The sequence below is a fragment of the Myotis daubentonii genome, chromosome 9, assembly GCF_963259705.1.
Source record: "Myotis daubentonii chromosome 9, mMyoDau2.1, whole genome shotgun sequence".
Lineage (NCBI taxonomy): Eukaryota > Metazoa > Chordata > Mammalia > Chiroptera > Vespertilionidae > Myotis > Myotis daubentonii.
This window is the reverse complement of record NC_081848.1, coordinates 12,573,619-12,717,797: the sequence shown is the minus strand read 5'-3', so window position 1 is coordinate 12,717,797 and position 144,179 is coordinate 12,573,619. Positions and strand designations below refer to the sequence as shown.

General features: G+C 42.3%; 3 protein-coding genes and 1 non-coding gene across 10 annotated transcripts; 2 read left to right on the top strand and 2 right to left on the bottom strand.

Moving 5' to 3' along the window:
- Positions 1-85,401: 85,401 nt before the first annotated feature.
- AASDHPPT (aminoadipate-semialdehyde dehydrogenase-phosphopantetheinyl transferase) lies at positions 85,402-112,205 on the bottom strand. 2 transcript variants are annotated; one of them, XM_059707957.1, is made up of 6 exons: positions 111,917-112,205; positions 109,840-110,065; positions 93,681-93,802; positions 92,966-93,127; positions 89,262-89,333; positions 85,402-87,487 (listed from the first exon to the last, which is right to left on the bottom strand). In XM_059707957.1, the coding sequence occupies exons 1-6, from the start codon at positions 112,058-112,060 to the stop codon at positions 87,323-87,325; spliced, it is 891 nt and encodes a 296-aa protein (XP_059563940.1). In that variant the 5' UTR covers positions 112,061-112,205; the 3' UTR covers positions 85,402-87,322. The 2 variants fall into 2 exon arrangements, with proteins under 2 accessions (XP_059563940.1, XP_059563939.1); XM_059707956.1 differs by lacking the exon at positions 92,966-93,127.
- LOC132240581 (peptidyl-prolyl cis-trans isomerase A-like) lies at positions 94,618-95,177 on the bottom strand. Its single transcript, XM_059707958.1, has one exon. The coding sequence runs from the start codon at positions 95,136-95,138 to the stop codon at positions 94,644-94,646; it is 495 nt and encodes a 164-aa protein (XP_059563941.1). The 5' UTR covers positions 95,139-95,177; the 3' UTR covers positions 94,618-94,643.
- On the top strand, positions 101,030-101,161 carry LOC132242438 (small nucleolar RNA SNORA51). The gene has a single exon (XR_009454630.1). It is a non-coding gene; the product is annotated as a small nucleolar RNA SNORA51 (small nucleolar RNA).
- Positions 112,206-112,353: 148 nt separating the features above from the next.
- Positions 112,354-143,427, top strand: KBTBD3 (kelch repeat and BTB domain containing 3). Of its 6 annotated transcripts, none has more exons than XM_059707950.1 (4): positions 112,354-112,507; positions 119,581-119,703; positions 139,694-139,939; positions 141,700-143,427. In XM_059707950.1, the coding sequence occupies exons 3-4, from the start codon at positions 139,719-139,721 to the stop codon at positions 143,300-143,302; spliced, it is 1,824 nt and encodes a 607-aa protein (XP_059563933.1). In that variant the 5' UTR covers positions 112,354-112,507; positions 119,581-119,703; positions 139,694-139,718; the 3' UTR covers positions 143,303-143,427. The 6 variants fall into 6 exon arrangements, with proteins under 6 accessions (XP_059563933.1, XP_059563936.1, XP_059563934.1 ...); XM_059707953.1 differs by lacking the exon at positions 119,581-119,703 and adding an exon at positions 112,829-112,908; XM_059707951.1 differs by lacking the exon at positions 119,581-119,703 and adding an exon at positions 112,754-112,908.
- The last annotated feature ends 752 nt before the right edge of the window (positions 143,428-144,179 follow it).

Here is a 144,179-nt window from a genome sequence, read left to right as displayed (position 1 = left end):
CCAGGCTTGTGGCCTTCAGAGCTCATGGTCTTTCAGTACTTCCTTTTTGGCACAACCACTATTTTTTAACCAAAACCAAGTTACATTTGTTGATGGAGCCCACTCTCTGCTCTCCAGGGAAAAGGAGGTTCCCAGGGGTCACCCCCAGAACAAAATAGAAATGACGGGAAGGGCCCAAACAGGGAGACTGTCTGTGAGGGCCATGTGCTTCTTATAAAACGAGAGTCTCCCCCAGCCTCCAAGCCGTGACCAGGAGTCCAGCTGCAGGAGGTATAACCTCAGACTCTCACCCTGCAGACCAACCGACCTGGGCCCTGGGCAAGGGCGCTGGGCAGAAGTTGAGGTCAGCAGTGGGTAAGGGGCTGCTGCCCCATCACACGCTCATGGTCACCCTGGGCCACCACCATCGCGGTCTTGCTCTCGTCCCTAGGCCGCCCTACGGGGCTTCCTGCCAGGCCTCTCTGCCCGTGGAGTCCATGCAACACCTGATGCTTTCGTTACCCAACTCAAGGGGTTTGCTGCGTGAGGTGCTCTATTCAAGAGCCAGCCAGTGTCGCAAGGTCATTTTATTTACTTGCAGCAAGTAAAGGAGACAGAGGATTCATATCTAAAGCTCTGCCCTCTCGGAGGAAGGTTTAGCCATTGCTTATATATACTATTTGGTTTGTTACACATTGATTTCTCCATTGCAGTTGGCTCCATTTAGCCAGTTGGGTTCCTGTCATGCTCACCCTGTTTACAGCTGGTCTGCAAAATATTGTGCTACATTTTCAACATTTTTAACATTCAGCAAGAATAATATTTAGTAATAACACTCAGAACCTCCCGGACCTCGAGACCTGTGCTATCTAACACTTTCACCAGGGAACAGGTGCAGAAGGTCCGACAGCACCATCTCCCTGTGGTTTGGAGTGGTGGGAGGTGCTGGGGATGCCCAGGCCCCCCACGGTGACTGGGAGTTCGGGGATCAAGAGGTGATGCTCAGCAGGCTCACACAGGTGGTGGGGCCCTCAGGGCCAGGGCAGAACAGATGTGAGCCCCCCTGACACCTGTGCCCATGGGGTTCATGATGGTGTAGTGTTCTCTCTCGAGTTGGTGGAGTCTCCAGTGCTGGTCATCATGGATGTTCCAAGGGGCTACCTGCTCCCAGGGATCCTCTGTACTGTTCATAGCGGGCAGGCCCTGGCGGTGAGGGCGCTGGATGGGGCCGCATACCACCTCTGTAGCTCGGGCCCAAAGCTGGTCATGCTCCTTAGAGGTGGCATCCTTGAGCTCTAAAGCCCCTGAGCTCTCAGGGAGGGGTCCATGGTGCCAGAGAGGAGGGGCTGGGAGCCAGAGACGGGTGACGGGCTGACCTAGCATTTGCAGGGTGAGGCTGGGGTACGGGGTGTTGCGCCTGGGAAGAGCCATAGCAAGAAGAGCTGGAGAGGAGGGCTGGGCTCACCGCCAAAGCTACGCGGTTCCTGCTGGGCCGCATCCCACTGCCCCCAGCCGGAATCAGCCCCACCTGCAGGCCCAGCCAGCGGGGTGCTGGGTGCATGCCCATTGTAGGGCAGTGGGCGGGGCTTGAGGCCTCTCAGGCACATCGGCTCTATGATTCCCATTTGAAGAGCACGTGGAGGGGCTCAGCAGTAGCAGTTAGTATCTCATAAGTGTCCCCACAGAGTTCAAATAGCACTCTGCAGAGGTTATAAAATAGATCGCAGCTCTGCTTTTTCTACGTGCGTCATTTCCAACAACACATAGGGGGGAAATGGGGATGAAAAAGGAATAGAAATAATATGACACATTGTAAAACTTAGGGCCGAGGACATAAAATAGGAGAGTAATTCAGAAGAAAATGATGTATGTGTGAAGATCGTTGTCATTTTAAGGTGCTCAGATTTTTATACTGATGAGAAAAATAAGACATTTTTGTGGGGGGAGGCCAGCAGCCTGACTCTGTACCTAGTTAGTCAGTATCCCTAATGCACATTCCTGTTAGCCTATAATCAAGTCACTGCTCCTTCCTTAATTATCTGGTCTTGCAAGACCTGTTCACCTAAGTACTCCCATTTTACCGAGGCCATGAACCATGAACCATACACAACCCCCAGAGGGGGTTATCAGCGCTGGCGCCAGGCCAGGCCTTTAGGTGTGGTCTCACGGCCCCCATGCCAACACACGGGGTTTTTTGCAAAACCCCCCAAAGTTCCGGAAGTCTGACCCATATATGGGGGACAAAGAAACCAAAGGGTATAAAGGGAAAGCTTCCTCCATATTGGCTTGCTCAGGATTTGGAAACAGGCTTCCCTGAGTCACAGTACTAGTCCATCTGGAAATAAATAGGTTTTTCCTGTATCTCCGGGTACTCCTGTGTGTGTATTTTCTGGTTGCCTGGTAAATTCTGCAGCAATACTTGTATGAAGATCCTATCCTGATCACTTCAAATATGTAAGTGGTCTAGTTCTAAGCAATCAACATGTGAATAGTAATGCTTTAGCAAAAAATAGCATGCCAACCAATTAGAGAGCAAAATTGTTTCATCACCAATGACTCTGCTATAGGAATAAAGTTATTTTTATTGAAGGAGCTGACAACCACCTTTGTTCTCAAAAATATCTCAACATAATATGACCATCCTCAGAATCATTCTTCCCCAGCGATGGCACTGTTTAGTCGTAGGACACAGCTCCCCGGTGAAGTGGCTCTGTCGGTGCTCCAAAGCATGTGGCGTATACTCAGGCTTTAACCTCTGTTAACTTTTTCTCACTGACTCACTGAATAGTGAAATGTAGATGTGTCTATTTTTAAAACGTTCAGCTCTATTAAGTCAAAGGAAATTGATCTTTCATTTACCTCTAGAGTGCTTAGGGAATGTTCACTCAGTCAAATTATATGAAGGGGGCTTATTTACATCATTGCCAGCTCTCACAACACCTGCAAGGTAGGTCTGCCAAGTTCCATTTCCCCAAAGTCACCCGATCACTAAGAGGCAGGGTCAAGACTTCAATCAAACATGTCTGAATACCAAACAATCACACGACATCAAGAAAACTGATTTTATCTCCAAAGCAAGCACCAGCCAATTAATAGTAGCTGCCCAGAATGCTGTGCTGGAGAGAAGGCTGAGCTGTACTGGAGGCCAGTAAAAACTCAGCAAAGTCTGCCATGGGCCCATACAGAAGAGTGACGGGAACCCTGCCACATATAGTGGGGTGAATGCCCCCCCAAACATGTCCACTTACTAGTCCTAAGAACCTGTAAATATTACCTTACATGGGGACAGAATGAGATGACCGTCTATGGCAAAAGATGTAATTAGGTTAAGGATTTAGAGGAGTTTATTTTGGATTCTCTAAACCCAATGATAAGTGTCCCTGTAAGAGTGAGCGAGGCCAAGGGAAATTTGACGGAAGGAGGAAGAGACAATGTAATTTTGAGGAAGATATTGAAGTGATGTAGCCACAAGTCAAGGAATGCTGGGAGAGGCCAAGAATGAAATTCTCCCATTGAGCCTCCAGAGGAGTGCAGCTCTCCTGACACCTTGATTTCAGACCTCTGGCTTCCATAAGTGTGATAAAATGAATCTCTGTTGTTTTAAGCTGCCCAGTTGGTGGTAATTCGTTACAGCCATTACAGATACTAGTAACTGATAGATGATGCATGTGCTCTCTATAACTCAGGCTCTGTCTTTAAAAGAGCTGGGACTTGCCCGTGTGCATTCTGATACACAGACGGCGATGTGCTTGCCAACTTCCTATAGGTTTTCATATGGGTAAATCATAACTTTACCCCTTACTAATGAAACTGCAGCTGCCTCCTGAGACTAGAGAGCAAAGTGGAAGAAGAAGAGCGAGCCCAAAGCCAGCAGGTGCCCATATACAGCAGTGCACAGGTATGCTGCTCAAAAGGAAAGGTATTAGCCTTGGCCAGTGGCTCAGGTAGTTGAAGCATCATCCCATACACCAAAAAGTCCAGGGTTCGATTTCTGGTCAGTGCACAGACCCAGGTTGTGGATTTGATCCCCGGTTGGGTGAATATTGGAGACAATCGATCAATGTTTCTCTCTCACATCAATGTTCCCTCTCCCTTCCTTTCTCTCTAAGATCAATGAAAACATACCCTTGGGTGAGGATTAAGAAGGAAAAGGGGGCAGAGTTTAGAGAAACACTGGCTGCAGGCCCCTCCAAAATTGGCAACTGGGTCAAATCTAAGTACAGAAACCAAGCAACTAGGTGATGCCAATCCAATCATCTAGAGCAGTGGTTCTCAACCTTGGCTGCACATTAGAATCACCTGCGAATCTTTTGAAAATCCTGATTTCTGAGCCTCATCCTCCGGAAATTCTGTTTCTTTATTATGGGGTCGGGCCACAACCTTAGTAACAAAGAAACAGAATTTCTGGAGGATGAGGCCCAGAAATCAGGATTTTAAAAAGATTCCCAGGTGATTCTAATGTGCAGCCAAGGTTGAGAACCACTGATCTAGAGCCATCCAGAGAGAAAGCAAAGCATAGTGGTTAAGTGAATTGATGCTGGATTTATGTATGACTTAAGTCTAAATTATATTTACTAGAACTATGGCCCGCGGGCCGGATCCAGCCCGTTTGAAATGAATAAAACTAAAAAAAAAAAAAAGACCGTACCCTTTTATGTAATGATGTTTACTTTGAATTTATATTAGTTCACACAAACACTCCATCCATGCTTTTGTTCCGGCCCTCCGGTCCAGTTTAAGAACCCATTGTGGCCCTCGAGTCAAAAAGTGTGCCCACCCCTGGGCTAGAAGCTTGGCCTGTGTAAATTGTTCAACCTCTCTGTTTCTGTCTCCTTATCTCTAAAATAGGCTCAAGATATCTATTTCATAGGGCTATTAGACAAATTAACCGAGATAATTCACAAGAAAGCCTGGCATTTGGTTCATATTCCATGAATTTTAGTTGTTATTAACATTAGTATTGTTACTAATGATAGTAACGAGAGTACTTATAGAAGCATGAGCCAGGAAACTAGACAGATCAAATAATAAATAAACAAACCATAGACAGAAATCTGCTGTATGTTATTCCTATTCACTTTATTTCTGCCCACCAGGTCCTCAAAGGAGAAAAATAGCTTCTGAACACTTCGGCAAGCCATTGAGAGAGAATATTGTGTGGGAATTTAAAAAAAAAAAAATCTCTGGTTATCTTCTGTCAACCTAGAGATTGGATGTTTCTATCTAAAGCTGGCTATGTCCCCAGCCATTCACATAATGGAAAGACTATGGGAGATACTTGTATGGATTCTCTGCCTCATGTTCCCAGGCAGCCTCTTTGTTGCCATCCCCTTGTGGAGCTCAGCTTTGTCTGTTGCCTCAAAGATCCTAAAATGTTAAAGCTTAAAAATCATCTCTCCCACCTTCCTGAATGCAGAGATGAGGACACGCAGACTCAGGCAAGGACATGACTTGACCAAATTCCACACCTACTTATTGCAAAAGTCAGATTCTTTAATGATCACAAAATAAAGGTTTTTTTAGTGGGGATTGGAAAATATTCCTCTCTAGCAATTTCCTTCCTCACTTTCAGGGAAAGATGATAGTGGGCTCAACCTTTATGCTCTGGTGTCCAATTACATCCCAGCAAAGACGCACAATGAGTCAACCAAAGTGAAAATTGTTTCTAAAGCAAACACTCCACCAAACTATTTTAACTTATATTCTCTCAAGTGTAATATGCACAAAATATCTTAACACTAATTACACTGGTTCTGGTACATTTCAGAATCCGTGGATATTCAGTACCATAGTGTTTTAATTATTGTAGCTTTGTAATATAATTTGAAATCAGAAAGTGTGATGCCTCCAGCTTTGATCTTTTTTCTCAAGATTGCTTTGGCTACTCTGGGTTTTTTGTGGTTGCATATGAATTTTAGGATTGATTTTTCTATTTCTGTAAAAAAAAAAAAAAAAGCTGCTGGAATTTTGATGGGAATAACATTGAATCTGTAGATCACTTTGGGTAGTATGAAAATTAAGTCTTCCAATCCATGAACATGGGATATCTTTCGATTTCTTTTTCTTATTTAATGTCTACCATCAATGTATTGACATAAAGACAGATATATAGACAAATAGAACCAAACAGAAAGCCCAGAAATAAACCCATACATATACAATTAACTGATCTTCAATAAAGGTGCCAAGAATACACAATATGGAAAGGATAGTCTTTTCAACAAATGGTGTTGGGAAATTGAATATCCATAAGCATAAGAATAAAATTGGTCCCTTATCATACATTATACACAAAAAATCAACTCAAAACAGATTAAAGACTTAAACGGAAGTCCTGAAACTGTAAAACTCTTAAGAAAAAACACAAGAGGAAAGTTTCGTGACATTGTTCTTGGCAATGATTCCATGGAGATGACACCAAAATCACAGGCAACAAAACAAAAGTAGACAAGTGGAACTATATCAAAATAAAAAGGTTTTGCACAGCAAAAGCAGCAATCCATAGAGGGAAAGAGCAACCTATGAAATAGAAGAAAAATATATAAGGGACTCATATAACTAAATAACAAAAAGAAGCAGAAATAAAACAAAATATATAACCTAATTAAATAATGGACAAAGGACTTTTGAATAGACATTTCTCCAAAGAAGACAGAAATGGCCAGCAGTACATGAAAAGGTGTTCAACATCATTAATCATCATGGAAATGGAAATCCTAACAATGAGGTCTCACCTTATCCCTGTTAGGATGGCTATTACCAAAAAGACAATAAATAACAAATATTGGTGAGAGTACAGAGAAACAGGAACTCTTATAAAATGGTATTGATGGGAATGTTAAATGTTGTAGTCACTTTGGAAAACAGTATGGAGATTTCTTAAAAAATTAAAAATAGGACTCTCACTCTGGCTGGTGTTTCTAAGTGGTTAGAGCTTCAGTCCTCTCACCAAAGGGTTGAAGATTTGAATCCCAGTCAAGGGCATGTTCCTGAGTTTCAGGTTTGATCCCCGGTCCTGGTCGGGGTACGTATGGGAGGCAATCAATCCATGTGTCTCTCTCACAATGATGTTTCTCTGTTTCTCTCCCTCTCTCCTCCTCTCTCCCTAACTCCACTCTCACTAAAATACAATGGAAAAAATATCCTCGGGTGAGGATTAACAAACAGAAATAGAACTATCATATAGTCCAGAAATCCCATTTCTGAATATCTATCCAAAAGAATTGAAATCAGGATCACAAAGAGATAATGTGCATTTATATGTTCATTGCAGCATTGTTCTAGTGGTCAATATGTGGAAACAACACAAACATTCAGTGACAGATGAATGGATAAAAAAAAATGTGGCATGTACACACAATGGAATATTATTCAGTCTTAGAAAAGGAAATCCTATCATTTGGAACAATGTGCATGGATGTGGAAAAAGAAAAAGAAAACCCTACGTTTGGGGAAAACATGGCGAAATAAGTCAGTCAATGAAGGACAAATACTGCATGATTATACTTAAGTGAGGTATCTAAAATAGATAAACTTACAGAAGCAGAAAATAAAATGGTAGTTGCCAGGAGATTGAGGGTATGGTAAGGGGGAGTTGTTGTTTAATGGGTATAAAGTTAGTGTTACACAAAATAAATAAGTTCTAGTGACCTGCAGGATAACACAGGCCTATGGTTAACAATATGGTATCATGAACTTAAAAATGTGTTAAGAGGATAGATCTCATGTTAACTGTTCTTAACATTTATACACACACACACACACACACACACACACACATACAAAAGACACAAGGAAACATCTGGAGTTGATAGGTAGGTTTATTAACTTGATTGTGGTGATGGTATCATAGGTGTGTACATATGTCCAAACTAAGCATTTCTGAAGAGGCTTTGAATCACTTGGTTAAGCTGTTTTTCACAATGACTTTGTGAATTGGGTTGCTTGGATCTTCATTTACATAAAAGGAATGAAAGGGGCTGTGAGACCCCCGAAGCGGGACCCTCACTCTGTCCCACAGATCGACGGCGACCCCAATCAACCGCAGGAGACGTCACTTGATGCAAAACGCAAGAGGCTTTATTCTTTATTCCAGCACGCTGGGGCCCAACCCGTACTCACACAAGAGCAGAGGAGTTGTGCCCCCAGCAAGGGGTTTTTCAGCTAATTATATGCTAAAATCACACATCAGGGAGGGGTTGCATGCAGGAGGGTAAGAGGAGAACAAAGCTTGATAGGGATAAGGCACTCCTTCCTGGTGTTTCACAGCCTGTTCCTCTCAAGGTTGATTGAAGCTGGGTTTACTCAACCCATCCTTTGTTGGGGCTATCTCCTGTAATAGCCTTGGGGAGGGCGTCATTCCCTCTGTTCCTATCTCTAGTGGGGGAAGCCTAGGGAGTTGAGATAAAACAGGCAGCTAGGCCTGGCAGCTGGGCCTGTGCAGTTTGTAACATTCTTTTATTCTTTCAGGGCCACCCATTCACTGAAAGTTGCACTGCAGTCATCAGCAGAGAAAAGATTAAAATGAAAGGCTGCCTCACGTTAATCACCAAGCTATATTGCCTTTCTTATTACCGTACTGTCAGGTCTTCCTTCACATGTAGTGTTCCCCACATGGCGTTCAATCATTTCCCAGCCAGTCTAAGGTCTCTGTCTATGTGACTTAGGGAGGTACCACAAAAGAAATGGAACCTAAATGACTGGGTAAACCACTACCCAGAGTTAAAATAACAAACTACCCAGCGTTAAAATAACAAAATGCCCAAACTAACCAGATTTCCCACAACACTTTATTTTGAAAAATAAGGATGGATGCCAGGAATATTAGGGACATAAATGGGGGAATCCAAAGAGAGCAGAGGAAACTGAAGTCCCATTCGGCAAACAATTCTGTTCATTCCTTATGAGTAAGGAGAGGGTAGGGACAGGAAGAGAAGTCTATGAAGCTACTATCATTAGCAAAACGTAAAATAGCAAAATGCATATAAGAACACATGAGCAATTCTGTGTTTTCAGAGCACAAAGTGCTTAGCAGGGAATGGCTGGAAGTGAAGCCTGAGAGGTAGGCAAAGGCCATTGTCATGGACAGCCGTACAGGCCATTACAAATGCAGGATCTGATCCAATGGGTAGTAAGTGATAAAATGCCAAAGGTGCAAAAAGATAAGCGTGATGAGAATCTAAATAAAAGTCAGCACATAACATCCGATAGAATCATTCAAGTAATAATGGAAGAAATATTGAGAGAGAGCAGGAGCTAGGGAAATAATTCTTAAATAATTAAGAATATCTATAAAACAGAAGTGTTATAAGAAGGAAATTCCTGCTGTTAGATAAATGAGATTAAATGAGAGCATTTATCTTCATAGTAGGAAAATGTGTGCTTAAGTGCTAATATGATTTACCTCACCGAGAGCCATTTGGAGATTCTTCATAACAAATACTTTGATAGGATAATATTTTACCATTAAGTACCAAAACTGGCAAGACCCATTTTTATCCACACTTTGTGCTCATAGGAGTTAATTCCCATCTTTTAATACATTAATTATCATTAGTAAATTAGAATAGCATATAGGTGAAAATATAGATTAGAAAGATTTTTTTGCTCTTCTTTTTTGCCCCTTACCACAAGCAGATAGTATTTTATAAACGAAGAAAAGAACAAATCCTATATTATAAATCCCTGAGATAGTTATTCATAAGTGTATTTAAGGTAAAAAAAACTTTGTAAATAAGTATTCATGAAATTCCAAATGTGTAAACTTGATTTTACTCATTTCTTGTATAATTAGTCCATTGTTTGCCTAAATTTATCAGGCTAAATTAACAACACAAATTCGGTTTGTTTGTTTGTTTCATAAAATTCATGATAAGGCACATGGAGAGGCAGAAAGAATACACTTTAAAGTGAATTAGATCCTTTGGCAGACACTGTCCTCTCTTCTAACATTCCCAATTGAAATGCAAAGAATAAAAACACTGTGAGGTCATCTTGTTTGAAATCTATTCTTGGTGGCAGCTGTGAAGGAATTCCTGCCACTGCAGAAAACAGCCTTCCTGAGGCAGGCAATTATATTTTTAAATATATTCAGTTTATATTGGTTATGTTTAAAAAATAGAAAAAATAAAGGAGGGTATGTTTATTAACCACACATATTCTTTCTACTTTAAAAGCTCATCTTGCCCTGGCTGGTTTGGCTCAGTGGATAGAGCGTCGGCCTGGGGACTCAAGGATCCCGGGTTCGATTCCGGTCAAGGGCATGTGCCTTGGTTGCGGGCACATCCCCAGTGGGGAGTGTGCAGGAGGCAGCTGATCAGTGTTTCTAACTCTCTGTCCCTCTCCCTTCCTCTCTGTAAAAAATCAATAAAATATATTTTTTTAAAAAAATAAATAAATAAAAGCTCATCTTTCTTTCCCAGCCTACAGATCCTAATTTTCAGAGTCCTACAATGATAAACACTGATATATACAAGCCCCTCTTTCCCATGAAAGGCGAAATAAAATGGAGTCACTTATGTAAAGGGTTTACAAATGAAGCCGGAAGGCTACTAAGGTAACGCACCTTATACAGGTTCTCACTGCTGAATCTTGAACTTTTAAACTGGACTAAACTACAAACGTTCAAGGACTCTGCAACTTGCTGCGGTAACAGATATTTGCTTAGTGATAGCCTTAGCAACCACTCATGTGTAATCAAGACTAACTTTCTGCTGCCAACACCAATTAAATCTCTTTATAAACAGCTTATGCAAACATTCCTTTTATTTTTATTTTTATAAAGCCTGATTTTGCTCCCTAGTGGGGTACCATGTGGGTTGCTACTCAGTTCTGCGTATTCCAAATTGCAATGCTTTGATCCCAAATAAATACTTTTGCTTAATTGTTGCCTCCTGACAATTTTAGGTTGACAGTCCCAACTTCCCAGTATATTCAAGGCAAATAACTGCGTGCAGAAAAGGAAGCAAGAGCCAAAGTCTCTACCAGCTAAAGATGCTCCATCTCTCACAGCAGAAGGAACCATGTCCCCTGCTTTCTCTTTCTTCTCTAGACGGGAGAACTGGGCAGATGCTTTCCTAAAACTACTTTGAGTCACCTGACTTTCTGTTTCCTGGACTTACACTCACAACTACTGCCATCTTTGTTACCCAACAGAAAGAGTTGTCTGCCCAACAGAAAGAGTTTGTCTGCCCAGCTTAGCAGAGGCAAACACTAAGCACCCAGAATTGTAGTGGAGAAAGACTGGCTATTTTAGTATGAATGGAGACACCCAGGAGAACAGTAACCTCATCCAGGGTTTGGGGATGTTTTTCATGGGTGCAGGGGGAACAGGTTTGTGGAAGCACCAGTGGGCAAGTTTTAATTGGAGCTTAGCTATTTATATTAAGGGGCATCAACACTGGATCTTGGAAAATCGACCCTTTCCTTCTGAAAGGGTTCCAGGGTTCAAGTTCCATTATGTCCTGGTTTTTTGGTTGTGTGAGGGGTGGGGGGTGGGAGTGGTAGAAGGAGAGTTTGATTCCAGTGCAGCTGGAGGTCAAAGTGTCAAAGCTCTCTTCTCTGTGCTTGCTTCAGCTGCATGACTTGCAGTTTGGTTTTTGTCTCTAAAAAGCTCATTAAACAGCAGGATAGCCCCTATGAGTTGGTTCTATGGTTACATTTTGCCCAAGTTTTTGAATTTAAGTCTAATCGTCCACTTTGAAAATGAGTTAATGTCAGTTAAATAAATGGGACAAGATGGAGTTTTCTTTTATTCCCTACTAGAGGTCCAGTGCACAAAATTCGTGCACAGATAGGGTCCCTAGGTCTGTTCAGCAATCAGGGCCAATCAGATTCCCTGCCTCCTCGCCTCCTCCTTCCCTTGCTCCCTCAGCACCCCGCCGCCACCCCCTGGTAGTCAGCACATGTCATAGCGAGTGATCAAACTCCTGGTCTCCCAGTCAAACTCCCGAGGGGCCACTTTGCATATTAGCCTTTTATATATATAGATTGTACTCTTAGTCTACTCCTATGAGTGCATCTTTGGCAAGAGGAAGTAAGGTCACATGACAACCAGGCAGACATGTATGTAGTCAGGTTATCTTCAAAGAGACTGTTGAAAGAAGCATAGTTGACTGATTGCCCAGAGCTGCTCCCTGTGAAGCCTGAACCATGCAGCTGCCTGGCTGCCTGCAGGCAGAGGCTGAGCATTACAGGGAAACTAGCTCTGTCCCATTCCTGCTGGATGTAGGGCTGCTCCTGACAGCAACTTTGACCCCAGCCATGGATGATTTGACTGCCTGCCAGGTTGTGGGCTGAGTTTTTGTTGGTAATCCACCCCATTCCCATTCCATTCCCTTACTAGTTCAGTTAAGTGTTTGAAATCTCTTAGCAAAATGCATGACTTCATTATCTCTGTCTCCATTTGAGAGCTGTGTTAAGGATTAAGGATGTGCCTAGGAAAGAAATCTCTGGAAGGCAGACAGTGGGAAAAAGTGGGAAAAACCAAGAAGGCTATATTTAGAGGGGCCAATGGCACCTTTTATATCACACTGCTAATTCCAACACCTCATTAATTTTATCTCCAAGTCATTTCCAAGAGTAGAAAGTGGGAAAGCGTTTGAATTTACAATTTCAGTTGGCCAATGTAGAAACCTCCTCTAAGAATTATTTCCACATTATCTTAGTTCTTAGACCTTTAGAAATTCTAAATTCTATTCCATAAAGAACATCTCTGAGAACTTGACTCCTCCCTCTAAGAAAATTATCTCATTTTCTTCTGTAGAAACACTATATGCCTAATGTTCTCCAACAGTGTTGTATGCATTTTTTATACAGCAAAACTCACAGTGTGCTTTTCCACTCAACCGTGAACAAAACAATGGCAGAAACATGAATAAAGCCCATTTCTGAAATGATATCTGAACAAATTGGTTGGTTCCTAGCAAGAGGCCTTATACAGCAAAAAATAAAATAAAATAAAAATGCTGGCTATTGGTTTCCTACATGTTCTTTCTACGTCTTGTTCTCTAAACCCTGTTGAGTCTAAAATTACTAGACTTGAACATTTGTCCTTGAGGCATTCACATTGTAAAAGAAAACCTATCTGAGCATATGATAAGAAGCAGAGACAGATAAAAAGATGGAAACAATTGTTCAACTCATTCTGTTTTATAATTGCCATTTCTTCTACTCATTTTCTCTCCCTTCTTCTTCATTTCCCCAACCCTTGAAAAGTATTACTTGGTATTTTCTGTCACTATTTCTAAATTAGCTTTTAAAATTGCTTTTACTATGAGTTAGGGCTGAACATATTAACATAGAAAAATGCTCATAATAATGTGAAGGGAACAGACATCAGAACATTATAGTATGAGTCCAATTTTTATTTACAGATATAATAAATTATAATAAATATACATTTATTTTAATCATTTAAATATATTCATTTTTGAAAGGGCGAGGGCTATGCCCTCCATCCTACCCTGGATCCTCCATGTTGGGGCAGAGGCCATGTGCTCAGAAGAGTGCCTTCTTCCCGGAAGCCCAGGCCCCTGCTGGCCACGCCCGGGATTTCTTTGAACTAGCCAATGACAAGCAAGGGATGTGCGCGCCATAGAGATGACCACATCCTGTGCAACAAGACCCGACTTGGCGCCTGGCCAGTCCGCAGGGCACACAGCTAGCCCCCCCCCCCCCTCACTATTAAAGCTCTGATTTTCTCATGGGTATCACTCGGTTTTCCAGTCGCTGCGTCGGCTAGAGGCCTGGGTCGGGTTAGCTAACTCAATAAAGGACCTTCTGCTTTTGCATCGGACTGGCTCCCTGGCGTGGTTTCTTGGGGATCTTGAATTCTGGGCATAACAATTTTAATCATTGTAATCTATTAAAATATGTTAATATATAGAGAGAGAATAGATTAAAATGCTAGAAAAATACCTACCAGAATTTAATTGAGGGGTTATGAGGAAAAATGTGAAGCAGAATTTTTAGACTGGAACACGTGGTGTTCCCCGGGGCAGGATGTCCTGGATTCTTTGTCCACCAGAGTTGAAGAATGAATCCACAGACAGAAGGCGGTATAGCAAAGGTGGAAATTTATTAAAGAACAAGTACAGACTCCCACGTGAGGAGGGGTAAAGGGTCCAACTGCGTTCCTTTTCCCTGTGGCTTATAAAGGCTGTAGATCCTGGTGCCTTGATAGCCCCTCTGATTGGTCACTATTCCCTTAGACTGGTCACTATAGTGACTCCTGGGCTCACAGGTTGAACCTCACATGTGAGGTCCCCCCCCCTTTCCTTATTGTTTTCCTATTCCCTCTGGGATTTCTTCTTCTCCTTCTGGATGAAGGGCTTCCTTCTCTTTATTTTGTAAATGTAGACCTTTTGCTGTTCCCAGCTCCCTCATTCTATGGAAATGTACCTGTTGTAGCTTTTCAGCTCCCCCATTCTATGGAAATATACCTTCTGCTGCTATGCAGCCCTGTGCTTCTTCCATGGTCCTCTTAATTTCTAAAACTTCCTAAACCTGTCCTATTTTACCCCTAAAATTCCTGTTTCACATGGAAATTGGAAAATGCAACATTTTCTTGATAGATATGAATTTTCTTGTGTTTTTTAAAAAATAAATGTCTACTACTATTACAAATCTAAAAGTTACTACTTCCAAATTGCTTCTGTTGCACAATACCAGTTATTCCCAAAACTGCCCAATCTTTATTCTATTACTATAAATGACAGGATTTTGACAAGGATCAAGTTTGTGGTGACTGCTTCCCCTTTTATTACCATAAAATGTAATTACCTAAAAAAAAAATAATGCTACCTAAACTGCAGACCTAAATGCACGCACCTTCCCCTCAGAATTCTGCCTGTCTGTACTTCACGGCAGCTTTCTCCATGGACCCTCCCCCTCCCCCCCCCCCACCTGCCCCGGGTTCCAGCTGCTCCCATCAGGGCACAGCTGCTGCTGCAAGCATTGCACCTGCCTGGCCCTGGCCGGGTTATGAAGTTAGCTAGTAAATCCTTCCTCTGGGAAAGCTACTGGGCCGTTTAAAAAATTAATTGTAAAAGAAATCAGACTCATAGATTCAGAGAACAGACTGATGGCTGTCAGAGGGCAGGGAGTTTGGGAGGCCTGGTGAAAAAAAGTGAAAAGATTAAGCAAAAAGACAAAAGAAAAGAACAAAAGGAATCACTGCACAAATGGGAGACAAAAAAATAGTTTCAATAATAGTAATAACTATAATCATAAAACCGTGTACTTGGACAGTACTTTCTACTTGTCACTGTGCTATTTTGCCCATTCTCTCTTTCTGTTTGCACAATAATTCCATGAGCTAAGAGAAGCGAGTACAGAGAGTCCCTGCTTTTCGCCACTCTGCATTTCACTGCTCATGCCACTTCTAACTTTGCTAAAATCCTTACATTTCATTTTGTTCCTGATTAATTTGCTTAATCATCAATTCACCTGCAATCCACCAAAAAGCTCAGTGCTTTTGTATCTAGGGAACATAGCTGAAATAAGCATTTTTTTTTTTTCCTCCTGGAGAAAACAACACCACCACAGTATAGAACAAGCAGTTGGAGTCAGAAAGACTTCTGATTTAATCTTGTTTCTGCTACTTACTGGCTCAAGCAGCCTTGGCCAAATTACTTAGCCCTCTAAGCATCAATTTCCCCTCTGAAAAGCAGGGATTCTAATTCCTACGTAACAGGGCTGTTGTAAGGATTGTGTGAAAACCTGGGGTAAAGAAGCTGGTTTAAGGAAACCACACAAAGCATTTGGAATCGGACAAAATCCTTTCCCTGGCCCCATCTGCTGGCAATAAAGAGTAAAAGCTGTGTTTAAAATTAAGCAGAATAGAGAGCTTTCAATTTGGAGCTGTCCATGGCCTCATATCATTTACAGAAATTCGTAATGTTGAGCACCAGGAATTGTCTCTATTAATTCTCTGTGTTAAGGTGAGAGAAAGCAAGGAACCTAATTCAGAGTCGCACAGCTAACTGCTAACAGAACTTCAGACTTGAAAGCCACAAAACCAAGACAGAAGATGTGCAGAAGGAATGGGTAGTGTAGATGGAAGAAATAGAGGCCAAGAGACCACATCAAGAGTCCATGGTTGTCACCTGGGTGTGAGTTGTGAAGGGGTGTGGCTATGGGAAGAGAGAGATTCTATGATCCTATTAAAAGGATATAACCCAAGTGTCAGCTGAAGTCACCTCGTTCTTTCAGGTTTGCACAAAGTTGGTTTAAGCCCTCCATATGAAGGTAATCCAATACCTTTCCTAAAGTTAGTGCACATTTCCAGGGACCTACGTACTCATGGTCACTTCCGGCTCCATTTCCGTTTCAGGGGAAATCTCTTTTCTGCCTCAAAACCCATGTCTCCTATATCTGCTCCATATCAGCCAGTTGTAGATATTTTTGTGTTTAGCAAATGCAGCTGCTAAGCAAGCCATTTAAACGAGCATTAGACATCCCCGCTCTGGCAAGTTCTCCAGCAATTCTTCACCTGAAACATTTCTCTGGAGTCTATTTTTTTTTTTACCCCTATCTCACTTGAGTCTCTACTACCATCCAATTCCCCTACTTTATTTTACAGAAAATATCAAATTTCCCCCTGCTCCGCAGCCCTAGACCTATATTTGCATAACCAAACCAGTCTCTATTATTTATTACTATTATTGTATAGTAATAAAAGTATAATATGCAAATCGACCAAATGGCTGAACAGCAGAACGACCGTCAGGACAACCACACTATGATGTGCACTGGCACCAGGCCAGCCAAGGCAGGTGCAATGCGATTGGTCAGGGGGGTTTCACAATCACCCCATGATTGCCTCGAAGAGGGAGGCCCAGGCCTCCAGCCAGTAGGGAAATCAATCGAGGGGGACTTGCGGGGGGGGGGGGGTGGCGGGGGGTGTGGGCAGTGCCAGGCCAAGGCGGGTGTGTGGGGAGGGCGGGGCCAATGCCAGCAGCTGTGGGAAGCCTGGGTGCTGGTAGCTGGAGCGAAGCCTGGGTCCCGGGTGCTGGGGGACGGAAGCCTACCCTTGCATGAATTTCGTGCATCGGGCCTCTAGTTTATTTATAAGTTCCTTTAAAATCACATGGATCACATGTAGTTTTAACGGAACTTATCGGGTCACATCCATTCTGGGTCTTCCGCTTCTGTAACATAGATAAACCGCCAGAGAGGGAAGTGTCAGGTGTTTCTCTCTCTCCATGTCCCAAGGCCTCTGTACTAAAAGGGCACAGTATAGCTATCTATGTCCCCCTGAAATAAATAGTCACAACTCTCCCTAAAGTTCCTCCCCAAACTCACACATAAGTTTAAAAGACAGAAGTATGCCCTGACCGGTTTAGCTCAGTGGATAGAGCGTCCGCCTGCAGACTAAAGGGTCCCAGGCTCGATTCCAGTCAAGGGCATGAACCTTGGTTGCAGGCACATCCCCAGTAGGGGGTGTGCAAGAGGCAGCTGATCTGTGTTTCTCTCTCATCAATGATTCTAACTCTCTAACCCTCTCCTTTCCTCTCTGTAAAAAGTCAATAAAATATATTTTTAAAAAATTAAAGACAGAAGTAGCTACAGTTATTTTTTCACTTTAAGTAGCATTATTTTTCATCCCATTTCTCAAAGAAACAATACAATCAAGACTGGTTACTTATGAATATCAAAGAAGAAAAAGAAGTAAAAAATAATATATCACAAAACTGAGGAAATTGGAAGGGGTTGGAAAGCATGATAAACTGTTTAGTTTTGAATACTTTGGGCCTGAAATCTCTTGTGTTGAGCACACAGGCATTTCCAGCAGTGAGCTGGGCAGTCAGGCTCTGAGCAGAAGGAAGAAGTGGTCAGAACTGGAGCATATGTGAGAGAAGAAAGGAAGAGAGAGAGAGAGAGAGAGAGAGAGAGAGAGAGAGAGAGAGAGAGAGAGAGAGAGAAGGAAGGGAGGAAGGGAAGGAAGGAGGAAGGGAAGAAGGAAGGAAGGGAGGGAGGGAGGGAGGGAGGATGGGTGGAAGGAAGAAGTTGGAGCCTTAGGCTATGCCTAGTGTTAGCACTTGGCAAGCAAAAGAGAAAAAACAATGACACGGAAGAAGCCTCAGCATTGTAGAGATCAAAAGAGAATCGAAACAGCCTGCTGTCACAAATGGTTCAGCAACAGAAAACTTCCCGTGAGAGCGGCCTGCAATCTCAGAGACCCCAGGTGGGTCAAAGATAATTGCCACCACAGGTCTGCGAAAGGCATGAGTTCCTTGCTGCTTTAGTTTTGCAGTGTGTGGGGCGTAAAAAACAGGTTGCAAGATGGTAGCAGCAGCAGCACTGCGTAGCATTTATTGGGCACTTCAGCATATGTCTAGAATTGCCCGGATGCTCATTTAAATGTGAATTTCAGGTAAATTATAACTAATTTTTAGTGTATGCTCCATTTCAGATAAATCATGAATATTTTTTGGTATAAGTATGTTCAGTTTCAGAGAAAGAATCTGAAATTCAATTTTAACTGGGCGTCCTATATCTTTATTCATTCAATCTAGCAACCCTTCAAATATGAGGCGCGATGCTAAGCATTTTACACACATTTCTCATGTAATCCTAATAACATCCAACTCTCTCAGGGAGTTTTGTTGTATTTTGTTTCTCTTTTTCTCAAGAAAGCCTCATAGGCTCTGTACTGACAATAAGGAATAACTCTAATTTTACATATTTGCATCGGATAATAAAGCTATTTATTAAGGCACACTGGTGCTGGCACTACAATGGGAAACAAAGCAGATACTAGTCCTTCCCTTGTGGAGCTTATGATGTAGTATTTCTTAGCCCCTCCTTAAAGGGAGCCAGTTGAATCACTAAATCTGTGTGTGTGTGTGTGTGTGTGTGTGTGTGTGTCTGTTGATGCAATGGTTACTGATTCTCTGAAGCGCTTCAGAGGCCACTCACTCAAATCTAGAGTAAAATGCTGTGTCTAGCACCATACCATATACATGGTCAGCATGGACAAGGGTGGCAGGAACATTCAAATCATCTTTTATTCCATAAGAGTAACTACTTAGGATAAAAGTTTAAATAGATATTTTAGATAGAAAATAGATGCTTTTAGCATATATCTTAAAAATATAAGGCAGAAAACACTCATAGAATAATATAACTTATCTGACCCAGTTATCTTATTTATTAAAAAGTCTTGACTTTGCCCTATGTAAGTAAGGCAAACCTGGGTCCCTAAATTGGTACAACATGATGGGTTTGGGAACTGCTGAACACATTAGAACATCTAACTCAGTATCTTTTCTTTTTTTTAATGTATCTTTATTGATTTCAGAGAGGAAGGAAGAGGGAAAGAGAGATAGAAACATCAATGATGAGAGAGAATCATTGATTGGCTGCTTCCTGCATGCCCCCTACTGGGGATGGAGCCTGCCCACAGGCATGTGCCCTTGACTAGAATCGAACCTGGGACCCTTCAGTCTGCAGGCCGATGCTCTGTTCACTGAGCCAAACCAGCTAAGGCTAACTCAATCTTAATAAGCTACATTGTTAACAGAGATCTCACAACGTATGAACCATTTAAGCAGTGGACTTTGATATACATTTTTATAAAAGTTTTATCAAGGAATCAACTCTTGATTATAAAAGTGCTTAGGGACATAGTGGAAAGGGCTTGGAATTAAGTATATATAACACAACCCAAGATGTTTTCCCTACAACATCACCCTATTTAATAACGTTGCAATATGCAAATGGTCATTGCGCCATGAAGCGTAATGATGGACCATGTAACGACCGGATCACGAATCAGCAGGAGGGTGGGGCAGCAAGCTACTAGCTACAAGCAGGCGATGGAGAGCTACAGGAGGGGGCAAGGCAGCAAACTATGAGGGTGGGGCAGGGAGGAGGGGGGAGGGGGAACTACAGGAGGGCGGGGCAGTGGGCAGAGAGCTACTGGAAGGCAGCAGCAGCTACTGGCACACGGATTCATGCACAGGGCTACTAGTTTACTGATATTTTACTTTGGATAACTCATTCTTTCTCTTTGAGCCTAAGTTTTTTTTATTTGTAAGAATCCCTGCATATTGCAAATGGTTATTGTGTGAGCTAATGTACATGAAAGTCCTCCGTAAATTTTAAATTCTATGCAAATGTAAGGAAACCTCATAATTATTAATTATCTGCAAGAATATAAGGAAATGTGGTTCATGCAATACAAATTGGATTAAGATATGCTTTTGGAATTCAATTGCTACAAACTAATCTTACATTTAACAGTGTGATAATTTAAAGACATTATTGCACAGTGCAAAGCATTGTTGTCTCAATTCAGCTACCAGTTATCTGTGTTACAAGTTCCCTCATCTGAAAAAATGAGTCTTATCCTCAAAGGCCCTTCCAATGTCTGCTTCATCTTCATGATACCTACATGCACAGTGACTGTGAAGGAAGCTGGTACTAGAGCATGCTGGGTGATGGTGTAAAGTTAACCCAAACTTCAATTTTTGTTCAGAGGTTTCATACGATGAGTAATTCACACATGAATCATGAAACTGAAACTCTGGTATACAACAGAAGGCCACTGGTTGATCACCCATGTCTCAGATATAACCTTCTCTAGTAGAATTCTGCCTGATAACTTGTTTGTCCTACAAAAGTTTATGAAGCCAAGTCAGTACTGGGTGTTGGCAGACAAAAGTCCCTGAGATCCAGGAATTTGGGGTCAAGAAGAGAGACAGCCAGAAATCTCAAAGTTCTAGGACATTAGTCGGAATGTGACCATGAGGGTGAAGTAAGCATAGAGAGATGCTTCCTCATCGGAGAAGAGCAGGAAACCAAGCTTTAGTAGCTCAAGGAAGGGGTCCCAGGAAAGGTGACATTTAAGATGACCAGTAGAGGAAAGGGAGTGAGTATATGGGTCAACCACATGTGAGTGGGATGGAATAATATTTGGAAATAGTGAGGAAGGTGCTCAAAGCAGAGGACATACTAGAAAGAAAAAAAAGAAATGCATTTGATAAAATATGGTAGAATTTAGGAAACAATGAGGGAGAGACAAATAGTAAGAGTTTAGATTGAAGAGATAAGGAGAAAAGAGAAACGTTACAAGGTAATCTAGGGGAGTTAGACTTATTCTAAGGGAAAAGTTCACCTTTTCACATTTTAACCAGAATCAATATTACTATCACAAATGTGGAGAATGGAGAATGAGAGACTCTAAATGTTAGAAGAAATTACTATTGGATTCCATAGGGCTAGAAGTATAGAGGAACTGTAAGAAATGAGTCCTGCCCTAACTGGTTTGGCTCAGTGGATAGAGCATCGGCTTGTGGACTCAAGGGTCCCAGGTTCGATTCCGGTCAAGGGCATGTACTTTGGTTGCAGGCACATCCCCAGTAGGGGGTGTGCAGGAGGCAGCTGATCGATGTTTCTGACTCTCTATCCTTCTCCCTTCCTCTCTGTAAAAAATCAATAAAATATATTTTTTAAAAAAGAAAAGAAATGAGTCCAGTGAAATAAGCAGGTCTCAAACAGCCTCAAAGTGTCAATTTTTCTTATAGGAACAACAATGTATTCCTCACTTACCTGACAGGTGATTGGCTACAGTCAGTTTTCTCACTCCAGGACCCAACCTGAGGAAGAAGACCCTATCTGGGACATGCTACTCTTGGGGCAGAGAAAAAGAACAAGATAGGAGCAGAAATAAGTATTGGCACAAGTAACATGGACTCATCCATCATTGGCCAAAGCAAGTCATATGGCCGCACCTGAGGTCTTGAAAGAAGACAACATGTATTTTCTTTGTCTAAATAATTCAGTCTAGCACCATCCACTCTTCTGGTTGCAAATGGTTGGTTATCTCTTTCATTCACACAAAATAAATGAAGCTCTAAATGTCTTATCCAACCACAACACCGGGCTGGAAATTCAGGATCTTCTTATAGTCTCTACCTCAGATTTAAGCCCTCCTGAGTCAGACACCTATGAACAATAGAAAAAAAAAAAGGTTATATTCCTAACATACAATGGGACAGATGGGACAGATGGGACAGGGACAGGATAATGATGATAAACATTCCCATTTACAGAGAGAATAAATGGGAGGCACAGCTGTTGTTGGTTAATAGTAAGGCAGCAACCTCATTAGGCAAATGTTTCAATAAACGTCCATCTTCGGTTTAGGAATATTCCTTGTTTGGGGCCGGGTTCTGCTCTTCGGGATTCGCTCCACAATCCATGATTCCTCATAGCCCTTGGTTCCAGTGCCCTCCTTGGCCCTATGGAAACCAGGCCGTGGAGAACATGCTGTCCTTTGGGGCCAGGCAGATTTCCCAGTCTACGCACTGCCAGCCAAAGCTTTATGGAGTCACAATCACTTCGTTGTTGTTGTTCCATTTTTAATTTTTTCCACAGAAGCTGCACCCAAGGATATTGGTCCCATTGCTTTTTTAGAGAGAGTAGAGGGGAGGCAGGTGGGAGAGAGGGGTTGGGAGAGAAAGAGAGAGAGAAAGAAACGTCAATGTGAGAGACACGTCAATTGATTGCCTCCCACACGTGCCCAGATAGGCCCAAGTATGTGCGCTTAACCTAGAATCGAACCTGCAGGCCGACACTCTAACCACTGAGCCACCGGCCAGGGCAAATCACAATCACTTTTAATCCAGGCTGGCAACTCTTTTGTTTTTCTTCTTTTTTTAAATTATTTATTTTTGAAAGTATTACGTATGTCCCCTTTCCCCCGTCGTCCTCTCCTAGCTCACCCCCAACCTCCAGCCCCAGCCTTCACCCCTCCCTTATTGTCTGTGTCCATTGGTTATGCCTACATACATACAAGTTCCTTGGCTGATCTCTACCCCCACCCACCTCACCCTGCCTTCCCTCTGAGGTGTGAGGGTCTGTTCAATGTTTCTCTGTCTCTGGATCTGTTTTTGTTCATCACTGTATGTTGTTCATTATATTCCATAAATGAGTGAGATCATGTGATATTTATCTTTCTCTGACTGTCTTATTTCGCTTAACATAATGCTCTCCAGTTCCATCCATGCTGTTGCAAATGGTAAGAAGTCCTTCTTTTTTGCAGCAGTGTAGTATTCCATTGTGTAGATCCACTCATCTGTTTTCTTTTTTTTTTTTAATCTTTATTGTTCAGATTATTACATTTGTTCCTCTTTTTCCCCCCCCCATAACTCCCCTCCTCTCAGTTCCCGACCCACCCTCCGCCCTCACTCCCCACCCACTGTCCTCATCCATAGGTGCACGATTTTTGTCCAGTCTCTTCCCACATCTCCCACACCCCTTTCCCCCCCAAGAATAGTCAGTCCATTCCCTTTCTATGTTCCTGATTCTATTATAATCACCAGTTCATTCTGTTCATCAGATTATTTATTCACTTGATTCTTAGATTCACTTGTTGATAGATGCATATTTGTTGTTCATAATTTGTATCTTTACCTTTTTCTTCCTCTTCCTCTTCTTAAAGGATACCTTTCAGCATTTCATATAATACTGGTTTGGTGGTGATGAACTCCTTTAGCTTTTCCTTATCTGTGAAGCTCTTTATCTGACCTTCAATTCTGAATGATAGCTTTGCTGGATAAAGTAATCTTGGTTGTAGGTTCTTGGTATTCATCACTTTGAATATTTCTTGCCATTCCCTTCTGGCCTGCAAAGTTTCTGTTGAGAAATCAGCTGACAGTCCTATGGGTATTCCCTTGTAGGTAACTGGGTTTCTTTCTCTTGCTGCTTTTAAGATTCTCTCTTTGTCTTTTGCTCTTGGCATTTTAATTATGATGTGTCTTGGTGTGGTCCTCTTTGGATTCCTTTTGTTTGGGGTTCTCCGCGCTTCTTGGACCTGTAAGTCCATTTCTTTCACCAGGTGGGGGAAGTTTTCTGTCATTATTTCTTCAAATAGGTTTTCAATATCTTGGTCTCTCTCATCTTCTGGCACCCCTATAATTCTGATGTTGGTGTGCTTGAAGCTGTCCCAGAGGCTCCTTACACTATCCTCGCATTTTTGGATTCTTTTTTCATTTTGCTTTTCCCATTGGGTGTTTTTTGCTTCCTCCCATTTCAAATCATTGACTTGATTCTTGCGCTCCTCTGGTCTGCTGTCGGGAGTCTGTATAATATTCGTTATTTCAGTCCGTGTATGCTTAATTTCTAGTTGGTTCCCCAATATAACATCGAGGGTCTCATTAGATTTCTTGAGGATCTCACAACATTTATCGGCGGTCTCACCAGTCTTTTCGAGGGCCTTACTAAGTTTATCAGCAGCTTCTAGACAGTTCTTAAGAGACCTTAAAAGTGTGGTTCTGAACTCAATATCCTCCATTGACAGTTTTGTCCTGTTTCTTTGTCTCCGCATTTTTTATGCTTTCTTGGTACACCCCCTAGTGGTCTTTGTGTGCAGTCTTGTTGCCTTTAAGCCTTGATTGATGTCGGCAATACCGGGGGTGAGTTGACCTCCAGGCTAACTGGCTATGAGAGTCCGCTGGGTCTGCAGTGGGAGGGCTTCTGTGCTGGATCTCTAAGGCGGTGCTAATCTAGCCTTTGCCTGAGGCTATCCGGCAAATGGTTCTGTGCAGGGCTTGGGCGGGGCGGGTCCCAGGGGATCTACAGGGCGGGCCGGAGTGAGCAGTTATGGCTGCTCTCAGTTCCTTCCCCAGGGGCTCTGCCTCTCAGAGTCCCAGCAATGGCTGCAAACCTCAGAGAGAAAGCTGCCTTCGAGTTCCGACCGAAGCCAGACAGTCCCGCTTCTCCTGTTTGAGTCTTGCTCCCCAGAGACTCGCCCAGATCTGGAGCTCAGAGTCTGAAACTCCCTCCCGATTGAAAACAACAACCGCGCCCTCCGCCACCAGCCCGCTCCGCTCGCGCACTCCGCACCTGAGTATTTCACTTCAGCACTGCGCCTCCTCTGAGTCTGGGTATGATATTCTCTTTCCTCCTAGTTGTAGAATTTCCACTCAGCCAGCCTTCCTGTGGTTTTGGATGATGTCCGTTCTGTCCTTTAGTTATATCTCTGAAGTGGTTGTTCGAGGCAGCGATCTCCTGCGTTAACCTACGCCGCCATCTTGGTTTCTCCACTCATCTGTTTTCAATCCACTCATCTGCTGATGGGCACTTAGGCTGTTTCCAAATCTTAGCTATTGTAAATTGTGCTGCTATGAACATAGGGGCGCATATGTTCTTTCTGATTGGAGTTTCTGATTTCTTGGGATGTATTCCTAGGAGTGGGATCACTGGGTCAAATGGGAGTTGCATTTATAATTTTTTTCCACAGAAGCTGCACCAGTCTGCATTCCCACCAGCAGTGTATGAGGGTTCCCTTTTCTCCACATCCTCACAGGTAGCAACTCTTGACAGCAAGTGTCTAGAAAACTTATTTACTGGATTATAATCAGCTACACTGACAACAGGTACTTTTTAGCATTTTTGGATTCCACAAGACCAATCCCTCAGTCTTTGTTCCTGAACTGACTTTATAAAACGTAAAGAATGTACTGCCCTCCCCACGCCAATTAATCCATATAAAGGTTTTAACATATGGTTTTGTATCAGGTTGAATTCTAGTCAGCTTTTATTGCTTAAAGCATTTCTCAGTTTTTCCTCATTTTTAACTAGTTGGAGTAAAACAGTTGCACCTTTCAGCCATTCAAGTCCTAGGCTTTCTGGATTCCTTCTGTTTCCTCCCATCCCTATTTGCAAATTTGCTGGCTCATTTCTAAGCTCCTTCATTTCTAGTGGAACCTTGGCCAAATGAAGCTAATAAGAACCAACTCACACAAGTAACACTGTTCCCTACCTTCTTCACTTAAAACCACAAGTGCACAGGCACTGTATCTGCTTCTATTATAACAAGCAACAGTTTTATATGGAACTTAGTGGCCCAGTGCATGAAATCTGTGCATGGGGGGTGGTTCCCTCAGCCCAGCCTGCACCCTCTCCAATCTGGGACCCTTCGAGGCATGTCTGCCCACCTGCCTGCCTGCCTGATTGCCCCTAACCACCCTGCCTGCTGGCCTGCTCACCCCTAACTGCACCCCCTTCCAGCCTGCTTGCCCCCACCTGCTCTCCCCTCTGGCCTGCTCTCCCCTAACTGCCCCCCTACCAGCCTGCTCACCCCCAACTCCCCCCCCACTCGCCTGATTGCCCCCAACTGACCCCCACTGACAGCCTGCTCACCCCCAGCTACCCCCTGCTGGCCGGATCACCACCAACTGCCCCCCTGCTGGCCTGATCACCCGCAATGCCCCCCCCCCCCACCAGCCTGATCATCCACAACTGCCCTCCCCTCTTGGCCCCTAACTGCCTCTACCTCGGCCCTGCCACCATGGCTTTGTCCAGAAGAATGCCCAGAAGGTCTCCTAGAAGGTCTCCCAGTCTAATTAGCATATTACCCTTTTATTAGTATAGATAGAGGCCTGGTGCACAGGTGGGGGCTGGCTGGTTTGCCCTGAAGGGTGTCCTGGATCAGGGTGGGAGTTCCCTTGGGAGGCGGAGTGACCTGGGCTAGGTAGGGGCCTGTGGTGCTTTGCAGGCCAGCCATGCCCCCATTGTGGTAAGGGTTCCCGCTGGGGGGGCATGGCCAGCCTGGGTGAGGGGCTGAGGGCCTTTTGCAGGCTCCTCCCTTGGCAGCTGGCCAGGGCGACCCAAGCCTTCGGCTCGCTCTGGCCTGCTCTGTGGCCGCCGCCCACAGGCCCCTTCTTCGGCGTTCAGCCCAGGTGGGTGGGAAGCTTGGCTTCCTCTGTCACTGGGGGCAACCCAAGCTAGCTCCGTGGCCACCGCCATCTTTGTCCCACTAATTTGCATATCCCCCCTGATTGGCTGTGGGGTGTTGCAGAGGTATGGTCAATTTACATATTTGTCTATTATTAGTGTAGATTTTCCAGGGAACCATATGGAATGTGCTCTTTTGAGCCATCAATTGGTTTCCTTGCTGCTCACCACCTGATCTCAAATCAATTCACACATTGTAATTATTATAGCTGCACCCCACTTTGAGGCATAAATTTAGTGTTTGTATTTATAGGCCTGAAGTTGAGCATTTTTTCTTTGGGTATTTACCATCCACGTATCCTCGGTGGAGAAGTGTCTTTTCAAGTCTTTTGCCCATTTTCTTTAATTGTATGTTTATTTTCTTAAGTTTTAGTATACTTTATATATTCTAGATATAAGTTCCATGTCAGATATGTGATTCACAAATATTTTCTCTCATTTTGTAGCTTTGTTTTATCTTTTTAACAGTGTCTTTCCCAGAACAAGTTTCTAATCTTGATGAAATTGACTTTAACAATTTTTTTTTCTCTTGTGGATTGTGCTTTGGCCTCATGTCTAAGAATTCTTTGCCCAATCCCAGTGCACAAAGATGCTCTCCTATATTTGTTTCTAAAACCACTAAAGTTTTACATTTTATGTTTAGATCTGTGACCTGCTTCAACTTAATTTTTGTGTAATATCTGAGGTTTGGTCAAAGGTTCTCTTTTTTATAATCTGGAATAATACTTCAGTCTCTCCTTGTTTTGCACGACACTATTTTTTGAAGAGTACAATCTTGTTGTTTTCAGATTGTTAATTTTATTTGGCTAGTCATTTCCTCAATACTAGATTCAGATTATGCGTTTTTGTCAGGAAAACTACAAAGTGATCTCCCAGTACATATATCAGAAGGCATATGATAAACTGACTCAGCATTTTGCAATATATATTTGGATTCCTTTCATATCTTGAAATTATTAATGGCCTCATATTCAGACCATATCAGATCTTTTTTCTTGATAAAATCTCTTATTTTTAGACTTTTTCTGAAATCTGTTTATCTCTATTTATACAATACAGAAAATATTTTCTAGACAAATACATATTGAATAGATGAAATAGATATTTACATGCTTCTATATAGAACATTATCCTGAAAATATCATTTTACATAGCATGATAAATAGCATTGTATTAACATTTATTTAATTAAATAGTGATCTTTTTCCCTTTATATTTTTTCTGGATAAAACAAAAAATATGGATTTTAATTTTTATTTGACCCAAATTTCTTTCCCTGTCTGTGATTCTTAGCCCTTGATAGATAAGAGGCTCTCAATAGTAAGTCTATGTGCTGCCTCATTTACCATGGCAGTTTTCATTAAAAATTATAAATGAGCATATAAAGTCTCTTAAAAGCATCATTGAATAATAGTATCAGATAAATTACTAAGAGATCAGCCACTATGCCTTTTACACTGAAAAGCAGAAAATTATTTAGCATTGCTCTTAGCACAGCATTTGCCTTAATTAAGCATTGGCTCTTTTAGTCACCCTCTCCTCTCTCTACGCGCGAGAAGGTATCATAATGCTCCAATAGCAAAATCACAAATGTCTGATTTTGATACCTGTGTTCTTGTCTTCCAACACTAATCTTGCCTGTGGTCAAGTTAATACAAAAATAGCCCAACGTTGTTTGTTTTACCAATCCTAATATTGGTTCCAAAGGCACGCTTGAATCTACAGTGATGTGCTGGGCACTTCATGACACACTGAGCACTGGATGCGTGTGGTAGCTAACTATCCCAGAGAGCACATGAAGCATCTGTAATTAGGAAGGGTCTCCATGTAAATCATTTGACATGAATAAGCATCCTCATTGCACTTCAGGAAAGACTTTTTAATTAACAAGATCTAATAATTTTAAAGACTTCGTGAGAAATTACACTAAAACCAATGATGGTACTAAGATGATTCATCACAATGTATTGTTTATTTTCTCAGATGTGATTTCTAATTATAGCATAGGCAGGATCATGATTGAGGTTCTACTTTTTTTAAATATATATTTTATATATTTCAAAGAGGAAGGGAGAGGGAGAGAGAGAGAGAGGAACATCAATGATGAGGGAGAATCATGGATTGGCTGCCTCCTGCATGCCCCCAACTGGGGATCAAGCCTGCAACCTGGGCATGTGCCCCTGACCAGAATCAAACCTGGGACCCTTCACTCAGCAGGCTGATGCTCTATCCACTGAGCCAAACCAGCCAGGGCGAGGTTCTACTTTTATCAATATACCATTTCCATTACAAAATGAATTTACCTACTGCCTAATGTTATGCATTCTAACTGGTGGGAAGAAAAAAGTAGAGCACTGACATATATTAAAGATTACTAATACAAGAGCTTTCCTATATATTAACTCATCTAGACTTGATCTTAGCCAAAAGGCCGAGAAGCGATGTATATATTAACTCATCTAATATATATCTAAATAGCACTGTATTCTTGTGTGTTATCATATCCATATTTTTAATATGAGGAAACATAGACTCAGGTATGTCCTGAAACTTCTCCAAAGATAACAGAGATAACAAGAGAAAGAATTTGGGTTTGACCCAGATTAACAGACTTTAAATCTAGTAACCTTTCCACTGTATCATATTATCTCTCTTTTATAACAATTGTAGCTATATATTGTTATCAATTTAGTGCCCAAAACTAGTATTTTCACTTCTATTTGAGGTTATTTTATCTGTTTACCATGAAAGATACTATCTTTATTTAATAAGTCATATAATGCATTTCAGTATCCAGCTCATTTATAAATGGAAAATATTTGTAAATAGCTATCCATCTTCTTGTTATACCTGTGTCTGTCTTCATTGTACCCACAACTTCTGCTCATTGCCTAAACAAATGGGGGAAAGGTGGCTTTCCTGGGTCTGATAGCAACCATCAGTGTTTTGTGATCCCCTAAAATCTATGCGCTAATTTCTTTCCTTTCATCCACTTGGAGCCAGTTTATTAGCTCATCCTACGGGCAACTGAATTTTGGCAATTCAAAGAATTTCTAAACACAATGAAAAAAATATAGACATATACCTAATGATGAATATTAATGCCAGTTATTCTTGGAACTCAAGAGCAGAAATGAGTAGCAATTCTTAGCAGAGACTAGCCAACGTCTTCTGAGGCAGGGTTGGGGTGGGGGTGGGGGATGTTTCCCCAACTATCTCTTGTCTATTTTGTTCACAGTGACATTACTTGAATGAATTGAATGTGTGGCCTGAGGGTCCTCATTTTCTCTTTCCTTTTCACTTGGAAAGCTTATATTCCAAAACCAAACTACCAGAAATCCCAGAACACTTAATTGCTGATTATAATGACTTATCAGAATCAATATTTTAGAATCTGTCCCTATGATTTGTCTTCCTACCTATTGTCATCTGAGTAATAATCAAGTAAATAAATTTTTCATTGTTTATTCTGTCCTTCAGGGGAACTTATGTGATGTCAGTACAATCAGATCTGAGCCTGCAAGGCAGTACGGAAATAACTGGGCAATACGCATGCACTTCCACATGCATTCACTTCCCCAAAGCCAAGCGGAAATGTACCAGGTGGGGAAACCTAATCTCTCCAGAGGACTAAGGTCGCCGAATGCTGTGGGCTCCATGAAAGGCCTAACATCTTACTGTAAACTGGCTCACTGCCCCCATCAAGTTAAAACTCCACAGCTCATATGCGAGCGCAATTTAGCTTAGGTTCTTATTAAGCAGACTCAGAGCATTTTAAAATGAAAACAATCATTCCGAAAGAAATTAGAAATGTGCTCTGGAAAAGAGAGAGGTAAAATAAAAACACTGGATCTAATATTTCCAAGTCCGAGAGTCAATCCGAAAGGAAAGCTGCCAAAGGCTCAAGGAAAAATAAACATTTACCACTTCGCTTCACCGCTCCCCAAACAATGGGCACTAATTAAACTTATTCCCTATTTCTGCTAAATGAACACTGGTTATTATTGGAGGGCAGATAGGTAAGCCCTCTTCACCCAGACCCACATTAATAAGAGGAAACTAGTCCTTTACTCTTTAAAAATGTGCTAAGATTTTTTGTTAGCCAAGCCACACAAAAAAATCTTAAGAACAGGGATTATCAGAAAGGAAATTTAGATCCTAGACCTAGATCCTGTGTCCACAACAAGAAAGACAAAGGAGACCTGTGCATCCTGCCTCTCACCTGACCTCACCCGCTTTTATTGTCATTGTTTTAGGAATTTTTATTAAAGCAAGAATTTTATCATCCAAATTATGTTTTCTTGCTCAGTTATCAATTCTGTTATTTAAAACAGAAGTGTCATTGTGAGCTATTCTACAGTAAAGAATTACAAAATTAAAGGAAAACTTTCAATTTTTGTACTTTGCTGAAGATTCTTTTTCCTGGGGTCTATAAAACATTAATTTGTTTTTATACTTTACTATTTGTTGCGGGTTGGTTCTTTTTTAATCAATAAGTAATCTAGGACTAGCATTATGTTTGCTAGACCTGGCATTTGCTCAGTACATAGGGTTCAAAGTTTCCTGTCCTTTTAAAATTTAATTTATATTTTGCAATGTTTTTTTTTCCATTACATTTAAGTTTTCTGACGTTTAGATATTTTCCTTCGGGGAAGCAGGAGTTTCTTCCCGTGGTCCCTGATCAGTTTAAACAGCTGGGGCACCAGGGGCACTGGTAACTGCTCTCTGGGCAGCCTCCTTGGCTTGGTGGGCTGGCAGCACAGCTGCAGCTTCAGAGCATAGATGTGCTTGGAGTTCCCAATGCCCAACAGCCTCTAACACACAGCCACACATCATCACGCAGCAGCCTGCGGTCATGGACAAGGTCGGGAGCCTTGACTGCGTCCATGTTGGCATCTGCCCGCCTCCAGAGCAAAAGCAAATGTTGGGAGAAGGGCTGTTTCCTCTCCCTCAAGCTGTGCACTCTACTCTCGCTGATAAAATCACTGGCATGTCATTGGAGATCAGTAAGTGAGAACTTCTTCATATGCTTAAGTCTCCAGTCTTGCCCTTCCATAGTTGACCTCACTCTTTACTGCCTTCTTTTTAGTTTATTGGTATGCGTTGGTTAAGAGATGAGCGCTATGCCAGATACTACAACAAAGGAGACAAGACATGGTCCTAATCTGCTTTTATGAATTTCCTAGTTTGTAGATGGAGGAAGAGATAGAAGAAAAGGAAACTGAGATTTATCCCTAGCGAGAAGCATTATTATAGAGTAGTTAAGAATATGGGCTCCAGGTACTATACAGTCAACCAAAATAATGACTACCTTTTATCTGAGTGAATAGTAAAGACATTAAAGGTGTTGAAGTAAAGAATTAGCATAATTTTACTTACATTTTGAAAGGATTCCTTTTGTAGCAATATTGAGAATAGATTGTATGGGATTAAAGGCAACAATGAAAGCAGAAACAAAACCTTTTATAATAGCAGAAGAAACTTAATATGTTTAATAGAAAACAAAAGAGAAGAAAAGGAAATAAAAAGATATAGCAAATGTAAAATATGAAATTAAGTGACAAAAATAAGTCCTAGTATATTAATAATAACAATAAATGTAAATGGGAATAATTTACCAATTCACAGACAGAGGTCTCAGATTGGAAAAAAAAAAGTCAGTAATGCATTGTGTACAAGAAGTTCTCTTGAAACAATGCAACTTAGAAACAGTTTAGAGGTTGAATGTGAATAGATTTTTCTTTTTTCTTTTTTTTCTTTTTTTTTTTATTAGTTAAGGTATTACAAATGTGTCCTCATCCCCCCCCATTAACCCCCAACCTCCCCCCCACACACAAACTCATGCTCCCATCCCCCCCGTTGTCCATGTCCATTGGTTTGGCTTATATACATGTATACAAGTCCTTCTGTTGATCTCTTCCCCTTACCCCCGCCCTCCCCTACTTTCCTTCTGGGGATTGATAGCCTGATTGCTGTTTCTCAGTCTTTTTCAATTATCAGGCAAATAAAACAGAAGAAAGCATTACCAATAGCTGACAAAATATAAGGAAGGCAAAAAGTAGCATAAAGGAAAATTAGATATTGGTCAAAGGATCAATAGAAGCAGATGATATACCCTTATTAACATCATTGCACCTAAGAATAATATTTGAAAATATTTCAAGCAGCAACAGACATAAATACAGAAAGAAAAATGTAAATGGTAACACCAACTTCAGACTTTAACACAGTCATCTCACAAATAGGTAGATGAAAGTCAAAAAATAAATAGACATCAAGGATTTGAACAATATTATGAATATACTGGTGCTAACATACATATAGACATGCGTGCGCGCACACACACACACACACACACACACCAAAATAAGGCACTTGTAGAACTGTTATGAAAATGAACCATATGTTAAGAAAAAAGGAATCACCAATACAAGCCAAAGTGTTAATCTTATATTGACTATGTATATTGGCCATAATGCAATAAAATTATAAAATAAAAACCAAATAGAGCTTAAAAATTATATATATGAAGAAAACCTAAATATAGTATTTCTTTTAAAAAGGAAATCACATGGGAAATTTATTAATTTTGATGTTAGTGATTAAAAAACAAAATATATTAAAATTGGGAAGATATAGCTAAAAAGAGTAAGAATTTTTTTAACTCTCAAAGAGCCAATTTTCACTTTTTTGAAGGTGATATCACCCCTGTTGAGAATGCATGCCCTAGATATTTCTACCAATTTACAGGAACTGAAGGGCACAGAGGGACATATTAAACAACACCACGGGGATGCAATCAGCAACAGCCAGAGAGTGCTTTTTTTTTTTAATGGAAGGATAAACAAGAACATTTAAAAAAATGTTTAACAAGCCCAGGTGGTGTTGCTCAGTGGTTGAGCATCGACTATGAACCAAGAGGATGGGTTCAATTCCCCATCAGGGCACATGCCTGGGTTTCAGGCTTAATCCTCAGTAAGGGTAATGCAGGAGGCAATGATTCCTTTTCGTTATTGATGTTTTGTTTTTTTTTAAATATATTTTATTGATTTTTTACAGAGAGGAAGGGAGAGAGATAGAGAGTTAGAAACATCGATGAGAGAGAAACATCGATCAGCTGCCTCCTGCACATCTCCCACTGGGGATATGCCCGCAACCCAGGTACATGCCCTTGACCGGAATCGAACCTGGGACCTTTCAGTCCGCAGGCCGGCGCTCTATCCACTGAGCCAAACCGGTTTCGGCCGTTATTGATGTTTTTATCTCTCTCCTTCTCCCTTCCTCTCTGAAATCAATAAAAATATATTTAAAAAAAATTTTTTTTTTTAAATATATTTTATTGATTTTTTACAGAGAGGAAGGGAGAGAGATAGAGAGCTAGAAACATCGATGAGAGAGAAACATCGATCAGCTGCCTCCTGCAAGTCCCCCACTGGGGAAGTGCCCGCAACTCAGGTACATGCCCTTGACCGGAATCGAACCTGGGACCTTTCAGTCCGCAGGCCGACGCTCTATCCGCTGAGCCAAACCGGCTTTGGCTAAAAAAATTTTTTAAACTAAAAAATATTTAACTATAAGGAGGGAAAATTAATAAGGTGAAAAAAAACAGGGATAAAAGTTTAAATTACCTTAATATATCTTGTTTTATAGAATTGACTTTACAACTATTAATCTTCATAATTAAAAGTAAATTTAAATTTAAAACCACTAAAACACTAATCTTCAAAATTTAAAAGCAAAACAAACAAGTTAGCACAGGAACTACTTCCCAGTAAATAAAGTACAGGAATTACTCCTCAATTTCTTCTGCAAATTTATAGCAAGAGTATAATTGAGGGAAAATATATGGATCAAAAGTAACTTAAAAGAAACCTCAGAAATTGCAATGTAGGAAACATTTTTAAACAATGATTTAAATCAATAAATTGTAAAGAAGTCTTGAGATGGTTGGGGAAATTTTTAATATTAAGACATCACTAATTTTGATGGAACAGAAATAAAAAGGATCACGAGAGAGGACTATGACCAATTATACATCAGCAAATTAGACAGCCTAGGTTAAATGAATAAATTTTTAGGGACATATAACCTACCAGGACTGAATTATATTGAAATAGAAAATCTAAACAAACCTGTAATTAGAAAGGACATTGAATCAGTCATCAAATATCTCCCACCAGAGAAAAGCCAGAGAACAGATTGCTATACTGATGAATTCTACAAAATATTTAAAGAAGGGTTAACAAAAATCCTTCTCAAACTCATTTCAGAAAATTGGAGAGCAGAGAATACTTCCAAATTCATTGTATGAGGTCAACACTACCCTGTTACTAAAGCCAGAAAAAGACTACAAGGAAAGAAAAATATAGGTCAATGTGTTTGATGAATATAGATGCAAAAATCTTCAACAAAACAATAGCAACCAAATTCAGCAGCACATTTAAAAAAATCATACACCTGACCAAGTAGTGATTTTCCCCCTGGCTGCAAGGAATATGGGATTCAACCAATGTGATATGCCATATTAACCGAATGAAAGCTAAAAATCACAAGATCATCCTAATAGATGCAAAAAAAAGCATGCAACAAGTTTCAACATCCTTTCATGATAAAAACTCTCAACAAACTAGAAATTAAAGGAAATTATATCATCATAAAAGACATACACTGAATGGCCAAATTATTATGACCACCCCATCAGTACAATGAAGTGAATTCGTTATGCAAATAATAATAATAATAATACAACCTTGAGAGTATTTGCTTAGGAAGTTTTCAATATTCAGCATTTTTGGAAGTGTCAATGAAGTACTGATGAGGTGGTCATAATAATCTGGCCACTCAGTGTATATAAAAGCCTACAGCAAACATCATACTCAATGGTGAAACACGGAAAGCTTTTCTTCCTAGATCAGGAACAACTACTACTCATTATGGTACTACAAGTCCTACTCACAGCAATTAGGCAAGAAAAAAATAAATAAATAAATAAAGACATCCAAATAGGAAAGAAAGAAGTAAAGCTATTTTTGCTTACAGATGACATGATCTTATGTGGAGAAAGATTCCACCAAAACAACTGTTAGAACTAGTAAATGGTTCAGTAAAGTTGTAGAATACAAAATCTACACCCACAAAAACCAATCAGTTACATTTCTATATACTAACAATGAACTACCCAAAACGAAATTGAGAAAACAATATCATGTGTAACAGCATCAAAAAGAATAAAATATTTAGGAATAAATTTAACTAACAAAGTAAACAACTTGTACACTGAAAATTACAAAACATCGATGTAACAAATTAAAGTGACAAATAAATGGAAAGCTATCCAGTCTCCCTAAATTGAAATACATAATGTTAAAATGTCCACACTGCCCAAAGCAATCTAGATGCAATATAATACCTATCAAAATTTTAATGGCATTTTTTACAGAAATAGAAAAAGCAATCCTAAAATTTATATGGAATCACAAAAGACCCTGACTAGTCAAAAGAATTTTGAGAAGTGCCCTGACTGGTTTGGCTCACTGGATAGAGCGTCAGCCTGGGGACTGACAGGTCCCAGGTTCTATTCTGGTCAAGGGCATGTACCTTAGTTGCAGGCACATCCCCGGTGGGGGGGTGTGTAGGAGGCAGCTGATCGATGCTTCTCTCTCATCCATGTTTCTGACTCTCTATCCCTCTCCCTTCCTCTCTGTAAAAAATCAATAAAATATATTTTTTTAAAAAAGAATTTTGAGAAGAACAAAGCTGAAGACTGTATGTTTGCTGATTTCAAAATACACTGAGTGGCCAGATTATTATGACCTGCCAGATTATTATGACCACCCCATCAGTACAATGAAGTGATAATAATAATAAAACCTTGAGAGTATTTGCTTAGGAAGTTTTCAATATTCAGTATTTTTGGAAGTGTCAATGAAGTACTGATGGGGTGGTCATAATAATCTGTCCACTCAGTGTATATTACAAAACACAGTAATTAAAGCAATATTGTACTGTCGTTAATACAGGCACGTAGAACAATTAAACACAATAGAAAACCTGGAAATAAATTCATATTCAACAGGGGTGCCAAGAATACAAAATGAGGAAAGGGTGGTGTCTTCAACAAATGGTGCTAGGAAAAGTGGATATCCACATGCAATGAAAATATAAATAAATCCTTATCTAACATTATACACAAAATCAACTCAAAATTCTTTTTTTTATTGCTTAAAGTGATACAAAGGGTATTACATATGTGTCCATTTTTTCCCCCACCCGCCCTAGACAGTCCCCTAGCCTCCCCTATCCCCCAGTGTCTTATGTCCATTGGTTATGCTTATATGCACGCACTCAAGTCCTTTGGTTGATCTCTTGCCCCCCTGCCTCCTGCCCCCCAACCCTCCCCGGCCTTCCCGCTGCAGTTTGACAATCTGTTTGAGGCAGCTCTGCCTCTGTATCTATTATTGTTCAAAAGTTTATAATGGTCTCTATTATCCATGAATGAGTGAGATCATGTGGTATTTTTCCTTCATTGACTGGCTTATTTCACTTAGCATAATGCTCTCCAGTTCCATCCATGCCATTGCAAATGGTAAGAGTTCCTTCTTTTTTACAGCAGCATAGTATTCCATCGTGTGGATGTACCACAGTTTTCTAATCCATTCATCTACTGATGGGCACTTAGGCTGTTTCCAGATCCTAGCTATGGTGAACTGTGCTGCTATGAACATAGGGGTGCATATATCCTTTCTGATTGGTGTTTCTGGTTTCTTGGGATATATTCCTAGAAGTGGGATCACAGGGTCAAATGGGAGTTCCATTTTCAGTTTTTTGAGGAAACTCCATACTGTCTTCCATAGTGGCTGCACCAGTCTGCATTCCCACCAGCAGTGCACAAGTGTTCCTTTTTCTCCACATCCTCTCCAGCACTTGTCGTTTATTGATTTGTTGATGATAGCCAGTCTGACAGGTGTGAGATGGTACCTCATTGTTGTTTTGATTTGCATCTCTCGGATGATTAGTGACTTTGAGCATGTTTTCATATGTCTCTTGGCTTTCTGAATGTCCTCTTTTGAAAGGTGTCTATTTAGGTCCTTTGCCCATTTTTTGATTGGATTGTTTATCTTCCTTTTGTTAAGTTGTATGAGTTCCCTATAAATTTTGGAGATTAGGCCCTTATCAGATATGACATTGGCAAATATGTTTTCCCACGCAGTGGGTTTTCTCGTTGTTTTGTTGATGGTTTCTTTTGCTGTGCAGAAGCTTTTTATTTTGATGTAGTCCCATTTGTTCATTTTCTCTTTAGTTTCAAGTGCCCTAGGAGCTGTATCAGTGAAGAAATTGCTTCGGCATATGTCTGAGATTTTGTTGCCTTTGAATTCTTCTAGAATTTTATGGTTTCCTGACGTACATTTAAGTCCTTTATCCATTTTGAGTTTATTTTTGTGTATGGTGTAAGTTGGTGGTCTAGTTTCATTTTCTTGCATATATCTGTCCAATTTTCCCAACACCATTTATTGAAGAGACTATCTTGGCTCCATTGTATGTTCTTGCCTCCTTTGTCAAATATTAATTGAGCATATTGGTTCGGGCCGATTTCTGGGCTCTCTATTCTATTCCATTGATCTATATGCCTGTTCTTGTGCCACTACCAGGCAATTTTGAGAACAGTGGCTTTGTAATACATCTTGATATCTGGTATTGATATCCCACCTACTTTGTTCTTTTTCAGGATTGCTGCAGCTATTCAGGGTCTTTTTTTATTCCAGATTAATTTTTGGAGAGTTCGTTCTAGATCTATGAAGTATGCCGTTGGTATTTTAATGGGAAGTGCGTTGAATTTATAGATTGCTTTGGGTAGTATGGACATTTTAATGATGTTGATTCTACCAATCCATGAACACGGTATGTTCTTCCATCTGTTTATGTCTTCCTCATCCTGTAGTTTTCTGAGTAGAGGTCTTTTACCTCTTTAGTTAAGTTTATTCCTAGGTAGCTTAATTTTTTTGGTGCAATGGTGAATGGGATTGTTTTTATAATCTCTATTTCTGAAAGTTCACTATTGGTGTATAGAAATGCCTCAGATTTCTTGGGGTTAATTTTGTATCCTGCTACATTGCCAAATTCATGTATTAAGTCTAGTAGCTTTTTGATGGAGTCTCTAGGGTTTTGTATGTATAATATCATGTTGTCTGCAAATAAGGACAGTTTTACTTCCTCTTTTCCAATTTGGATGCCTTTTATTTCTTCTTCTTGCCTAATTGCAACGGCTAACACTTCCAATACTATGTTGAACAGGAGTGGTGAGAGTGAGCATCCCTGTCTTGTTCCTGTTCTTAGGGGAAATGGTGTTAGTTTTTGTCCATTGAGTATGATGTTGGCTGTAGGCCTGTCATATATGGCTTTTATTATGTTGAGTTATGATCCTTCTACTCCCGCCTTACTGAGAGTTTTTATCAAAAACAGGTGTTGAATTTTGTCAAATGCTTTTTCTGCATCAATTGATATGACCATGTGGTTTTTTTCTTTCAATTTGTTTATGTGATGTATCACATTTATTGATTTGCGGATATTGTACCATGTTGGGGGCCAGATGTAAGCTGGCAAGGTCCTTGCACCTGAAGGGGCTAGCAAGGCTGGGACCCTTACCCACACAGTTTTCCCAGACTTGTTTGGATGGCGATTATCAGTAGAATGGGAGTAACATTTGTAGAATGAGAACAGCCTTTCATAGCTTGCCCAGAAGTCTGTAACTATTTACTGAGATATGCTGTACTGAGAACTTGTCCTTCTGCTGTATCTCTCCCTTAGAGATTAAGAGGAACAAATAATACATTCCTCTTGACAGACCTCCAATTCAGTGTGTTGTGTATAAATAGGATTGTATAGCTAATAAACTCGCTTCAGTTCATCAAGAGAACTGGGGTCCTCCCGACCCCGCTTTCCTGTCTTTCTTTCTTTTCTCAATTCCCACCTCCCTGCCTCAGCCCGGCTCAACCCTGTCAGGCTGGTCCTGACAGTACCATCCTTGCATCCCTGTCCTCCTGTTTTTTAGTTGTTTTTTTCTTTTTGATTCTCTGATTTTTGAAACCTTGTCTTCCAATTCATTGATTAGACCCTCAGTTTCCCCTAGTCTGCTGTGTATTCCTTCCAATGTGTTCTTTATTTGTGCTATATCATTCTTTATTTCTCTTTGCATAGTTACTATATCTTTTCTTATGATGTTGAGCATCTTTACCATCATTATGCTGAACTTTATATCTGATAAATTTATCTCCATTTCATTTATCTTTTCTTCTGGAAAATTCTCTTGTTCTTTCATTTGGGGATTGTTTCTTTGTCTCCTCATTTTGGCTGCCAGTTTGGGTTTGTGACTATGTATTAGGCAGATCTACTATGCCTCTCAATCTCTAGTGCAAGACTGCCAAACACTGTTTCTGACTAATTAGATCAGGCAAAGACTCAAAGCCCCCAGAGACTGGCTCTGCCTACAGACTGATAGGATTATGCCTTGAATGGCACTCTGGCAATTGTCCTCAGGTGTGAAAAAAGATTTTTTTCTATAGGGTGGGGTGATTGCTTCTTCCTGGAGGCTAATTTTTATTCTCAGTCTTTTAATGGGCCTCAGAAACACCTCACAGTGGGGCTAGGTATTTTCCAATAGGGTGGGTCAACTGTTTTCCCTCCAGGCAAAGCCCTCTGGTTAACAAATGTTTAGGTGAGAAAGATGACCTCTGCAGGTTGAGGGAATGACTCAACACAACAGAGTGCCTGCCTTCTAAGTTCTAACCCCAGAGCCCTTGATCCTGGATTCTCCTCACTCAGCTCCAGTCCACTCTGCCCTCCCTCTGCTGGAGCATAAGGTGTGTGGCTCCACAGGGAATTGTGTACATTGGCCCTTTAAGAGGGTGCCTGAATTTCCAGCTGTCTCTCCCTGGCAGATAGTAACCCCAATGCTTTTCACAGCCAGATATTATATGGGTACCCTTCTCAGTTCTGGTTCTCTCTTTTGGGCAACTCCCCACAGCTGAGATAACTCTCCAGAACTTCAGTTGTTGTCTGTGCGCTCCTGGCCAGCCTTTTTGCGCCTCTGCCCCTCCTACCAGTCTCTATGTGGTCTCCACTTTCCATCCTCAGTTATCAGGATTCTTTCCAGTGAGTCTTTTGTTGATTATTCAGGAAGTTTTTCTGTTTTAGTTGTAATATCAGTTTGGTCCAGGGAATATCCACTTACTCTGCCACCATTTTTAATCTCAGTGGAAAAGTTAATATTTTGTATGTGGTTACTATATCAGACACTATGCAATGGACTCTATAAATCCCATTAAAGCCTTACAGAAATACTATAGATACTTAGGAGTACACTTAGAGAGAATAACTTATTTGCCTAATATTATATAACTAAAATGTGGCAAAGGATAGATGCAGAACCGGGGCCATCCAAGAACAAAGCCAAATGGTGTTTCATACCCCACACTGATTCTTATAAAGAACCAAGCCAGCTTTATTGGTTTCCATCAAGACCTGTGGCTACTCTGTAGTGAAATCATTTTGCCCTAAGTATAGTTGGTGCTTATGATATCCTCAATCTTTGTGTCTATATTTGTATTGGAAAAATTATAAATAGTCCCAAGATGCAAACAATTCTCATCCAAAGAAGATTTAAAAGGCAGCAAAGAATCTGATCCCAGTGGGCCTGAGTGTGGTAAAGTAGATACAAAGACCCACAAATCTGGCGTGGTCAAGAGCATGCTGAGATACAGCACACTGATTTCAGATAGAGGAAGACGAACAAACTGCTCGTAAACAGCCATGAAATCATTGCAATTTCCAGAACATCAACTGTATGCTGATCACTGGTTAACAATTATTATGAACTTAAACCTCTGCCTAGAGCAGAAGAATCAGGGAAATGATTTTCCTGACTGATGTTAAATGGGGGCAGATGGCAGCCCTACAGTGAAAACATCAGAGTAAAAATAAATCTATAGAGAAGTGCAAGGAACTCTTTTTGTATATATTCTTCCCAGCTCAGCTTGTTAAAACTGGCAGAAGTAGTCTTGGGTGCCAGAGAAAAGAAATGTTGGGAACAGGGACACCTGGAAAATTGGTCCTGGGAAACTGAACTTTGATTTGCCCTCTGAGTAAGCACTCAGGAACATGCTGGGGTTGTTAATTGTTGCATCTTGTTGGCAAGCAAGAAAGTAGCTTGGAATCTACAGAATAATCACAAGAGGCATGATTCTAAAAATAGAAAGCTGAGAGAAAGGCAGAAGGTACTTCTCAAGGGACCAGACAAGATTCCTCTCCAAAATGATGGTATCGTTGGCAAAGCTTTGGTGGGGACCTGAAGACTGGTGACATGGCTCTTCTGGTTCTAATTACTCTGTCTCTCCTGCTTTAAGTAGTGTCTGCATGTTCTTAGTTGCATCTTTTGTCCGCATTAAAGGAACTTGGTTTATTTACCAATATTTATTAACAGATTGTCATAAATCATAATCAGAATCCCATTATGACACATAGGAAGAGAAGGCTGAAAGATCTCAAAGTCACACAACTTTATTAAGTTTTAGCAAACAGTTTTCACTAATATTTAGTTTCTAGTACTCCTGATCTATTTATAATGCTACCAATTTAAAATATTAAGTGTATACAAAAAAGAAGGAATTTTTGGATAACTTATTGACCACCATCTGTTAATCCAGATATTATTTCTAACTCTTAAAGCAAAGCATTCTATAAAGAACAAAATCTTTACCATGCATGTTATTGAAAGATTATATTTTCAGTTCTAGTTATGGCCATGAGACTATGTTCTAACCAATGGTATATACACCAAAATGTTGAAATTCCCCTTAAAAAAGCAATTTTCAACCTCTTTCATCTCATGGCACACATAAACTAATTATTAAAATTCTGTAGCACACCAAAAAATGTATTTTTTTGCCAATCTGACAAAAAAATAGATGTAATTTTGATTCATTCATACCGGACAGTTATTTGTTGTGTTGGCTATTGTCACTTTTTAAAAAATATATTTTTATTGATCTTAGAGAGAAAGGAGAGTGAGAGAGAGATAGAAACATCAATGATAAGAGAGAATCATTGATTGGCTGCCTCCTGCATGCCCCCCACTGGGCATTGAGCCCAAGGCTGTTGTCACTTTTTAATGTGACAATCTGAAGGAAAAGAGGTCAGCTCCCCTGACTAAATAGTCAGGTACTGCATGTTTTGAGAATTCTTGAGGCACAGCAGTTGAAAATCGCTGCTTTAAAAGGTTGGAGTCATGCTGTCCCTTGTTTCCTCTGTTCTGTTGATGAGCGTGGTGGCTGAAACTTCAGCAGCCATTTGGGATCATGGAGACAAGGATCACACTTAGAAGAGAGGATCACAGAGTCGGTCCCTATCCACATCACAAGGATTCAATATTTCAATCCTGAATTTTAACCTTCCCTCAAATAGATATTGCCTTTAATCAAACTGTTTTTCACAGTAATTAGTCTGATCAGACACTATAACCACAGGAAGAGCTCAATGGTCTGTCACTTACTCTAATCAAGATATAATAAGGGTCAAGGACTAAATGTAGACCTCAGGGACACACAGTGTGAACAAAATTAGCATCACATGGGGTCAGAGAGGAGCGAGGAAGACAGGGACCATGGTGCCCCAAACTTCCAAAGAAATTAACTGTTCATTGGTGAAGCATAGTAAGTAACTCCATCTTGGGTAAAAACTGCTGTTTGCAATTTTAACCCTGCTATTTTGGCTTCTGTAAACGCTTGCTTGCTTAAACAATAGGGAAAATAAGACTACTCCCATTCCAGAGAGGCCATAAACTATGCCCCAGACAGAGTTGTCAGTGCTGGCGCCAGGCCAGGCCTTGAGATATGGTCTCACAGCCCCTTCCCAGCATACAGGACTTCTTTCTCAGAAGGTCCGGAAGTCTCATTCCAAATTTGGAAGACAAAGGACTGAAAAAAATATAAATGGGGAGAGCTTCCTCCATGTTTTTGCCCAGAATTTGAGAAGCAATATTTCCCCTGAGCCCGCTAGCGTAATAAAAGGCTCCAAATTAATTTGGCTTATTGATTGAGGTGTCTTCTGTTTTAGCTCACTGATTTACAATATAACATTGGTAAGTATGTCACCATTCTTATACTTATGCAACAGGAAAAAATAGATCAAAACAAAAAGAGGACACTCTCTTTTAATTCAGTGATGATGACACTTTAGTCTATATGTGTAGTGGTTTGAGGCACAGGCTCTGGAGTCAGACCCTGGCTCCCACATTTACAACCTGTATTACTTGTCCAAATTACTGGACAGCTCTCTGCCTTCTTCTTCATTAGAAGAATGGGGTCAATAATTATATCTTCCTTGAGGGTTTTTTAAAAATTAAGTGAGTTAATACATGCAAGCCCCTTAAAACAGTGCCAACACAAAGTCAGCACCCAATAAATGTTCATCACCAACATCATCATTATCATCATCCTCACCAACGTCATCATCCTCATCTTGGTGGTAATGCATGTCATCTACTCACATAAATTTTTGTTATGTTGCTTTGCATCACTTGGGATACACATTTTTTACTATCATTTAGTTATTCAATATCAGTGTCTTAGTCAACTGTCTTTCTTTCTTGATAATTCATACTAATTTTAAATAATATACAAATGAAACTCTCTTTTTAACCCTGAAAATCCCTCAGTAACTATACTTCTGTAACAGCCTCTTTCCATTAGCTGCTGCTCCTCTCTCCTTCTACCTACTTTATTTACACTTGGTTCAGAATTAATGGGACAGATTAGGCAGAAATCATCAAAATCCATGGGTCCCTGAAAGAGGTGTGTTCTATTGCACAGTGATCACAAACTCACTGTGAGAACTCAGGCCAGCACACGCCCTCTCTCCAAACATGTTCACTAAACCCAGATCTGTGTCACCATCATGGGGATGGAGTTGGGTGGAAGTGATACCATTATAATAATCTGGTTATTATTTAACAGAAAAGGAATAAAGGGGAGACTTGGCAATATAAGCATGTCATTTATATAGCTTTGCCAGAGAGCTACAATCTAACACTGTTCCCCACAGATTGATGTAGGAAGGACTCAACAAAGGTAGTTTAGATGCAAGCCCAATAAGATCTGAATGATGCAGGAAGGTGCTCTCTTGGGACAAAATCAGTGAATAGGCATGGCCACTGCAAGGGTGCAAAACCTGAATATTTAAACTTCTGAACAAAAGAGCACAATCTCTTAGTTTTTACTTTCTTGGCTTTTGCCTGTGCTCCTGTGGCTCCTGTTGCAGGGGGCACGCTCCCCCGGGCATTCGCCCACATGACTCACGGCCATGAGGACTCCACACAATGGACTAATGGACTTTAATTAACCTGGTGCTCTGCTGACCCCGGCTGCAACATGGAATGGAGGCTCTGGACACTGCCCCCCCCCCCCTTTGGCTTTGCTGAATCCACAGCTGCCACTCTTTCAGGACTAGTTTAAGGGACATGGGACTTTGCAACCTGAGGAATGTAATTCCACACCAATGAAAACCATTCATTCTCTCGTGCGAATTTTAGAAAATTCATTTTCTGAAGATATTGCAAGAATCACCCCATGCCCACTGGTGTCGGGGAAATCTGGCTCACCAATCCAGTCAGGTTAGGGTCATCATCTATACACTTGCTTCCATCTAAAGTTATTGCTGTGCAAAAAGGACCAAGCAGGCCCTAACCGGTTTGGCTCAGTGGATAGAGCGTCGGCCTACAGACTGATTGGTCACGGGTTTGATTCCAGTCAAGGGCATGTACCTTGGTTGCGGGCACATCCCCAGTAGGAGGTGTGCAGGAGGCAGCTGATCGATGTTTCTCTCTCATCGATGTTTCTAACTCTCTATCCCTCTCCCTAACTCTCTATTCCTCTCCCTTGTAAAAAATCATTAAAATATATATATTTTTTAAAAAAAAGGACCAAGCAGGACCAGAGAGGTACCCATGGGTGAGGCCTGAATACTTACATGATTAAGAAGCAAGAGAAGTACATTCTGCTCACAAGTTGTCCAGAAATCTCCATTTCAGTCTGGAAATCCACTTAGTGGTACAGGGAGAGAACTCTCACCCTCGTCCAGTCGGAACCCAGAGCTCACACATCCACTCCTAGACCACCTTCCAGGTAGGAGGGAACTGGGCATTGGCCCTCCTTTAGGCTTTGCTGAATCCACAGTGCAAGTGGCCAGAAACTGCTTCCAGGACCTGCTCAGCTGTCTTCTTAGATCTGGGACAACTGTTTATGCAGCATGGGCAGAGCTTGGATATGTGAGCCACAGTGTCCACCTGTGTGAAGGCAATGCCCCTTGCGGTACATGACAGTGCCAAGGGTATGCAAAGATCGTAGCAGGCTGGAGGCCTTGGCCAGGATCTAGGGGCTGATGCCCCCATGCTGCCACATTCCATCATAGAACTCTGAAGAACCCAAGAATTCTCAATCCAAACTTGGCCTTTCAGGCATTGTGAAGATAGGAACAAGGATAGAAGAATAAACTTACTTTTTAAACACTTTGTTAGTTTGGCTGATGTTGTAATGTTTTCAACATTCACACATACGGGCCCCTTGTGTACTCTTGTGACATCATGCATAGGGTGGTATGAGCATTTCCCTGAAGCATCGCCTACCTCTGTTCCTTAAGAACCAAGCGGTGGCCTAAAAGCAACTGGGTCCTGGACCAGGGCAGGTGTACCCCAACCAGAGTACTGAGACCAGCAGGGATAGGCACTTTTAAATGCCTAAATGATCCCAATACCTTTGCAGCCCAGCACCAGCACAGTGAATGACAACTATTTGTTAAATGAAGGATGAAGGAATGAATGCACTTGAACTTTCCCAGCAGCTCAGCCAATTTGAGAAATTTGACTATAGTCCTTATTTTGGTAGTAGCATTACTGCTAATATGTGCAGGTGCCTTGAGCATGAGAAGCAATGAAGCTGATGAACAATAGCAATAGCTATGAAATTTGCATAAAATGCATATAGAAAGGACTATTTTCTGCTTTTTAACAACACATTGAGGTACTCACATGTGTAAACTAGGGATGGTACACTTGAAAATAAGTACCACTTATGTTCGGCTCCTTGATTACATATTCAAATAAATGTACACAGTTTTACTTAAATGTGTAATCCTATGTAAATGGGAACATTCCAACAAACTCATTTGGTCCATTTATTTAGATCTCTGATGGCTCATTCTAGTAAAATTCACGCACTTTCCTTATTTTTTTTCTAAACCATTAACTAGAAGAAACATAATTTAAAACATTTTGTTAAGATAGCATTAAGAGTAGTGAGTTGTTTTTTTTCTTTCTTTTTGATGTTGTTACATTGAACCATGATGCACAGAAATATATATATAAATCTCCACAAAAATGCATATATATTATGTACGACCTCAATACTATTGTACTGAGTAAAGTATCCTCATGTGTAGCAATGAATTTTTTATGTATAAAAAAATACAGGGTAGAGTCGGAGAAGAAACCAAGATGGCGGCATAGGTAAACACCTGAAATTGCTGCCTCGCACAACCACTTCAAACTACAACTAAAGACAAAACAGACATCACCCAGAACCACAGGAAGGCTGGCTGAGTGGAAATTCTACAACTAGAGGGGAAGAGAAAAGCATACCGAGACTCAAGGATGTGCGGATGTAAAGTGCAGAGGTATGGAGGCGCGCGCAGAAAGGGCTGGGTACGGAGGACGCCAGTCCCTTTTTCAATAGGGAGGGAGTCTCAAGCTCCCAACGGCCCTGACTCCAGTTCCGGGTGAGTCTCTGGGGGCCCAGACTCATACGGGGAGAAACTGGACTGTCTGGCAGCGGGCAGAACTTGAGGGCGGCTTTCTCTCAGAGGCGCTTGCAGCGATTACCAGGACACTGAGACCCGGGACCTCTTAGGGCAGGACTGAGGATCAGCCATAGCTGTTTACCCCTCCCTGTTGATTCCCTGAGACCCCGCCACACCCAAGCTTCATGCAGAGGCTTTTGCATATGAATGGGCTGGCCCTTTGAGATCTAAAATTACCTAACAAACTGAAGCTGGGTCAGAGAGAACCAGAACATCCAAAAGAAGGCTCAAGGCCCCACAGCAGCTTGCATTGCTTCACAGCTGGGCCGCATCTGAGCACCTCCAAACCCCAAACAAGGAAGAGGAATCTGAATATCTCTCCATAGCTCCTGCTGGGTAGCCTCAGGCAGAGGCTAAATTAGCACCTCCTTAGAGATCCAAGAGCCCTTGTACCTAGTGGTCAGAGTGGGACCATCCAGATTACAACTCCTCAGATCCATAAGGGATACACTCAGGGGGCAGACTCAGTGAGCACCAAAGCCCCACTGAAGCAAGTCTTGCCCCAGAAGGGTGTCTTCACCACAAAAGTTCTCCCACTGCAGACACAGCTGATTCTCACAGCCAATTGGCCTGGAGGTCAATTCTTCCCAGTGATTCTCCCTACAACAATCAAGGCTTAACTACAACAAGACTGTGCACAAAGCCCACAAAGGGGTGCACCAAGAGTGTCCACCTCAGGTAATTGGGGAGGCTGAGCCACTGGGCCCTATAGGACACCTAGCACACAAAGCCACTCTATCAACACAGGGAAGCATAAAAAATGCGGAGACAAAGAAACAGGTCACAAATGACAGAAATGGAGGAAAGCAAACGACTGGATATAGAGTTCAAAACCAGGGTTATAAGGTTTTTCAAGAATTTTCTAGAAACCGCTGATAAATTTAGTGAGACCCTTGAGGATATGAAAAAGGACCAACTAGAAATTAAGAATACATTGACTGAAATAAAAAAAATAATATACAGAGATCCAATAGCAGACAAGAGGATCCCAAGAATCAAGTCAAAGATTTGAAATATGAAGAAGCAAAAAATACCCAACTAGAAAAGCAAAAAGAAAAAAGAATCCAAAAATATCAAGATAGTGTAAGGAGCCTCTGGGACAACTTCAAGTGTCCCAACATCCAAATTATAGGGGTGCCAGAAGAAGAGAGAGAGCAAGATATTGAAAACCTATTTGAAGAAATAATGACAGAAAACTTCCCCTATCTGGTGAAAGAAATAGACTTACAAGTCCAGGAAGCACAGAGAACCCCAAACCAAAGGAATCCAAAGAGGACCACACCAAGACACATCATAATTAAAATGCCAAGGGCAAAAGACAAAGAGAGAATCTTAAAAGCAGCAAGAGAAAAACAGTCAGTTACCTACAAGAAAGTACCCATACGATTGTCAGCTGATTTCTCAACAGAAACTATGCAGGCCAGAAGGGAGTGGCAAGAAATATTCAAAATGATGAATAGCAAGAACCTACAACCAAGATTACTTTATTCAGCAAAGCTATCATTCAGAATTGAAGGTCAGATAAAGAGCTTCACAGATAAGAAAAAGCTAAAGGAGTTCATCACCACCAAACCAGTATTATATGAAATGCTGAAAGGTATTCTTTAAGAAGAGGAAGAAGAAGAAAAAAGGTAAAGATAAAAATTATGAGCAACAATTACATCTCTATCAACAAGTGAATCTAAAAATCAAGTGAATAAATAATCTGATGAACAGAGTAAACTGGTGAATATAATAGAATCAGGGGCATAGAAAGGGAGTGGACTGACAATTCTTGTGGGGGGGGGAAGGGGTGTGGGGGTGTGGGAAGAGACTGGACAAAAATTGTACACCTATGGATGAGGACAGTGAGGACGGGTAAGGGCAGAGGGTGGGGTGGAAACTGGGTGGAGGGGAGATATGGGGAGGAAAAAGAGGAACAACTGTAATAATCTGAACAATAAAGATTTATTTAAAAATAAAAAGAAATACCAGTCGAAAAAAACAATTCAGGGTAAAGCAAAAGTAGGTTTACAGTTGTCTATATGGAAAATAATACAACATTTAATAAATAATAATACAATAATGAACTGTGTTTTGCGTACTTTTACCATCGCCTCACCCCCCTGTATATTCTATTAGAACTAAAGGAAAAAGAGATGGTTCCCTGCCTCCCCTCCTGCTTTGACTATCCTGCAGGACCGGATGCTATGTAAAAGTCTAGCAGGCCATGGGGGTGGGGACCAGGAAATTAGAAAAATTCCTTTTTGTTGGGTGTAGGGGCTCTTCTAATACTTATAATGGTGCTCAGAGCCACTGATCTGGGGAGTGACATGCAACTGAGTTTCCAGAAGTTTAAGCTGAGAGCAGTGTGAAGGAAGCCACTGGGAGGGAGGGCATCTGGCCTGCAATAGTCCCAACGAGAGTCACAAGGGCATGGATGGGGCCATGGCAAAGGCAAAGCGAGTGGTCAGCAGGTACTGACTATGGAAGAAGCATTGGCGATCAAATGGTGTTATTGCTGACCTCTCTCCTGAACCACAGACCCTCACTTCAACACTCCCATGGGTTTATCAACACCCCTGGGCGTCTTTCAAAATCCTCCTGGTCCACTCTGAACTCACCACCTTTTTTACTTGGCTATTCCACACAGTTTATGGCCGTGTTAAAATCTCTCCCTCACGATAAACATTAATCAATATAAAACCTTTCTCTGGTAAAACCTGGGTTCTCTTTGTTTATTTGGTCTTTCTGTTTTTGGTGAAGGACAAGATAACAAAATGAATTTTGAGGGGAAGAGTAAAGAAATTATAACCATCTCTCTGCCTGCCTTGTGGGCTTCTCTCTTTCTCTTGGGTCTTTTTCAGGTGGTAAGATGATCCCTTGGAAGGAACACTTACTCCTGGGGTTGTTACAGAAGACCAAAGAAATACCAAGCACGCTTCCTGGAGAAAGGGAGGGACCCCGTTTATTAACACCAGTGGACTCCGGGAATAATTCCCAAATCAGAGTGAAGAAACATGCTGAGAGCCTGTCTATATATAGTCTCCTGGGGACTTTGTCTTGCAGATATGGCCCCTGCTCCCTCCGTGGCCCTGCAGGAAGGCCCCCAGGTGTCAGGCCACATCCAATGGCCCGTCCTGGCACCAGCATATGACCCCCCCACCCCCTGCCCCCGGCAGGACAGGGCATTGTTCACAGTTCCATGGCCTCTGCATTTAGATAACAAGTTCTGCAAGACCAGTTTCCTCCTCATGGTTTGAGAGGAGCCAGGGTGGGCCCAGGGAACCAAGTTCAAGCCCCACTTAGCTCATTAGAGTAAAAGAGAAAATAGGAATTCAAGCCAAGCCCTTCTCAAAAACAAGGTTGTGCATTTGGTTGGGGCCGCACTTCGTCTTATCTCTAGATTTAAAAAAAAAAAAATGCAGTCTGGCAAAGTCCAGGCCATTCTTAACATCTGGCACAGCTGCAAGTAGACAACCCCAACAGCTGGTAATCTCATGTATTCATGCCTCTGCCTGCTGAAATCCAGCTTCCATTTCCATTACTTTATTGAAACTATTCTAGAAACATGGCCTTCTCATCTTCAGTTCCTTGGACTCTCTCCCTTCTGCCGCTGGCTCTCCGCAGGGGCTCTGAGCGGACTCTGGCTTCTTTGCCCTCTGGGTGGTGTCTGGCTTGCCTCCAATCTCTGGCTGCCCCTGTTCAACCCACACCGCACTCTCTCTCCTCCTCAGTCCTGCCTTTACCCCTCTTCTCTTCTGGATATTTTCTCCAATGAAAATAAGAATTCATCATATGACTTCAATATTTACAGCCACCCAGAAGTCTAAGTCTCTACTTCTAATTCTGAAGTCCCACCTACCAGTAAGCTGCAGTCTTATATTTTCAAATTTCTGTTAGAAAATCACCTGATATTTTGCTGCCTTCTCCAAATGAATGCACCCAAAATGAAACTCACCATTCTCCTTCCCAAATGTGCTCATTCTCCTAAATTTTCCTACAAAACAATGCTCCCAGACACTCATACTCGATGGCTAGTTGTTATTCATTCATTCACTGAGAAGGAAAATAAATACTAACTGAACATCTGCTATATGCCAGGCACTGGAGACTGTGACAACTGCCGGATACACATTCTCGCCACAGTTGCCTTTAATTCCTTTTTTCTTTATTATCCAACTAGAGGCCCAGTGCACTGGCAGCAGGGGTGGGGAGTGGGGATGTCTGACTGCTATGGAGGTGGGAGAGGCTCCCGCCAGCCACCGCTGCTGTGCTCGCCAGCCATAAGCCCCATAAGCCCGACTTCTGGATGAGCAGTGCTCCCCTTGTGGGAGCGCACTGCATTGAGCGTCTGCCCCCTGGTGGTCGGTGCATGTCATAGCGACTGGTCATTCTGCCATTCTGTTGATTTGCATTTTAGGGTTTATTATAAAGGATTAATTGCTAAATTCTAACAACTTTATAATATCTTTCAGATCCTTCCTATCCTAGGATGCCAGTTTCCACTATTCAAACTCAGACCTTCATAATTTCTTTGATGGATCATTGTTATGGTCTCTGAATGGGCTGTTTTTCTCCCTCCTTTCTAACTCATTTTACAATCCTTCGTCAGGTTAACTTTCTCTCTTGAAGTATAGTTGTCAATGGCCACAATTGTCACTGGTCACAAGCCAACATAGCCAGGTAGAAAGACAGCCCCATCTTAACTAGCTGTGTGAAACCTTGGCAAATAACTTGTAAAATGATACCTTCCTCACCCGGGATGATGTCAGGATTAATGAAATGATAACATTGTTCCAACCACACATATTACTTCAATAAAGCCTTGCAACAACATTATGAAGTAAGTATTATTCTTATCTTCCTTTTGTAAGTAAAAAAACCGAAGCACAAAGAGAAAGTAACTCACCCGAAGTCATAATGCTAGGCATTAGCAAAGCCAGGATTGGCACCTAGGCCATATTACCTGAGCATAGTAGGCACACACAACATTTTAGCACCCATCCTCTTCCCAAATATATGCGCTAATTTTTCCCTCCTTGCCTAAACTAGGTAGAATTGGGTCTCTGACCCGTGCAGTGGAAGAGTCTTGATTAACAACTCTGCACACTCTGAGTTCACCTTCGATGAATATTAGAAGGCACAGGAGCGTCTCTGCATACCAGCAAATGAACCTTTGTATGAAAAACAGGCCACTTTAAAGGATAGGAAGCTTGAAAACAGCATATTTCTCAAGTACATGCTCTAAACAAACACTCCGATGCTAACTCAAAAACAAAACCTTTCTAATGATCAGCTTTACAGTCTGTAGTGTGCAGTTTTGAGTTTGAGCTTCCTCTTTAGCCTGATATTGCTAATATGTCATCTGAAATGTCAACTCTCATTAAGCAAATAAACTTAAACTTTACAGGTATTTAATCTATACTTGCTCACCCACTCACCAGCCAGAGAGATGCTGATCATGCCCATGGCATCTTTGTATATAGATAAATATATACTTTATTCAGCAAGAGCTTTGTCTATTCTCTAAAAAACAGAATTGTACTTTTTTAAAAAGTTTTTATTGATTAAGGTATTACATATATATTCTCCCCCCTCCCCAATCCTCCCCCCCCCCCCCACTCATGCCCTCACCCCCCTGGTGTCAGTGTCCATGGGTTATGCTTATATGCATGCATACAAGTCCTTTGGTTGATCTCTTCCCCTTACCCCCACCCTCCCCTACCTTCCCTCTGAAGTTTGACGGTCTGATCAATGCTCTCTGTCTTTGTTCACCAGAATTGTACTTTTACTTCTCAATTTCCCTTCCTCCGCCATAGAAGGGACTGAAGGCTCAGCCCCAGGAGCCCTCTCAGCGCGGGTCTTCACACAGGACCTTGGGAGCCATCATTTAGACTGCTCAGGTATATCTTTATCTTTACATTTTCAGGCTTTGCACTGCGCAGACAGAATTTCCTTTTGAAGCATACATTTTGTTAAGTAGTTTCAGCTCTGCTTGGCATTATATGCAGAGGACCCAGCATAGGGGAAATGCCTTTTGAATTGTTCTGCATAGAGTTTCTGCATATATAAACATGATAATGCTAGCTAGCTTTACAAAAAAAATTGTATAAAAATAAACCACCAAAGTGAGTATAAGTCAGATGAAACAAAAATACACTTGGCTGTATCTAATTTTACAGGGTATTGGGTTTTCAATGCTCAAGACAAAATAAATAAAAATAAAAAGTCCTGAAGCTTGAACACTGAATCAATGTCTTTCCATATCCACTGCTGCTATGAGTAGAGAATGCATAAAGCCGAAATGGATGCATTGTCTGGATTAGAATTAGTTTTTGGGCTGGCAGATGGCTTTTTATTTTCATGCATTTTATTTGGATTTTTCTCATCCCTGAAGTTAGCTTCATTAAGATGTATGAGCTTTGAAAATACCTTTAAAGATTTTATTGCACCAGAGGTGGCCTGTGGAACAGACAACCCCCGTTTTGGACAAACAGATAAACAGGTAACTTAGTCACTTTCACGTAACCTGACAATGAGAGTTGTGCTATCAATGAATAAGCTCGTTTGGGCGGGGGTGGGAGGAGGTCAGCAGCTGTTCATTAGTTTACCTATCTGTGGATGACAAAACTACATCATAAGGATGAAGTATCTCATTTAACAATTCTTTTAAACCTCCCTTTTTAATTCATAGGAGAGTCAGGCAAAGCTTAATAGAAGACTTTTAAGTAATAATACTAATCTTTATTAACCACCAAAGGAATGGACTGCTTAAAATCCTTCCAATGGCTTTCAATAATCTAAAGCATAAAATTCAAATCCCTTAGCCTAATAAATTATTGATGACCCACCATCCTACTTACCATTCACCTCTCATGGCAGCCAATTTATGAATCTCAGAAGCTAATTATTCTTCCAACTAATCCACCAACACCCAACAGAGAGAGCAATGTTCCCAGCTGTTTCCTTTCTGTGCCTTTGCTGCTGCTTCATTCACAATGCCTCCTCCCTCCTGTTAGCCCAGCAAATAACAAACATTTTCAGGAATTAGGACAGTTGGACAACCTAGAAAAAAATAAGTAAATTCCTAGGACAGCCTACCAGTCATGAAAAAGTAAAAATTCTAACAGACCAATAACAAATACGGGGATTGAAGCAATAATTAAAACAAAACAAAATCAAAAACTAACCACAGAGAAAAGTCCAGGACCAAATGGCTTCGCTGATGAATTCTACCAAACATTTAAAGAAGAATTAATACCAATCAATTCTTCTCCAACTCTTAAAAAAAAAAAAACTGAAGAGGAAAGAGCACTCTCAAACTCATTTTACAAGGCCAGCATACCCAGGCCAGACAAAGCAACCGTCAGGAAAAAACATTAGAAGTCAATATCCCTGATAAACATAAATGCAAAAATTCCGAATGAAATACTAGCAAACTTAATTCAACTACAGACTTAAAGGATCATAAACTATGATACAATAAGAATTTATCCTTGGAGTGAAGAAAGATTCAATAAACAAATCAATAAATGCGATACATCACATTTATAACAGCATGAAAGATAAAAACCACATGATAATCTCATTAGATGCAAAAAAATAACAGAAGTCAGCATCCTTTCATGATTAAAAAACCCTTAAAAATTGGGTATAGATGGAATATACTTCAACATAGTAAACGCCATGTGTGACAAGCACACAGCTAACATCATACTCAATGGCAAAAACGGAAAGCTTGCTGTAAGATCAGGAACAAGACTAACATGCCCATGCCCACCGCTTCTCTTCACCACAGTACTGGAAGTTCCACCAATGGCATCCAAATCAGAAAGGAAAAAGGAAAATTGTTTGCAGAGGACACAATCTTATATTCAGAAAACCCAAAAGACCCCACCGAAACACCCGTTAGAACTAATCAGTGAATTCAGCAAGTTTCAGGATACTAAATCAGCACACAAAGAGAAGTCATGTTTCTATACACTAATAATGAACTAACCACCCAAAAAAGAAAGACTCCCATTCACAATAGCATCAAACACAATAAAATACTTAGGAGTAAATTTTGACCCCTGCATACAGAGGGCACGGAGAGACCCAAGAAGCAGGTCATTTCAAACGGGTAGGTGGCAGGTTCAATAAGCAAGGGAACTTACTTACAAGGCGTATCTTCAGTGGCTGCAAGAAAAGTAACTTCCGCAGACATCCACCAGAATCTTAAAAGTTTACGTAGCAGCCTTAACTGGGTTCAGTCACCTATTCAGTCTAGATCAGTGGTTCTCAACCCTCTGGCCCTTTAAATACAGTTCCTCATGTTGTGACCCAACCATAAAGTTATTTTCGTTGCTACTTCATAACTGTAATGTTGCTACTATTATGAATTGTAATGTAAATATCTGATATGCAGGATGGTCTTAGGCGACCCCTGTGAAAGGGTCATTCGACCGCCAAAGGGGTCACGACCCACAGGTTGAGAACCGCTGGTCTAAATGGTCTGAACAACACATTGGTCTCTCAAGGCTGCTTTTTTTTTTTTTTTTTTTTAAATATATTTTTATCGCTTTCAGAAAGGAAGGGAGGAGAGAGAGAGATAGAAACATCAATGATGAGAGAGGCCCTAACCGGTTTGGCTCAATGGATAGAGCGTTGGCCTGTGAACCAAAGGTCTGAGTTTGATTCTGTTCAAGGCCATGTGCCTTGATTGCAGGCACCTCCCCAGCCCAGGCCCTGGTCGGGGCACATACAGGAGGCAACCAATTGATGTGGTTCTCTCACATGGATGTTTCTCTGTGTTTTCCCTCTCTCTTCCACTCTCTCTGAAAGAACAGCAACAAAAAATGATCAGAGAGAATCATTGATTGGCTGCCACCTGCATGCCCCATACTGGGGATCGAGCCCGCAGCCTGGGAATATGACCTGACCAGGAATTGAACAGTGATCTCCTGGTTTATAGGTTGACACCACACCAGCAAGTAAGGCTGCATTCATAAAATGTCTTTGGCTGTAGGAATGGTGGATAGAATGTATATACCAAGGGCAGGGAGTAGGTGAGGGTCCTCCAATTGCTGGCTTTAGCTCAGGGGTCAACCAGCAATCATATCCGCTCCATAACTTCCTTCAACATTCCACCCCTATGAGCAGGTCTTACACGCCCCCCTCTTCCTCAATGTGGCCCAAGTGTGAGCAAGGGGTTTCACTAGCATAGAGGTGGCTGTTTGGCAGCTATCTGGCTACACTGGAGGCAGATACCACAACAGCAATACAGGAACATGTAATTCCTCTTAGGAATATACCCCCAAAAGTCAGAAACACCAATGAGAAAGGATATATGAACCCCTATGTTCATAGCAGCGCAATTCACAATAGCTAAGATTTGGAAACAGCCTAAGTGCCCATCAGCAGATGAGTGGATTTGAAAATGGTGGTACATCTACACAATGGAATACTATGCTGCTGTAAAAAAGAAGGAACTCTTACCATTTGCAACAGCATGGATGGACTTGAACAGCATTATGCTAAGCAAAATAAGCCAGTCAGAGAAAGATAAATATCACTCATTTGTGGATTATAATGAACATAAACTGATGAACGAAAATAGAGCCAGAAGAAAAAAAATATTTTAGAATATAATAGAAGGCAAAACCGGTTTGGCTCAGTGGATAGAGCTTCGGCCTGAGGACTGAAAGATCCCAGGTTCGATTCCGGTCAAGGGCATGTACCTGGGTTTCGGGCATATCCCCAGTAGGAGATGTGCAGGAGGCAGCTGATCGATGTTTCTCTCTCATCGATGTTTCAAACTCTCTATATCTCTCCATTCCTCTCTGTAAAAAATCAATAAAATATATTTTTTTAAAAAAAGAATATAATAGAAGTAATGCTGTTACTTGCAGATTTTTAATGTCTCCTACAACTTTTGTGATATTGTGCTATGTTAGTATAGTTTTGGTAGTATTATTATATTTAAAAATTTTCTTTTTCTTGAAATATTAATGTTTATTGCATGTAAATGGCTACTTATTTTGTATCTACAAACTGGTAATAGATTTATTTTGCATATTGTAAAAAAAAAATAAAGAGTAAAAAAAATAAATAAAAAAGAAAAGTAGGACTACATTAAACTAAAAAGTTTTTTTATAGCAAAAGAAACCATCAACCTACAGAATGGGAGAAATATTTGCAAATCATATATCTGGTAAGGGGTTAATATCCAAAACATATAAATAACTCATGCAACTCAGTAGCAACTAAAAAAACCAAACTTACCCAATTTAAAATTGGGCAAAGGACGTGGTTAGACATTTTTCCAAAGAAGACATACACATGGCCAACAGGTCCATGAAACAGTGCTCAACATCACTATTAATCAAGGAAATGAAAATAAAAAATTATAATGAGATACTGCCTCACATCTGTTAGGATGCCTATTATAACAAATGACAAGAGATAATAAGTGTGGTAAGAATGTGGAAAAAAGGAAACTCTTGGTAGAAATGTGAATTAGTAAAGCTGTTATGGAAAACAATATGAAAGTTCTACAAAACATTAAAAGTAGAACTCTCATATAATCTAGCAATTCCACGGTGGGTATATATCCAAAGGAAACAAAATCATTATCTCAAAGCTATATCTATCTACACCCCTAGTTCACTTCTGCATTATTCCCAATAGGCAAGATATGGAAACAACCTAAATGTTCACTGACCAATGAAAAGATTAAAAAGATGTGAGTGCAGTCTCCCTCCCAGAGCATGCCCCTGCCTTTCCCTCTGCCTCTTGTTCCCACAGGCATGCATCTCCTAAACTTTAATAGCCCCCACAAGACTTGCAACCAGGGGAGCAATGGGAAGTGGCAGCTCATCCTGGGCTCACCCCTGGAATCTCCAAGGTCCCTTTTCTCTTCCCATTCAACTAAAGCTCATTTCTTTCCTGTAACATTTTTAAAGAAGTAAAGCAGCCTAGTGTGTTGGGAGCCATTAGAGATATTGGCTCAGACAAAGCCATCTTAAGAACTATAAGTTTCTGGTTCCTCCAGAAACTCCTAATTACCAGAAACCACCTGTGTCTTGCAAATTGGCCAGCAGTTAAAGATAAACTACCCTCACACAGCCGCTAAATCACACATCTCCACTGATAAGCACAGCCATCAGGAGCCTAATAAATCTCTAGTAATAGGTTACTGCCCATAGACCCCTTTACCCACCCCCCGTCCCTAAAACAGTATATATCCTGCTGCTGTGAGAATAAAATTTTTTTTAATTAAATCTTTATTGTTCAGATTATTACATTTGTTCCTCTTTTTTCCCCCCCCATAACTCCCCTCCTCTCAGTTCCCGCCCCACCCTCCACCCTCACTCCCCACCCACTGTCCTCATCCATAGGTGCACGATTTTTGTCCAGTCTCTTCCCACATCTCCCACACCCCTTTCCCCCCCCCAAGAATAGTCAGTCCATTCCCTTTCTATGTCCCTGATACTATTATAATCAACAGTTCATTCTGTTCATCAGATTATTTATTCACTTGATTCTTAGATTCACTTGTTGATAGATGCATATTTGCTGTTCATAATTTGTATCTTTACCTTTTTCTTCCTCTTCCTCTTCTTAAAGGATACCTTTCAGCGTTTCATATAATCCTGGTTTGGTGGTGATGAACTCCTTTAGCTTTTCCTTATCTGTGAAGCTCTTTATCTGACCTTCAATTCTGAATGAGAGCTTTGCTGGATAAAGTAATCTTGGTTGTAGGTTCTTGGTATTCATCACTTTGAATATTTCTTGCCATTCCCTTCTGGCCTGCAAAGTTTCTGTTGAGAAATCAGCTGACAGTCGTATAGGTATTCCCTTGTAGGTAACTGAGTTTCTTTCTCTTGCTGTTTTTAAGATTCTCTCTTTATCTTTTGCTCTTGGCATTTTAATTATGATGTGTCTTGGTGTGGTCCTCTTTGGATTCCTTTTGTTTGGGGTTCTCCGCGCTTCTTGGACCTGTAAGTCCATTTCTTTCACCAGGTGGGGGAAGTTTTCTGTCATTATTTCTTCAAATAGGTTTTCAATATCTTGCTCTCTCTCATCTTCTGGCACCCCTATAATTCTGATGTTGGTACGCTTGAAGCTGTCCCAGAGGCTCCTTACACTATCCTCGCATTTTTGGATTCTTTTTTCATTTTGCTTTTCCGGTTGGATGTTTTTTGCTTCCTCGCATTTCAAATCCTTGACTTGATTCTTGCGCTCCTCTGGTCTGCTGTCGGGCGTCTGTATAATATTCGTTATTTCAGTCCGTGTATGCTTAATTTCTAGTTGGTTCCCCAATATAAGATCGAGGGTCTTATTAGTTTTCGTGTAGATCTCATTAAGTTTATCGGCAGCTTCTAAACAGTTCTTGAGAGACCTTAAAAGTGTGGTTCTGAACTCTATATCTTCCATTGACAATTTTGTCCTGTTTCTTTGTCTCCGCATTTTGTTATGCTTCCTTGGTGCACCCCCTAGTGGTCTTTGTTCGCAGTCTTATAGTTAAATCTTGATTGTTGTAGCTAATTCCAGGGAGGGTTTGACCTCCAGGCCAAGTGGCTATGAGAATCAGCTGTGTCAGCAGTGAGAGAACTTCTGTCCTCTAGGGAGGTGCTAATCTAGCCTTTGCCTGAGGCTATCCGGCAAATGCCTCTGTGCAGGGCTTGGGCGGGGTGGGTGGGTTGCACGGGATCAACAGGGTGGGCCGGAGAGAGCAGTTATGGCTACTCTCAGTCCTGTCCCCAGGGGCTCTGCCTCTCTGAGTCCCAGCAATGGCTGCAAACCTCGGAGAGAAAGCTGCACTCGCTCTGACCGAAGCCAGACAGTCCCGCTTCTCCCATTTGAGTCTGGGTCCCTAAAGACTCGCCCGGATCTGGAGCTCAGAGTCTGCGACTCCCTCCCGATTGAAAACGCCAACCGCGCCCTCCGCCGCCAGCCCGCTCCGCGCACTCCGCACCTCAGAATTTGACTTCAGCACTGTGCCTCCTCTGAGTGTCCGTGTGCGTTTCTCTTTCCTCCTAGTTGTAGGACTTCCACTCAGCCAGCGTTCCTGTGGTTCTGCGTGATGTCCATTCCGTCTTTTAGTTTCACTTTTGAAGTAGTTGTTCAAAGCAGCAAACTCCGGCGTTAACCTATGCCGCCATCTTGGTTCTCCTCTCCGATAGTCTGTGAGAATAAAATTTGAGGCTTGATCAGAACTTGTCTTGCCTCCATTCTTTCGTGTCCCTTGTTTGTCTCATTCTCCTAGGGTGTCTCTTCGTTCCCCCGTTGTTGTCCCGCGGGTCGGGGCACTAGTGGAGGCTCTCCTGTTGCTTTTCCTATGCTAATCCCTTCTCTGTTTCATTGTCCCCTGCTTTAACAAATGTACCCTCAAGGTAAAAAAAAAAAAAGTGATATAAACAATAAAATATTATTCAGACATAAAAATAAGGAAATCCTGCCATTTATGACAATATTGATGAAAGTTGAGGACATTATGCTAAGTGAAATAAGTCTAACAGAGAAAGATAGTTGCAGAAATCTTGAGAAAGAAAAACAAAGTAGGAGGGATCACAATACCGGATATCAAACTATACTACAAAGCCATTATAACCAAAACAGCCTCGGATTGGCACAAGAACAGGCATAGAGACCACTGAGTCAGAACAGAGATCCCAGAAATTGACCCAAACCATTACAGTAAATTCATATTTGACAAAGAAGGCAAGAACCTACAATGTAGTAAAGACAGTCTCTTTAACAAATGGTGTAGGGAAAACTGGACAGACACATGCAAAAAGATGAAACCAGACCATCAACTTACAATGTACACAAGAATAAACTCAAGGTAGATAAAAGACTTAGATGAAGGCATGAAACCATAAAAATCTTAGAGGAAAACATAGGCAGTAAAATCTCAGACACCTCAGATAGCAATATGTTTACGGATAGGGCAAAGGAAACTAAGGAGAAAATAAACAAATTGGGACTACATCAAAATAAAAAGCTTCTGCACAGCAAAAGAAACGACCATGAAAATGAAAAGGGAACCCACTGAATGGGAGAAGATATTTACCAATGTTACATCTGATAAAGGGTTAATATCAAAAATATATAAAATACTCATACAATTCAACAAAAAGAAGACAAACAATCCAATTAAAAAATGGGCAGACTATTTGAATAGATATTTTCCCAAAGAGAACACACAAATGGCCAAGAGACACATGAAAAAAATCCTCAGAGTCACTAATCATCAGAGAAATGTAAATTTAAGCCACACAATGAGATATCACCTCACACTTGTCAGAATGGCTGTCATCTAAAAACCATCAAACAACAAGTACTGGCGAAGATGTGGGGAAAAGGGAACCTTAGTTCATTGCTGATGGGAGTGCAGCCACTATGGAAAACAGTATGGAGTTTCCTCAAAAAATTAAAACTGTAACTTCTATTTGATCCAGCGATTCCACTTCTGGGAATATATCCTAAGAACGCCCCAAAAAACAATCAGAAAGACTATATGAACCCTTATGTTCATAGCAGTGTTATTTACAATAGCTAAGATTTGGAAACAGCCCAAGTGGCCATCAGTAGATGAGTGGATAAAACAGCTGTGGGACATTTATACTGTGGAATACTATATAGATGTAAATTCTTGGGACAGCATGGATGGATCTGAAAAATATTATGCTAAATGAAACAAACCAAACTGAGAAAGACAAATATCGCATGATCTCACTTATTTGTAGAATCTAATGAACAAAATGAATTGACCAACAAAATAAGACCCGAAGTAGAGAGTCATGAAACAGACTGACATACTTTGATGTGGGGCTGAGGAGACGAAAAGAGATAAACCAAAGAACTCATATACTTATATGCATAGCCCATGGACATGGACATGGGCTAGGGTAGTGAAGATTGGGGGGGTTAGGTAGAGGCTGGGAGGAGGCGGGGAAGGAGGAGGAAATGCTAGGTATCCATAAAACTATCAACAGAATATATATATTTAAAAATGAAAAAATGTATAACAAGTAGCAATAACATTAGAATCTAAAAGTGAAAGTATTCTTTGTTCATTCATATATTCATTCCTCATTCAATTATCAAATATGTATTGAGAGTCATGTTGTGTCAGGCACAGAAGTTTTTAAGGATATGCAGATCAACAAGAACTGGTTCATACTCGAGAGGAGAAAAAAGTCTGATTTGAGTGGGTTCTAGATGTAATGAATGAGAGAAATTGTAGATAACGAATGCATCATTTGTAGAAAACAGAAATGGGATAGTATCCAAGGGTGAGGGATGAGATCAAGAGAGGATCTTTTTTTTGCCGAAACCGGTTTGGCTCAGTGGATAGAGCGTCGGCCTGCGGACTGAAGGGTCCCAGGTTCGATTCCGGTCAAGGGCATGTACCTGGGTTGCGGGCACATCCCCAGTGGGAGATGTGCGGGAGGCAGCTGATCGATGTTTCTCTTTCATCGATCTTTCTAACTCTCTGTCTCTCTCCCTTCCTCTCTGTAAAAAAATCAATAAAATATATTTTTTTAAAAAAAGAGAGAGAGGATCTTTTTTTAAAAAAATGGAAACAGAAAGAAAATGTTTATATTTTTGGAGGTATTGTGCAATTAAGATAGGGAAATTGACATCCCAAAGAGGCATGTCATCCTTAGTAAGGGAGAAGAAACTGAATTTAATGTACAGATGGAAGGGGTGGTCTTAGGCAGGAGCATGGACTATTCCTCTCTGGTAACAGGAAGGAAGGCAGAGTGACAGGAAACAGATACAGTGAGGAGGGTGGATGTGATGGACGGAGGGAGGCAGGCTGGGGAAGGCCTCTTCCGAGTGACGCTGCTTTTTCAGTGGAATCGAGAACAAAGTAGTCAGCTGAGAGTAAAGATGAGGATGCTGTATTAGAGGTTGGAGGAGAGGGGAACCTATAGAATAGTCATCAGGGTGAGCAGACCAAAAAATGCACTACAACTGCAGGGCCACACTACAACCCATTTAATATGAGTGGCCATGAATTTTAATGAGGCAGGCAGCTGGGAAAGGCAGAGATAAATGAGGAGCAGGTGTAGCTACAGAATAGTGTAGTGCAATACAGTGGAGAAATGACGATCTGGAGGGGTTTACGAGTGGTGTGTTGTAAGCCATATTAAGGATTTTATACTTGAGTCTACAAGATAAAAAGAACAAATCCTGCTTTTCAAGCGAGGTGATGATATAATTTAGTCTGGTTTGCCAGGGAGACAATCTGGTAGGTATGAGCATGATGGTTTGAAAGTTTATTGGTGACTATATGAACTTGGTGGTACTTAAAACTTCTTTTTATAACCAGAAAACACAGTTCACTCTACAAAATGAAACTAGTGAGTAAAAGATATCCTAACATGAGCCCCCATCTAGTTTTTCTTCTAAGTGGCTTTCTTAATTTTCCTAGGTACCTCTAGGTATGGGCCATGTTTCCTAAAATAAATCTCCTCTTGCCTTGCATCAAGGTTAATAGAAAGAAATATTCTCCTATGACTCAGCTTGTTAGAAAGAAAGAAAATAGGAAAGGAAATGTACTTGAAATAAATCAACTATTTTGAATGATGGAAAATCCCCAGGATTACTTTGGACATAATGTATTACATTTGTTTCTGACTCTAGATTAGTTGAGGTTTTAAATCATCAAACACTGCACATTTTCACACACACACACACACACACACACACGCACACACACACAATAGTATTAAACACAAATAACTGGGAAATAACATAAATGAACTAAAAACCTAAAAGATTCATTTTCCTGTGAAATAACTTCTTTGGGAACACCTTTCTGCTTGTTTGTTTTTAATCTTTATTGTTGAAAGTGGGACCACTTTTCTATTTGATAACTTCACAAGCACATTTATCTTGACTTACAATCTATCAACTACTTTGACAAATACTGGTCTTAATGATAATTCTAAATACAAATGTGATTAAGGTCCAGGGAGAGGTAAACATTTTTTTTCCCCCCAGGATTACAGGCTTTATTAGAGGAGAAGGACCTGCCGGGCTGCCTCAAGAGGGGAGAGCAGCAGCACGTGCAGGGGTGGGCACGCCTTTTGAGGGGCAGAATGGGAAGGGGTGGGGGCTTAGTGTACTCGGCGCACACTGATTCGTGGCTTACTGCATTGTCCATATAGGACAAGGGCTTAGGGTATTTGGCAGGTGTGGATTGGTGGTCCAATGTATAGTCCATATGAGGTACATGGTTAGTCACTCGAGGATTTCCGGGCTGCAGGTTACATCATACCCCACCCACCAGTTGGGGGAAGGGAGGATCTATCATTCCAGGCTTTTGGTAATAGAGTGGGGCCTTGACTTACGAGTTTAATTCGTTCCGTGACAGAGCTTGTAACTCAAATTACTCGTATGTCAAATCAATTTTCACCATTATAATGAGTTGAAATGCCATTAATCCATTCCGGACACCCCAAAAATACCGCAATTGTTTTGTTAAATGTTTTTAAATAAGAAAAATGTATTTAAAAGTAATGGATATTGTATAAAAACACAATACTGAACAATAGAATGTAGTGCAATAAACTTGTTTTATTAAGTTTAATGTACAGCATTTACCTTGGAGATCAAACGACTTAAAGATGCTGATGGAGTTGGAGGAGAAAGGCTGAACTGAATAACTGAATCTTATTTGCTGATTTTTGCCCTTTTCACCATGCTTTCATCACTTTCATCTACAGGAGTTTTCAATAAAAACCTGTCCAATGAGACCTGTTTCATCCTCCCTTTCAGAATATTTCTAAAATGAGTTAGGCAAGTGTCATTAAATAGCTCCATCGCACGCCCAGTTGCAATTTTTTCTGGGTGTTTCTTTTGAATAAAGTCTGAAAGTTTCTCCCACATTCCCAACATTTCCTTTATCTCACTTACAGAGATAACCTCCTCCTCCATGTCATCCATCTATTTCCTGCAAAACCTCCGTGTGCTCCTGTGTCTGTAGCTCCTTTAGCTCCTGTGTTGTCAGTTCCCTCGGAGTGCTCCTCGATGAGCTCGTTGATGTCACCTTCCTTTATATCCACGCTCGCTGCCTCACCATGTCTGACAACGGAGTGAATGCCGGTCCTCTATATGAAATTTTCGAACCAGCCCCGACTGGCTTTAAACGGCTCGCCCGATGCCTTGTCCATTGAAGAGAGGATCTATCACTCACTAGAGCAGCTGCCGACCCCCTCACTGGAGCAGCTGCCATCCCCATCACTGGAGCAGCTGCCGTCCCCATCACTGGAGCAGCTGCCATCCCCATCACTGGAGCAGCTGCCGTCCCCCTCACTGGAGCAGCTGCCGACCCCATCACTGGAGCAGCTGCCATCCCCATCACTGGAGCAGCTGCCGTCCCCCTTACTGGAGCAGCTGCCGTCCCCCTCACTGGAACAGCTGCCGTCCCCCTCACTGGAGCAGCTGCCGTCCCCCTCACTGGAGCAGCTGCCGTCCCCCTCACTGGAGCAGCTGCCGTCCCCCTCACTGGAACAGCTGCCGTCCCCCTCACTGGAGCAGCTGCCGTCCCCCTCACTGGAGCAGCTGCCGTCCCCCTCACTGGAACAGCTGCCGTCCCCCTCACTGGAGCAGCTGCCGTCCCCCTCACTGGAGCAGCTGCCGTCCCCCTCACTGGAACAGCTGCCGTCCCCATCACTGGAGCAGCTGCCGTCCCCCTCACTGGAACAGCTGCCGTCCCGCTCACTGGAGCAGCTGCCGTCCCCCTCACTGGAGCAGCTGCCGTCCCCCTCACTGGAACAGCTGCCATCATCCTCACTGGAACAGCTGCCGTCCCCCTCACTGGAACAGCTGCCGTCCTCCTCACTGGAGCAGCTGCCGTCCCCCTCACTGGAGCAGCTGCCGTCCCCCTCACTGGAACAGCTGCCGTCCCCATCACTGGAGCAGCTGCCGTCCCCCTCACTGGAACAGCTGCCGTCCCCATCACTGGAGCAGCTGCCGTCCCCCTCACTGGAACAGCTGCCGTCCCCATCACTGGAGCAGCTGCCGTCCCCCTCACTGGAGCAGCTGCCATCCCCCTCACTGGAACAGCTGCCGTCCTCCTCACTGGAACAGCTGCCGTCCCCATCACTTTCCCTCCCTTCTGCCTCTGAGACCATCTCTGCTGTGGACGTTCGGGTATGCACCGGGATGAGTGGGCTCAAGGACCTGGTCCTGCCCTTCCAGAGGTGCAATTCAGCTGCCTATTTCCTCTCTGTGTTCAAGTCCGGCCAGCTCATGGAAGCTGGATCCCTCAATAAGCCCCTCCCACAGTGGCCTCAGGCTTTTCCTGCCTCCCTTACTGGTTAACACGCCTGGCTTTGTGCATTGTCATCGTAACACATTCCCAATAGTAATGAGAATGACCGATGCTCGGAAGGCGCCTTAAATCCCACCAACTGCTCCCCTGACATCCTCTCTTCACAGTCCCAGGGCAGACCGGGGGCAGGGAGAGCTGGGGTGGGCACAGTGCGCCCTAGTGCACAGGCAGCCCAAGGAAACCTGCTGAGCGGATGAGCGGAGCCAACGAGCAACGCTGGCTCAGAAGGCGCCAGCCCCTCCGCTGGCGAGCGGTCCGGGCCCAGCCCAGGCCTCTTGCTCCAAGCCCATTCTCCCCCACAGGGTGGTCTGGAGGGAGGGCTTCCAGAATATGCGGTCCAGACACATTTTTGCGATTGCCCACGCAGCCGCTATGCCATAGGCTGGGGGAGATATCGGTGTGTCACTACTTAAATAGTATTAGTGTTTAGTAACAGCTGTCCTTCACTGAGGAGCTTCTACTTGAGTGCTTTGCACATGTTGTCTGGTCTCATCTTCCCAGACCCCTCTGGACGCAGGGGCCGCCATCCCGCCCTGCAGGCCCAGAAAGCAGAGCCTACCTGCCAAGTGAGTGAGGGGTGGAGCCGACGTGTGACTCAACACCCGTCTGCGCGAAGCCTTGGCCACCTACACTGTTCACATGACTAGCCTTTGCCACTCACATGACAAACGGCAAATTCCTCAGGGTTCTGGATGCCAGGGTCCAGAGATTCCCGGGGGAGGAAGAGCAGAGAAAGAGCGAACAGGGTCACCTAGAGGGGAGAAGAAGCTGGGGTCCCGCTTTGCTGAGACCCCTGTGGCCACCCAGCACACCAGCTCCTTCCTCAGCCCTCACGCACACGACCGCTGCTACTCCTAGAAACCTCCTCCCCGGCCCCACATCCATGGGGTCCTGGGATTCCAGCTCTAAAGACGCTCGGCATCATCTCATCGGCTCCCTTTTTGTACAGACAAGATGACTGAAGAGCAGAGAAGGCAGGAGGCTTGTTCAAGGGCTGACAGCAATTTAACGCCAGAGTTGGTCCTGGGACACAGGTTCCCTGATTCCTAAGTCATTGCCCCAAATGACCTTAAAAATAAACATGGCAACCTGGTTAGCTTAGGGGCCAGGGACGTGGGCGTTGCCATGGGGACGGGCATCATTCACCGTTCATTCCAACCGTGTTCAGGTCCTGGGCCTGCAAAGGGCGTTCCTACAGATGGAAGGAGATGAACTTTCACCCTTTACTCACCCAAGGACTCCCCTCATCCCACAGCTAGGCTTCAAAGAGACTGTTTCTCTTGGGACCCCCTCTGGATCCTTCTCCTGCGTTGGTCTATCACAGCTCCCACCCTCACCCCCAAATCCCAGCCAGAGCGGCAGGGACTTGGCTCCGAGCCGGAGTTCCAAATTAGTGTTGGCTCAGACTCCCCGCTCATCAGCCGCTGACACGCAGCGCTCGCCGGGGACAGAACGCGGAGGGGTAAACATTTTTTTAAATGTTTAATCATGCCAAAGCTGAAAGGATGTCAGTTGTGCAAACAGACAATTCCAACAGACAATGTATTTGATATTTGAACTGTAATTTCTGTGAAAGAAGATTTGTAAGGCTGTATCCTTCACCCCAAATCACATATTTTGGAACCCAGAAACCCTCTTCTACTTGATGACTATTATCCAAAAATTGTACTTTTAAAACAATTCATTCAAGAGAGAGGATGGGGGGGGGGGAGAGAAAGAGAGAGAGGGGTGAGAAACATCATTCAGTTGCCTCCCCAAACAAGGATCGAACCTACAACCTGAGTATGTGCCCTGCCTGGGAATCAAACCCATCACATCTCAGTGCATGGGACAAACCTCCAACCAACTGAGCCACGTTGGCCAGGGTTATACTTTTTCATTGAAGAAAAGGAAGGTTCAAATTACCTTTATCAAGACTCCAGGACGTGGCTTTTCTAGTCTAGATAAGCTCTAAAATGAATTTAGTTAATTTGTTTCAAGGTTATTAAGCTTAATCCTAAATATCCAAATACAGTGGGGCCTTGACTTACGAGTTTAATTCATTCCGTGATGGAGCTCGTAACTCAAATTACTCGTATGTCAAATCAATTGTGAACGAGTGAGACACGTGATGCTGGGCTGAGGTTGTGGCGTTCACTGTGACGTTTGCTGCGCCAACTAGCGGTGGGGTATCTGAAGCTGGCTTGTAACCCGAATTTTAGCTCACAACTCAAAGCAAAAAATTGGCTTGTATCTCAAAAAACTCGTTAGCCGGGACACTCATAAGTGAAGGCCCCACTGTATAAGAGATAGATCTCAAATTAATTATTTGATTATTAAAGAAAATATGCCGCCCTAACCGACTTGGCTCAGTGGGTAGAGCATCAGCCTGCTGACTGAAGGGTCCCAGGTTCCATTCCGGTCAAGGGCATGTACCTTGGTTGCGGGCACATCCCCAGTAGTAGGTGTGCAGGAGGCAGCTGATCAATGCTTCTCTCTCATCAATATTTCTAACTCTCTATCTCTCTCCCTTCCTCACTGTAAAAAATCAATAAAATATATTTTTTTAAAAAATATGCCTTCAGTAATGGTACAAACCAAATTCTACTAACAGTATGCTTATCTCTTCAAGTTACTAAAACACTAATGCTTTCATTTAACTTAATGGTCAACTGCACTCATTTATCTATCAGGGATTCCTAGGAAAACAACAGGAATTTATGCTTGAAGATTCATGCTATTTCTTTGTTTTAGTTTCCATTAATATTAAGTATTTAAATGTTTATGGGCTTATTGTAGACCTATTTTTAATCCCCAAGATATTATCAGATTTCAAGTGTATTGATAATTATCTAAGTCTTTAGCTAATTTACAATGAACATTTACTTTGAACAAAATTAAATTTCTTGAATAAAATGGTCTTGTCTTTCATTTTTAGGAGCTACACATACACAGAAAGAGAAAACTAATATACAGCTTCCTCAAACACAGCTTAAGACTCATCTCCACACCCCAGATGCCAATTTAAAAATGATCATTAAACGCCCACTTGACCAACATCAATACATTTAGAGCAGTGGTTTGGAAATGCCAAATGAAAGCTGGAGTTCAACAGCTATTAGTCACACTGTGATTTATATTATTTCTGTCTACAGATCAAAAGAAAATATATTAATATATATTTTCCTGTCAATTAAATGATTGCTCAATTCATAGTCAATAGAATTATATTTTTCAATGCAAACATGAAATACATTTCATAGCAATGCTCATTCTAAAGTATAAAATCTATGGAGAAAAATTATAATTTTTATTTTAAACAAACACCTACACCCAGAGAGAATGATATTCTCCAATCGTACCTAATAAAAGAGAAACATGCAAATTGACCATAACCCCAACACCCTTCCCAATGGCTAATCAGCAGGATATGCAAATTAACTGCCAACCAAGATGGCAGCCGGCAGCCATGCAGCTGAAGCGAACAGGAGGCTTGCTTGCTCCAGTGACAGAGGAAGCCAACATTCCCGGCCTGCTGCTGCTGGGCTCTGAGCTGCATTCTAAGAAACAATGTTGCAATTATAGAAGCTAAACAAGCTGCAGAGACCTGCTTTCAGCCAGCTTCAGCCTCAGAGCTTAGAGCTCCTATGATGGCAACAGAGTTTTAATTATAGAAGCTAAACAGGCCCAGAAACCTGCTTTCAGCCCTCAGAGCTGGAGCCGGCTCTCAGCTCCAGTGACAGCTATAGAAGGTAAATAAATCCAAGAATTAAAAAAAAGAAAAACAGGAGAGGCTGGGAGCTTAAGTTGCCCTCCAGCCTGAAAACGGCTCTCAGGCCCTCACCCAGACTGGCCAGGCACCCCAGTGGGGACCCCCACCCTGAAGGGGGTGTGACCAGCTGCAAACACCCATCAGCCCATCATCCAGGCTGGCCAGGCACCCAAGCGGGACCCCCACCCTGATCCGGGACACTTTCAGGGCAAACCAGCCAGCCCCCACCCGTGCACCAGGCCTCTATCCTATACTACAGGCAGGGCGGGACAGCGCAAGCTGCCATCCAGGCCCCATGTGCAGCCATGGGCAGCGGGGCATAAGCCCTGCACCCAGCCAGGACCCTTGTGTGCCACCTGAGCCCCCAGCCAGGACCCCCGTGCCACCTAAGCCCCGCACTGCTAAGCCCCGCCCCCAGCCGGGACCCTATGACTATTGGAGAGCAGGAAAGTGCCGCTGGGCCCTGGGTCGCTGTGGTGATCTGGCCATTGGTAAGTAGAAAAGTGCGGCCTGTAGGCAGCCCCCAGCTGCGCCTTCTCCCCAGTCGCCATGAGGATCCGGGAGCAGGAAAGCAAGCCTTGCCTGTGGGCAGCCCCAAACTTTGCCTGCTCCCCAGTTGCCATGGTGATCCGGGAGCAGGAAAGCAAGCCTGGCCTGTGGGAAGCCCCAAGCTGGGCCTGCTCCCCAGTCGCCATGGGGATCCGGGAGCAGGAGAGCAAGCCTGGCCTGCAAGCAGCTCCAAGCTGGGCCTGCTCCCTGGTCGCCATGGCAATCTGGGAACAGGAAAGCCCAGCTTGCAAGCAGCACCCCCATCCTGGCCATAGCTCAAGGGAGAGTACAACATGCAGTGGAGGCCAGGAGCCTGAGAGATCAACACAGAGGGGCTCCTGCTCCAAGCCTCCATGGTGTGGCTGGGGGCAGGCCCCCAGCAGACACACACACACACACACACACACACACACACACACACACACGGGACACCTGCTCCAAGCCTCTGCTGCCAGGCTGTGGCCATCAGTAGGACATCCACTGAGGGCTCCCGGACTGTGAGAGGGGCAGACTGGGCTGAGGGAACCCCACCCCCCAGTGCACGAATTTCGTGCACCGGGCCTCTAGTCCTATCTAATAATAGACAAACATGGTAATTAACCATAATTTCACTATCCTTCCCATTGGCTAATCAGGGCGATATGCAAATTAACTGCCAACCAAGATGGCGGTTGGCAGCCATGCAGCTGAAGCAAACAGGAGGCTTCCTTGCTCCAGTGATGGAGGAAGCCAAGGTTCCCTGCCTGCCGCTGCCGGCCTCTGAGCTGCAGTCTAAGAAACATTGTTGCAATTATAGAAGCTAAACAAGCTCCCGAAACCTGCTTGCAGCCAGCTTCAGCCTCAGAGCTTAGAGTGGCAGTGATGGCAACAATGCTTCAATTATAGAATCCAAACAAACCAAGATACCTGCTTTCAGCAGCCGAGGTCTCAGAGCTGGAGCCAAGCCTCAGAGCTAAAGCCAGCTCTCAGTCCAGTGACAGCCATAGAAGGTAAATAAATCCCAGAATAAAAAACAACAGCAACAACAACAACAACAAAAAAACAGAAAAAAAGGAGAGGTTGGGAGCTTCAGTCAACCACCTGCCTGAAAACGGCACTCAGCCCCTCACCCAGACTGGCCAGGCACCCCAGTGGGGACCCCGACCATGAAGGGGGTGTGACCAGCTGCAAACAGCCATCATCCCCTCATCCAGGCTGGCCAGGCACCCAAGCAGGACCCCCACCCTGATCCAGGACACTTTCAGGGAAAACCAGCCAGCCCCCACCCGTGCACCAGGCCTCTATCCTATATAGTAAAAGGGCAATATGCCTCCCAGCACCAGGATCAGCAGAGCCATGAGGCCTCCCGAACCTGGGATCAGTGGAGCAGCGAGGCCTCCCGGCACCAGGATCAGAGGAGCAGCAGGGCCTCCTGGCACCGGGATCAGCGGAGCAGCGAGGCCTCCTGGCCTCTGGAGCAGCATGACAGGGGCAAACCCCCTGATCACCCTGCAGCTCTGTGTGTGACAGGGGGCGGGGCCACAACCTTCCTCTGTTGGTGACAGGGGAAGGCGCCCCAACCCCCTGATCAGCCCTGCTCTGTGCCTGATAGGGGGAGCTCCCCAACCCCCTGATTGGCCCTGCTCTGTGTGTGACAGGGTGCGGTGCCCTAACGCCCCCCATGGGCCCTGCTCTGTATGTGACGGGGTGGAGCCACAACCTCCCCATCGGCCCTGCCCTGAGTATGACAGGGGGGAGTGCAGGGGGGAGTGCCCCAAATCCCTGATCGGCCCTGTTCTGTGGGTGACAGGGGGCAGCGACCCAACTCCCTGATCTGCCCTGCTCTGTGTGTAACAGGGGGCGGTGCCCCAACTCCCCTATTGGCCCTACTCTGTGCGTAACAGGGGAGCTCCCCAACCCCCTGATCGGCTCTGCTCTGTGCATGACAGGGGGGAGCTCCCCAACCCCCCTGATGGGCCCTGCTCTGTGCATGACAGGGGGTGGCGCCACAACCTCCCCATCCGCCCTGCCTTGAGTGTGACAGGTGGCAGTGCCCCAACCCCCAAGTAGGCCCTACCCTGAGCGCAACCTCCCGATCCGCCCTGCTTTGTGCATGACAGGGGGAGGCGCCCCAACTCCCCAATCGGCCCTGCTCTAAGCCCGACCAGGGTCTGTGGGGCAGGCACCTAGGGATTGGGCCTGCCCTCTGCCACCTGGAAGCGAGCCTAAGCCAGCAGGTTGTTATCTCCCAAGGGGTCCCAGACTGTGAAAGGGCACAAGTGGGGCTGAGGGACACCCCCCCACCAGTGCACAAGTTTTTGTGCACTGGGCCTCTAGTGTAATCTAATAAAAGAGAAACATGCAAATTGACCCTAACTTCGCTACACCTCAAGCCATGCCCACCAGCCAATCAGAGCGACTATATGCAAATTAACCCAACCAAGATGGCGGTCGACAGCCACGGAGCTGGAGCAAGCAGGAGGCTTTGTTGCCCTGGCGATGGAGGAAGCCAAGCTTCCCGCCTGCCCTGGCCGGCTGTGGCCTCCGCTAAAGGTAACAAAGTTTCAATTATAGAAGATAAATAAATCCCAGATGCTGCTTCCAGCCAGCCACCACTGGGAGCTTGGGTGGCTGGGGGCCGTGGCCAGCCTACAAACAGCCATCAGCCCCTCACCCAGGATGGCCACACCCTCATGATGTGAGGGTCCCCGCTGGGGGGCTTGGCAGCCTGCAAACAGCCATCAGCCACTCACCCAGGCTGGCCACACCATCATGGGGTGAGGGTGCCCACTGGGGGCCTTGGCCAGACTGCAAACAGCCATCAGCCCCTCACCCAGACTGGCCAGGCACCCCAGCAGGACCCCCCCAACCCAGAAGGGGGTGTGGCCAGCCTTAAAACGGCCCTCAGCCCCTCGCCCAGGCTTTCCAGGCACCCCAGTGGGGACCCCCACCCTGAAGGGGGTATGACCAGCTGCAAACAGCCATCAGCCACTCACCCAGGCTGGTCAGGCACCCCAGGGGGAACCCCCACCCTGAAGGGGGTGTGGCCAGCCTGCAAACAGCCATCAGCCCCTCACCCAGGCTGGCCAGGCACCCCAGCAGGGACCCCCCTCCTTGAAGGGGGTGTGGCCAACATGAAAATGGCCCTCAGCCCCTCACCCAGGCTGGCCAAGCACCCCAGTGGAACCCCTACCCTGATCCGGGACACCCTTCAGGGCAAACCAGCCAGCCCCCACCCATGCACCAGGCATATAATAAAAGGGTAATATGCAAATTGACCCTAACAGCAGAAAGACTGGGAATGACTGGTCACTATGACACACACTGACCACCAGGAAGCAGACGCTCCATGCAGGAGCTGCCCTCTGGTGGTTAGTGTGCTCCCACAGGGGGAGCTCTACTCAGCCACAAGCCAGGCTGATGGCTGCCAGCACAGCAGTGATGGCGGGAGACTCTCCCACCTCCTCAGCAGCGCTAAGGATGTCCGACTGCAGCTTAGGCCTGGTCCCCGCTGGCAAGTGAACATTCCCCCGAGAGCTCCTGGGCTGCCAGAGGGATGTCTGACTGCCAGCTTAGGCCTGATCCCCCTGGGGAGGGGGCCTAAGCCGGCAGGTGGACTTCCCCTGAGGGTTACCAGACTGCAAGAGGGCACAGGCCAGGCTGAGGGGCCTCCCTGAGTGCACAGGTTTTTGTGCACCAGGCCTCTAGTCCTATATAATGAGGGAATATGCAAATTGACCATCACCCCTAGCACAAGATGGCCACCCCCATGTGGGCACAAGATGGCCAGCAGGGGAGGGCAGTCGGGGGCGACCGGGCCAGCAGGGGAGCAGTTAGGTGTCGATCAGGCTGGCAGGGGAGTGGTTAGGGGGTGATCAGGCTGGCAGGCAGAAGTGGTTAGGGGCAATCAGGCAGGCAGGCAGGCAGGCAGGTGAGCAGTTGGGAGCCAGCAGTCCCAGATTGGAGAGAGTGCAGGCTGGGCTAAGGGACACACACCCCCCTTCCAGTGCACGAATTTTGTGCACCAGGCCTCTAGTGATAAATTGAGTTTCAAAGCCTGCCACAGTTTTTCACATAGAGCTCTGGCTTGTCTTCAAGAACATATGTTAAAACTTTTATAACAAAGGCACTGACCTTTCCCTCTGTACCTTAGAATAAAATAACAGCATTGCCTTGACATTAAACATTCATTGTATAATTCTGACACTTTAATAAGGAAATGAACTCTCTTAATACCCTTAGTTGCTAAATTTTACAAAGGGAAGAATAACTTCAGATGATCATCAAGGGCAACAGAATTACAGCTTTAAAATAATATAGATATGAGATTCAAATTCAACCTGTGGGTGTAATTATTCAGATTCTGTACTTAGTCCCCTTTTTCTGAACTGTGAGACCTGCTTCAAAGTTAGTCTCACGTATAATACGTAAGGCAGAAGTATAGCTTTTCCCCATTCATCTTGATGGCAGTGTGGTATAGAAAAGAAAAGAGGTGCCCTAGCCAGTTTGGCTCAGTGGATAGAATGTCAGCCTGCGGACTGAAGGGTCCCAGGTTTGATTCTGGCCAAGGGCACATGCCCGAGTTGCGGGCTTGATCCGCAGTAGGGGACATGCAGGAGGCAGCTGATCAATGATTCTCTCTCATCATTGATGTTTCTATCTCTCTCTCCCTCTTCCTTCTTCTCTGAAATCAATAAATGTATATTTAAAATTAAAATTTTTAAAAAGAGGTGTTTGAGTGAATTAAATTAAAATCACAATGACACCATTTACTAGTACTGTGACCTCGGACACATCACCTAATCTCTTTTGAGCCTCAGTTTGTATACTCTTGAAATGAGAGTAATCATACAGACCTTGAAGGGAGTTTATGGTGTTCAAGTTAAGAATATAATTGAAGTTTTTTGTTTGTTTGTTTTTTTCGTTAATCCTCATCCTAGGATATTTTTTCATTGATTTTTAGAAAAAGTGGAAGGAAGAGGGAGAGACAGAGAGAAATATCGATGTGAGAGAGACCCACCAATTGTTTGCCTCCTGCACGCGCTCAGACCAGGGCCTGGGACTCTGCAACCAAGGTGGGTGCTCTTGACCAGAATTGAACCTGAGGCCCTTCAGTCCACAGGCCGATGCTCTATCCACTGAGCCAAACTGGCTAGGGCAAGAATATAATTGAAGTTTTAACACAATGTTTGGAACTGAGAATACTAAATTAGAAGGAATACACAGACACTATACAAATAAATATATATAGTTACAAACTGGGATAAGGACAAAGAAGAAAAGACATCAGCACCAAGTGAGCAACTAATGAGGGGGGAGAGGGGACAGAAATAACCCATCTGAGGACGTGATTAAAAATGTAATAGAGGGGCGGACTGGATGAAAGAAGGTGAAGGGAATAGCCAAAGGACATATATGCATAGCTAATGGACACAGACAACAGTGTGGTGAGGGTCAGAGGGAGGGGAGGGTGGGCTCTGGATGGAGGTGGGCAAAGTGGGGAGGGGGATGTAATAGTGTCAATAAGATAAAAAATTAAATAAATAAAATATATTAAATATGCATAAAATACACAATATAGATAGAAACATGTTATGGAATGAATTGTACATCCCCGAATTCATATGTTGAAATCTCCAAACTCCTCTTACGACTGTATTTAGATACTGGGTCTTTAAAGATGTAATTAAGGTTAAATGAGGTCATTAGGATGGGCCCTAATCCATTATAACTGGAATCCTTTTATGGATAGGCTAGGACACCGACACACACAGAGGCAGGACCGTGTGAAAACACAGTGAGAAGGTGGTCGTCTACAAACCAGGAGAAAGACCTCAGAAGGAACCAACCCTGCTGATCCACTGACCTTGACTTCCAGCTTCCAGGACTGGAATTTCTGCTGTTTAAGCCCCCCAGATTGAAGTACTCTATTAAGGCAGCTCTAATAAACTAATAGAAAATCCCAACATTCATTCATTCAACAAATAGTTTTGGAGCTTTTATATGAGTTAGAAACTGTTCTAGGTCACTGAGGAACCCCAGCAGTAAATAAAACTAATTTAAATTCTTGTCCCCCATGGAGCTTACAGTCTTGCAGGGACTGGAACAGGGCACAGATAGTAAACAAGAAAGGAAAATAAATGAGCACCATGAAGAAAAATAAGTAGGGAAGGGACATTAGAAGTGTTGGGGTGGGAGAAGGGGAAGTTTTCAATGCTAGTGAGAGTAGCTAGGAAAGGCCCCACAGGGGAGGTCACAGATTAAAGAGCTGATGGAATAGAGGAGGGAGTCTCTTGGATATGTGGGAGAAGAACAGTCCAGAGGCAAAGCAAGTGCAAAGACCTGAAGCAGGAATGCGCCTGACATTTAAGAAATGGCAAGAGGCTAGTGTGCCTGCAGCAGAGTAAATATCCTCCTTCCTATATAATAAAAGGCTAATATGCAAATCGACCGAATGGTAGAACGACCAGTCACTATGACGTGCACTGACCACCAGGGGGCAGATGCTCAACGCAGGAGCTGCCCCCTGGTAGTCAGTTCGCTCCCACAGGGGAGCACCACTCAGCCAGAAGCCCTGAGCCAGGCTCATGGCTGGCAAGCATAGCAGTTGGTGGTGGGAGCCTCTCTCATCTCCGCTGTAGTGCTAAGGATGTCCAACTGAAGGCTTAGGCACGCTCCCCATGGAGCCATCAGTAGGACATCCCCCGAAGGCTCCTGGACTGCAAGACGGTGCAGGCCGGGCTGAGGGACCCCCTGAATGCACAAATTTCGTGTACCAGGCTTCTAGTGGGGAGAATAATTAGAGATAAGATCATGGAGGTAACAGAGGCCAGTAGGTGTGAAGCAGACATGTTTAGTAGGCAGTTGGAATTATGAGTTTGAAGACAGGTAAGAGGTCTGGATAGGTCTGGGCAGAATACAAAGATTTGGGAGGCACAGGCATGTCAGTAGATTTGAAGCCTGAGGTTGGATGGGTAGAAAAGAGTTGTGGTTCAAGGACCAAGATTCGGGCTGCTCTACCTTTTAGGAAAAGGAGAAGGAACCCACAAAGACCCTGGTAAACAATGAAAGGAGGGGTGGGAAGAGGAAACAAGTAACATACCACGTTCTTGAAGACTGGTGGGGCGAAAAAAGTATTTAAAGAAAGTAATTTAACTGTGTCTATAAAATGGTGTCAATTAGTATTGTGAATGCCACTCACAAATTAGGTAGAACCGTTTCTATGGATAAGTGGAAGTGAAAACCTACTCAGAATTAGATTTAAGTGAGAATAAGAGAAGAGTTTGCAGTCACTGAGTATATACAATACCATAATGTAAAAAGAGAAATAGGGGGGTAGCAGATGGGGATTAATTATTAACTTTAACAGGGAGAAACAAATGTAAGTTGGTATGCTGAAGTGAATGATCCAATTCAGAAGAAACAAATGGTGATACAGAAGAGAGAGGGAAGAACTGCCAGAGCCACATTTTTGATTACTGAGAGGGTATGGGAAGTGGTCCACAGGTGCCTCGTTAGGAGCATGATGCATCCATAGTTACAGAAGAGACGCCAGAGTTGTGAGAACAGAGGTAGGAAGGTGGGCTGATGAGCTATTGCTAAGAGTTTATGGAAGTTCTCTTTTGAAAGCTTCAAATTTTGTTCCGTGAAATAAGGAATGGCATCTGCTGAGAGCAATCCAGTGCAATGTCAGGGGTTTGAGAGAGGCAGGAGAGGTATGAAACAGAAATTTAGAAGAACAGAAGACTGAATGAATTATAGTGTGATGACTCACGGGGTGGCCAGCTTGTGGTCAATTATCATGAATTTAAACTGAGATCATAGAACCTAGTTTTCTCCAGCCAGGTTCAGTTACGTGAGTGCAGGCACAAAATAAACCAAGAGTGAGTTTAACCAGGTTTGTGGCTTACCCAAATGTTTAACAAAGGAAGGGCAAGGAAATTAAGAGAATATGCAAGGAATGTTTGATCATAGAATTTGTTTGATCACAGAATTTAAAATGATCAAGAAAGCAAGTAAGGACATGAAGGGAATAAGAGATAGTAAACCTGCAACAGGATCAATGAATTGAAGAATGAGTGAGATTAAGATTACTGGTTCATTTAGCAGAGAATGCGAGCTGAAAAGATGGGAGATGGTGGTTGGAAAGCAGGATGTCTGAAAATGAGGTGATAGAGAGGTTACTAAGGTCCAGGAATTGCTCATGGAAGAAAGTAGCTGAGGTAAGATGCAGAATGTTGGACAAGAGGTCAAGGAGCTGACACGCTAGAATATTGGGCTGATCATCTACATGTACATTAGAGTCACCAAGAGTTTAATGTAATGGAGAGAGAGCACCAAGGAATAGGGGCAAGTGCCTCAGGTCCACAGGCGACTGCAGTAAGAAGAGACAGATGGTACGTGGTACAGACTGATGACATAGGAACACGAGAAAGGAGGGGCTAGTCCAGTGATGGCGAACCTTTTGAGCTCGGAGTGTCAGCATTTTGAAAAACCGTTAACTTAACTCTGGTGCTGTGTCACATATAGAAATTTTTTGGTATTTGCAACCATAGTCAAACAAAGACTTATATTTTTGATATTTATTTTATATATTTAAATGCTATTTAACAAAGAAAAATCAACCAAAAAAAATGAGTTCGGTGTCACCTCTGACACGCGTGTCAAAGGTTTGCCATCACTGGCCGCTAGTCTGAAGGTTTCATTAAGGAACAAGAAGAGAGCCTATGCCACCTCCAGGTCCAGTGGCATTAGAACAGTCGGAATACGAACAGCCACATTTGAGAGGTCTGGGAGGAGGGGGGAAAACGGTGCCTTCAGAAGAAAGCCACGTCTAATTAAAGCAGGAGAGTGGAGGGAATGTCAGAGGAAAGGTGGAGGAAAAAGGCTTTAGCTAATGACTGATCTTGCATTCCTGAGGGCACTATGAAAGGGTTTCAGTAGATGGTGAGGGGTGACAGATGGAAACAGATGGGGACAGCCGCCAACCTTCTCAGGGATGAACCGAGAATCATGAGCTCCCAGTGACTGACATGGGCAAACACTGGTGGGAGATTATTAACTTGAGGCAGTAGGGCTGGGGGTTATGTCAGTCTGGATTCAGTCAGGAAAACAGAAACCACTCATTATTTCAAGAAGAAAGGAGGTTTCTAATTAAGCTCTTTGACATAATTGTAAATTCACACATAGCTATAAAATACTAGAGCTATTCTACCCTTTGCATGCAAAACTGTAGAACAGTGTCAGCAGTCAGGATTTTGATCAATCAAGATACATGACATTAGCATCTCCACAGGATCCCTCATGTTGTCCCACAGCCATACCCGCCTCCTTTTTGCCCCCATCTCCCTCCTTAACTCCTGGCAATCACGAATCTGCTCTCCATCCCTATAATTTTATCATCTTAAGGATGTTATATAAATAGAAGCATACAGTACGTAACCTTTTAGGATTGGCCTTTTCTCACTCAGCATAATTCTCTGGAGACCTGTCCAGGTTGTAGGTCCAGGTTGCTGAGTTAGTGCCCCAGGGTATGGATGTACCAGTTTGTTTAACCACTGACCTGTTGGACATACTGTAGTAGCCTAATTAATGGCCCCCCAAGATATCAAGTCCTAATCCCTGGAATCTGTGAATTTACCTTTATAGTAAGAGAGAGCAAAAATGTGATTTAGGTAGAGATCTAAGTGGGCCCTAAATGCATTCACAAACATCTCAGAGGGAGATTAGACACAAGCAAAAAGGAGGCAAGGTGACCATGAAGACAAAGATTGGAGTGATGTGAACAAAAGCCAGGGGATGAAGGCAGCCACCAGAAGAGGCGAAGAACAGAGTGCTAAATGCTAGAGCAATGGTTCTCAACCTGTGGGTCGCGACCCCTTTGGGGGTCAAACGACCCTTTCACAGGGGTCGCCTAAGACCATCGGAAAACACATATATAATTACATACTGTTTTTGTGATTAGTCACTATGCTTTAATTATGTTCAATTTGTAACAATGAAATTGGGGATCACCACATGAGGAACTGTATTAAAGGGTCACGGCATTAGGAAGGTTGAGAACCACTGTGCCAGAGCCTCCAGAGGGAGTACAGCCCTGCTGCCACCTTCATCTCAGCCCAGTGAAATGAATTTGCTTCTGGCCTTCAGACCTGTGAGAGAATACATTTCTGTTTTTGTAAGCCACTGCGCTTGGTTTGCACAGAACAGACCCATTCCTGTCTCCCTAGGACTTTGCCCTTTATAGCATGCCAGGAAAGTTCTGACATTTCAAACCAGTTGACTGTAGGCAGCCATTGAGTCATTGTTATCTCCACACCCAGGTTCCCAAGCCAACACATGGAATCGTGTTGCCTGTGAGTACACCCATATCAATGTGTCTGGCCTATCTTATATCATCGTTTTGGGTTTAATACCCTTAAAATTCATTCCTAGTTATTCCCCAAACTCCTACCAATGCAAAGTGATAATATCCTGCAACTCTTCGGCGTGAATGCCTTCCCTTTGATCTGATCTTCTACTTCTGTTTGGGATACACTGACATCTAATTTATTATCATTTTATTTTTTTAATCCTAATCTAAGGATATGTTTTCATTGATTTTTGAGAGATTAAAGGAGAGGAACATCGATGTGAGAAACCCCAACCTGGGATCAAACCCCCAACATAGGTATGTGCCCTGAGCAGCAATCAAACCCACAACCTTTTGGTGAACAGAAAGGTGCACCAACCAATTGAGCCACCTGGCCAGGGCTAATTTATTCTTTTCTAGTAAGTAAAGATGGACGGAAGACATGGATCTGAGAACTGACATTCCCTTATGAGAGAACAGTCTTAGATGCAGTCACTGACACTGTTTCTTGAGGGTGTAAGGGTAAGACGGGTTCCCTCAGAGAAGAAGAGTTGCTTCTGTCAGCTACAAAGATAAGATCCTCCCCTATGAGTTGCCATAAGTTTCGTGAAGTTTCACCCTTGCTTTCAATTTACTTTTTTTTCTGTGTGTATACCCTGGCAGTCCAAACCAACCACCTCAAAAGAATTACTTCTACCTCTGTGATTTACCAAATTTTCTCTTCCAAAAAAACAAAACACCTCAAAACAGTGTTATCCCCACCAAGGCCATAGTGACTAACTGCTAAATGCTTGAGAAGTTCGGGTTTAAATGAGCTCATTATTGACACCATTGCCACTTTGAAGTGACAAAGATCCCCATTTTGATGTTTCAATCCTAATAGGAAAATATAGGACAGAACACTACCCACTGGCGATGGATGCATACACATTATATGCATGCAATGACAAGTGATAGGTTACTCCTGAAAGAGAAGGAGAGGCTACTGGGGGTGGGAGGTCTTTAACTGCATCTGAGGGGGAAATTTTTTCAAACAAGCATGGCAAAAACAGCATTATGTTAAACCAGGTGCTGGTTACAAGTGTGGCATTACTCTATGAAGTCAGCAAAAGCCATAAATAAAGCCTCCCAGACCTCGTCATCCCTGCCCCATGATGCTCCTCGTTAAATTTGTCAGCATACCACTGAATTTAGTATGGTTAGGGCCCTGGATGGAGGCTGTATGGTTTCAGAATCAAGTCCCCTATTCAATGACATATGATATATAGCAAGTTGCTTAATATCTCAAGACCTTATTTTCCCCACCTGCCAAATGGGGAAATAGAACCTGCTCTATAAGCTTATGAGGACTGAAGGCTTGATGCACGCGAAGCACTTACAAAGGAAGACAGCTGTTCGATTCCTGGTCAGGGCACAGGCGTGGGAAGCAGCCGTGATCCCTACACGTGGGCATGCAGGAGGCAGCCAATCAATGATTCGCTCTCATCATTGATGTTTCTCTCTCTCCCTCTTCTTTCCTTTCTGAAATCAATAAAAATATTTAAAAATAAAAAAGGGGAGAATCAAGAATGATGCTAATTTTTAGAAAACTTATCCAAATCTATTTAATTCCTGAATTTCAAAAGCAAAAAAAGGTATGTACACACACAGACCCATTCTATTTATGTGTTTTTATTGATTTTTTTTCTTTTTTAGAAAGAGGAAGGGAGAAGGATAGAGAAACACCAGTGAGAAAGAAACATCATTGATCAGCTGCCTCCTCCATGCCCCCTTCTGGAGATTGAGACCGCAACCTGGGCATGTGCCCTAACGGGGAATCTAACCTCCATCTCTTGGTTCCTGGGTCGATGCTCAACAACTGAGCCACATGGGCCAGGCCACAGATCTATTTTTAAAATCAGTTCATCAGAGTTCCTATGCAGGAAACTATAATAGACACCAATACTATACTATGGGTAATGTGGTGCAATACGAGGAATAGTTTTGGACACCTCAAAACGAAGCTGTCCTATGGTCTCAAAATGTATCTCCCATGTCCTCTTTGTTCTCAGGAAGTTACTCAAGGATACGATACACTGCTGGAAGCTATCCATTGTCAACACTATCATGAAAGTGCAACAGGGAATTTGGAAGGCTGATGGACCTTGAGCTTTACCAAGAGCTAAAGCTATGCAGCGATTGTTCTGTGGAGATAATGGTGGCTCCAGCAATTTCCTGACCTAATAGTCTCAAAGTAAACTTTTACTAATATTTACTGACCTTTAAGATAGTCTGTCTGCTACCGGATTGCCTGCCTAACTAAGGGCAAGATGTGTATTCTAAAATTGAATAAAAGCTAACAGGGCCAGGGCTTCAGGGAGCCTCTCCACTAGAGGGAAGGTTTCTGCCTGGCCCTAATGCCTTCTAAATTCTTATTTCTTGTCTAGTGTATTTGTTGTGTGCGGCCCCTTTTCCAGATCCTGAACCCTAGCCGCAAACGGATGCAACACTCACACATCACACACAAATGAAGGAGTAAATCTCAGATAGACATGAGATACAGGAAGTGAGAAGTCAGGGAATCCCACATAGGGGAGAGGCAAGCAATCCTGGGATGATGGTGAAAAGAAATTATAAGATGACAGCTGTGTACCAGCCACAGGAGGCAAGAAGTCCAGATGGGACAAAACAGGAACAATTTCTTCAAGAAGATAGATGAAAATGATGAACAAATGAGTCTGAACATATGAAAAAGGTATTCATACATCTACTAGAGTTTGGGGTTAAATTAGCATTAAGTACATGGAAACTCTGCAAACAAAGTCAACTATTAACTCAAGGAAATAAATATGCAATATAAGGGTGCTGGTGAAAAAGGTGAAGGGATTAAGCAAAAACAAAGAGAAAAAAACAATCAGACACAGACAACAGTACTGTGATTCCCAGAGGAAAAGGGGTATAGGGAGAGGGTAGAAGGGGTAAACAGTGATGGGAGGAGAGAGACTTGACTTTGGGTGGTGAACACACAAGACAATATACAGATGATGTATTATAGAACTGTACACCTGAAACCTATGTAATTTTATTAACCAATGTCACCCCAATAAAAATTTAAAAATAAATAAAATGGATTTACCTACATTTCAAAGGGACATAGAAAAAAGTAAAGTAAAAAAAAATGCAGTATGGGGGGGGGTGAGAATAATACATTCAGCTGTGTAGAGCATTAGCTAATCTTAGTAACATAAACATTCTTAATTCAGTTGTTAATGTAAACACTGAATTACAATAATTATGCTGGGGAAAGGGATCAAGGAAGGGAATATGTGATGGTTGGGAATAAGAATAGCAATGCTTTATATTAGGAATTACAGAACTGCCTAAAACTGAAAAACCAAGCAAAAGCAATATATGAATGTTATTTGGAGATATGGTTATAAATAACAAAAATCAGCTAAAAGAGTTGAAAGAACTTGCTCTGGAGACAGGTATGGGAAGAGGTCAAGGTAGTGGTGTTTTTCATGTAAAAAATTGTAGATTTGACTTTAAAGCAGCGGTTCTCAACCTGTGGATCGCGACCCGTTTGGCGGTCGAACGACCCTTTCACAGGGGTCGCCTAAGACCATCCTGCATATCAGATATTTACATTATGATTCATAACAGTAGCAACATTACAGTTATGAAGTAGCAACGAAAATAATTTTATGGTTGGGTCACAACATGAGCAACTGTATTTAAAGGGACAGAAGGTTGAAAACCACTGCTTTAAAGTATGTGTAATGTGCTGCTTTGATTCAGAAAGAATAGAAAAAAACAAAAACAAAATCTAGAACAATATCTGGCTCATAAAAATTCAATGTTAATCATTTTATTATTATAATAACAAGACAGATGACAGTTTTTCATATTACCACTACATTCATGCTAAGGATGATGCCATTTCTCGTATTATAAATGCCATTTGATCCATTTAAAACACGTTATTCACTATTCTTGGACTATTTGGGCATGCTTAATAAAATATTATAAAACATTCCAATTTTTTTTACTAAGCATCTAATTTCACACAACTTTCAATTTTAGTAATGGAAACAATAAACTTATTTCACTTCTTGATATTAAGCAATAACAAGACTAACGCCCCAAGACATGCACTACAACCATATCATAGATCTGTCATCAATATGATGGGCTTGGCATTTTATATATTATGTTCCCACTTTAAATTAAGTCCTATTTACTAAAATGAAAACAGGCAAAGACAATAAACAGGCAGTTCATTAAAGAAGGAATACAAACAGCCAATAACAACACTGACATACCAATCTTATTTGTAATGAAAAAAAATAGAAATTTAAAAAATAAGGTACCATTTTCTACTTATATTGACAAAGATTAAATTAAAAAAAAATCTAGAGTTTACCAGGGAGTATGCAGGTGGTGGGTGAAAGGGGGGGTCACACATTTAAAACTAACTTGAAGTGCAAGTTGCACCACAGTTTTGGAGAGCAATTTGGCAATTTTTATCAAAGCTCTAAAAGTTTAAACCCTTTGAGCCAATCATTCCACTTCCAGAAACCTTCTCAAGGACATAAGCACATATCTCAAAATGTGTTTACAAGGATATTCACTGCACCACTTACAGTAAATCAAATGTCTAACCGAGGACAAAATGAGTCAATTGTGGTACACCCCCTACCACAGGCAGTGGCTTTCCCTGGACGCCATTCTCCCCCTCACTTCAGCGTCTTCTTTACCAAGTCTGCTTCCCAGAGTCCACATTGGCTTTCTCAGTGATCTGGTCCGAGTCCAGGGAAACTGAGGGGAAATCTTCTGGGGACTCATGGGAAATGTACTCCTCACTGACAAAACAGAGGTGAGAAGAGAAACAGCCTTCCCTATTTTTAGATGAAATTTTATGACGTGAAGATGGGAGCTATAGCACAGCAGCTATCATAAGCATGAGACAAGTCTAAGGCAAAACAAACTGAGGCTGAGGCAAAAAAAGTCTCTCTAATGACCCCTCTCAACTGTATATTGTATGAGATAATGAATGTATGAGAACATTTATTATCTCAATTATATTTGGACACTGTTATCTCTGGTCAAAGCATCCTAACTGATATTAGCCATTCAATAGAATACCTTAGAGCCAGGAAAAGTTTTGCCACGGAAGTATTTATGAACAGTAGATGTGCAGTTAAGAAAAAAAAAAAGTATGTTCCCACTTTTTTTTATTAAAAAACAAATACATTAATATAGATTCATTTGCCAATAAAAGGGTTTAGAAATAGTTCTTTCTGATATAGTTATGTCTGAAAGACAGGAAATTAAATGTTTCCTTATTGTAAATTTCCATTTTGTTTTTCTACAATAAACATGTATAGGCATGCTTCAGATATTACAGATTCAGTCCCAGATTACCATAGTAATCGTTTTGCTGGTGGAGGGTCTTGCTAACCATTTGTAAACAAGCAACACCCGTGAAGCACAAAGTGCAGTGAACCAAGGGGTGCCTGTGTCACCCAAAATTCTGCCTCCCTTTTCTATTTCTTCTGTCAATTCATGAGATTCTGGGGTGGGAGAAAAGGTAAACTTGTGTTCTGCTAAACTATTTTAAACTGGGAGTAAGCTTTATAATAGGAAAAGTTGTTTTTCTTTTTCAAACTGTTTTGTGAAATAAAATTTAATAGTATAATAGGATCAGGCATTTATTTTTTAGTGAATACAGAATATTACAAACAGCTTTCACTTCCCATTGTTACTTGTCATATCATGACGTTGTACCATTTCGTATCAGAATTTCTTCTGTGAAGCAAAAACAGTCCCAAAATGAAGGATCTTCAGGGGTCATAGGAACAGCAGATGAGATTAAATCATTATAGGTAAGAATTGTAAACTGCCTCTGGGATGGTTTAGAATCATCTTGTGATGAAGCCTAAAAGGGAAAAAATAAATTACCTGACTGTTACACTGCATGTTAATCTTATGATCAACTTTATAATTAGGAAAATAACAAATAAGACCAAATTACATTTCAGTAATATTAAAGTACAACACAGGATTTCCAATTGTTTTTTAATCCTTATATATTGCTAATATAGCAAATTCAGAAAAATAACTCGATTCTCACACTTCTTCTACATAACAGTAACTTTTGATATTTGTTTAAACTGTCGACTTACTGAGTCACACATCCAAAAATTCTAATTCAGGAGATAAGATAAAAGGGATCCCAAAATATATAACAAGAAGCTGGGTTATACTGATAGAGGGTGGGGGCCACCAGGCAAACTTTAGAGAAATACTCTAGACCCATAACCAGAAAGATGCAAAACTTCTTTAGGAAATGATTCATCAACACTAAAACTGTATCTTATTCTGTAAGATAGGTGCCCTTTTTTCTTATTTTGTGAGATAGGCCCTTGTTTACAACTGAACCCCATAGAGACCTCTTTTAACATTCCATGCATTCTAGTAAAGATAATACTTGGATTTCATATAGTGTTTTAACAAGGCCAGTACTTATTTGCTGATATGGTTGTATTCTCAATTTTATAGATGGAGAATTGAGGCTTTGGAAGATCAACGTTGCCCAAGCTCACCACACAGGTTTAAACAGTCAGCCTAGGCCTAGAACCCAGGTCTTCTGAATAGTATTCTCGTCCTTTTCCCACTATGTCAATGCTGCTGCCTAAATAGACTCTCTCCAGTGAAATAAAAAGGAAGTACCATGTGTGTAAATGTTACAAAAAATATAAAGCTCTATGGAAATATGTGCTACTCAGAGAGAGTGCAGAGCTGAAGTAAAATAGGGTAGGTAACAAGGACAGGTAAACTTGGTCAGAACATCTTCAGATAACAGCGGTCAATTTTAATATGCTACCCCCTTTTAAGGAAGATAATCTATGAGAAATTTTAATCCTTTGTTAATCTATCTAAGGAATGGTCTGTGGACTGAACTACTTTTCTGGAGATAATGGTGTGTGTTTGTGTGTGTGTGTGTGTGTGTGTGTGTGTGTGTATTGATCACGCCCCATTCTCTCACATGGATTTGTTAAAAATGATATGCATGCAGCTTCAATTATTATAATATGATCAATGGTCCTTACATTAATACTACTGCAGAATCACAACTATATATAGGCTAAGCGTCCTTGGCCCTAAGTGTTTTGTGTGTTTTTTTAACTTTCTCTACTTACCAATTAACAGAAGTTTACAAACTGTAATAGGAAAAATTGAGACCATGTTATGCCACAATCTGACACAAGGATTCTCATATGTTTGATAGTATAACTTGGGAATAACTGAGGATAGTACTACAAAAAAGGAGAAGGGGTTCAATTTGCCAAATAATTCCATTACTTACTACCTGTCAACTGGGTACCTTTATCTTCAAGGTATTCACCGGGAAATAAACTACTGTTAAAATGACTAAGGTTGTGAAAAGGATGAGAATACTATTCAGAAGACCTGGCTTCTAGACCCAGGCTGACCATTTAACTACCTTCTTAAAATGTTCTGTAAAATCTCAAATGATTTTAAGGATTTGATAACAAAAAACACGTCTAAATCTGTAATCTAAAAATAAACAACAAAAAAAATCCCTCTAAAGCTGAGGTAAACCAAGTGATTATTTCTACTAGTAAAGAAAAAACTCGAAATTGATTCATGCTTTTAAAATAGAAGTCAGAGAAATTTTAAAATCTTACATCCTGATGTCTAGATCCATCGGGTTTCCTAAGAGCTACTGCAACAAAATGGTGTTCATCTATTTTGCTTTCCTAAAAAAAAGAAAAAGTAAGTAAAAAATACAGACTACTAAATACGTAAACTTATACTTTCGTTTACATCTTTAAAATCTCAACCTCCTTCTCTCTATACACACACACACAACACACACACCTCACCACACCCACCCACACATTTTCCTTCACTTCCCCCAAACATTTAAGGAGAAGTCAAATACATTTTGACCCTTTAGTCTGAAGTATTTCAATATGTATTTTCTAATAGGAATATTCTCTCACATAACCACAGTAGTTAATACCTTTGGTTTATGTAACATGGAAGTAGTACTTGAATCTACCACCTGTATTACAAATTTTTGAACTAATCCAATAATGTCTTTTATAGCATTCCCCCGACTCAAACAGGAGGTAGTCTAGGATTAATTTTGCATTCAGTTGCTATGTCTTGCTAACCTTTCTTTCAACAGTATTTTAAAATACAAGCCCCATTCTCCCCCTTTTACTGACAGAACACTGTTCATTTGGCGTTTGCTATTTCTTAATGATTTAAATAATACATTCTAAACCAGAGTAGTACATAGATGAAGTGTCCTATCTAGGTACCACTAGAGAGACCTCTGCCCTAATTGGAGATGCTAATTTTGTACAAACTTAAAGTTAACATTAAAAAAAAAAATCAGGTTGCAACACTTGTGTATAAACATGTAGTTAACTATATACTATGGAAAATCATAGTGGAATTTTATAGACAAAGAATATTCAACTTTTGCCCAGTCGGTGTGGCTCAGTGGTTGAGCATCAACCTATGAACCAGGAGGTGACTGATTCGATTCCTGGTAGGGGCACATGCCCAGGTTACAAGCTCCATCCCCAGTATAGGGCGTGCAGGAGGCAGCCAATCAATTCTCTCTCACATTAATGTTTCTCTCCCCCTCTCCCTTCCTCTGTCTCTAAAAATCAATAAAGTTTTTAAAAAGTACACAAAAATACGAAACAAAATTTTCACTAAAAAGCCACTTTACTAAAGCAAACTACAATTAGAAACTGAATTACGTAGGGACTTTATATCCTTTACCCTGTTTTTCTTATCTTCGTATTTTAAGATATCCAAATTAATAAAACCTAAAATTCAATAAGAATATATTTAGGAAAAAAACATTTAAAGAGGAAAAAAATATAACCAGTTAAGTATTAGAAAAGGTTTAATATTTTAAAGTTATTTTCACTTTAGCTGAAAAAAGCTCACAATATTTATTATAAACCAAACTATTCTTTTTAACACATGGTTGTCCTCCCATTCTTTACACTAAATATATTAATAATGTGAACATTGTAACATACAGAGATGTTTTGGCTACAAAATTACTTTTGGAAAACCACTTAGATCACCAGTTCTATAGTGTCTGCATCTAATACACATGGCTTCCTTACTTTGGTACCTGGTACACTGAACTGATAGAACACCCACGGACATTTGGTGGTGAACTTCATTGCTCTTCCATGGCTGCCTTCAAATGTGCCCTGAGGCATCTCCCTTCCCAGCTCCTGGACACGCTCTTTAGTCACTTTCAGCTTAAAAAACCCATTTCACTCCTAGAGCAGATGCACAATCTTCCCCCTTGGCCTCACCTTGCTCTTCATTCTTCCTTTTCCACTTTGGTTTCCTTAAGGTGGGGGACATAAAGGGACTGCAGGAAAGGGGCAGAGTAATGACCAATGCTGTTTAACGCAGTGTTTAGAACCATATGAAGTATCAAAGGCAGGCTTATCTCACCGGGTGGGCACCTGTGGTATTTTCAGTGACCCACTTTCAGTTCTTTAGCGCTCCCTGTACACTGCCCAGAGCTAGCAGTGTATTCAAGACAATTCCTGCCCTCAGCAACTAGTAGACTGCCCACTGCCTCTTCCTTTGGAGTTCCCTTTGAGTGTGGCCCTTTCTAGACACTTCAGGCCCAGTGGCCACCATTTTCCACAGCATCTATTTGGTCTGAGGAACTCAGACATCTTTACCACCCAAAACGAGAAGCACATCTGGCCCAGTCACTCTTCCCTCCTCACCTTGCTACTAAGCCTACTCTCTTGGGCACCATTGAGAATAGAGGATTCCCCATGAGTGAAATGGCTAAGGTGTAGTAATCTTGTAAGGACTAAAGGTTTTTACATAATTTTGGTTACAATTTTTAAAATTGTACACTTAAAATATCCTAAATGTAATGTACTCTTTAATTGATAAAAACCCTACCTTACTCAGTATGTTAGCAGTTTTAACCCAGCTCTCACTCTCAAAATACTTTCTACCCGCCTTGGATCCCCTAACACTACTCTCTTGTTTTATTTCTATTTTTGTCATTCTTTTTGTTTCCTCCACTCCACCTTTAATTATCAGTATTCTCAGCATGCTGTCCTAGGGTCTTCCTCTCTTCAAATTTAGGAAACCTCACTGTGGCAACTTAAACCCCATGGCTTCAACTACCATGCACATGTCAATGATTATGATTTTTACCTCTAGCCCAGCCTTTCATTCTATTCACCGACACCTTCACTTGGGTGTTTCTATGGCATCTCAGATTTCATCGACTTGTTCTCTAGTACTCATTTTTTCAATAGAAGGTCCTATATAAGTCACAGAATTGTCATAACATCTTTGACATCTCACTTCCTTAACCTCCACCCAGACAGAACTTGGTCTTAAAATACAAATCTGATCTTATCACTCTCTACTAACACTTGTTAAATTCTTTTGAGAAAACTGGTGAACACCTCTCATTTTATCTATTCATCACTAATTCTTTATTCTGGGCACCAACCTACTCTGAACACAAGTCAGATGATTACTGCAGCAATAAGCACGTTAGTATTGAACCCATTTGCTGGGCTCTGAACACCGGATACAAGCTGGACCAATCACAGTAGACCACTTCCTTGGCTACAGTGACTAGTCAGAAGATAAGCCTCAGATCCAAGCTAGGTCAGGGAGTCCTTTCTCCAGGACTCTTAGGACTTGGAACAGAAAGGGAACTCACCAATCTCTGTGGGGTTTTAACCTGCACATTGTTAAACGTAAGAGTGGTAGGCAGTCATTCTTGCTACACAAACCAGAAGTTAAGAAAGCCGATGTACAGAATGAGAAACCATGGTGGGAGAAAACTGAAGCTAGGATATATGGAAAGGCAAAAGTAAAATAGAAACGAGTTCTGAGTTTTCCAGTCCCTAATTCTAGTGAATCCTGAAGCCCAGTTACATGAAACACTCTACTAGCCTATATAGTATCTTTCTGGATGAAATGAGTTTATGTTGGGTTTCTCTCCTGGCAACTAAGAATCAATTACAGAAAGATAAAATCTTCAATCTGATCCATAATGCCCAGTGTGATGTGACCAATCTAACATGGAAGCCCCTCAGCATGGCTTCTTTGGCTGTGCATACACAGAGCTCTTTCCATTCAGGGCCTCTTTCCCTGCTCATTTTACTTAACTCTCTGGCCAATCTTTCCAGTATCAGCTTGAATATTGTAGACTCTCAGTTTCCCTGACTTCACCTTCAGAGCACCAGGATTCGATTCCAGCCATGTTTCGTTCCAATGACTAGCCTCCCCAAATTAATCTCACACAAATGCACAAAATTAGCAAGTCCTTACAGTTACAGCAAGCTGATCAATTTCTTACCTCAAATGCCCATTCCTTTTCTTCTTTTCCATCCAGAAACAAACGTGTTTCTTTATACACCTGCCCTAAATCCAGGTTTAATGGGGACATATCAAATTCAAGCCGTTGCAATTCAAATCCAAGTCCAACACCTATGGCTTTTATGAAGCTTTCTTTCAGTGCCTAAGACACAGAAAACATTTTCTCTGAGAGGTTTTAGTAAATAAAATTTTTCATAAACTCTACAGGCCCCTAACATCTGGATCTTTTGCTGGATGCAGTAAAGTAGGCCTGGAGACAAACCAGCTGTATAATCTTAAGGCAAATCATTTAAGTTCGCTGTACCTCCACTTTCTCATGTGTAACATGCAACAATAATAGTACTTTCCTCATAGGTCTTTCATAATAATTAAATTAGCTAACTTATAAAACACTTAATGTCTTCCACATATAGTAAATTTTATGTAAGTGTTTATTAAATAAAGCCTCATCTGTATGAGTTCCTTTAGGACAGAAAACAATTCTAAAAAGTGATAAATAAAATGCCTTGTTTTAGCTCCAAAAGTAAACCTTCTAATTGAGCATTAAATATTTTCTTAAATGTCATTATAATGTAATAATGCATACATAAGAATCAAGTTCCCAAGTAATAACCTAAAATTTTCTGCTCCTATTTTTTGCAAAGATAATGAAATAATTTCAGTCATTTACTCTGAAAATTAGAAAGAGATTATACCCAATTCCTATAAAACATATCCAGCTGAGTCCATTCATCCTTAAAGCTTTTGATTGTTTCCCATTCTTTATTCGTAAACTTTCTCTTCATAATATGGAAGAATTCTGAAATTGAACCACGACCTGTAAATTGAGGAAATAGTGAATTAAAAATAGCAATTATATTACCAAATCTGTTAAAGACAGCACATAAAACTATAGCCCAACCTTACTTTTGAATAGTCACAATAATCTTAAACAAAGTTAAGTTTGGAATTAAAAGAAGAACACACTGTGACAAGCTGGGTTTAGCCCCCCAAAAAAGGTAAGGCTAATAGCAATAATGAAAGTCTGTGAATTACTCAGTATTTAAGGAGAGAAACCATGTGATTTTATCAATAGATGCTCCTAAAGTTTTGAAAAAATTTAGCAGCAGCCAAACATGTTATACGTTTTAGTCAAGAGAAAATTCCTATACATAATAGAATATCATAAATACATAAGAACTCTTAAAATAGAGCAAGTCTATTCTGGAGTTTAAATTTTATTTTGCTATATAATAGGGGGAATGATTTCTTTATTATAATTTATTAGAAATGGGTTGAATGCTGAAAGTTGTTCTTTTATAAGTTATTACCATGACTGGAAAATACATTTCATTCAAAATAACTGTTTTAACATTTTGTAATATTACTTCTCCAAATAAAACAGATTTTAATTTCAATTCTTTTGGGGATACTATGAATCAGGCTCATTTGAAATATTTTTTTTTTTGACAGACAACTGTTTAGTTTTTATTTCATAATCATAAACTTAACTCTGTAATCCAGCTAGACTGGGAAAGGGGAGGGAAATTATGGAACCCAATTAACTGGCAAGAGCACAAAGATTATGGAACATTCCAAGCAAATCGGGATGAAGGGGTGCTCTCCTGAGCTACAGAAGGAATGGTCTGGTGGTTAAGATAAAACACAAGTCAAATTTATTAGAGTTGCCCACAGTCAGCAATGGTGATCTTCTTGCTGGTCTTGCCATTCCTGGACCCATAGCGCTCCATGGCTGTCACAATATCCATGCCTTCCTTCACCTGGCCAAAGACCACATGCTTGCCATCCAACCACTCAGTCTTGGCAGTGCAGATGAAAAACTGGGAGCCGTTTGTGTTCGGTCCAGCATTTGCCATGGACAAGATGCCAGGACCTGTATGTTTCAGGACAAAGTTCTCATCCTCAAATTTCTCCCCATAGATGGACTTGCCGCCTATGCCATTGTGGCATGTGAAGTCACCACCCTGGCACATAAATCCCGGAATAATTCTGTGAAAGCAGGAACCTTTATAACCAAATCCCTTCTCCCCGGTGGTCAGAGCACGGAAGTTTTCTGCCGTCTTTGGAACCTTGTCTGCAAACAGCTCGAAGGAGACGCGGCCCAGGGGCTCGCCGTCTGCTGCGATGTCGAAGTACACGGTGGGGTTCCCCATGGCGAGTCTCGGACGGCTTCGGGGCGGCGGCGTCTGCAAAGCCTCATTTGAAATATTTTTAAAGTATATCCCTAACTCACCTACTTCCACAGACAAAATATTACATAGCATTCTAAAAATACATGACAAAAAGGACAGAACTCAAAGAATCTGATTCCTAGAGTTAAAGGCTAAGATACAAATTAAAATATACAGTATTTTTCAAAATATTATAATTATGTGTCTGTCTCTTTTTACTATTAGGCAGGAACTTTCTATCATCCATGTATTCTATAGGTAAGTAAAACACGTGAAAATATTACAAAAATATGTACTGAACTAATGGTTAAAACAAGTCAATCATGGTTCTTGCCCTCACACACTTACAGTTTAAGTGGCCTATCAGAAAGCTGGGCCCAAGGCAAGGTAGGTAAACACAAATGTTTACTGTATGAATAAATGAATGTTAACCATTATTTGGTAAGTTATTTCCTAAATGTGCCCCATTATTTTCCAGAAAACCTCTTGAAGGTAGTCCCTCTGCAGATTCTGTCAACGTAGCTTATCTACTCTGCCCCCCATTTCTAAAATACCCAACTCCAAAATCTGACATTCTTAACTGATTGACTACAATTCTTAAAAAATGACATCTGCCAACACAGCATGCCTGGAAAAAAGATGTCAAATCCCCTTACTTAATGCTTTACTAGCATGTAATAACTATCTCCCCCATGACAATTCAACAATTAGCACTCTTATGATTATTCACACTCAACTGCCCAAGTGCTAGACGCTGGGACTATCATGAGGAAAACAGATGTGACCCTTATCTTCATAGGGAGCTTATTATGTCTCCTACAGCAGCAATTTTCAACCATTTTCATCTCATGGCACACATAAACTATTTACTAAAGTTCTGCGGCACACCAAAAAATATGTATTTTTCCTGATTTGACATATAAAAACAATAGGTATAATTTTGATTCATTCATCCTGCAAGGCTATTGTTGTATTGGCAGTTGTCATCTTTAAATTTAACAGTCTAAGGCAGCGGTTCTCAACCTGTGGGTCGCGACCCCTTTGGGGGTCGAATGACCCTTTCACAGGGGTCGCCTAAGACCATCCTGCATATCAGATATTTACATTATGATTCATAACAGTAGCAACATTACAGTTATGCAGTAGCAACGAAAATAATTTTATGGTTGGATCACAGCATGAGGAACTGTATTTAAAGGGCCAGAAGGTTGAGAACCACTGGTCTAAGGGAAAGGGGGTTAGTACCCCTGTCTAAATAAAAGTTAGGTATTGCATGCTTTAAAAATCCTTGCAGCACATTGGTTGAAAATCACTGTCCTACAGTAAAGAAGTACCTTTCCCATAGTTATTTTCTCCTAAGAGCAGCTCTCCCCAAAATTAAGATTCCCCTACCATCCCCACTTCAAGACTGTCAAAAGTCTCCTCTTGTTTAGCCAGGAAATATTTCCAACAACCCTACAATACAATAATACATGGTCCTTTAATTCAAGACAAAGATCCTCTTTTATTTTCAAGTTCATTAAACTCATTTAATTCATCTATGTATTCCTAGCCCTCTCATTTTCTCAAGAATAACATTACAATCCATTTTATGAATTCAACTGATGTTTAATGTTTGTTAATTTAAAACTATTATTTCCTAAAAGTAGCCCAGCAAAGCTATAAAGTCATTTCATGTAATAGCATTGTTGAAGTATTAAACTGTGATCTTAGGAGCCCCGGGGCTATGAATCCCTTTGATAGTCAGCCATGCTTATTCCTTAAGGCCCTTAATAAAAACTATCTTGTTAAAATGCAAGCATCACTACTACATACTGGCTTGATAAATTACACACTAAAGAAAGAAAAGCAAGCAAGCAAGCAAAAGTGATGAAAGTATATCTGAAGATTTTAACTAATGGGAGCACGACAGCTACATAAATCATGAACTGTTTCCTCTGAATAGATTCTGGCACAAACAGGGTAAATAATAACAACGGGAAGCTAGCTACCTTGGATTTGGAAGACAGCATTATATAACTGGATCGGAACTGTAGTTTAACAATACTATAAAAAAGCCTAAAATTTTAAAAGATATGCTTGTTGTCATATAAGTAATTTTATTTGTTGGTTTCTTCAAGTTACAATTTCATAATCTTCAAGCCCTCTGATTTTTAACTATATATGATGGGGCAATCAAGAAAAAGAAATTTAAATATGCATGCCAATAAAAAGCTGATTAACACAAAAAGCAACCTAGCACAATCACTGGAAAGCAATCACATAACTGATTATGTATCTGATATGAGTGCATTTTCATATACTTTTGAGAGCATCTTATTTATTCCACAAAATAAGAGATTTGACGGCAAAAGAAAAAGATGATTTTGTAAACATTCAGCCAAAGCACAACAGTGCCACCCTGTGGCATTGTGGTGGAAAGACAAAGTGGGTGAGTACTCAAGGACTTCGTTTATTTAGAAAATTTGAATTAAAAAAAAAAAATCAGCTCAGCCCATTTGGCTCAGTGGTTGAGCGTAGACCATAAACCAGGTGATCACAGTTAGATACCCGGTCAGGATCAGGGCACATGCCCAGGTTGTGGGCTTGATCCTGGTAGGGGGCATGGAGGAGGCAGCTGATCAATGATTCTCTCTTATCACTGATGTTTCTATCCCTCCCTCTCCCTTCTTCCCTGAAATAAATTAATATGTATATAAAAATGAAAAAAAACAGCTAGAGAAACTGGACAAAATATTTAATAAAAAAATCAGTAGGAGCCCTAACCGGTTTGGCTCAGTGGATAGAGCATCGGCCTGTGGACTGAAGGGTCCCGGGTTCGATTCCGATCAAGGGCATGTACCTTGGTTGCGGGCACATCCCCAGTAGGCAGTGTGCAGGAAGCAGCTGATCGATGTTTCTCTCTCATCGATGTTTCTGACTCTCTATCCCTCTCCCTTCCTCTCTGTAAAAAAACAATAAAATATTTTAAAAAATTAAAATTAAAAAAAAAATCAGTAGGAAATACCACAATAGTAATTTGTCCTTCAAGCTATCTGAAGACAGCACAATTATTGGACATACCAATTGGCAAACCTGCCTAATAATACCATCACATATTCATGTTTATTACAATCTTCATTTTTATCATTCTACTACTGCACATGTAGAAACAAGTATATACATAAGATAAAATTACTTAAAATTTATATAGAACTATTAACCAAGTTTTAAAAAACCAGAACCCCATCTTATAGTTTAATCTTTAAGGAAAGCAGTATTAGATATTAACTAAATGTTCACAATAATAAACTAATCAAGGTCATACAGCAACTTGGAAGCTGATTAAACACACAGTATTAATCTACAACAAGATAATTGATAGTCAATACCCTAGGCTGCTACTACAAACCTATGGGAAAAAGAATCCTACTAATACCAGAACCTCAAGACCTACCACCATCAATCTCTCCTCACAATAAAATCAGCATCCCAGTTAAAGTTTGCCCCTCTTTTTAAAAAGGGCCAGTTATTATAGAAGGAATTGAGCAATGTCCATATGTGTGCTTCAGAGTAATGAAATTTAGCTCTGAATAATAAATTGTATTAGAAATTCTAGTAGTTTCATTTTCTAAGTACTGAATTACATGTAATCTTGCTTCCATGGGAGGTGATAGTCTTCTAAAATTTGAGTTAATATGTATACAATAATGTTTGACTTACCAGCTCACTTGTCTGGGAATTTATCCAGATACAAACTCAGAATAAAACAAAAATGTCTAAGCTGCTAATATAGGTTTCATAACTACCACAAAGCCTGTAGCATGCTATTGACAAATGCGGACGAAGTGGACCGTATGCTAACCTAACTAGTTAGGGAAGGCCTGTATGACAGTTGTGCAAACTCAAAGACCTGAAATAACCACAAACGATGGTCTGAAAACTAAATATTTAACTACAAACAAGTTATAGTGGGTAGTCATGTCCTAGGCCAGTATTTTCCCTGACAAAGATCAACTTAGATCTTTACTGAGCCCATTTGTCTTTTTGCCTCTAAGATAACATATCTGTGAAATGTATGGGTAACTTGTAACTTCCCTTCCTCCCCCCCAACCCCTCAGGGCACAGCAAATGGCACTAGGACATTCCCTCATTGTTGTTGTTATCAAGTTAATCCTGAACTGTTAATTATGTTAAACTATCCTGTATCCATCTATGCAAAAGAAGCATATGTCTATCATTTCATTTTTTATCCTATCCCAGAGGATTACCTGCTTTGCTTTATCCCACCTCCTTAATCTATCACCAATGAATTTCATGTAACCCACTTAGGTATTTTCTTTTTGATGGTAAATTTATAAAAACAAGGTATGAACTACCCATTCTCCGGAGCATTATCTCAATTCATTGAGCTTCTCGGCAGATGTCCACAGTTTGGCTCAAATAAACTCACATAAATTCTTTACAGGTTTCAATGGGTTGTTGTTTTTTTTTGTTAACACAAAGGAGCTCTTAAGCCCTCCATACAAGTGACTCAGCACAGAACACTAGATCAAAATATGATGACATAGGCTTGAAACTCTCCACCACTTAGGCAGGCCCACACTGCAGTTGCCTAGTGTTTTTATTTCAATGTGCAGTTATCAACACCTACATGGATCAATACACACAGGCAAGAAAAGGGCCTGCAGTTTGGGCTACTTGGCTGCAAAGATTTTATCCTTCAAGTAAAGGGAAGGACTCCAAAAGCAGGGTAGAGGGCAAAGGGTGGAGCCACGCTGAGGAGCCAAAGGACAGAGCAGGGAGCCCCCAAGTATTAACCTTAGGCATGGACACCTAATGCAATTTGCTCCCCTGGGTTTTGAACTTGGTTGGGATCCTTGCCTGACCTCTTTTTCCTTCCAACTTCTCCCTTTTAAAATGGAAATGTCTATCATATGCCTGCCCCACCAATGTGTTTTAGAAGCAGGTAATTTCTTCTCCCGTTTTACAGATTCACTGATCAGAAGAATTTTGTCCCACATTGCATCATAGTCTCATCCACGCCTAATTTAGATGATTCAGATAATGAGATTTAGGACTTTTTGAGTTGATATTTAGGTAAGACCTAGGCTTTAAAGTTAATGTTGGAATAGTTTAAGACTTAAGGATGCTGGGATGGGATAAATTTACTTTCTTAAAGCTATAAATTAGGGACAAAGAGTTGGGCATATCTATCTATCTATCTATATAAAAGCCTAAGCGACAGTCTGACCGGTAGCTATGATGCACACTGACCACCAGGGGGCAGACGCTCAATGCACAGGCATGGAAACATGGAACAGACTGATGAATCTCGTGGAGAAGGAGATAGGAGGGAGGGCAGGAAAAGATTAACCAAGGATCTTATATGCATACTAGAGGCCTGGTACATGGGTTAGTGCACTGGTGGGGTCCCTCGGCCTGGCCTGGGGGGATCAGGCTGAAACTGGCTCTTCGAATCCCCCGAGGGGTCCTGGATTGTGAAAGGGTGCAGGCCAGGCCAAGGGACCCCACCGGTGCACGAATCCGTGTACTGGGCCTCTAGTTAAGAAATAAACATGCAAAGTGCCCAGAACTATTAAGTACTTAATAAATATTAGATCTAAAGTTGTTGGGGTAGTTGTTATATATATTTCCTCTTTTGTGAATTGTTCTCTCAGGTTCTTTGTCCATTCATCCAAGTAAGTCTTAAGTAATTTTACTATTAATATAAGCATTTTATATATTAACATTAACCTTTGTCTGTCAGATTTTGCCACAAACATTCTCTGGTTTGTGAGAGAAAAGATATCATATGAAATTAACCACATCTCTGACTTTGTGGTTTCTTGCCTTTCTAAGCTTAAAAGACATCCTTTAATAAGTCACACCAAGGCCCCCTGGTGGTTACCACAGGCTGTGTTCGGACACTGACTGTACAGAAATAGGAGGCAGAGTAAACTTACCCCATATACACCTCAGCTCAGGCTCTTTGCCTGGTCTGTATTGTGAATGGGGAGACATTGAAGAAAAAAAACAAAAACAAAGAGTCAGACCAAATATACAATTCTATTGTGTTCTATTAATTGTTATTAAAACCTAACTCTAACCATATTGTTGTACAGTGTGAAACAAAGGTCTAAAGGGCTTTATGATTATTTAACTCATAAAAAATGTTGATTGGTTATAATTTTCTTTGATAACTCTGTAAATTACATCTAATATGTTGTCTAAACATTAATGCGTCTAACCTGGGAAATTATTTATATAGAGAGAGAGTCATTAGTTCCATCTCAGAAATTCTGGTTCAGTAAGGTAGGTAGTTTCAAAAAAATTTGAATTTTTAATAAAATCCACACTGATTTTAATATTCTGACCACCATTCTGGAAACATTATCTTACCTAATAATAGACAAACATGTAAATTGATTGTACCTTCACTACACTAATCAGCCAATCAGGAGAGTATGCAAATTAACCCAACAAACATGGCAGTTAATTTGCATACATAGGCTCCAAGCCACGGAGCGAAGCCTGACGGAAGCCCTGTGTGTTTATGTCTCTCGTCAGGCCCCAGCAGCCCCAAGCCCCACCACCTCGGTGCTGGGGCTGCTGGGGGCCGGATTGGAGACACAAACACGCAGGGGAGCCCGGCACGCAGCAGCCCCAAGCCACTCCAGCGGGCCTATCACAGACCCGGCCGGGAGCCGCGGGGCTGAGCAGCGAGGCACAACCCACCCACTCCTGCGGGCCGATTGCGGCAGTGTCCGGGCCTGTGGGCCGGGCCGCGGGGGGCGAGCAGGAAGGCATGACCCACCCACTCTGGCAGGCCGATGCAGCCTCGCCTCTCTGCTGCTGCCGCCGCCTCCGCCTCCTCAGTGTTCGGACCCAGGCCCCCAGCCTGCCCTGGGCTCCGCTAAAGGAGGGGCTGGGGGCCTGGGGTTTACTAAACTTTACTGGAGCTGCTCCCCAAACCCCCAACCCTTGCCCCAGAACCACACTGCCCACAGCAAGATGGCCCGGCAGCGTCCTGACAGGTGGGGGGTGGGAGAGCCATGGAAGGGCGGGGCCACCAGAGCCAAGCTCCCGGGGGTCTGAGGAGAGAGCCTGAAGGAAGAGGAAGCTTCAGCAAAGCAGCCGGCCAGGAGCCCTGGCCATGGGGTCTGCAGGCGCGCAGACAGGCCTCCGCCTGAGGGGCGGCTCCTGGGCAAGCGCCACGGCTTCGGTGAAGCTGTGCCAAGGTGGGGTGCACTGGAGGGGGCTCAGGCCCGGGCAGGGTGCTGGCGGGTGGAGATCTGCCTCGCCCGCAGAGAGCAAGGTTCTGCAGTGGCCCCAAGACACGGGAAACTAGAGGCAATGACTGCGGTGTGGAAGGACACCCGGGCGGAGGGGCACAGACTCACAGCCCTGAGGCAGGGGTGGAGGGGCAGCGCCACCTCAGTGGAGAGGCACCGCACTGCTGGGTACCCCACTGCGGCAGTTTGGTGAAGCTCCCGGTCTAACTGGGCCTCGCCGCGGCCTGAGCACTTGAGAGGCTGGGACTCCTGCTCCCGCCTTGGCCCAAAAGCCAGCCTGCGCCCACCCTGCATCCAGTTCCCGCCTCGCTCCACGCCCAGTTCTCGCCCCGCCCCATGGGGGAGCACACCTGCACGGTGAGTGCAAGCCTACCGCCTGCTCCCCAGAAGGGGGGGCATAAAGAATGGAGTTGGGGCGGGGGAGAGGAAATAATGTGGAGCATCCATGATGAAGAGGTGGTTGAGAACGAGGCTCGGAAGCCTCACGAGCAGGTTTGTTCTGTTTGCTTTGTGGCTGTCCCTTAGGAAAGGTGGAGAGCATGGCTGTGAGGGCTCCCTGTGCGCGTGGAGTCCAGTTCCATAGCAAACTGGAATTGGCCTCAGTTTCCTGGTCTGTAAAATGGATTAAGTGTGTCCCAGTGCCTTCGCTGAGCTTTGAGGGCCAATTGAGATACTATATAAAGAAAATGAAGGAAGACATGAGAAAGAAAAGGAAGGGCGAGCAACACAAAAGAAAGACTGGAAGGAACCAGTAAACCTATTGTCACTTAAATAGGGAGTATAGTCAATAGTGTTGTAATGATGGTATGAAGCCAGGTGGGTACTGGAAATATCAGGGAACGCTTTGTAAAGTATATGATTGCCTAACCCAGGGGTGGGCAAACTTTTTGACTCGAGGGCCACAATGGGTTCTTAAACTGGACAGGAGGGCTGGAACAAAAGCATGGATGGAGTGTTTGTGTGAACTAATATAAATTCAAAGTAAACATCATTACATAAAAGGGTACGGTCTTTTTTTTTTTTTTTTTTTTTTAGTTTTATTCATTTCAAACGGGCTGGATCTGGCCCGCGGGCCATAGTTTGCCCACAGCTGGACTAACCACTATTCTGTAACTAATATAAAACCTGAAACTAATACAAAATAATATTGAATGTAAATAAATGAAAAGAGGAGTGAAATTTTTCTAAATTTCAAAGTTTAAATAAAGGCTGTAAAGGAAGGAAGGGGGAGAATAAAAATAGTGTTTTTCATTTTACCACTTTATTGTTGTTTTAGTACATGAAAAAGACAGTTGTCTTTATATGATGCTTTTATACTTTTCTAAGTCATCATCTCATCTGATGTTCAGGGCAACTTAAAGACAAGATAATTATTCCCTCCACTATTCAAAGAAAGGAAATCTTGGTGCCTGGCCCCAATGATTCAATCGTCAAGCCCTTATTGTAAAGCAGGGTTAGTGAAATTTTCTGTGAAGGGTCATATCTATACTAATAAAAGCCTTGGGGGTGATCTGGCCAGCAGGGGAGGGCAGTTGGGGATGATCAGGCCGGCAGGGGAGTAGTTAGGCATCAATCAGGCTGGCAGGGGAGCTGTTAGGGGGCGAGCAGGCAGGCACGCAGGCGAGCGGTTAGGAGACAGTGGTCCAGGATTGTGAGAGGGATGTCCAACTGCCAGTTTAGGCCCGATCCCAGCAGTCGGACATCCTGGGATCAGGCCTGCCAGACATCCAGGGACATCCTGGGATCAGGCCTAAACCTGCAGTCGACATCCCCCAAAGGGTCCGAGATTGGAGAAGGTGCAGGCTGGGCTGAGGGACACCCCCCCCCCCCCCGTGCACAAATTTCGTGCACCGGGCCACTAGTATACATATAACAGTAACAGCCACCACAACAATCTTAGAGCTAACATTTATCAGGAACTTAAGAATACCATTCACTTTACATGTTTTCCCTATCTACCCAACTCTGATGTTGATAGAACTGTTTAGCCATCAGGATCTAAAATATACTATATACATATACCCACAAATTCTACAGGAATACAATTAAATATAAAAAATACAATTTTAGACTAAAATCTAGGAGACTCTATAACCTACGATTGGGAGTAAACCTTTTACCAATTTATTTTTTTTTCCAAACGAGACAGAATTCAGAATTTATCAAGGAAAAGACAAGTATATTTAATCAAGTAAACTTCATATGGCAAATAATAAAACCCAATTCAAAAGATAATATATAAATACTGGGCTCTAACTCTTCTCTCTCCTAGTTGTCTATTGTTTTGCTAACACCACACTCATGTTTATAATACCTGTTTTAAAAATGGTAAGTCAAGTCTTCTTAGACATTAGTTCCTCTATAAAAACTTTAAATTTAACCTAGTTCCACAGAATTGTAAATCCTTAAACATTATCAATAAAGCCTGGTATTGAGAGGCCATATATTGTAGAGCAGGGGTGTTTTTGCCGCCGCTGTGTGCATAGGAATTTGTTCATAGTTTTTTTTTAAACTATAGTTCGGCCCTCCAACGGTCTGAGGGACAGTGAACTGGCCCCGTTTAAAAAGTTTGAGGACCCCTGTTGTAGACTGTAGTGCCCAAATACACAGGTTTTGTAGTATGGGTTCAAATCCATGATCTTCTCCTGTTTAAGTTGCCTTGAGCAAGTGTCTTAATCTATTTTATAAAATAACAACATTGCTGGCCCTTGAACAATGGGGGTTTCAACTGCAAAAGTCCACTTACATGTGGATTTTTTCCAATATAGTCAGTCTTCCCTATTCCAGAGTTTCACATCTATGGATTCAACCAACCACAGACCAAATATATGTATATATTGGTTAATCCTCACCCAAGGATATTTTGCATTGATTTTTTAGAGAGAGTGGAAGGGGTGGGGGGAGACAGAAAGAGAAAGATACATGTAAGAGAGACACACTGACTGGCTGCCTCCTGAACGCGCCTGCCTGGGACCAGGGATCGAGCCTGCAACCAAGGTATGTGCCCTTGACTGGAATCGAACCAGGAACCCTTTAGTCTGAGGGCTGTCTATCCACTGTCAAACCAGCCAGGGCTTACAGATAGTTATTTACTTATTCATTTATTGTATTTTCCCCCACCCCAGGCCTTCAGCACCCTATTGGTTATGCATATATGCATATAAGGTCTTTGGTTGATTACCTCCCACCACCCACCCTCTCCCACCTTCACTCTGAGATTCTGTTTCATGCTTCAAGTCTCTGGATCCACTCCGTTCATCAGTTCATTTTGTTACTTAGATTCCACATATGAGTGAGATCATGTGATACTGATCTTTCTCTGACTGACTTATTTCACTTAGCACAATACTCTCCAGGTCCCTCCATGCTGTCTCAAAGGGTAAGAGATTCTTCTTTTTTACTGTTGCATAGTCTTCCATGGGACCAGTTTTTTTATCCACTCATCTACTGATGGGCACTTGGTCCGTTTCCAGATCTTAGCTATTGTAAACTGTGCTATGAACTTAGGGGTGCATTCTTTGTAATTGGTACTTCAGGTTTCTTAGGATATATTCCTAGAAGTGGGATCACTGGGTCAAATGGAGATCCATATTTAATTTTTTTTGAGGAAACTCCATACCGTTTTCCATAATTGTTACACCAGTCTGCACTCCCACCAGCAGTGTACTAGGATTCCCTTTTCTCCACATCCTCACCAGCACTTGTTTGTTCATTTTTGATGACAGCCATTCTGACAGGTGTGAGGTAATATCTCACTGTGGTTTAAATTTACATTTCTCTGATGATTAGTGACTTTGAGAATATATAAGGAAAAGGAAGGAAGACAGTATTTTTGAAGCAAGGTTGGAAATCCACAGATGCAGAGTTGACTGTATGCATTTTTCTATACCATTTTATGTAAGGGACTTGAGCACCTGCAGATTCTGGTATCCACAAGGGTTCCTAGAACCAGTGCCCTGCAGATACTGAGGGAAGACTGTAGTTAAGTCTTCGGGGAGTCCAAAGTTAGACAAAGATTTTCAACTGCATGGGAGTTCAGTGCTCCTGAGCCCAGTGTTTGTTCAAGGGTCAACTGAACTTACATCTTAGACTGTATTTTCTCCTGCCCTGCCACAGAAGCAATGGGAGAACTGAGAGGAGGTGGAGGGAAATGATCTGCACCTAGTAGATATAGCTAATGAGACAAGGAAAGACTCCACAAGTTCCTACATGTTTCCCTGCAGACAAAATAAGAGTCATGAAAATGAGTCTTTCAAATACAAATGATGCCCACAAAGATTGACTCCATCTCCAGAGGTGACAATCTAATAACATGTCCAGTACAAACTACAATGCACTTGAGGCTGTCCTAAATGTTACCCTCCATCATTTAGTAACTTTTGGGAATGTCCCTTAGCTCAATTTCATTACTTATTCTGATAAGCAGTGGGATTCAAATGATTCTCCAGTGAAATAAACCACTATCTGCTACCCACCCTCTCTGAGAAATAATGTCCATCACTGTTATCACTAGTGGAAATTACTGACATGATAACAATACTAGTGACACTGGAAAGTATCGCTTGTCTTATGATTTATTGGATATATCATAGCTTTTTGGCAATGAACCAGACAAAGAATAAGAAAAGGCATGGATACTGTGCTTAGTCAAATAAGACAATAAAAGTTGGGGGTAAAAAAAAAGTCTTAATATAATAATCAGGAAGCTAGACCTTCAATTAATGCTCAGTTATCATCCTATCATTTACTAAAAGTTTCAATGAGTAATTATCTGTTTATTTAGTGTTGATCAAAGCCAACATTATCCATCAAGGCAATTGGTAATAAAATCTGTGTCTTACAGTAAAGCATAATTTCCAGGCAGATAGATATCAAACTGATGAGCCAACCTTTCTATGTAATTAAGCTGACTGCATTCTGAGGAGCAATGGCCTCTCTGGTAATTTCTGACTTTAGGAAAAGTTCATAAAGGGACAAAAGAACATTATGAAGGCTTAAGGGCTCATTCCAAATCCTCTACAGCAGTGGTTCTTTCAGAATAAGCATTTTATGACACTGCTGAAAAACAGATCCTCTCCTGAGAAAAATTCACACAAAATGTAGCAAATAATTTCAGTAGGTTAAAATAAAATGACTTGATGCTTATCCTGGGTCTCAGGTCAAGAATCCCTGTCATTGCTAGCAGAGCCTCTTGCTGAGCAAAGTTAACAATAGAGTTGTAATAAAAAGGTTTTACGATCAAGTCAGAGAACAAGTAGCTGGTGGGAAAATTCAAGGTAAAGACAATTACAGCAAAAGTGAGAGGTGAGATTCACAGCCATACTCTGAATGAAACCTTACTATAGCAGCACATTTGACAAATATTTATTGGGCATTATTATAACCTAGGTAGGGTGCTAAGAGATGTGATAGTGAACAAACTCAGAGGTAGTTAACATAGTTCCTGCTCTCATGTGGCTTATAAGAACTGGGGGAATGGCAATCAATCATCCTGATAAATAATTATGAACAGATATAACACCAGAATGCAGGAAATACATTTTATAAGAGAGCCTACAACGAAAAAACCTAGCTTAGATTAAAAGTTCACAAAGGCTTTCCTAAAGACTGAGGTGAAAGGTAACCAGTCAATAAGTTATCTACACAGAAATTGGGGTGGGGGATAAAGTTAATACAAATCTTCCAGACCCAGGAAAACATAAACAAAGATTCTGAGGTAGTGAGGAGATGAAGAAGTTGCACTATGAAATAAGAAAGATGTTTCTATTAATAGCTTTCTTCTTTGCTACTTATCTTTTGATAAAAATAACAGTATATCCATTTTAGGGTGGTTGGGACAATTAAATCAGAGAATATATGCAAAGCACTTAGTAAAATGCCTTGGCACACAATAAGTGCTAAATGTTAATGATAAAAATTATAGCTAAGATTTAAAAAAAAAAAAAAATTATAGCTAAGAGAACCTGTGTTCTATAAAATTCCCTGGGCATATTCAACCCACAACAAATGTTAGCAGTTCCTACATCCACCAATTACAAATATTTAAGGCAAAATATAAGCAAGTTAAATATTTTAATAATTGCTTGCTCTTCATTTTTACTTAGACAAATGTGCTACAAAGAGTTGTAGATATAGCATAAACATATGTTAACTTTTCTAAGAACTACAATATACTTTATCATTGAGATTATCTTTTAAACAAACCAAACAATTTACTGATTAATTTTGAGATATGTTTAAGTGAAACAAAGTTCTTATAATTATTGTTTTTAATAGAACGCCACTAAAAATTAACTCAAGCCCAGTTCGAGTTAACATCATTTAAATAAGATAAGAGTTATTGAAAAACTTTACACATTTAAGACTTCTAAAATAGTTTCAAATTTAGTCTTTCTTAAGCTGAAGGTATAGTTCAAAAATCTTTACATTTCACTTTGCCTCTGGCAGATCATTATATGGATAATATATTCTTTTTTAAAAATATATTTTTATTGATTTCAGAGAGGAAGGGAGAGGGAGAGAGAGATAAGAAACATCAATGATGAGAGAGCATCATCCATCGGTTGCCTCATACAACCCCTGCATAAGCCCTGACTGGGAATGGAACCATGACCTACCTCCTGGTTCAAAGGTCGATGCCCAACCACGGAGCCACGCAGGCCAGGAGAGAATCTATTCTTTATGTAGAAGTTCATTAATATTCTAAGTAATATACCCTTTTTATATATATGCTCTCTCAGATATACTACCTTTGAGTATTGAGCATATTTTTCCTAAATTTAAGTATGTAAATTACATCTCCTGGCCTGATTACTCAATAGGTATGAATGGAGACAAGGAGATACAAACTCTTGAGACCATTATAAACTTTTGAACAATAATAGATACAGAGGCAGAGCTGCCTCAAACAGATTGTCGAGCTGCAGCGGGAAGGCCGGGGAGGGTTGGGGGGCAGGAGGTAGGGGGGTAAGAGATCAACTAAAGGACTTGTATGCATGCATATAAGCATAACCAATGGACATAAGACACTGGGTGATAGGGGAGGCTAGGGGACTGTCTAGGGCGGGGGGATAAAATGGATACATATGTAATATCCTTTGTAATACTTTAAGCAATAAAAAAAAAAAAAAAAAAAAGCAAAACCCCCAAAAAAAAAAAAAAAGAAAAAGAAAAAACTCTACTGGATGTAACAAAAGGAGCAATAGCCTTGATAAAAATAGGTTTAAAACAAACAAACAAAAAAATAAATAAAAAAAATAAAAACCCCAAACAACACTAAGTGTATGTATCTACAAACATTTAAACATGTAAAATAAAAAATAAAAATGGACTTGAATGAGTCCTATAATATTCATAATAAAAAAAAAAAAGGAGATACAAACTCTTGCACTACAAAAATGCAACATTACCTGGAAAACTAGTTTTCATTATATCAATTCCAACCTGTAGCTCAGGTTCAGCAGCAAGTACAGCATAGTCCCCTTGATGAGAGATGTTAAAGTTGAAATTGGGGTAAGGATTCAATGAGTCTTTTGCAAGAACTGGTTTTCCTTTTGCAGTTCTTTGCAAACGAATATTATTCCAAGGGATATTCAATTTCTCTGTAATTAATTTCCTTATCATCAGACGACCAGCCTGTTAAGAAAATAAAACATAAATATTTGGTATGTGTAAGTACATTGCCCGTAATATACAAAGTATGTTTCTGTGGTTTCAAAAGTTTTTTTTAGGGTTTTAAAACATACATTGCATTAAGATTTAAGCAATGCGTAAGAAGATAGGAGAAAAAGTTAGTCTCTCCTTAGCAATTCTCTCCCTTCAACAGGTAAGCAATGTTAACAAGTAGGCATCCTTCCAGTCTTTTTTCTAAGTACCTAAATATGAGTTCATGGGCATATGATTTTGCTATCTATCTACACATATGTGATCCTACTCTATGTAGCATTCTACCATGTGTAATCTTTTTAACTTGTGCTGGGGATTATTCCATATCTGTCCATATCCATCTGTTCTGTGCACTTTTAACGATAGCATAGTGTTTCACAGTATCAAGGAAGTATAAATAGACTGACTTACTCCATTATTGGACATTTTAGGCTGCCTCTAGTTTTGCTATTACAAAAAACTCCCCAGTGAGTAACGAACCCTGTTGTACATACATCTCTGTGCATATGTGCAAGCATGTGTAGATCCTACACACCAGCGACTTCCAAATGGTGTCATGCAAGAATTTTTACAACATGAAATACCAGACTGGTCAGGGGCACTGACCTCTTTTCCCTTACATTGTCAAATTATAAAATGACAACAGCCAACACAACAACAGCCATAGGTGTGAACGAATCAAAACTATACCTACTTTTTGTCAGATTGTAAAAAAAAAAAAAAAAAAAATGGTATTTTTTGGTGTACCACAGAATTTCAGATGTTTATGTGTGCCACATGAAAAAGGCTGAAAATCGCTGCTATATACCCATCACTCATTTTCAACAATTAGCTATGCATGATCTATCTTTTGTCACATACACTCCCCCTCCTCCTCTCCCCCACCTCCACCTAATACTTAAGAAATTACTATAATCACACATAAATACCCATGGGTATAACAAAGTATACAATATTTTGTAAGATAGCTTTCGTTGTTGTTTTTTGTGGGTTTGTTTTTTTTTGCTTCAATCTAACGAGTTTTAGATACTGCAATACTTTGAATTTCACAATGTTTTACAACTGAAAAAAAAAAGAGTATAAAAATATTCACCCATATACCTTCAAAAGATTAATGAATTAGGCCAGATTTCAAGTGAAAAGGTGTTTCAACATAGGAGCAATTTCAAGAAACGACTGTTTCTGGAGGGATGGCCATTACAGGCTGTTTCAAACTGCGCTACACAGAAATAATTTTGAAGTCCAATTTTCCATTTGTTGCTAAAAAATACGTAACTAAAATAAATAGTTCTATTTAGGACGCTGTTTTCTAAGCTATGTGGTCAGGAAGGTAGACACGGGGCCGCAGCCTCCGGGGGCTCCCGCTCCACGGGTGCAGGAGGCCGGTCTGGGCCTCGTCCGGCTCCACGGGGCGCAAAGACAAACGCAGTCGCACCGCCAGTGTTTTGGGGGCCTCTCACGTGCAGGGTGCCCTCGGGGAGCGGTGGGACATTTCACAGGCAGACGCCCAAGCAAAAAAAAATTAAGAAGATAAAAATAGAATACAAAAGCATTCATTACCAGGAAAGAAAGGCAAGTACTCCGCAGGCCTCCCCTACACCTCGCGGTTTCGCAGGGTCCCCGTTTCCATGGCAACGTGGGAGGGGCTAACTTTTTGGCCGCGAGCGAGGCCTTCGAAGCGACTACAAAGGCCGCGGAGACCAGGCCGAGGCTCCGACTCGCAGCGCCCACCGTCCGCGCCCGGACCCGCCCCGCGTGTTCGCCGGCCCGTCTCCCCCAACAGCTGCGCCCTCGGCTCACAATCCCCAAGCCCCGCAGTACCATGGCTGCCTTGGCGTCCCGGGCGAAGACGAACTGACCAATGCGCTCCTTCTCCTCGGGCTGGATCGACCGCACCGCCAGCAGCCACTCGGCGCGGCTCGGCAGCCACGTGCCGCAGGGGAAGGCCCAGCGCACGCCCTCCATCGCGGGCACCGAGCAGAACCGCCGGCCGGGCGGAGCCGGGAAGCATACGCTGGGAACGAGCCTCGCCGCCACCTCGGGCCTGGCAAAACGGAAGGCAACAGGGCTCCAGCCCCTCTTCCCGGCGTCCGCGCGGAAGGGGCGGGGCGTCGCGTCGCGGAGGTCCTCGCGCACGCTCCCACCTTGACCCCTCACTGCCCCGCCCCCAGCGCCGCGGCGGGGCGGAGACAGAGACCCGCCCCTGGTCTCCGCCCCTGCGCTCTGCAGCAGCGTGTGACGTCACGGGGCGGGGCTTCGGCGCGAGCGGAAGGCGGGACCAAGGCCAGGAGCCGGCGAGTGATGCCACTCACACTCGGGAAAGAGCTAACGGGACAGCGGCGCAAGCCAATCGCAGCCAGCCCTCCGGAGGCAGAGAGACCGGGGTGGAGACTTCGGATGCCGCGGTTGCAGGTGGGTGATCTTTGGGGTCGGACCGAGTGGGGTGATGGCGTCTTATTCCAGGAGACCCCCCGGGCCCCACAGGAGAGAGGATCCCCCTGGCCACGGCTGCCTCTGCCGCTCCTTCGCGTTCGGGACCGGGAGAGGTTCCCGCGTCTGGGGAGGGACTGCCTGGTGCCGGTTGGACTTGCCTTCCTCCCCCAGCCCCCACCCCCTTGGTTGGACCCCTCCGCTCACCTAGGACTCTTCTGCCCCCAGGAGCCCAGTGGGGCCGAGGCTGCCCCCGAGCCCGAGCCGCTGGGCTGCTGTTGACCCTTTGTTCTCACCATCAAGTGACTCAGGCTGCTCCGCGATTGCCAAGCCTGGACCAAACCCCGGGGGAGAAAACTGAGGATTCTCTCCCTGAGGCACCGGTGGGTCCACGCATCACAGGTCCTTGCTCTAAAAGCCGCAGAGCCGAGTTAAATAACTGCAGCAGCCCTTCCGAGCTACTGTCTCTGCTCAGTTATTTTTGCTGATGTCTCTGCTCCCACAGTTGTTCCAGGTGGACTGCCGGTGACTCCTAGGACAGCCCTAGTGACCAAAGCCCCTCCCGGGGACGGGTCCAGGGGAAAGGTGATCTCTGCAGATGAATGCCAATGCCTGACTCTGGGTGGTTCAGTGCTACACACACGGTGGGATTCAGATGCTCTTCCTTCGGTTGCCAAGGAACGCCAATAAAAGGCCAGCAATGGGAATGAACACAGTCGTACTCTTTAACGCGGGTTGTGTTCTGTTTGCATCGATGCCTGTTTCCATTAGCTTTTCGTGGTATCATGAGCCCCCTTCAATACTTTGCAGATAAATGGGCTTTTGAACACACACATACACAAGTGTGCAAAGAGCTGTAAAATGAATTCCTCGCTTGATGTATGAGTTTACGATAAAAGTCCGTGGCAATGTGTGATATTTAAGGTCTGCTTACCATCTTGCAGAGTTTACAGTCTGGCAAAGCAGATGAGATAAGGCATGTACAAAAATGCTACAGTAAGAAAAAATATAAAGATATGTAAAGTATAAGGCATTCTACTTACTAATACTTGTTTTAGTGGGGTGAAAGAGAGGACCTTGATTATAGTGGTTTCTGCTAACTGGAGGTGAAGAACTAGAGACTGTTTTTTGTTTTTATTGATTTCAGAGAGGAAGGGTGAGGGAGGGAGAGAGGTAGAAACATCAGTGATGAGAGAGAATCACTCATAGGCTGCCTCCTGCACACCCCCTACTGGGGACAGAATCCGCACCCCTGTACATGTGCCCTTGACCGGAATCGAACCCCAACCCTTCAATCCATAGGCCGATGCTCTATCCATTGAGCCAAACCAGCCAGGGCACTATAGATTGTTCATTAAAGAAGTTTTTCTCAATTAGGGTGTAACAAATGGGATGATAGCTAGAGGGGAATAAAAGGTCAAAGGATATAGTTTTGTTTGATGCTTATTTAAAGATGGAAGGTACTAAAATTTGTACACTTATGGAAAATGTCCAGTAGAGTGGAAGAAATTGTTGATGTAACGTAAAGAGAGGTGTATGTGTACCACTCTAAAGTTTATTCCAGAGTGCAGGACTTTGTATTGTTTTTGCTGTATTTGCAGTACCTTGGATAGAGCTTGCCACCATATTAGCTACTCGGTAAACTTTTTAAATTTGTTGAATAAATGAGTAACTTGGACTCGATTTCTCTTACCTTCTTAAAATTCATTCTTCAAACATCAGCCAGAACGATATTTAAAAATATAAATCAGATTCTGCCAAAACCGGTTTGGCTCAGTGGATAGAGCGTCAGCCTGCGGACTGAAGGGACCCAGGTTCGATTCCAGTCAAGGGCATGTACCTGGGTTGCGGGCATATCCCTAGTAGGAGATGTGCAGGAGGCAGCTGATCGATGTTTCTCTCTCGTCGATGTTTCTAACTCTCTATCTCTCTCCCTTCCTCTCTGTAAAAAATCAATAAAATATATTTTAAAAAATAAATAAATAAAAATATCAGATTCTGTCACTGTTCAGTTCAAAATCTTCTGTGATTCCAGTTGCACTTAGAATAAAATTTCAGGTTCTTGTGGCTTATGGGATCCTGCATGAGATGGCACTTGCCTTCTGGAGTCCTATCTCACCTATCTCCTAGCTCTTGTTAACTATATCCCAGTGATGAAAGTGATAGGGGTGACTTATAATCTAATAGATAGGGCACCTGCATTAATCTGAGAAATAATCATTTTATTTTATTTTATTTATTTATTTATTTGAAATAATCATTTTAAATCTTAGGACATATGTGAATAGGGGGTTAAGTTTTTTATATGTGAACTAGAGGTCCAGTGAACGACATTTGTTTACTGGGGGAATTGGGGGGAGGGGGGGAAAGGGCAGGGGAAGATCCCTGCACCCTTTCGTAGTCCAGGAGCCCTTGGGGGATGTCAGCCCGGCTTCTGACTGATCACATTGACCACCAGGGGGCAGCTCCTGCATTGAGCATCTGCCCCCTGGAGGTCAGTGCACGTCATAACGACTGGTCGTTGTGCTGGTCAGTCTATTTGCATATTACCCTTTTATTATATAGGAGGATAGGAGGGTAAGTTTTTCTTAAAGTTTTCTTTTCAAGGGCTGTGTGAAGTGATTAGGGAGGTTACTCAGCTGTGAATCCAGCAAGCAGAACCGATAAGCAGGGTCAGACGGACCCACCAAGAGCCAAAACATCATCTCATCAAATCATCTCACCCCTTTGATGACTAGTTACAAAAGCTGACGTCTGCAGACCCCCAGCCTCACCTTAGCCCCTTCCCCTTTATAATCCTGTCCCCTACACCTTGCTGTAAGACAGGATTTGATGCTTGTAAGCGCCTTGTTTTCTTGGGACCCTTTCCCACTTTAGGGCTTTATATACATTTTGTTCAGCAGCCCCTTACCTTCTCATCATTCAGGTGTCAACTTAAATGACACTTTTCTCGGAAAGACTCTCTCTCCCTAATGTTGTAGTGGATGAAAACAAGGACCTGGGATCAGACTGTGAGTTTACAAGCCAGCTCCCTATTTATGTGCTACATCATCTTGGGCAATTTAGTTAAATTCTCAAAGCTTCCTTTTCCCTGTGTATAAAATGGGGACAATAGTGGTTTAGAAGATTAAAGAGTATATAAAGTATGGACTACAGAGCCTGGCACATAGTAACACTATGTAAGTGTTCGCTGTTACCATTTTTATATGAAATTGAATACTTCCCCTTACAGTGTTCATTTTTATTTCCTTTTCTCAGGTGTTTCTTCACAGTATTTATAATAATTTATAATTTGTCAGTCTTTTCCACTAGATACTAAATACCAAGAAACCAGGGATCAAATCTGACTTTATTCTCCACTAGTAGCCTGGTGCACGAAATTCGTGCACATTAAAAGGGAATTAATTAGAAGAAATATTTTAATATTGCTATTTGCCCTTTTTCTATAAGAGAAGTGTCACATATGAAAGAAAATTAGTAAAATGTATATGAAAATCTTCCTCCGGTCAGAGTCTGGGGCCTGCCGCGGGACCCAGAGTCAAGTCCCCGCCCACCCACGTCTGCCTAAAAATCGCATGAGACCCAGACCTGGCCAGCCCCACCCCCATTAGGCGAGATCCAGACCCAGCCGGCCCCATCCCCGTTAAGCCCCACCAGATGGGGGGCACAGCCTCAGGTCCCCCGGTGCATGTCGGTGGGGGTGCAGTCTCAGGTCCCCTGGCCCGGGCCAGGGTGGGGGACATGCCTTGAGGTTCCCTGTCAAGCCCCGCCAGGCTGGGGGCATGGCCTGAGGTCCCCCATCAAGCCCTGCCAGGCGGGGGTGCGGCCTGAGGTCTCCTGGGCCAGGGTAGGGAGTGCACCTTGAGGTCCCCCATCAAGCCCCGCTGGGCTGGGAGCACAGCCTGAGGTCCCCTGGCCTGGCGCCAGGGTGGGCCTGAGGTCTCTCATCAAGCCCTGCCAGGTGGGGGGTGCGGCCTGAGGTGCCCCAGCCTGGCGCTGGGGCAGGGGGCAGGCCTGAGGTGCCCCAGCCCGGCTCTGTGCAGGGGGCACAGCCTCAGGTCCCCTGGCCTGGCGCCGGGGCAAAGGGCGCGGCCTGAGGTCCCCATCAAGGCAGCTGGGCGGGGGGTGCGGCCTGAGGTCCCCTGATCCGGACTGGGGTTGGGGGGTGCTTTGAAGTCCCCCGTCAAGTCCCACCAGGCAGGGGGCGTGGCCTGAAATCCCTCCCTCCCCCCGACCCCCTGCCGGGCCCAGCGCTACACAGCCTCAGGTCCCTGCTGATTGCTTGTTATGGCTCATTACGGGAACCCCACCTCCGCTGTGGGTGGGCACAGTCATCTTGTGTTACAGGAACCAGCTGCCTCCTGCACACCTACTGGGGATGTGCCCGCAACCAAGGTACATGCCCTTGACCAGAATCGAACCTGGGACCCTTCAGTCCGCAGGCTGACGCTCTATCCACTGAGCCAAACCGGTTTGGCAGTGATATATCATTTCTTAAATGAGTATCCATTATTATCTATCTCCAGGGTTTTCTTTAAGATGCTGATACCCATTCTTCACACTTGGAGGCATGTACACATAGTTACAAATATGATGACTGCTCCCTGAGCAAAAGTGATTTTAAGATACCTATCAATTTTAGATATGTTAAATGTGGGGAAAAGTGTCAAAATTAATGAAATATGATATTGAATTTGCAGAATGTTTGGAGGGGAAAAATGCCTTACAGATATTTTTCCCAGAATTAAAATAATGGTACTGGGTAAGTACATGCTATTACTGATTTTAACCATTAATCTTTGCATACCACTTGACAATACTTAATATTCATGATATCAATTAAGCATTACAATAGTACAGTGTGATTGGTGTGTCCACTTGGCAGATGGGCAAGCCAAACCCTCAGAGAGCCTCAATAGAAGTCACTAGTAACTGATGAGCCATTTAGGACAGTGATGGTGAACCTATGACATGCGTGTCAGAGATGACATGCGAACTTATTTTTTTGGTTGATTTTTCTTTGTTAAATGGCATTTAAATATATAAAATAAATATCAAAAATATAAATCTTTGTTTTACTATGGTTTCAAATATCAAAAAATTTCTATATGTGACACGGCACCAGATTTAAGTTAGGGTTTTTCAAAATGCTGACACGCCGAGCTCAAAAGGTTCGCCATCACTGATTTAGGACCTTTACTCAAACCAAATATAAGAAATAAAAATTTCAGCTTTTTTAGATTTGTCATTAGGATATACATGAAAGGCTTTAACTTTTAGCAACTTTATACAAGTGAATAGGTACATATGAGATTTTATTTATTTGTTTTTTAGAGAGGAAGGGAGAGAGAGAGAGAGAGAAGCATCAATATAAGAGACAAGCATCTATAGGCTCCCCTACACGCCCTGACAGGGATTAAACCAGCAACTTAGGTATGTGCCCTGACTGGGAATTGAACCCACAACCTTTTGGCACATGGGGTGATGCTCCAACCAACTGAGCCACACAGGCCAGGGCTGTATGGGCTTTTTAAAATTAATATTCTCAAGATTTGTGCCACTACGCAAGAAATACAGTTTTTATCCTTTTGAAAGTTTCAGGTTTGGGTACCTTTCAGCTGTTTTGTTTTACATTCAACTTGTTTTTAAAAACTGAGGAACCACATATGGATACCAAAAAACAGTGTTTTCTTTGCATTTTCTAAGTGTTTTAAATTAGAACAAAACTGGGATATCAAAATAGTTTCTGAACTGAATTTATATTTTATTGTATTTTTCTTTCAATTTTTATTTTGAAACATTGCAGATACAGGAATTTATAAAGATAGTATAGAGTGATCACATGTATCCTTCACTCAGTTTCTTCAGTGGTTATAACTTACATAAATTATTGACCAAAATCAAAACCAGGAATTTGTTATTTGTACATATAGTTCTGTCGTTTTATCACATGTGTAGATAGATTCCTGTAACTACCACCACAATCAAGTTACGATTACTACAAAGGTCTTCTGCCTACCTCACCCCCCACCCTCACCTTGTGCATACCCATCTCCTCATCTTCCTCAGTCACAGCTGAGGATTGCGAACCATAATCTCAATCCCTGGAAACCACTAATCTGTATTCCATGTCTCTAATTTTGTCATTTCAAGAATATTATAGATATGGAATCATATGGTATGCGACTTCTAGAGATTGACCTTTTTCACTCATCATAATGCCCTTAAAAGTCATCTAAGTCAGTGGTTCTCAACCTGTGGGTCGCGACCCCTTTGGGGGTCGAACAACCCTTTCACAGGGGTCGCCTAAGACCATCCTGCGTATCAGATATTTATATTATGATTCATAACAGTAGCAACAACAGTTATGAAGTAGTAATGAAAATAATTTTATGGTTGGGTCACAACATGAGGAACTGTATTTAAAGGGCCAGAAGGTTGAGAACCACTGATCTAAGTTGTTATATAAATAATTTATTCCTTTTTAAGGATGAGTATATTCCATGGTATGGATGTACCATGGTTGTATACTCATTTCTCTATTGAGCAACATTTTGGTTGCTTTTCAGTTTAAAGCTGCTATAAAAAAAATCATCTATAAATTTTTGGGATTGAGTCTGCAACCCTGGCATGTGCCCTGACTGGGCCCCAACCAAGAATCAAACCATGACACCCTGGTTTATAGGTTAATGCTCAACCCCTGAGGCATGCCAGCCCGGCTGCCCATTTTTATTTTTATTTATTTATTTTTTAAATTTTTATTGATTTGAGAGAGGAGGGAGAGGGTGAGAGATAGAAACATCAATGATGAAAAGAATCATTGATCAACTGCCTCCTGCATGCCCCCCTCTTGGGGTTCGACCCCACAGTCCAGGCATGTGCCCCTGACCGGAATTGAACCCGGGACCCTTCAGTCTACAGGCTGACACTCTATATCCACTGAGCCAAACCAGCTAGGACGACTGCCCATTTTAATTGGATTAGTTGGAGTTTTTGTGCTGCTGAGTTGTTGTTGTTAATCCTCACCTGAGGATATTTTTTCAATTGTTTTTCAGAGAGAGTGGAAGGGAGGGGAGATGGGGAGAGAAAGAGAGAAATACCGATGTGAGCGAGACACATCGACTGATTGCCTTCTGCATGCGCCCCAAACAGGAATGGGGAGGGAACCTACAATCCAGGTACGTGCCCTTGACCAGGAATCCAATCCAAGACCCTTCAGTCCGTGGGCCGACACTCTAACCACTGAACAACCAGCGAGGGCTGTATATTATATATTTTGGATTGTAACACCTTAGATATGTGATTGCAAAATATTTCCTTCCATTTTATAGGTTGCCTTTTTATTTTGCTGATTGTTTCTTTTACTGTGCAGAAGCTTCTTACTTTGATGTAGTGTCATTGGTTATTTTTGTTTTTGTTGCCTGACTTTAGGTGTTAGGTCGAAAAAAATCATTGCTATTACTAATGGCAAGGAGCATATTCTCTATTTTTCTTCTTAGAGTTTTATGGTTTCAGGTGTTACATTTACATCGTTAATTGATTTTGAGTTAATTTTTGTGAGTGGTATGAGATAGAGGTCTAATTTCACTTCTTTTGCATGTAAATATCCAATTTCCCAGCATTATTTACTAAAAGTGTTTTCCCTCCATTGAGTATTTGTGGCTTCCTGTCAAATATTAGTTGACTCTGTATGTTTACTTCTGAGCTTTCGATTCTTTTCCATTAGTCTGTGTGTCTGTTTTTATGCCAGTATCATATGGCTTTGATTACTATACCCTTGTGATAGAGTCTACAATTAGGAAATGTGATGTGTCTGATGTTGGTTTTTTTCTCAGGATTGTTTTGGCTATTTAGAGTCTTCAGTTCCATATGAATTTTAGGATTGTTTTTTCTTTTTTGTGAAAACTGCCTTGAAAATATATATATTTTTTTAATTGATGTGAGAGAGAGAGAGAGACATCTTTTGGTTTCCTCCTATACGTGCCCTGGCCGGGATCAAACCTGAAACCCTTTTTGGTCTTCAGACACTCCAACCTACTTGGCCGGTGCATGCCTTGGAAATCTCGATAGGGATTGCGTTGAAACTACTAATGGCTTTGGGTAATGTGGACATTTTAACAATATTAATTCTTCTGACCCGTGAACACGGGTTATCTTTCCATTTATTTAAGTTCTTTAATCAGTGTCTTTTAGTTTTCAGTGTATAAATCTTTCACCTACTTGGTTAAATTTATTCCTGTGTATTTTATCGGTTTTGATGCTATTGTAATTGGAGTTGTTATTATTATTTCATCCTATACTAATAAAAGAGAAAAATGGTAATTGGCGTACGACCGATACCTTTTTCATTGGCTAATCAGCGAGATATGCAAATTAACTGTCAGCCAAGATGGCGGCTGGCAGCCAGGCCGCTGAGAATAGGAGGCTTGGTTGCCCCAGTGATGGAGAAAGTCAAGGATCCCCGCAGCTGCGGGGCTCTGAGCTCCTGAAGCAACAACTCCAAAAGATACAATGTTTCAATTACAGAAGCTAAAAGATGGCGGTTAATTTGCATACTCAGGCTCCAAGCAGAGCGAAGCCAAACAGCCCTGAAGCAGCAGGGCAGAGAGGCCTCAGGGCCTGGGATCAGCAGAGTCGAGAGGCCTCCCGGCCCCGGTGATCAGCGGAGTCCAGAGGCCTCCCGGCCCCGGTGATCAGCCGAGAGGCCTCCCGGCCCGCTCCTGGCCCCGCGATCAGCGGAGTCGGAGGCCCCGCGATCAGCGGAGCCAAGAGGCCTCCCAGCCCCGGTGATCAGCGGAGCCGAGAGGCCTCCCAGCCCAGGTGATCAGCAGAGTCGAGAGGCCTCCCAGCCCCAGTGATCAGCAGAGTCCAGAGGCCTCCTGGCCCCGGTGATCAGCCAAGAGGCCTCCCCGCCCGCTCCAGGCCCGTGATCAGCGGAGTCGGAGGCCCCGCGATCAGCGGAGCCGAGAGGCCTCCCAGCCCCGGTGATCAGTGGAGCCCAGAGGCCTCCCGGACCTATGATCAGCAGAGCCGAGAGGCCTCCCAGCCAGGTTATCAGCAGCCGAGAGTCCTCCTGGCTAGAGATCAGCGGAGCCGAGAGGCCTCCAGGCCCCAGTTATCAGCGGAGCCGAGAGGCCTACAGGCCATGGTTATCAGCAGCCGAGAGGCCTCCAGGCCAGGGATCAGGGGAGCCTAGAGGCATCCTGGCCCTGGGATCAGCAGAGCAGCGAGGCCTCCCAGCACCGGGATCAGTGTGACAGGGTGCGGAGCCCCAACCCTCTGATCGGCCCTGCTCTGTGTGTGACAGGGTACAGAGCCCCAACCCCCCTGATGGGCCCTGCTCTGTGCATGACAGGAGTGGCGCTGCAACCTCCCTATGGACCCTGCCTTGAGTGTGACGGGGCGGTGCCCCAACCCCCCAATCGGCCCTACCCTGAGCGTGACTGAGGGTGGCATCGCAACCTCCCAATCCGCCCTGCTCTGTGCATGACAGGGGGCGGTGCCCCAACTCCCCAATTGGCCCTGCTCTGAGCCCGACCAGGGGCTGCACCTAGGGATTGGGCCTGCCCTCTGCCACCCAGGAGCAGGCCTAAGCCAGCAGGTCATTATCTCCTGATGGGTCCCAGACTGTGAGAGGGCACAGGCCAGGCTGAGGGACCTACTCTCCCAACCCCGAGTGCACAAATTTTTGTGCACCGGGCCTCTAGTTTTTAGATAATTTGTTGTTAGTACTACTAATTTTTGTATGTTAATTTTGTATCCTGCCACTTTACTGAATTCATTTATTAGTTCTAACACTTTTTTTGGTGGAGTCCTTAGGCCTTTCTATATAGAAAATCATGACATCTGTAAAAAAGACAGTTTGACTTCCTTTCCACTTCTGATGCCTTTTATTTATTTTCTTGCCTGATTACTCTGGCTAGAACTTGCACTACTATGTTGAATAGTGGTGAGAGTGGGCATCCTTTTTCTTAAGCCCAATATTAGAGAAAAAGCCTTCAACTTTGCACAATTGAGTATGATGTTAGCTGTGGGCTTGTAATAGTTTGCCTTTATTATTGTGTGGAGATTTTTTTTGGTCTTTATTATTGAGAGTATTGTAAATGTCCCTCCTTTTTTCCCCATTGCTCCTCCATCTGGTTCCTGTCCCTCTTTAGGCCTTCACAGCACTATTGTCTGTGGCCACGGGCAATGCATATGTGCATATAAGTTATTTGGTTAATCTCTTACCACCTCTCCCCTTCTCTCCAAGGTTCCTTAGCCTGTTGCATGCTTCTATGCCTCTGGATCTATTTAGTTTGTCATTTTATTTTGTTCCTTAGATTCCACATATAAGTAAGATCATGTGATATTTGTCTTTCTCTCACTGGCTTATTTTGCTTAACATAACAACCTCTAGGTCCAGTTTGTTGAGAATTTTTATGAATAGAGATTGAATTTTCAAATACCTTTTCTGGATCTATTGAGTGATTGTATGATTTGTATCTTATAATTAACTGGAGGCCCAGTGCACGAACTTCGTGCACAGGTAGGGTCCCTAGTGGCTGCCGGCTGCTGGCCGGGGTGCCTCCCTTCCCCTGGCCACCTGTCGCCTGGTCAAACTCCTGGTCAAACTCCCAGTCAAGGGGACAATTTGCATATTAGGCTTTTATTATATAGGATGTAATGAATCACATTTACTGTTTTGTGTAAGTTGCATACCAGGGATGAATCATGGAATATAATCCTATCTAATAAAAGAGAAACATGGTAATTGGCGTACGACTGCTACCCTTCCCATTGGCTAATCAGCGAGATATGCAAATTAACTGCCAGCCAAGATGGCGGCCGGCAGCCAGGCAGCTTGAAACTGAACATGAGGCTTGCTTGCTTCAGTGACGGAGGAAATCAACGTTCCTGCCTGCCTTGCCGACCTCTGAGCCTGCAGTTTAAGAAACATTGTAACAAATATAGAAGCTAAACAAAACCCCAGAAACCAGCTTTCAGCTGGCTGGGATCTCAGAGCTGGAGTTGATACAGAGTTTCAATTATAGAACCTAAACAAACCAGATACCTACTTTCAGCAGCTGAGGCCTCAGAGCTGGAGCCAGAGCTAAAGCTGGCCCAGAATGAAAAAAGAAAAAAGGAGCAGTTGGGAGCTTCAGTCCCAGCCTGAAAACAGCCCTCAGCCCCTCACCCAGACTGGCCAGGCACCCCAGTGGGGACCCCCACCCTGAAGGGTGTGTGACCAGCTGCAAACAGCCATCATCCCCTCACCCAGGCTGGCCAGGCACCCCAGTGGGGACCCCCACCCTGATCCAGGACACCCTTCAGGGCAAACCAGCCAGCCCCCACCCATGCACCAGGCCTCTATTCTATATAGTGAAAGGGTAATATGCCTCCCAGCACCGGGATCAGCAGAGCCGCGAGGCATCCCGGCATAGGGATCAGCGTGACAGGGGGCAGCGCCCAAACCCCCTGATCTCCCTGTGGCTCTGTGTGTGACAGGGGACGGGGCCACAACCTCTCTATCGGCCCTGCTCTGTTCCTGACAGGGGAAGGCGCCCCAACACCCTGATCGGCCCTGCTCTGTGCCTGATAGGGGGAGCTCCCCAACCCCCTGATCATCCTGCGGCTCTGTGTGTGACAGGGTGCGGCGCCCCAACTCCCCCCCCACCTCCACCACACGGGCCCTGCTCTGTGGTGGGGTAGAGCCATAACCTCCCCATCGGCCCTGCCCTGGATGTGACAGTGGCGGTGCCCCAACCCCCCTGATCCGCCCTACTCTGTGAGTGACAGAGGGGAGCTCCTCAACCCCCTGATGGGCCCTGCTCTGTGCATGACAGGGGGGATCTCCTCAACCCCCTGATCGACCCTGCTCTGTGCGTGACAGCGGGGAGCTCCCCAACCCCCTGATCGGCCTGCTCTGTGCATGACAGGGTACGGAGCCCCAACCCCCCCAATCGGCCCTACCCTGAGCGTGACTGAGGGTGGCATCGCAACCTCCCAATCCGCCCTGCTCTGTGCATGACGGGTCGGCGCCCCAACTCCCCAATCGGCCCTGCTCTGAGCCCGACCAGGGGCTGCACCTAGGGATTAGGCCTCCCCTCTGCCACCTGGGAGCAGGCCTAAGCCAGAAGGTCGTTACCTCCTGATGGGTCCCAGACTGGGAGAAGGCACAGGCCAGGCTGAGGGACCCCCCCCCCCCCCAGTGCACAAATTTTTGTGCACCGGGCCTCTAGTCTTTTTATAATATGCTGTTGAATTTGGCCTGCTTATATTTTGTTGAGATTTTCTTTTGCATCTATATTTATTAGGGATTTGCTTCTAGTTTTATGTAATGGCTTTATGTGGCTTGGTATCACAGTAATGATGGCCTTGTAAAATGAGTTTATATGTTCCTTCCTCTTCAGTTGTTTTGGAAATGTTTGCGAAGGATTGGCCTTAATTCTTTTTTATTAAGTGTTTGGTAAATTTTACCCATCAATCCATCTGCTCTTGGACTTTTCTTTGTTGGAAGGTTTCTGATTATTCATTCAATGTTATAGTAATTGGTCAGATTTTCTATTTCTTCATGAGTCAGAGTTGGGAGGTTGTTTCTAGGAATTTATCCAGTTCATCTAGGTCAGGGGTCCTCAAACTTTTTAAATAGGGGCCAGTTCACTGTCCCTCAGACTGTTGGAGGGCCAGACTATAGTTTAAAAAAAAAAACTATGAACAAATTCCTATGCATACTGCACATATCTTATTTTGAAGTAAAAAAACAAAACGGGAACAAATACAATATTTGTATTTGCATGTGGCCCGCGGGCTGTAGTTTGAGGATCCCTGATCTAGGTAATCTGGTATGATGATGATAAATGTTCATAGTAGTTTCTTATGATCCTTTGTATTTCTGTGATACCAATTTTAATGTCTCTTCTTTTATTTATAATTTTATGCATTTGTGATCTCTCCACCTCTCCCTCTCTCTCTGGTTAGTTTATGTACAGTTTTGTCATCTATTCAAAGAACTATGTCTTGGTTTTGTCAGTCTTATTATTTTTTTCCTTATTTCATTTATTTCTGCTCTAATCTTTATTATTTTCTTACTTTTCCTAGCTCCTTGAGATGTAAAATTAATTTGTTTTAGGTGAGAGCTTTTTCTTGATTTATGCATTTATTGCTATAAATTTTCCTCTTAGAACTGCTTTTGCTTCATTTCATAAGTTTTGGTATGTTGTAATTTCACTTTCATTTGTCTCAAGATACTTTTTTTTTTTTAAATATATTTTATTGATTTTTTACAGAGAGGAAGGGAGAGAGATAGAGAGTCAGAAACATCGATGAGAGCGAAACATCGATCAGCTGCCTCCTGCACATCTCCTACTGGGGATATGCCCGCAACCCAGGTACATGCCCTTGACCGGAATCGAACCCGGGACCTCTCAGTCCGCAGGCCGACGCTCTATCCACTGAGCCAAACCGGCCTCGGCTCAAGATACTTTTTATTTCCTACTTAATTGCTTCTTTGATACATTGATTGTTAAAGAATGTGTTGTTTAATTTCCAAATACTTGCCAATTTTCTAATTTTCCTCCGTTACTGATTTCTAGTTTCATATGATTATGGCTAGAAAACAGAGTTGATATGGTTTTAGTCTTCTGAAATTTGCTAAGACTTACTCTGTGGCCTAACATATGTCTCTATTCTAGAAAATGTTCTGTTTATGCTTGAGAAGAATCATTATTCTGCTTTTGTTGGACAGAATGTTCTGTAAACATCTGTTAGTTCTCTTTGGTCTATAATGCTGTTCATATCCTCTGTTTCCTTATTGATTTTCTGTCTGGATGATCTATCCATGTTGAAAGTGGGGTATTAAAGTCCCCAATTATTACTGTTTTGCTGTTTCTACCTCCTGGTAGTTCTGTTAATATTTGCTTTATATATTTTGATGCTCTGATGTTGGGTGTATGAATATTTATAATTTTTATATCTTCTTGATGGATTGACCCCATTATTATCTTTGTTTCTTTTGACTATTTTTAGCTTAAAATCCATTTTTTTTGGTTATAAGTACAACTACCCCTTGCTTTCTTTTAATGACCATTTGTTTAAAATATCTTTCTCTACATCTTTACTCTCATTCTGTGTGTGTCTATTGCCAAAGTGAGTTTTATGTTGGCAGCTTATTGTTGGATTTCGTGTTTTGTTTTGTTTTTAGTATTTTTATCGATTTCAGAGAGGAAGGGAGAGGGATAGACAGATAGAAACATCAATGATGAGGGAGAATCATCAATTGGTTGCCTCCTGCACTCTCCCCACTGGGGATCAAGCCAGCAACCCAGGCATGTGCACGTGGCCGGAATCGAACCTGGGACCCTTCAGTTTGCAGACCGATGCTCTATCCACTGATTCAAACTGGCTAGGGCTGGATTTTGTGTTTTATCCATTCAGCCATTCTTTCTTTTGATTGGAGACTTTAATCTATTTACATTTAAAGTAATTATTGTTAGGTAAAATCTTGGTATTGCCATGTTAATTGTGTTCTGACAGTTTTGTATATCCTTTGTTTCTTGTTTCTTTATCTTTCTGTCTTCTTTGTGATTTGATGACTTTTGGTAGCAATATTCTTAGACACCTGAATCACAATATTTTGTGTAATTACTACAGGTTTTTCCTTATTGGTTACCATGAGACTTACATAAAATGTAACACCCTTTAAGCTGATAACTTAATTTTGCTAACATATAAACTGGACATTTTTGCTCCCTCCTTCCCCTAGTATATTTTAGGTTTTTGATGTTTCAATTTATATTAGTTTTATATTGTGTATTCAGTGACAAATTATTGTATTTATAGTTATTTTTAATATGTTTGTTTTTTAACTTTTAAACTCAAGTTGTCATCCAATTATTTAGCACCATGATAGTATTAGAAATTTGACTTTGACTGTATATTTACCATTACCAGTTAGTGTTACACTTAACATTCATACATTCTCATGATTTTAGTTAGCATCCTATTTCTGGTTGAGGAACTTACTTTAGTATTTTTTGTAAGACAAGTAGAATGGTAATGGACTCCCTCAACTTTTGTTTTTTGGGGAAAGATTTTACTTCTCATTTTTTCTGAGAAGCAGCTTTGCCAGGTACAGTATTCTTAGCTGATAATTTTATTCTTTCAATATTTTAAATATATCACCTCATTCTCTACTGGTCTACAGAGTTTCTGCCCATAGTCTTATTGGGGGTGTGGTGTCAAGGGGGAGGGTTCTATGTGATGTTTTACTCTGCTTCTTCCAGTATCATTCTGTCTTTGACTTTTGACAATGTCATTATGATGTGTCTCTGTGTAGCACTCTTTGGCATCCTTTGGGCCTCATGACTCTGGATGTCCATGTCTCACTCCAGGTTTAGGAAGTTTTCAGCCATTATTGCTTTACAAATGTTTTCTGTCCTTTCCTCTTTATCTTCCTCCCAGCATTTTCATAATGCACATATTGTTCTTTGGATGGTATCCTATGAGTCCCATATGCTTTCTTCACTTTTTCATTTTTTATTTTCCTCTGTGCTCCTCCTTCTAGTAAACTGTTTCTTTCTTCTGCTTGACTGAGTCTGATGTTTAAACTCTCCAATGAATTCTTCAGGCCAGTCATATATTCATATATTTCAACTTTAAAATTGCTGGGGGTTTTTTTTAATATTGTTTTATTGCTTAAAATATTACTAAGAGTAGTACATATGTCTCCTTTTCCCCCCCACTTGATTGCTGGGTATTTTTTAATAATTTTTAATTCTTTGTTGAAATTGTCATTTTGTTCATACATTGTTTTGCTCATCTATGTATATAAAAACCTAAGTGACCAAATGACTGAACAACTGAATGACTGGTTGACCAGTTGCTATGATGCACATTGACCACCAGGGGGTAGATGCTCAATGCAGGAGCTGCCCCCTGGTGGTCAGTGCGCTCCCACAGTGGAAGCGCCGCTCAGCTGACCAATGGGCGCCAGATGCAGGGCTCACGGCTGGCTGCTGCAGCCTGGAGACCACAGCGAAGTGGCAGCGAGCCTACCGAGCCATTGCAGGCGTGGGGGGGGGAGGGGGGGGGGCCTGGATGAGCAGGAGCGGCAGGCGGTGTGGGACTGCTGGTTTCGGTCCAGTCCCCACAGGCTGCTCCAAGGGACCCCACCGGGGCATAAAGCCCTGCACCAGGCCTCTAGTTTTATTTAACTGTCTGTGTTTTCTTGTAGTTCAGTAAATATTTGTAGGAGGATTATTCTGCATTCTTCGAAGACAGTTCATAAATCTCCTTTTCTTTAGGGTTAGTTATTGGAATTTATTACTTTCCTTTAGTGGTGTCATGTTGGCTCAGCTCTCTATTCCAGTGCCATTGTAAGCAGTGCTGTAGGTTGGGCTATGCAGCTGCCCGGGTATTCTGGTTAGGCTACATGGCTTGGTAGGCCTGGAGGCTGTTTTCAGCCCTATGCAGGGCTCCAAATTTGCTTCCCAAACTGGTCTGTATAACAGACATCACAGTTGATACGGCTTGCTGGCTGGGAACCTGAATAAGACAAAACTGAGCACCAACCTTCCGGGCCATATGGGGTCACCAGCTGGGTTTTGCAGATGAGCAGGATCACTGGTCGGGTGCTCTGCTTACCTACTACTGGCCTACTTAGCTTCCCAGGTGCTCTGGCCAGGTTTCTTGGTAAGGTGGGACTGGAGGCTGCACTCAGCAGTAGACAGCTAAGAATTGGCATCCCTGCCTAAGTGGGCAGCATAACTGGCTCCCAAGCCAGCGAGGCTCGTTGTTTGAGGTCTTGAATCGGGCAAAACTGCGCATCGAGTTTCCTGGCCAGATGGGATCAAGTCTTGTGTTCATATTCTTAAGAAACTGTCAAGTAATTTCCACTGGCAATGTATGAATGATCCAGTGTCTCTACATCCTCTTAAGCACTTGGTGTTATCACAATTCTTCATATTAGCCATTCTAATAGATGAGTAGTGGTATTTCATTGTGGTCTTAATTTTGCAATTTCATAGATTTTTGCTCTTTATATTTCCTTTTGCGTATCTTGAGTTTAATTTGCTTTTTTTTCTAGTTTCTTGAGATGGAAGCTTATATCATTGACTTGAGACCTTTATTCTTTTCTAATGTCAGTGCTTAGTGCTATGAATTTTTCTCTGTGTTGTTTTAGCTATATCACACACATCTAGATATATTGTATTTTCATTCTTATTCAGTTTAATGTGTTGTTGTTTGTGGGTTTTTTTTTTTTCTCTTGAGACCTTCTCTGACTCATGGATTAATTAGAAGTGTGTTATTTAGTTCCCAAGTGTGGAAAATTTTATGTTATCTTTTTCCTATTTCTAGTTTGATTCCATTGTGGTCAGAGAACATAGAATGTGTGATTTCAGTTCTTTTAAATCATTTGAGGTTTGCTTTGTGGGTCAAGATACTGTCACTCTTGGTGTATATATATTCCACAGTCACTTGAAAATAATATGTATTTTGTTGTTTGGTGGAGTTTTCTTTTTTTTTTTTTTAATTAAATCTTTATTGTTCAGATTATTACATTTGTTCCTCTTTTTTCCCCCCCCATAACTCCCCTCCTCCCAGTTCCCGCCCCACCCTCCGCCCTCACTCCCCACCCACTGTCCTCATCCATAGGTGCACGATTTTTGTCCAGTCTCTTCCCACATCTCCCACACCCCTTTCCCCCCCAAGAATAGTCAGTCCATTCCCTTTCTATGTCCCTGATTCTATTATAATCAACAGTTCATTCTGTTCATCAGATTATTTATTCACTTGATTCTTAGATTCACTTGTTGATAGATGCATATTTGTTGTTGATAATTTGTATCTTTACCTTTTTCTTCCTCTTCCTCTTCTTAAAGGATACCTTTCAGCATTTCATATAATCCTGGTTTGGTGGTGATGAACTCCTTTAGCTTTTCCTTATCTGTGAAGCTCTTTATCTGACCTTCAATTCTGAATGATAGCTTTGCTGGATAAAGTAATCTTGGTTGTAGGTTCTTGCTATTCATCACTTTGAATATTTCTTGCCACTCCCTTCTGGCCTGCAAAGTTTCTGTTGAGAAATCAGCTGACAGTCGTATGGGTATTCCCTTGTAGGTAACTGAGTTTCTTTCTCTTGCTGTTTTTAAGATTCTCTCTTTATCTTTTGCTCTTGGCATTTTAATTATGATGTGTCTTGGTGTGGTCCTCTTTGGATTCCTTTTGTTTGGGGTTCTCCGCGCTTCTTGGACCTGTAAGTCCATTTCTTTCACCAGGTGGGGGAAGTTTTCTGTCATTATTTCTTCAAATAGGTTTTCAATATCTTGCTCTCTCTCATCTTCTGGCACCGCTATAATTCTGATGTTGGTACGCTTGAAGCTGTCCCAGAGGCTCCTTACACTATCCTCGCATTTTTGGATTCTTTTTTCATTTTGCTTTTCCGGTTGGATGTTTTTTGCTTCCTCGCATTTCAAATCATTGACTTGATTCTTGCGCTCCTCTGGTCTGCTGTCGGGCGTCTGTATAATATTCGTTATTTCAGTCCGTGTGTGCTTAATTTCTAGTTGGTTCCCCAATATAAGATCGAGGGTCTTATTAGTTTTCGTGTAGATCTCATTAAGTTTATCGGCAGCTTCTAAACAGTTCTTGAGAGACCTTAAAAGTGTGGTTCTGAACTCTATATCTTCCATTGACAATTTTGTCCTGTTTCTTTGTCTCCGCATTTTGTTATGCTTCCTTGGTGCACCCCCTAGTGGTCTTTGTTCGCAGTCTTATAGTTAAATCTTGATTGTTGTAGCTAATTCCAGGGAGGGTTTGACCTCCAGGCCAAGTGGCTATGAGAATCAGCTGTGTCAGCAGTGAGAGAACTTCTGTCCTCTAGGGAGGTGCTAATCTAGCCTTTGCCTGAGGCTATCCGGCAAATGCCTCTGTGCAGGGCTTGGGCGGGGCGGGTCGCACAGGATCAACAGGGTGGGCCGGAGAGAGCAGTTATGGCGACTCTCAGTCCTGTCCCCAGGGGCTCTGCCTCTCTGAGTCCCAGCACCCGCTGCAGAGCTCGGAGAGAAAGCTGCACTCGCTCTGACCGAAGCCAGACAGTCCCGCTTCTCCCGTTTGAGTCTGGGTCCCTAAAGACTCGCCTGTATCTGGAGCTCAGAGTCTGCGACTCCCTCCGGATTGAAAACGCCAACCGCGCCCTCCGCCGCCAGCCCGCTCCGCGCACTCCGCACCTCAGAATTTGACTTCAGCACTGTGCCTCCTCTGAGTGTCCGTACGCGTTTCTCTTTCCTCCTAGTTGTAGGACTTCCACTCAGCCAGCGTTCCTGTGGTTCTGGGTGATGTCCCTTCCGTGTTTTAGTTTCACTTTTGAAGTAGTTGTTCAAAGCAGCAAACTCCGGCGTTAACCTATGCCGCCATCTTGGTTCTCCATATTTAAATCTCTGTTTGGTGGAGTTTTCTATAAAAGTTTATTAGATTGTGTTGGTTGATGGTATTATTGAGTTCTATATCACTGCTGACTTACTGACTTGTTGATTAATGTTAGAAAGGGGTATTAATGTTTCCAGCTGTAATAGTATATTTGTCTGTTATTCTTTTCAGTTCCATCAGTTTTTGCTTCACATATTTTGCAGCTCTTTTGTTGGGTACATACACCTTTAGGTTTTCTTCTTGGTAGATTGACAGGATGTAATGTTACTCTCTGTCTCTGATAATTTCCCTTGCTGAAGTCTACTCGGTAGAGCCATACCTGTTTTCTTTTAATTAATGCTTGCATAGTCTGTCTCTTTCCATCCCTTTACTTTCAACCTAATTATATAATTCTATTTGGAATGAGTTGCTTGTAGGAAATATAAAGTTGATTCATTTTTTTCAATCTATGCTGCTAATGTCTGTCTTTTAATCGATGCGTATAGACTGTTATTGATTTACATGTATTGCAGTTATTGATATGTTAGTATTTAAGTCTGCATTTTTTGTTTGGTTGTCTGTTTAGTAGTCACATTGATTAGTTGCCTCCCATTCACACACTGACTGGGGCCAGGGATCAAGCCTGCAACTGAGATATGTGCCCTTGACCAGGAATCAAATCCATGACCCTTTGGTCTGAGGGCCAATGCTCTAACCACTGAACAAACTAGCCAGATCCATACTATTCTTAATATAGTACATTAGCTATCCAGTGAAACTTGATTTGTGCTATGAAAAATAATAGGCACTAGCCACATGTCTTAGTTGAGGGTTCTCCAGAGAAATGAACCAATTGGAGGGAGGGAGGGATAGATGATTAGATAGATAGATGATAGATAGATAGATGATAGATAGATTGATTGATTTATACATGTTTATGAAGGCAGAGAAGTCTCAGTCAGCAAGCTGGAGACCCAGGAGAGCTGATAGTAAAGTTGTCGTCTATCTGAGTCTTAGTTCGAGGAGAAGCCTGATGTCCCAACTCAAAGACAGTCAGGCAGAGAGAAATAATTCTTTCCTACCTTTCTGTTTTCTTCAGGCTTTCAGTGGATTGGGTGAGTCCCACTCATTAAGGAGGGCAATTTGCTTTATTCAGTCCACTGATTCAAATGATAATCTCATCCAGAAACACCCTGGCAGACTCACCTACAAATAATAGTTAGCCAAATAGTGAATTGGGCACATAAAAGTAGCCATCACATTACCAGTATATATGGCTACTGATCACTTAAAATATCACTAGAGCAACTAAAAAACTATTTTTTTAAAATTTTTAATTAATTTAAAGAGCTAAACATGGCTCATGGTTACTGTCCACAGCAGTAGATTGTCTCAGTCCTCAAATGGAGCTTTTTTTTTTAAATTAAATCTTTATTGTTCAGATTATAACATTAGTTACTCTTTTTTCCCACCATAACTCCCCTCCACCCAGTTCCCACCCCACCCTCCGCCCTCACTCCCCACCCACTGTCCTTATCCATAGGTGCACGATTATTGTCCAATCTCTTCCCTCACCCCCCACACCCCTTTCCCCCCCACCAAGAATAGTCCATTCCCTTTCTATGTCCCTGATTCTATTACAATCGCCAGTTCATACTGTTCATCAGATTATTTATTCCCTTGATTTTTAGATTCACTTGTTAATAGATGTGTATTTGTTGTTCATAATTTGTATCTTTACCTTTTTCTTCTTCTTCCTCTTCTTAAAGGATACCTTTCAGCATTTCATATAATACTGGTTTGGTGGTGATGAACTCCTTTAGCTTTTTCTTATCAGTGAAGCTCTTTATCTTACCTTCAATTCTGAATGACAGTTTTGCTGGATAAAGTAGTCTTGGTGGTAGGTTCTTGGCATTCATCACTTTGAATATTTCTTGCCACTCCCTTCTGGCCTGCAAAGTTTCTGTTGAGAAATCAGCTGACAGTCGTATGGGTACTCCCTTGTAGGTAACTGACTGTTTTTCTCTTGCTGCTTTTAGGATTCTCTCTTTGTCTTTTGCTCTTGGCATTTTAATTATGATGTGTCTTGGTGTGGTCCTCTTTGGATTCCTTTTGTTTGGGGTTCTCTGCGCTTCCTGGACTTGTAAGTCTATTTCTTTGACCAGGTGGGGGAAGTTTTCTGTCATTATTTCTTCAAATAGGTTTTCAATATCTTGCTCTCTCTCTTCTTCTGGCACCCCTATAATTCGGATGTTGGTACGCTTAAAGCTGTCCCAGAGGCTCCTTACACTATCTTCGTATTTTTGGATTCTTTTTTCATTTTGCTTTTCCAGTTGGGTGTTTTTTGTTTCTTCGTATTTCAAATCTTTGACTTGATTCTTGCGATCCTCTGGTCTGTTGTTGGGAGTCTGTATAATGTTCTTTATTTCAGTCAGTGTATGCATAATTTCTAGTTGGTCTTTTATCATAACATTGAGGGTCTCATTAGATTTCTTGAGGATCTCACTACATTTATCGGCGGTCTCACCAGTCTTTTTGAGGGTCTTATTAAGTTTATCGGCGGCTTCTAGACAGTTCTTTAAAGACCTTAAAAGTGAGGTTTTGAACTCTATATCCAGCAGTTTGCTTTCCTCCAATTCTGTCATTTGTGTCCTGTTTCTTTGTCTCAGCATTTTTTATGCTTCGCTGTGTCGATAGAGTTCTTTTCTGTGCTAAGTGTCCCAACTACCTGAGGTAGACACTCTTGGTGCACCCCCTTGTGGGCTTTGTGCACAGTCTTGTTGTAATTAAGCCTTGATTGTTGTAGTTATCACTGTGAGAAATTGACCTCCAGGCCAATCGGCTGTGAGAATCAGCTGTGTCTGCAGTGGGAGAACTTCTGTGCTGGAGACACCCCTCTGGGGCTAGCCTTGCTTCAATGGGGCTTTGGTGCTCACTGAGTCTTCCCCTTGAGTGTGTCTTTTACGGTTCCACAGAGCTGCAAACTGGATGGTCCCACTCTGACCTCTGGGCTTCCTGGCTCCTGGATCTCTAGGGAGGTGCTAATCTAGCCTTTGCCTGAGGCTATCCAGCAAAAGTCTCCCTGCAGGGCTTGGGCTGGGTGGGTCCCACGGGATCAACAGGGCGGGGTTAGCAATTATGGCTGCTCTCAGTCTTGCCCTCAGAGGCTCTGCTTCTCAGTGTCCCAGTAATTGCTGCAAGCCCCACGGAGTGAAAGCTGCCCTAGGGTTCTGAGCGATGCCAGACAGTCCCGCTTCTCCCGTATGAGTTTGGGTCCCTAGAGACTCGCCCGGAGCTGGAGCTCAGAGTCTGAGACTCCCTCCCGATTAAAAACAACAACCACACCCTCAGCCACCAGCCCGCTCGGCATGCACTCTGCACCTTAGTATTTCACTTCAGCACTGCGCCTCCTCTGAGTCTGGGTATGATATTCTCTTTCCTCCTAGTTGTAGAACTTCCACTCAGCCAGCCTCCTGTGGTTCTGGATGATGTCCGTTCTGTCTTTTAGTTATATCTCTGAAGTGGTTGTGCGAGGCAGCAAACTCCGTTGTTTACCTATGCCGCCATCTTGGTTTCTCTGGAGTTGGAATCTCAAATGGAGTTTTGATGCTATAGGACAGTGGTCGGCAAACTGTGGCTCGCGAGCCACATGCGGCTCTTTGGCCCCTTGAGTGTGGCCACGAAGTTTCAGTCGCACTGTACATATTTTGTGGAAGAACCACACTCAAGGAGCCGCAGTTTGTGATCACTGCTGTAGGACCATTCAGACTACTTCTCTAGTGTCTGGTTTCCATCTAGGCTAGAAACATCCCCTCTGGGAGGACCAGCTTGGTGGTGAGAAGTCCAAATACCATGAGACTGCCACATATAGGGACGTATAAGCTATCCACATGGAGAGATCGCAGAGAGAGGGAACCCCATGTGTTCTAGCATCCATTTGAAGTATCAGAAATGTGAATGAAGAAGCCATATTGGACCTCTAACCCAGTCAGGCCTTCGGATTGAGACAGGCCAGTAAGCCAGGACAAGTGGAGTAGGGAAGTAGACAGAGAGCTGAACAAACTGGCAGAGCAATTGCCTGCAGATAGAGAAAGTCACCTCCCTAGAGATAACATTAGGCCACAGTTGTATTTCAGCTCCAAGTCCAGAAAAGCATGAAAACCAGGTGGGCAACAGTAGGACCAGCTGCAATGACTAAGGACCCCCTGCCCTGACACTGACCAATCAGTGGAGACCATGACCCTGAACGAGCACACCTAGAAAACTGATGAATAATCTGCCGGAACCCTTCCCGGAGACCTCCACTAAGATTCCCACCCACAAGAGAGAGAGAAAAGCCTCAAGGCAAAGGCCCCAGCTTGCGCACTCCCTATGGGGAGCAGCCCCACCATCCCCTTTCCTTCTTCCCTCTCTTATTCCCCCACAGGCAGGCGTATCCTAAACCGTAAAGGACCCCGTGAGACTTGCAACCAGGGGAGCAATAGGCAGCAGCAGCTCCTCCCAGGCTCACCCCTGAACCTGTTCCCAAGGCCCCCTTTTCTCTGCCTTCCCAGTGAGCCAGGGCAGCCCAGCCTAGGCTCTCCTGTTGCTGCTTCTATGCAAAGCCCTTTCTTGTTCTACTGTCCCAGCTTTAATAAATGTTCCCACATAGCCACCTGGACTCATGTGAAATTTTTCCTGCACTAAGTCAAGAACCCACACACTACTGGTGGGTCCTAGGAGACCCACCAAGGGCTCGATCCCCTTCCCAGTAACAAGATGATTCAGCCAGAGCTGCCGTCTGACTCTAACCATATGAAAACCCCCGAGCAAGAAGCTTCAGCTAATCCCACAGAACCATAAGAGATTACAAGTTTTTTGTCTTAAGCCACTAAATTTTGGGGTGATTTGCAAAGCAATAGATAACCAAAACAGAAATATCCTAAGAAATCGAGGTTCTATATTTCTTTGCCTACTCTCATTCCTGGTCATCTTTATTTTTTTTCCTACTTCCTTTTGGTGGTGTCAACTTTCATGCTGAGCACTGAGTTTGCAGTTTGGGATAATCACAGTTATCTGGCCTTCAACTATCCAAGATTTCTGACCTCATGTTTAAAAGGCCTTTAAAATAAAGTAATTTGTTTTTTCTTTCTGCTTTCAAATAAGCCAACTTGGATCAATGTTTGCCTTTTTCTTTCTTAGCAAAGGCCATAAATAGTTAATACAATTGAACACAGATTCCACCCACCCCCCCACCCCCCCCCCCCCCGCCCATCAGTTGTCTTTTATTTTTATTTATTTATTTATTTTTTTTTGATCCAGTATCTTTATTCCTAGTGAATTATCTTTTTTTTTAATTAAATCTTTATTGTTCAGATTATTACATTTGTTCCTTTTTTTCCCCCCCATAACTCCCCTCCTCCCAGTTCCCGCCCCACCCTCCGCCCTCACTCCCCACCCACTGTCCTCATCCATAGGTGCACGATTTTTGTCCAGTCTCTTCCCCCATCTCCCACACCTCTTTCCCCCCCAAGAATAGTCAGTCCATTCCCTTTCTATGTCCCTGATTCTATTATAATCACCAGTTCATTCTGTTCATCAGATTATTTATTCACTTGATTCTTAGATTCACTTGTTGATAGATGCATATTTGTTGTTCATAATTTGTATCTTTACCTTTTTCTTCCTCTTCCTCTTCTTAAAGGATACCTTTCAGCATTTCATATAATCCTGGTTTGGTGGTGATGAACTCCTTTAGCTTTTCCTTATCTGTGAAGCTCTTTATCTGACCTTCAATTCTGAATGATAGCTTTGCTGGATAAAGTAATCTTGGTTGTAGGTTCTTGCTATTCATCACTTTGAATATTTCTTGCCACTCCCTTCTGGCCTGCAAAGTTTCTGTTGAGAAATCAGCTGACAGTCGTATGGATATTCCCTTGTAGGTAACTGAGTTTCTTTCTCTTGCTGTTTTTAAGATTCTCTCTTTATCTTTTGCTCTTGGCATTTTAATTATGATGTGTCTTGGTGTGGTCCTCTTTGGATTCCTTTTGTTTGGGGTTCTCCGCGCTTCTTGGACCTGTAAGTCCATTTCTTTCACCAGGTGGGGGAAGTTTTCTGTCATTATTTCTTCAAATAGGTTTTCAATATCTTGCTCTCTCTCATCTTCTGGCACCGCTATAATTCTGATGTTGGTACGCTTGAAGCTGTCCCAGAGGCTCCTTACACTATCCTCACATTTTTGGACTCTTTTTTCATTTTGCTTTTCCGGTTGGATGTTTTTTGGTTCCTCGCATTTCAAATCATTGACTTGATTCTTGCGATCCTCTGGTCTGCTGTCGGGCGTCTGTATAATATTCGTTATTTCAGTCCGTGTGTGCTTAATTTCTAGTTGGTTCCCCAATATAAGATCGAGGGTCTTATTAGTTTTCGTGTAGATCTCATTAAGTTTATCGGCAGCTTCTAAACAGTTCTTGAGAGACCTTAAAAGTGTGGTTCTGAACTCTATTTCTTCCATTGACAATTTTGTCCTGTTTCTTTGTCTCCGCATTTTGTTATGCTTCCTTGGTGCACCCCCTAGTGGTCTTTGTTCGCAGTCTTATAGATAAATCTTGATTGTTGTAGCTAATTCCAGGGAGGGTTTGACCTCCAGGCCAAGTGGCTATGAGAATCAGCTGTGTCAGCAGTGAGAGAACTTCTGTCCTCTAGGGAGGTGCTAATCTAGCCTTTCCCTGAGGCTATCCAGTAAATGCCTCTGTGCAGGGCTTGGGCGGGGCGGGTCGCACAGGATCAACAGGGTGGGCCGGAGAGAGCAGTTATGGCGGCTCTCAGTCCTGTCCCCAGGGGCTCTGCCTCTCTGAGTCCTAGCACCCGCTGCAAAGCTGGGAGAGAAAGCTGCACTCGCTCTGACCGAAGCCAGACAGTCCCGCTTCTCCCGTTTGAGTCTGGGTCCCTAAAGACTCGCCCGGATCTGGTGCTCAGAGTCTGCGACTCCCTCCCGATTGAAAACAACAACCGCGCCCTCCGCCGCCAGCACGCTCCGCGCACTCCGCACCTCAGAATTTGACTTCAGCACTGCGCCTCCTCTGAGTGTCCGTAAGCGTTTCTCTTTCCTCCTAGTTGTAGGACTTCCACTCAGCCAGCATTCCTGTGGTTCTGGGTGATGTCCCTTCCGTTTTTTGGTTTCACTTTTGAAGTGGTTGTTCGAGGCAGCAAACTCCGGCGTTAACCTATGCCGCCATCTTGGTTCCGGTATCCATCAGTTGTCTTTTAAAAGTCAAAAGGCATATAGCTGCAAGGAGTGTCTTGGCCATGACTGTAAGAACCCACTGTTTACATTGGGAATTCTGCTTACTTGTGTCAGAATCAAACAACTTATTTGTGCCAGAATCAAAATCAATATTTTAACATCTGCTTTGTGACCAGAAGAAAATGAGTGGGCGGGGAGAGGGGTGTGTTGGGTATATACCCAAATGATTATATAAATAACGGCTCTTACATAAAACAAGACCAGTCAGGTAGTGAGATTCTATATAAGCTATTTATACAATTTATAAATTGTGCTACTTAACACATTTATATATCTTGAACTGTATCCCTTAATAATATACTTTTTATTCCAGTGAACACATTTATACAAATTTAAAAGGAATTTATTTTTAAGTGTCATGAAAACAAATGTTTAGAACAAGGATTACTATTTTGTCATTGTTCTTAGTGAGCATTTTTTATAATTGATAAGTGGGAAAATTTTGATCTGAAAATTTTATTGGGACTCTAATTCAGTGATTTTTCTTTTCATTTCAGTTCTAAGTACAAATAGAAATTGGCTATGGATAATTCATATGCTTTCAATCAACGAAGCTCATGTAATGGAATTCCATCTGAGAAAACAAACAACTTACTTGTGTCAGAAGATCATGGACAGAAAATCTTGAGTGTACTACAGAATTTTAGAGAACAAAATGTCTTTTATGATTTCAAAATAATCATGAAAGATGAAATAATCCCATGTCATCGTTGTGTGTTAGCAGCGTGCAGTGACTTTTTCAGGTATTTTACCTTGTGTATGCCTCAGATTTTATGATATGGGTAATTAAGTTAGCTTTTTCAACTCTCCTCAACTCTCCATCCACAGGAGCATGCAACAGTGATTTTTATTTCTTGAAAAGAGCTCATTAGAGCCTAGATTAACTAATTCTTTTTGAGCATGAAAATTTAGGACTATCTTTTGTGATGTTTTATAGAACATTAGTCCCTTAAAATGTTCAGGGGAAAATTGTTTCCATCTGCAGTCATTTTATGTAGGGGATCCCTGCACTGTATCCTTTAGAAAAAGAGGAAAGAACAGATTTGTCCAAAATGGAAGCCAAGTTCAAAGAAAATGAGGAGCCTGAGAGGAAACCACATTTCAGTCACATATTGATTGTATCAATGGATTATCGGGAAGAGAGAGACTCCAACCCAGAGGATTTCACTATAGTAGTGAGAAGTTCCTCCAGAAGCATTTCTGAAGGGGACCCAGCTTGTTCCAGTTTGGGCAGCCTTCTGAATATAAGTTGGTTCCCATGTAGATCATCTTACAAGGAGTGTCTTAGTCATGGCACTGTAAGAACCCACTGTTCACATTGGGAATTCTGCAAGGGTTGGGGTCAAACACATGACCCTGGGAGGCCTCTTGGTGGCATCCTGGCTTCAGCCGTCCTAGTCACGCTGCAGTAAACTGAAGTGCTCATTGCAACCTTTTACATTATGTTCAAGTTTGAAGCAATTTTTATTTGAAGTAAACAGGTTTTAAATCTCTAATAAACAAACAATGTAAGAGTAAAATTTAAGACAAAAATACAACTCTTAGCTGTTTCCCTAACTACACTGTATGTTTTCATCTGTTTTTTGTTTGTTTTTCCAGTTCTTTTCTCAGATAACTTCTGTTATTTTTCTTTATACTTCCCTGGAGCCCTAACTGTTCTTATGCTCTGTCACACTCAGGTTCCACCAGTTTCTTCCCCTCTATCCCAATCCAGTTTTTCTTCCAAGTAGTTCTGTTCTGCTCCCTTATCCTCATGTCACCTCTTCATCAGAGGAAGCTGTACAGTACAGTGCTGCAGCACTTGGCCTCTTAATACTCATGCCCTAAATCTAAATCCCAGCTCTACCATTTATTCGATAGGTGACCGTAGGTGTGGGGCCAGGTTACTGTTTCATTTTTTGAAATCACTTTCCCTTTTTCCTCAAGTGCTGTATGAAATGTGTCCTTTTAGATGTGTGTTTATCTTATTTGGTGGATTTTCCCCACACAGGCAGATGCACTTGCAACATCTGATATCTCATTGTATTCCCTCTTTCATAGGTCTCAGTACTGCCAAATCAAAAATTCATTTTGAAAGAGACTTCTAAATGCTAACCGCAGAAGCATTATGCACCTTAAATAATTTTAGTTGTTACCTGCAGAGTTGGTACTGATTAACCAACCCATAAATAAACAAATTAAGTCATAAGAGAGAGATTTTATGAATAATACATAAGGACATCAAATCAGTATACAAAATTTAAATCTTTTTATAGCCTTCTTTGGATTAGTTGCTGTAGCTCAGTTATAATGAATACTGTGCAATATGGGAGTTATGTAATACATCTGTTTTGTAGATAAATAGTATTGTATGTATCCATTCAAATTTTAAACTAATTTATTACAATGCTTTGAAATATATTTTAAATCAACTTAAGGTTAAAGGAAATCTTTTCAAGGTAATACTGAAAATTTTCATGGAGTAGATTATTTCTGTTTACTTCTATGTTCTTTATTTTTGCAGGGCTATGTTTGAAGTAAACATGAAAGAAAGAGATGGTGGGAGTGTTACCATTACCAATTTGTCCGCCGAAGCAGTAAAAGCCTTTCTTGATTATGCCTATACTGGAAAAACAAAGATAACAGATGATAATGTGGAAATGTTCTTCCAGGTGTCATCGTTTTTTCAAGTTCCCTTCCTATCCAAAGCCTGCAGTGACTTCTTAATAAAAAGTATTAATATTGTCAATTGTTTACAGTTATTATCTATATCAGATAGCTATGGCTCTCCCCGTTTGTTTGATCATGCATTATACTTTGTACAACATCACTTTTCCTTGTTATTTAAATCCAGTGATTTCTTAGAGATGAATTTTGGAGTAGTGCAGAAATGTCTGGAATCGGATGAATTAGATGTTCCTGAAGAAGAAACTGTCCTGAAAGTTGTCCTGAATTGGACTAAATATAACTTACAAGCAAGGCAAAAGCATCTGCCTTATCTGATTAAAAAAGTAAGATTACATCAATTACCTGAGGAGACACTTCAAGACTGTCTGCTTAGTGAAGAGTGTTTACTCAAAAACACCAACTGTTTTGACATAGTCATGGATGCAATTAAATGTGTGCAAGGTTCTGGTGGACTTTTCCCTGATGCGCGACCATCCACAACTGAAAAATACATCTTTGTTCACAAAACTGAGGAAAATGGCGAAAATCAACATACATTTTGCTATAATATCAAAACTGATTCGTGGAAAATACTGCCACAATCACACCTGATTGATTTGCCCGGATCTAGTCTGGCAAGTTACGGAGAGAAAATATTCTTGACAGGTGGTTGCAAGGGGCCGTGTTGTCGAACAGTTCGGCTTCATATTGCAGAGTCATATCATGACGCCACTGATCAAACCTGGTGCTATTGTCCAATCAAAAATGATTTCTGCCCAGTATCAACCATGAAAACACCCAGAACCATGCATACATCGGTTATGGCTCTTAATAGATTGTTTGTCATAGGTGGAAAGACGACGGGATCTCGGGACATTAAAAGTCTCCTAGACGTTGAATCTTACAACCCTCTTTCCAAAGAATGGATGTCTGTTAGCCCGTTACCCAGGGGCATATACTACCCCGAAGCAAGTGCATGCCAAAATGTAATTTATGTGCTTGGATCAGAGGTAGAAATTACAGATGCCTTTAACCCATCGCTTGATTGCTTTTTTAGATACAACGCTACAACTGATCAGTGGTCTGAATTAGTAGCAGAGTTCGGGCAATTTTTTCATGCCACATTAATTAAAGCTGTCCCGGTAAACTGCACACTGTATATATGTGACCTTTCCACCTACAAGGTTTATAGTTTTTGTCCTGATACTTGTGTCTGGAAGGGTGAAGGATCTTTTGAATGTGCAGGCTTTAATGCAGGTGCTGTTGGAATTGAGGATAAAATTTACATATTAGGTGGTGACTACGCACCCGATGAAATCACAGATGAAGTGCAAGTCTACCACAGCAGCAGGTCCGAATGGGAGGAAGTGTCACCGATGCCAAGAGCCTTAACTGAGTTTTACTGCCAGGTGATTCGGTTTAACAAATACCGGGACCCCTGGTTTTCTAACCATTTCTAAAAGTAGTGTGTGCGTAGACATTGTAAAACTCTTTCGGTTCTAGAAACCTAGGGGAGGTTTGTTAAATAACAGTTGGTAAAAAAGGTCTATGCATCTTAAATCAAAATTTACCTTCTATTAGAGAATTACTGTGAATGAACACTGTGTAAGAATTAGCAGTTCCCAGAAACTTAAAATATAAAATGCATTTTACCAAAAACTATACTGAATATAATTTAATCTTAGAGAATCCAGAATACTTGTATTGTCTTGTGTAAATAAAACTCTAGGCTTGAATGTTTTAATTTTTAACAATGAAATACAAAAACAAATAGTAAAAACAAAGTTCACAGATTTGTACTATGTAAATGGGGGAAATCTCTTTAGGTAGTAAAAATGAATTATGTACACTATATTTTATGAACTGAAAAATAAATTACAAAGGTGAGAATCCTACCCTGTTACTACAGGTTTAAGAGTTATTGAATTCCTATCCTTTCTGATCATAGTTAGCTTCTTTTAAGTACTTTTTTCTTTCACCATTATTTGGTCAGAAATTTTTCTAAAATGCAACGTGTTTCCCCAGCATCCTAAACTGTACACTGAACATGAACATTTTTTATAATTCAACTTTTTTAATGACTCGACTCCTCATTAGGAGTGTAATGTACCATATTATACTTTCATAATGCTACCAGCAGTTACTGAAATGTTTTTAAAATTGCCGTTCCTGCCGGAACCGGTTTGGCTCAGTGGATAGAGCGTCGGCCTGCGGACTGAAGGGTCCCAGGTTCGATTCCGGTCAAGGGCATGTGCCTGGGTTGCGGGCGCATCCCCAGTGGGAGATGTGCAGGAGGCAGCTGGTCGATGTTTCTCTCTCATCGATGTTTCTGGCTTT

Coding starts and splice junctions, on each gene's coding strand:
- KBTBD3 (XM_059707949.1), top strand. CDS start 139,719: ATGGATAATTCATATGCTTTCAATCAACGAAGCTCATGTAATGGAATT. Junction 139,940..141,699: donor GCGTGCAGTGACTTTTTCAG/GTATTTTACCTT, acceptor TTATTTTTGCAG/GGCTATGTTTGAAGTAAACA.
- AASDHPPT (XM_059707957.1), bottom strand. CDS start 112,060: ATGGAGGGCGTGCGCTGGGCCTTCCCCTGCGGCACGTGGCTGCCGAGC. Junction 89,334..92,965: donor AAAAGGAATGGGCATTTGAG/GTAAGAAATTGA, acceptor TCTTTTTTTTAG/GAAAGCAAAATAGATGAACA. Junction 87,488..89,261: donor ATGGATCTAGACATCAGGAT/GTAAGATTTTAA, acceptor TTTCCCTTTTAG/GCTTCATCACAAGATGATTC.
- LOC132240581 (XM_059707958.1), bottom strand. CDS start 95,138: ATGGGGAACCCCACCGTGTACTTCGACATCGCAGCAGACGGCGAGCCC.